The following is a 137,053-nucleotide window of genomic DNA, read 5'->3' on the forward strand; positions in this document are numbered from 1 at the left end:
GGTTTACGGTCAATGGCCATTGCAATGTTCCATAGGGTATACTAGAGTCACTCTCTCCCCATTATTACATAGTGTGATTACAAAGATAATCCCCCTTACACTCTCCCCCACTCAGAGGTTCAATGGTCATGTCGAACGGGTTTTGATGAAGTCTTCAATCTTATGCTGGAAAGATTGGAGGCCGGTGGCTTTCTCCCAACTTGTCTCTTCTATTCCTTGAGATCTCCACTTGATAAGGTACTCTGTGTGAGGGCATCGAGATGATGCTGTTGTTGTGCGTTCTGCAAGGATCTCTTCCACTTCTTTGCTGACAGGTGCTTTCTTTGTGATTGGAGGCCGCTTTGATTTCCTGCGTTGATTATCTACTGTATCTTGATGGTACTGTTTCAAGTTGCTGACATGGAACACTGGGTGGAATGACATCCACTATGGGAGATTCAGTTTGTATGCTACGGGTCCCACTTTTGCTAGGACCGGGAGAGGTCCCTCGTACTTTCTGACAAGTCTTCTATCTCTATTACGTAGGCAGCGAAGTTGTTCAGGTCGAAGTCTGAGCAGGACCATGTCTCCCACTTGGAACTCTTATGGACGTCGGCTTGTATCTGCCCATTTCTTCATCCTCTTTGATGCTTTCGTCAAATGTGCCTCAGCAATCTCCTCGTTTTGTTTCCACTCCTTAGTGAATAAGGGGGTGTTTGGTTGGTTAAATTTAGACTATGGAATGAGAATAGGAATGAAATATTCCCTTTGTTAATGTTCAGAAAATCAAATAGAAGTTTGGAATGGGAATCAATTACCCCATTTATAGGAATCATCGATTCCCTCCTCTCCCCACATTAATCAAATTCCATTCCCATTGATTTATAAAGAAAAAAAAAAGTTCCACGCTTCTTTGTTACTAACTCATGAACCCACCCACCCCACGTTTATTAATATTCAAATTATATATACCACTTCAGTTTATAATATAGTTTTCTTTGAAAAAAAACTTATCAAAATATATAGTTTTCTTTTAACAATAATGATAAAAAAAAAAAACTTGTCAAAAATGAAACCAGTCATTATATTTTTTTATATTAGTTGTTTTGTATTATAATATCTATTTTTTTTCATACTTTTTTTTATTGTAGTTATAATAATAATTAGTTACTAAACTATTTTTAATAAATATTGTATTTATTCCGATTTCGATTATTAAAGAACCAAACAGTTTCAAAGAGAATCAATTCTGATTCCAAATTGAACCAAACATATTAAATAAATAGTCATTCCGATTTTGATTCCGAAGTTTAAACCAAACGCCTCTTAAGTATGCTTCTGGATTCTTGCCTGTATATGGTATGTCAACTGAATGAGGTATCAACGGTTGTTGACCTGTAACAATTTCAAAAGCTGATTTATTAGTAGCAGAACTTTTCTAGCTATTAAAGCAGAATTGCACCACATCCAACAAGGAAGGACGATTTCATTGACTAGCATTGAGAAAGTGGCGAAGGTACTCTTCCAGCATGTTGTTAAATCGTTCTGTTTGACCATCATTCTGAGGATGATAACTAGTGGACATGTCGAGGCTCGATCCCAAGAGTCGAAATAATTCAGCCCAAAAACTTTCCACAAACCGGCCATCTCTGTCACTGATAATACTCTTTGGGATTCCCCAATATTTGACTACCCGCTTGAAGAAAGCTTGTGCAGTCACTTCTGCGATCGAGTACTTTGGCATCGGAATGAAAGTTCCATATTAGGAAAACCTGTCAACCACCACCAAGATGGAGTCAAAGTCGCTCACTCGATGGAGGCTAGAGATGAAGTTGATGGAGACACTTTCCCACGGTCGGCCTGGTACTGGTAGAGGTTGCTAGAGGTTGCAAGAGTTCTGCAGGTTTCTTTCTTTCGACCTTATCTTGCTAGCAAATTAGGCAAGTTTTTGTATATTCTCTCACATCATCTTCCACCTTTGGCTAGTAATAACTTCATTAAAGGAGAGCTAGCATGCGATGCCACCCTAGATGGCCTGCCCATAGCGTGTCATGACATTCCTTCATCAATGTTGTAACACCCTGGTCCAATACCATGTAGATATTGTCCGCTCTGGCCCAATTCCAACACATTGGGCCTCACGGCTTTAAAACGCGTCTACATGTATTGGATTCACATCTTATTAATAAGCCCCAATCACTCCCTCTCCATTTCCGATGTGGGATTCAGTTCATTCCTGCCCCTATCGCCATCCCTTAGGGCCGCTCCTTGCTCAGGCCTTCTACCCCGGTGCCACCCTCTCTGGACCGGGTCGTTACAGGCCCACCAGCTTCTGCCTGGTTCGTCCCCGAACCACACATCGTACGTGGAGATTCGGCTCTGATACCAATTGTAACACCTTGGTCCAATACCATGTAGATATTGTCCGCTCTGGCCCAATTCCAACACCTTGGGCCTCACGGCTTTAAAACGCGTCTACATGTATTGGATTCACATCTTACTAATAAGCCCCAATCACTCCCTCTCCATTTTCGATGTGGGATTCAGTTCATTCCTGCCCCCATCGCCATCCCTTAGGGTCGCTCCTTGCTCAGGCCTTCTACCCCGACGCCACCCTCTCCGGACCAGGTCGTTACAAACGTCTTCCTCAGATTAGCAGCAGTTGGTACATAAACCCTTTCCTTGATTGTTATTAACAGGTCGTACTCATCTAAAACTGTCTGGTTTTCCCTTGCTTTGCTAGATTGATGATAGTAGTTGCTTGAGGATATTTCTGTAGGTTCTCTCGGATCTGTTGTCGTAGTGGGGATGATAGTTGACTGCTGGATAGAGAGGCTATTCTTGTTACCTCTGCTAGTTCTGACTTCCGACTTAATGCATCTGCAACTTGGTTTATTTTCCCTGAGTGATACTCCAGTCCAAAGTCGAATTCTGCTAACAAGCTTTGCCATCGTGCTTGTTTGGATGTCAATCCCTATTGGGTCAGAAAATGACTGACCACTGATTTGTATGTCTTCACTATGAACCTGGATCCTAACAAATAGTGGCGCCAGACTCGCAGACAATGCACGGTTGCTAGTAGCTCTTTCTCATGTGTAGAATATCGTTGTTTTGCATTGTTGAGCTTTCTACTTTCAAAAGCTATCACTCGACCCTCTTGCATTATGACTCCTCCTAAGGAAAAATCTGATGCATCAGTGTGAACTTCGAATGGCTTGCCCATGTCCGGGATGGCTAACATAGGGTCTGCAATGAAGGCATGTTTTAAGTTTTTGAAGGCCTTTCGACACTGGTTCATCCACTTCCACTGCTTGTATTTCTTCAGCAGGTCAGTAAGATCGACAACTGTCTTTGAGTGATTTTTAATGACATTCCGATAATAATTAGCTAGTCCCAATAAGGATCTCAATTCTGTTGCGCTCGTAGGAGTTTTCCAATCAATTATAGCTCATACTCTGCCCTTGTCCATGCATATTCTCCTTTCCTCTATGACGTGCCCAAGGAACTTGATACTCATCAAACCAAATGCATATTTGGATAACTTGATGAAGAGTTGATTCTCCCGTAATTTTTGGAAACTAGTCTCAAGTGTTCCTGATGTTCATTGAGGGTGGAACTGTATATAACGATGTCATCCAGGTAGATCACCACAAACTTGTCAAGATAGTCCCTGAATACCTGATTCATTAGAGTATAAAAAGTTGTCGGGGCATTTGTTAGTCCAAAAGGCATAACAAGGTATTTGAAGGATCCATACCGAGTTACACAAGCAGTTTTTAGTACGTCTTCATCCTTTACCCAGACTTGGTAATACCCGGAACATAGATCCAGCTTAGTGAAGTATTTGGCTCCACTGAGCTGATCGAACAGGTCAGATATTACAGAAATTGGATATTTGTTGAACACAGTAATTTTATTGAGTGCTCGATAATCAACACACAAAAGCAGACTTCCATCTGCTTTCTTCTGGAACAGTATTGGGGCACCATATGGGGCCTTTGATGGTCGAATGAAACCTGTATTCAATAATTCATCTAACTGTTTCCTCAACTCTGCTAATTCTGGGGGGTCATTAGATATGGGGCTTTTGTTAGGGCCTTCGTGTTGAAACACCTTTCCACAAGATTTTGATTTGACAAAATCATCCATGATTAAGAGGCAATTAAATTTAGATGCTTTGATTTAATTGTACTAATATATTTGTTAAATCTTGAGTGCAAAAATATATAAAGTAAAGACAGGACAAAAGTCAGCACAAACGAAGCTGAATAGAAAGGAACTCAGCATGACAGAATAGAAGCTGAGTGGAGCTAAAATTCAAGAACAAAACGAAGCTGACTAAAGCTGAAGACTTCTTCAGGAGCGTTAAATAAAATGGAGCTGACCTAGTAGGAACTCAGCATAAACCGTGAAACATTCGAAAAGAACAAACGAAGCTGAGTAACAGTCAGGACATCATGAAGGATTCGTTCACAAAAAGACAAAGTCTGCAAATCTTCTGCACTAATAATTGGAACCTCGAAGACACCTAAAAGACTAATTCCGAGAGTCATGGGACGTTGGATTATTGGAAACAGACAACTGGCACAAACAAACAAACCAGACGCTAGAAGACAAACCTGACGCCTGAAGAAAACAGAGAAAGGGAATGGAGGTGCAGTCTGAATCTTTCCAGAGATTGTTCCCCAAAAGAGCCGTTTTGGTAGCAACGGTCAAGACATTTCAAAACAATCAAGTCCACAGATTTTCTTCTATAAAAGGACAATCGAAGAACTTAAAACTACACGGAAGCATAAAAGAAAAATACAAGAGAGAAAGTTTCAAAAGCACTCAAATACAAAAAGAATCTTACACCAACGTTTCTATTCTATGTGTAAAAGCTAGATTGAGTTGTAATCATCTAAAGTGTTCTTTAGTTCAAAAAGGAACAAGTCTATGATCAATAAGAATATTGAGAGTGTAAAGCTGAGTGCTTGGTTGTAAGCATTTCAGTAGTAGAGAAATCTAGGTGCTGGGTTGTAGCACTCAGTAGGAGTTGAGTAGACGAATAGAGGAAGGTACTCTTGCATATTCAACTGCCTTGTAATTGGTTTGTGCTCTACCATTAAAGAGCTCAATATTGGATTCAAAAAGCCCGGAGGACTCTGGGGACTGGACGTAGGCAGAGAGGCCGAACTAGGATAAGTGATACTGAGTAATCTCTAAAACTCTCTCTTATAACTGCATTTGTTGTTTGCTTTATTTACTCAGCATATAAATTGCCTAAGCTGATCCTGAGTAAGTAAGTGGTGCTGAGTTAGAAGCTGACCTCCAAGAGTGTCAATTCCTAACTCTCAAAGAAACAACTTTGGTCAACATCTGACTAAAGCTGTCCTGTGATATATCTCACCAAGCTGACCAAAGGCTGAGTTAATAAACTCTCAAAATAACTTCTGGTCAGGTCAATTAAAACACGAAAAAGTTATATTAGTTTCTAACCCCCCCTTGGAACTAATTACCAGGGACCAACAAGTGGTATCAGAGCGAAAGCTCACTACTCAAAGATTTAACAATCTTGAGCTGATCCCTAAAAATGGGTGAGAATAGCACTCGTTTCCTTCCTGGAAACCAAACAACACAGATACTCCCTGAGGGATTATCAATCATTAGACCACCCCTATTCTTTAGATCAAATTATACATTCTGGAAGAATAGGATGAAGAACTTTATTCAAGCCATAAACATGAGTGCATGGCTTGCAATTGTTCAAGGTCCACATGTTCCATACAAAACTATTAACAATGAGAAAATTGTTAAAAGTGAGGCTGAGTGGACAGAGGATGACCTCAGAAAACTACAAAATAATGCTTCGGCTATAAACATGCTTCACTGTGCGTTAGATGCTGCAGAATACAATAAGATTTCAGGTTGTGAGTCAGCACAGGAGATTTGGAAGAAGCTTGAAGTAACCTATGAAGGCACAAGCAAAGTTAAGGAATTTAAAGTCAATCAACATATGAGACTCTACGAGCTGTTTGAGATGAAGGAGAATGAAGACATCTCATAAATGAACGCAAGGTTCACAAACATTATAAATGAGCTAAAAAGGCTTGGAAAGAACTTCACTGAAGAAGAACAAGTAAAGAAAATTCTGAGAAGTCTGCCCAAGAGCTGGCAAGCAAAGAAAACAGCCGTAGAAGAAGCCCAAGACTTGACTACCTACAAATATGATGAGCTGGTCGGATCCTTGCTGACCTATGAAATCTCTATGAAAAACTTTGAAGCCAAAGAAAAAGAAAAATCAGAAGATAAGAAACAAAAATTCCTTGTCATGAAAGCTGACTCAACTGAAGCGGAGTCAACTGATGATGAGGAATTGGCCATGTTCACCAGAAAGATGAAAAAGCTGTTCAGGAGAAATGATAGAAATGGCAAAAGATCATTTAGAAGAAATGATAAGTACAAAGCTGAGTCAAGTGACAAGTACAAGAAGGACAGCTCGAAATCCGTCACATGTTTTGAGTGTCATCAAACCGGGCACATCAAGTCAAGCTGTCCCAACCTCAAGAAAGAGAAGAAGGGAAGCAAAAAGGCTATGGTAGCCACATGGAGTGACAGTGATGAGTCAACATCATCTGAAGCTGAGCAAACTGAAACAGCCAACATTTGTTTTATGGCAGATGATGGAACTGACCAATCCCAATCTGAGCATGCTGACCCTTCTGATGAAACTAACCAAGAGAATCACAACAATGAGGTAACATCTTTACTTTTGCTTAGAAATGAAATGGTGAATGTCATGAGTGACTTATATACACTAAATAAGAAGTGTAATAAAAAGATTAAGGCACTCAGCAGGCGCTATGATGAGATTGAAGAGGTCAAGCTGAGTGACCTCCGATATCTTCTCCAGGACAACTCTGACTTGCATACCAACATGCAAATCTTACATAAGTTTGTCACGGAGGTTCAATCTGAGTCAAAGAAACTTAGAAAGGATATCACAACATTACAGAGTCAAGGGAAGGGCTCAAACAGAAATAAAGCCCATGCTGAGTACACAAATAATAGTCAGCATAAGCAAGTCACTCAATGTGAATGTTGTGGAAAAAGGGGACACACAAAGGATGTGTGTTGGCATAACAAACGGACTGTCCAATGTGACTTCTATGGAAGAAAAGGGCATACCACAAAAGTATGTTGGCATGCCCAACACAATAATGCTGACTATACTCAGTTCAACCCACAAAGGGTATCTTTTTGTGACTTCTGTGGTAAACCAGGCCACACCATAAGAGTATACCGTCACAAGTTAAAATATGACTTTGCACCTGTCTATACTAACAAGAAAGGACCCAAAAGGAATTGGGTACCTAAAAATGAATAGTTTAAACTGCAGGTCAGCTTGACATGCATGGAGAAGTCAAAACTATGGTATATAGACAGCGCATGCTCAAGGCATATGACAGGTGATAAAACTCAGTTCATCACACTAGATCTTAAACGAGGTGGAAGTGTAAGCTTTGGAGACAACAAGAAGGGTAAGATAGTCGGCTCAGGTACTATCGGAGGTAACCCAACCATTGAGTCTGTCTCCTTAGTTAAAGGTCTCAAATACAATCTGCTGAGTGTAGCTCAGCTTTGCAAGAGCGGCAGAATGGTTGTATTTGATGATACTAAGTGTCAAATACTCGAGGGAAATACAAATGAATTAATTCTAACTGCCCCTCGTGTAGAAAACATATATATGTTAAACTTGGAAAAATAGTTTTCTAAAAATATATGCTTAGTGTCTAAAGAGGACAACTCCTGGCTATGGCATAGAAGACTTGGGCATGTCAGCATGGACCTTCTTGCCAAATTAGCTAGAAAACAATTAGTTGAGGGATTACCCAAATTAAAGTTTGAAAAAGATCAACTATGTAGAGCCTGTCAGCAGGGTAAACAAACTAAAAAGTCATTTCACAGCAAAAATATCATCTCAACCAAAAGGCCATTGGAATTACTACACCTGGATCTTTTCGGACCTATCCAGCCACTCAACTTGGGAGGTAAGAAATTTTCTTTGGTTATTGTAGATGATTTCTCTCGGTACACTTGGATCATCTTGCTGAGTAGAAAGGATGAAACCTTTGAGATGTTCACCACATTGATCAAAAAGCTTGAAAATGACAAAGACCTAAAAGTAGCTCACATTAGAAGCGACAATGGTGGAGAATTCAAAAACCAACAGTTTGATGAATTCTGTGAAACCTGTGGTATTGACCACAACTTCTCTGCTCCTAGAACACCTCAACAAAATGGGGTTGTTGAAAGGAAAAATAGAACCATTGTCGAAATAGCTAAGACAATGTTGAGTGAAAATAGGCTTCCAAAGTACTTCTGGGGTGAAGCTGTTCACACGGCATGTTATATACTGAATAGGGCTCTAGTCAGACCTATACTCAAGAAAACCCCATATGAACTTTGGAAAGGTTGAAAGCCCAACATTGGATACTTTCGTGCCTTTGGGTGTAAATGTTTTATACTCAATACAAAAGACAATCTTGCTAAATTTGATGCTAAAGCTGATGAGGCGATCTTCTTAGGGTACTCAACAAACAGTAAAGCATATAGAGTATTCAATAAAAGAACCCAGATTGTAGAAGAGTCTGTATATGTTGAGTTCGATGAAACTAACCCTACAGGTAAGTCAGCTCAGCCTGAAGAAGATGAACCAGGCTCAGCTTCCGCTGATCAACCAGAAGCCACAGTGTCAAACATACAGGAGCTGACTCAAGGTAAGCAAGAAATTGAAATATCATTTGCTGACAACTCTATTCCTGTAAAGATTGTAGAAACACCTCTTCCAAACAACTCAACTTTGCCCAAAGAAGTAAAGATCCCAAGAGGTCATACAGAACAAGCCATTCTTGATGCCGCCAACAACAAAATGATGACCAGGGATCAACTTAGAAAATTCCTCAGCAATGTTGCATTCGTATCAATACATGAGCCAAAGAATTTTGCTGATGCTGAGCAATATGAGTATTGGATCAATGCTATGCAAGAAGAGCTTGATCAATTCACCAGAAATGAGGTATGGGATTTAGTACCTAAACCTAGGAATCAAAAGCCCATAGGAACTAAGTGGGTCTTTAGAAATAAGCTAGATGAACATGGAAATGTGATTAGAAACAAAGCCCGACTTGTAGCCCAAGGCTATAGTCAGCAAGAGGGTATAGACTATGGAGAAACATTTGCTCATGTTGCTAGATTAGAAGCAATACATATATTGTGTGCCTATGCCAGTTATATGAACTTTAAACTATATCAAATGGATGTAAAAAGTGCTTTTCTTAATGGGTTTATAAACGAAGAGGTATATGTTAATCAACCTCCCGGGTTTGAAGATCCAAAGTTTCCAAACCACGTTTATAAACTCAAAAAGGCCTTGTACGGCCTAAAGCAAGCTCCAAGAGCTTGGTATGAGAGGCTGACTAACTTCCTGCTGACCAGAAACTATGTTAGAGGAAAAGCAGACACAACCTTGTTCATTAAGAAAAAGGGTAAACATACCCTACTCGCACAAATATATGTTGATGATATAATCTTTGGTGCTACTAACGAATCCTTGTGCAAAGAATTTAGCCAACAGATGCAAACTGAGTTCGAAATGTCCATGATGGGTGAACTCAACTTCTTCCTTGGACTTCAAATCAAGCAAGGTAAGAATGGCATATTTATAAGTCAGTCTAAGTACACCAAGGAAATGTTAAAGAAATTCAGCATGGAAGATTGCAAACCAATATCAACCCCCATGGGTACTGATACTGTCCTATGCAAGGATGAAAAGAGTAAGTCAGTTGATAGTAAACTCTATCGAGGTATGATAGGTTCATTGCTCTATCTCACTGCTAGTAGACCAGACATTCAATACTCAGTATGCTATTGTGCTAGATATCAAGCTGACCCCATGGAATCTCATCTAACTGCTGTAAAAAGAATTTTTAGATACTTGCAAAGCTCAGTTGATGCAGGTCTATGGTATCCAACCTCAAATGACTTCACACTCATTAGATATACTGATGCTGACTACGGACGAGATAAGCTAGAACGAAAAAGTACTTCAGGAGGATGTCATTTCCTCGGAAGCTGCCTAGTATCTTGGTTTAGCAAGAAGCAATCATCCGTTGCTCTGTCTACAACTGAAGCTGAGTACGTGGCTACTGGAAGCTGTGTTGCACAAGTCCTATGGATAAAGCAACAACTTGAGGATTACGGAGTCAAAACAAAGACAATAGAGATCAAATGCGACAACAAAAGTGCCATTGATCTATCTAAAAATCCAGTCCAACACAGCAGGATGAAGCATGTTAGCATAAGGCATCACTTCATCAGAGACCATGTACTAAAAGATGAGATCAAGCTGACCTACGTGCCAACAAACGATCAGCTTGCAGATATCTTCACAAAGCCCTTGGCACGAGAGCAATTCAACATACTAAGGGAAAGCAATTGGTATGTCAAATCCACTCTAGCTAAATCTGTATTGAATGATTGCCATGTGAGTGACACTTTAAATGATTGTACAAATGCCATGTTGAGTAAAATATCTGTTCCCAACTAAGCTTAAAAATGAAAAAGCCACCCTATGCATACATGTTAAGTAACGATACTGAGTAGGCATAAAAGTTGAGTAAACATCCCATGCTGAGTAGATAAACAAATCACTCTATGCTGAGTAAATACACATGCTGAGTATGTAACTTATGCTGAGTCAATAAAAGATAGAAAATTGTCTTCACAAACGCTAAGCACTCAATATCATGGACGCTTCGAATTCCAACGAAACCTAGCCAAAACCCACTCGCGTAAAGTGAAGCTACACGTGTAACCTCTGACACCTTGGGAAGACGCGCATTAATGGCAAACCCCATGCGCCGAAGATGTCATAATTGACAAAATGTCTGTCGATTGAACGTCCCTAGGAGAAAAAACGGCTAGATAATGATTTAGGGTCTTCATGAATTTATATAAAAATAGAAGAACCACTCGTCATTCCTTACGTTTGTAATCCAAACTTCTTCCTCTCTAAGAACTTCAAAATCGTCAAAAATGTCTCCCAGCAAAAAGAAAATCCCAAAAGCTCAAAACACAGACCAACCCACTAACCACGTTGGTCCTTCAATAGAAAGGGAGACGACGATGATCAAGGTCCACTCAAAAGTTAACAATCTCGAGGTGTTAAAATGCCGATGGTTCTCTCTAAGCTTCGTATCGTCTGAGACGCCATTCTGTGAATGGATCGAGAAAAACAACTAGAAAGGTCTCTTTTCTCTCCCAGGAACAACCTACCCCAGGTTAGTTCGAGAATTCTACTCGAATTTACGGGTTGATGCAGACGACTCTGATTATTTGGAGACCACTGTGAAAGGTCAGAAAATCGTTATAACCCCTGCCTATTTAGCCACACTATTAGAGATACCAGACAAAGGAATCCAATTTAGAACAACAAATGAGAAAATACCAAAAGCCACATCTGAGAAGCTAAAGGGGTTCTGTAAACCCAAAGATCATAAAGGGGAAATACCCAGTACCTGTATGGGTAAAGAACAAAAGATGGTCCACTTCATGCTGACTAACTTCATCTTTCCCAAACTCAGCTCAGCCTCCTCCACATCAAACTTCGAACAGTGCTTTATCTGGCACATGTTGACCTCCACTCCATTCAATCTTCCCGTGTTTCTAGTTGGAGCATTTCAACGAAGCGGTAAGAAACTACGCTTGGGTTCACTTATTACGAAAATTATACAGGACAAGCAAATAGAAACCGTGGATGAGACGAGTTCGTTGGGAAGTGAAATCACTGCAGTCCTACTGAATGGACTATTGTATAATCAACCCTTGAAGGGGTATGAAGGAGCTGGAGATGCTGAGGAAGATGAAGAAGCTGAGCAACCAGAAATGGAACCTGAAGCTGAGCCTGCAAAAGATGTTGAGGCTCATACTGAGTCACCTGAGACAGTTCAGCCTGAAAAAGGGAAAAAGAGGAAGGCTGTAGAAACTTGCTCTAAGGACATTCATTCTGTTCCAAAGAAAGTAAGGCTTTCATCAAGACAGAAAGCTAAATCTGACAAGGGTAAGGAGCATGTTGAGAAAAGAAAGAGGCAAGAAGAGCCTGAGGATGAGCACGAAGAAACTCCTGAAACCCCTTTAAAGAAGAAGAAAAAGGGTAACTCTTTAAAGATAGTAGAAGCTGTCCCACTAGCCTCCACTCAACCTGAAGGTCATGGGATTGACCAAGAAAAGGAAGAAGAGCAACATGTTGAGCACCAACAAGTTAATACTGAAGAAGAAGAATACCCCAATGATGATGCTGAGCAGAAAAGGAAAGAAGGTAATGTTGAGCAACCTGCAGAAGAGGGGACAGTTGCTACTGAGTCTAGTGAAGGTCTTCGAACTGACCATTCACCGCCAAAAACTGAGACCCGGCAAAGATTAAAGAAGAAAGCGCAGAAGCAACTTGATCTCATGAACGACTTTCCCATTGACGAGCCTAAAACTGACCTCTCTACAATTCAGTTCCAGTATTTTTTCAAATGCAACTGAATCTCCACCAGAAGATCTAGCGGAAAAGCAAGCCTCTGTTACTCAGGATGAGGAACATGCCAAAAACCCTATAGATCCAAGTGAAACTGCTCAAATTAAGCCAACTCATACCTCAATTCCACCTCCAACACAAAATGTTGATGACTCAGCTCAACAAATCCATCAAAGTCCAGGTACTCAATCTGGCAAGGAACCAACACCTCCATCAGAAAATCCTGCACCAGCCTCTGAGTCCAATGCTGCTAAGTTTGCATACTTGAATGCAACTGAGTCTGGCCGTCGGGTCATTGCTTCTGCTCAGTCCTTGCTTCAAGATTTTCATCCTACTCAAGCTGAAGGTTGCCAATCCACTCAAGCTGAGTCCTCTCACCTGACAGGTATCACTCAGCTTCTGCATGAACTACGTAGCCTAAAAGATCTGGTCAATATTATCACTGCAGTCCAAACTAAGCAACCAACCCAAGAGCAAATGGCCAAACTGACTGAATTAGTGCTTACAATGGCCACTCATATGAACTCTCTTGAAGGGAAACTTCAACAACTGTCTGAAACCAATCCAGGGTACGTCACTTCCACTGAGCTTCAAAACTGTTTTGTTAAGCTAGCAGCGGAACTGACCTCTAAAGCAACTTCCCATACTGAGTCTGCAACATCTGCTGAGTTGCAAGATTGCTTCACCAAGCTATATGCTAAGCTAACTAAATCCAATCCACCTAGCAATACTGAGTTTGTCACCTCTACCGAACTCCAACAATGCTTCACTAAGCTTCAAGCTGAGCTGACGAGTACACGTGACTTAGTATCCTCTTCCTCTTAGTGCACCATTGACCAATTAAGTGAGGCAGTCAGACTCCTGAACATTGATAGAGCCCAGATGGATGTTGATCCCGTATCTAACACAGAACTCATGAGCTTTTCATAAGCTATCATGAAGGCCATGCGGATCAACAATGTCCAGCGCATGTTTTATGACTCTGCTCTGCTCAAACTATTCCATCAATCTTATGGTCAGGTCACCAGCTCAATTTCCTGCCTGAGCAAAGCCCATGAATGTCTCCTCAGCATGATCAGTAGCTCTCTTCGGGTCCCCAGGCACGTCCAGGACGATAGCATTCCTGTCATTGACAGTTTAGGTGAAAGCACAAAAAGGCTTCAGCGCTACTCTAACTACCTCGCCTCTGCCGCCAGGAATAAGACCTTCCTTTACCAACCCGATGATGGCAAAACGGGGGAGACAAGTAAAAGAGGAACTCAGCCTCAGCCTTTAGGAACTGCGTCTGCGTCTGGAAGCAAAGGAAAAGGCATTGCTTATGTTGATCCCTCAGTTCAAAGCAAGAAGAAGTAAATCTAGCCAATTTGTGTCTAGAGATTTGTCACCATATCCTGTTACCTGTTTTTTTTTGTTCTCTACTGTTTAAGTTAATATGCTTTGTTTTGTTGTTGTTTAAATCCAATATCACAATATCAGTTTTTTCTTCCTGATCTGACTAATCAAGTTTGAACAAACAAATCAAAAAGGTTAACCACATTAACACTAAAACTAAACTAAGAGACAACATCTTTCCAAAACTAAGTCAGTATACACAAATGTAACAAGTCTAATGAATTTAGTTCTTGGAAGGCTTAGAATAAAATGAATGCAACCCTTACGGGGGAGTCATTTCAAAAATATCAATCACGGGGCAACTTATAACTGAGTTCCGTAATTATGTATTTTGCCAACATCAAAATGGGGGAGTTTGTTGAAACACCTTTCCATAAGATTTTGATTTGACAAAATCATCCATGATTAAGAGGCAATTAAATTTAGATGCTTTGATTTAATTGTACTAATATGTTTGTTAAATCTTGAGTGCAAAAATATATAAAGTAAAGACATGACAAAAGTCAGCACAAACGAAGCTGAATAGAAAGGAACTCAGCATGACAGAATAGAAGCTGAGTGGAGCTAAAATTCAGGAACAAAACGAAGCTGACTAAAGCTGAAGACTTCTTCAGGAGCGTTAAATAAAATGGAGCTAACCTAGTAGGAACTCAGCATAAACCGTGAAACATTCGAAAAGAACAAACGAAGCTGAGTAACAGTCAGGACAACATGAAGGATTCGTTCACAAAAAGACAAAGTCTGCAAATCTTCTGCACCAATAATTGGAACCTCAAAGACACCTAAAAGACTAATTCCGAGAGTCATGGGACGTTGGATTATTGGAAACAGACAACTGGCACAAACAAACAAACCAGACGCTAGAAGACAAACCTGACGCCTGAAGAAAACAGAGAAAGGGAATGGAGGTGCAGTCTGAATCTTTCCAGAGATTGTTCCCCAAAAGAGTTGTTTTGGTAGCAACGGTCAAGACATTTCAAAACAATCAAGTCCACAGATTTTCTTCTATAAAAGGACAATCGAAGAACTTAAAACTACACGGAAGCATAAAAGAAAAATACAAGAGAGAAAGTTTCAAAAGCACTCACATACAAAAAGAATCTTACACCGACGTTTCTATTCTATGTGTAAAAGCTAGATTGAGTTGTAATCATCTAAAGTGTTCTTTAGTTCAAAAAGGAACAAGTCTATGATCAATAAGAATATTGAGAGTGTAAAGCTGAGTGCTTGGTTGTAAGCATTTCAGTAGTAGAGAAATCTAGGTGCTGGGTTGTAGCACTCAATAGGAGTTGAGTAGACGAATAGAGGAAGGTACTCTTGCATATTCAACTACCTTGTAATTGGTTTGTGCTCTACCATTAAAGAGCTCAGTATTGGATTCAAAAAGCTCGGAGGACTCTGGGGACTGGACGTAGGCAGAGAGGCCAAACCCGGATAAGTGATACTGAGTAATCTCTAAAACTCTCTCTTATAACTGCATTTGTTGTTTGCTTTATTTACTCAGCATATAAATTGCCTAAGCTGATCCTGAGTAAGTAAGTGGTGCTGAGTTAGAAGCTGACCTCCAAGAGTGTCAATTCCTAACTCTCAAGGAAACAACTTTGGTCAACATCTGACTAAAGCTGTCCTGTGATATATCTCACCAAGCTGACCAAAGGCTGAGTTAATAAACTCTCAAAATAACTTCTGGTCAGGTCAATTAAAACACGAAAAAGTTATATTAGTTTCTAACCCCCCCCTTGGAACTAATTACCAGGGACCAACACTTCGTACCTGACATTAGATCTATGGCATGATCAACATCTCGTTGTGGATGTAATGTTTATGGTAACATCTCTAGCATGACATTTTAGAACTCCCTCATCACTCCTTCGAGTATTCGAATGACGATGACACTACCTTCCGAGTCATCGCCTTTAGGGACAATTAGATATAACCTTCCCCCCTTTTTATTCCCTTCTTGAACTGTATTGCTGAGATGCACTTCTTCTCTCGGATTGTGCTCATCGTTACCGGTATGACGCATGGATCTTGATTCATGAAAAGAAGGCAACTTGCTGACGCCATGGGTACTGCGAAGCTTTGTTTCAGAAAATCCAACCCCAACACTACATTAAAGTCATCCATTGGTGATATTGTGAACCCTAATAATGACTTTGGGATATCAAGACTTTGGGATTATAGGCCTAATAATGACTCCAAGATATGGATACATGAATTGATCGATTTGTTTTAGAATTTGGATATGTATTGATTTTTTTTTTTTTAGTTTTAATTCAGGAATGTATGTTAAATGTAAACAGATTATGAGTATTGGTATCCAATAAAATTAAAACCATTGTTATACAGAATTTCATGTTCATATTCGAGTGTGTTAGTTATTCAGGTAAAACCAGAAATTCATACGAAGAAAAAGGCAAAAAGTGGCATTTTAATTTTAAAAAATGTCATATAAAGAACAATAAAAAGACATTGAAATAAACGAATCTGTCATCTGAAAATAAATCATTTGACATGATTGATTAAGACCTATGCCATCTAAAATAAGCTACGATGGCAGAAATTATTATAGGAACTGTCATTACAAATTGAATATACCAAATTCCCACACGTAAACTTGACAGTTTTAATTATTAGTATGTCATGTGATGACATTAAAGGTGACAGTAATAATAAATTAGATGCATCGTAACAAAGATTAATATGACAGTACGTATATAGGATAATGTCATGTGTCGCACCGTCACATGACAGAACCTAACCGTCGTCTAAAGGGGCAACAAATGGCAGCGAGCTCCGTGATAGATTTATATCTCGCGGAATGACGGTTTTTAACCGTCGTTTGAAGGGGGTTTTGGCGTAGTATGATATGGGATATATAGAATGGATGAAAGGAATAAAAAGAAAAAAAAAGAGAGAGGAACGAATTGTTAGTTCCATATATATATATATAAAAAAATATAAATCAATTTCATACCGTAAAAAAATATATATCAAGTGAAGACTTCATTTTATTATAGCACAACGGATTAAAGCTGCAACGTTTGATATGCTGGTCAATTGTTATTAATGATCTTGTAAGAGGTAATATTATTTTCTTTTTATTAGTGTCTAGTTAGACAATTACATATTAAAATAGATAATCAATTAGAGGTTTAGTTCACGGTCACGGAAAGAACTTACGAAAAGAATTTAATAGACGGTCAATTGGAGGTTTCGGTCATGGAAAATATATGACACTAGTTAATTATTAAATTGTTACCGTCTAAATTTTTATATATTGAAAAATAGTAATAATATAAAGAAATTAAAAATAAAAATTTATACGGATAGACTCATAGTAGTGTCATAAGTCTAACTGAACCTTTGGTCGGAATTAACGATATAACACGTTACAATTCCGATGACAAACGAGAACTGTCCGATAAAAATATTTGCTTTAAAATTTAGTTTTAAACTATTTGTATAATATTTATGTGATTTTAAATAGTCGAGTTAAAATCAGTTATAAAATAGAAAGATTGATAATTAGAATCCATAAAATTAGTACGAGAGTTTGAATATAAAATTAGTACAACAATTTGAATATATAAAATTAATAAAAGTAAATTCATGATAGTGTCTTGAGTACGACGATACCATATTGGCTTAAATTAATTAAGTCAGTATAAAGTTATTAATCATTGTTTAAAATAACCTCGTAAAAATATTTGATTTAAAGGGTAAATTACACTTATGGTCACAGAAATTTATCCATTTTCACATTATGGCCATTGAATTTCATTTCTTCCCGGTATAGCCACTGAACTTTACACTTTTTAACACGGATGGCCACTCAATGTCTCAAAACGACCGTTGACGGCTAAAAATAAAAAATTCAAAGCGTTAATAATATTCTAAGAAACTTTAATTCTTGAAAATTTTCGTTTTGATGTCATTTAGGTGTTGTTTGGTTAGAAGAGAGAAAGTTAATTTTTAGAGAGAGATAGCTCCAAAAAAATGTGATTTTTGAAAATAAAAAATATGGTTTCATGGTAAATGTCATTTTGAACAACTTTAATTCTTGAATATTTTCATTTTGAGGTCGTTAACGATCGTTAACGGTCATTTTGAGAAGTTAATTAAAATTGAGTGGCCACCGGTGTTAAAAAGTGAAAAGTTCAGTGGCTATACTGGAAAGAAATGAAGTTCAGTGACCATAATGTGAAAATAGATAAAATTAAGTGACCATGGGTGTAATTTATCCTTGATTTAAATACATTTTTAGCAACTTTAGGTTGAATTATCAATCTATACTTTTATTTGAGTTTTTAATAAATTAAGTGTGTTTGAGTTTGATTTAAAATTAAAATATAAATTAAGGTTTATATTTATATATAAACTTCAATTTGTAATTTATGCATTTTTCAATCAATGATTTGGTATGTTTTGTGCCATTTTGAATTTTGTTTAAAATTATAGTTATAATTGCGAAATAGTTAGTTGAAGGCAAATGGTTTATGATTATCAAATCATTTGGAAATTTGATTGTGAAAAAAGATTTGAGCACATTATGACGTTATGATTTTTATATCCATCTAGAGTAATAACACTATGATTTTTATATTCATCTAGAGTAATCCGGACCGGTGGTTTTGATATTTGAAGACCATATTCAGTGAGGGACATGACATGTGTACACAGTTTAAAGATCTAGTCGGTTATTAGCAGCGAAGTGTGGGGTAAGACCAATACGGGATTAGGCAAGGTTAAAGAGACGTCTCGACGATATATGTTTATGGATTGATACGTAAAGAGAGAAGCTCTAGTATGGATATAATGATAAGTTTGTTGGATTACGAATTTGGTTTGATAAAGCATTTGTTTGATTACAAATATGGTTTGATAAAACGTTTGTTTGATTATGAATTTGGTTTGATAAAGTTCGATTACGAATTTGGTTTGATAAAGCGTTTGTTCGATTATGAGTTGGTTTGATAAAACGTTTATTTGGTCATGAACTGGTTTGATAAAACGTTTATTTGGTCATGAACTGGTTTGATAAAACGTTTATTTGTTCATGAACTAGTTTGACGAAACGTTTATTCGATTTGATTCGTTTTGATAAAATGATTTGTATATATAAAATTATATAGTAATAAAGTGAAATATACAATTAAATCATTAACGTGTTAATCAACATGTTAATGAGTCGAATTCGTAGATCGAGATATTAAATATGTTGTGAATAGTAGTAGCGATAAAATAAAACTATATAGCAATAGAGTGAAGTCTATTAATTTCATCAACGTGTCAATAAGTTAGAGAACTAGCTAAAATAGGTAGAACTTTGATTCCCGATTTAAATATTAAAAGACGATTCATGATACGTAGGAAGCGTGATAGAATTATCAAGTCCAAGCCAAATAATTAAATAAAATTCTAGGTAGTCCAAATAAATTTTTACCTATTAGAATTTCAAATAGGTCCGCCTTTTGACAGATAGACGGTCGTCATATTGTCTCTTCGCCATACCCGATGTCATTTAGGGCCGGGTGTGACATTGACTCTGAATTGCAGCTCGTCAAGTAGCTTCAATCAGCTCATCGAGCAGCTCTGGGCAGATTTCTCCAATTTCCATGTTCAAAGCCTTAAAACACCTAAAATTACTTATAACTCTAATCAAGACAAGAATATGGCAGAATACACTTAGAATTATATAGACATAGACACAAAATACTAAAAAATAACATAAAACTATGATATACATAATGGTGATAATAATATCTGAATCAACAATCCCTAGATGGTTGGATTCAGTTAATATAATAATATTTGGTACATATATATCTTACTCATTTATGTGTTAGCTGAATGTATCTAAGCAACAAACTTTTGACCTATTTCATAATTCCTCTTAAAGGCATTTGAATCATTTCACTCGTGAAATGTTTGATTGCCTATTCTTGGATATATTTTTCCTTTTTCGTGTCTTCTTAAATTTCTTTACCCTGTTCCTTACCTTTACTGTTGAAGCGTGTATCCGTCTGGCCTTGATGATCATTGGAATTATTTCCAATGGAATATGCCTCATTATTATGTGGCTAAACATCGATCTAAATCTATGGTTGACAATCCTCTTGAAGTTTGAGGTGGCTAGCAAACATCATAAAAAGTACCGATGCTTTGTATAGGTGAATCTTAGTATGCTCTCAATTGTTAGGTAAGGAATGAATAACAACTTGGACCTTTTGCTCATTGGTCAACTTATGACCAACATATTAAGTTCAATTATCATATTTGAAATCTCCCTTAGGGGTTTCAACACAGTATAATCATAAAGTTTGTGGTAAGTGTGATCTTGGTAAATAGAGAGCAGATTTGTGCTAGAGTCATGTGTCTGAGCTTGTCCTGCAAAGTAGTCCATAAATGCTTTTCTTCTCACACTTACAATACCTTTTAGTGATGTTATCATCATTGCAACGATTAAGATGATCCGAGCTTTGGAATACTTTTATTCCATGCGACATAAGCCTTTTGCATCCTTTTATGCTTTGTTGTGGCTCTTTTTCGGGTTTAGTCATAACTAACTCCAAAGGTTATTTGAGCTTTTTGCTCTTCTAACATATATTAGCACATATTGGATTTTTAATTGTACTCTTGATCTTAACTGTATCTTCATTAAGATTTAGTTTTCCATTCAACAACAACATCTTGTGAAGTTGAAATAATTGTCGAAGGTTGAACTACAATTGAAATTTTAATTGCATGAGTTAACTAGAAGTTCACAAACAATACACACAAGTTCTCTATGCAACCTATATCTAACCAATAAAGTTTTCACATTAGATTTCGATTCGAAAGTGAGACCATAAGATGCTCAAATTACCCTTTATACTTTAATGTTCGACCTAACTAGCTAGATATTTATACATAGAGAACCAGGTTATGAAATATAACTAGTCTCGTAACGCATTATAATGATGTTGTTAAAGCTTTGTGTTGACTTTGAGTTTATCATTCAATGCTCATTAATTCCATCCATGAATGAGATTAAAATTTATGTAATTAATTATTCTTAAATAATAAATTATCACTATGCCATTTTCCCTTTTACATGATACAAGATACATGACAGGCATTTGTTTTCGTGTCGTGTGAATATTTTTCGTGACAGTATTTTAATGGTATGTCATCTGAAAGAGAAATAAAAAATGCGCTCGATTCTCAGATGACATTACAATTACATAATCCTGTCATCCAAAGAAAACGCGCGTTTTCGTTAAATTTCACTTACTCAACAGATGACACTTCTAATAAATGAATGTCATTGTTTGCCAAAAACAAAAAAGCGGCAAATGAAATTTCACTTATGCGGCCAATCCCCAAATTTTAGGCGCTCTTGTTTGACTGAAATTTCAGCTGATATATAAACCATATCTCTAATCCCAAACCCCAGTTTAGGTTACGCAAGAGCTTCATCTCTCTCATCCCTCTCTATCTCCATGGCTGATTTGAACATGCAATCACTAGCTGAGCTATAAACACGGTAGTGGTAAGTATCTATTGATTTTTATTGTTCCTTACTCTTTCTTTTCCTCATCCGATTTACTTTTGTGTATGTCGATTTCAGCAGCTGGAATAAGGATCTATTGATTTTCAGAGCTATGATTTAAAGGGTTAGATCTCTCGCTTAAATACTGATTTTATTGTATTCATTGTTAGATTCACTGCTGAAATTCTTGGGTCATTATCTTTTTTAACCTAGGGCAATACAGTGTCGGTTGATGAAGATGTTCTGATTTCTTTTTATTTGAACATAATATTTGCAGGGATAGTAAGAATGCTACATGCGAAGGCTGACTAAAGAGATTGTCATTCAGTTCTTGCGTTTAGCATATTGGAAGATTTCTTTAACTTATTAAGTATATATTGTTGTTATGTTGGTTTGAACTGATTGGTTGCATGTATGATGTTGTTGTGGGTGGTGCTGCTGAGACAGGTTTGCAATATATCTTCCACTTGGATTGTTGTCTGAATGAGTATACATATATATATATATTGTTATGTGGGTTTGAACTGAACGATTACATATATGTATGATGTTGTGGGTGATGATGAAATGATTGGTATGAACTGATTGGTTAGATATAACTGATTAGGCATACTCTAAAGCTTTGAATGTTCATTGTGATTGGCAATACTCTTACACCTATGAGTTATACTGATAGAAGTGATTGAGTATGTGTATGAAACATGTTTATGTTTGATGTTCTGTTGATGTTTATGTTTGAGGTTCTGTATGAGTATGTGTACGATTGTTCATTTGGGCATGTAGCTTATTAATCATGCATCAAGTATTAGAGGAACATTGTAAAAGGGTCATTGAGCATGTATGAAGCCTGTATTAAAGGGTAAATTTAGGCTAATTGCATGTACTGATATGGCTTGCAAATGATAAGATATCACCATTCTCTTTTTTATTTGAACATGACCTATGATGATAAGTAAGGAATAAGTTGTATGCTTGTTATAGCATGTTCACTTGAATATACATGTCTGCTTGAATAAGTTGTCTACTTCTTATAGCATGTTAGACATACTCCTAAATCTCCATTACTATGTATCATGTCACTTGGCTTGTTATGCTTATGGAAAAGTGTTTAACATGGTGATGAAGTTGTATGATTCTAACAACACAAGTTTATGACTAAGCTTGTGGTGACAATATCATACACTTCATCACCATGCTAACTTCATCATGAACTGTACAATCCAAATGGCAGGTACATAGTGGTGGCTTTATGATGCTATGAGAACAAGTTTTAGACATGCACGAATAAGTTGTCTATTTGTTATAACATGTTAGGCATACTCTTAAAGCTGAAAATGTTATGAAACCATTCAGGATGGTGATGAGATAAGTTTACAATATACCTTCCACTTGGCTTGTTATCTGATTGAAACCATTCAGGATGTTGATGGGTTTTCGATTCTATCAGCATAAGTTATGAACTTGATATTATGTTTAGGAAGGTAGCTGATCATGCATACTCTTAAAGCTGAAAATGACGAACTTGCCTGATTCTTTTCTATTTTAATATGAGTTATGCTGATGAGACATATGTTTCATGTCAATTTAGCATGTTATGTGTCTATGTATGAAGCATGTTGGCTTGTTTTATGTTCTGTTTATGAAGTAACTGATTCAGGAATAGACATAAGTTTCATATCAATTTAGCATGTTATGTGTTAGGAAGTAGAACTGATTCAATTTAATAGACATAAACGAATAAATTGACTACTTTGTTATAGTATGTTATGATCCACTTGAATATACATATATATGTCTACTTGAATAAGTTGTCTACTTTGTATTGCCTATCAAAAAGGGATAGCGTGCAAGGGGGGAATTATGATGTGACGTGCGAATAGCGTACAAGGGGGGCGTGATGCGCAATTAGAAAGGAGATTTTGATGCTAAAGAAACACTGGAGCTGGATGGATGGAGTGGAGTACTGGAGGGGCATGGAGCCAACATTGAAGATCAGATTGATTACCAAGTACATTTGTAATCAGTAATCATTCTGTTCTTCAAGAATGGCTCTATGCCCATCCAGTAGTCCACACCATCCAGCTCAGTGTTTCTTTGGCATCCAAATCTCCTTTCTTCAAGAATGTGCAGATGGTAAATAAGGATATCGGGATGATGGGGAACCATTAGAGTTAAATGGCGTCGAATACTGGAGGGGCATGGAGCCAACATTGAAGATCAGATTGATTACCAAGTACATTTGTAATCAGTAATCATTCTGTTCTTCAAGATTGGCTCTATGTCCATCCAGTAGTCCACACCATCTAACTCAATGGTTGCCCAACATCCAAATTTCCTTGCTATTTGCACATCACGCCCCCCTTGTACGCTATTCGTACGTCACATCATAATGCCCCCCTTGCTTGCTATTTGCACATCATATATCCACTGTATACTCTTCAGTCCATCTCTTAGTAGTTGCTACGTAACCTGCCCTGTTGCTGATGTATCGTTCAGCAATTCGCTCTCGGCCAAGAAATGGCCCCTCAATGAAGGGCTCTACCAGCAGTCCATAAATATTCCACAGCAGCTATAAAATGCATAGATAAATTAAATTAGACCCTAAACATGAGTAGATAAACTAGACCCCAAACATGAATAGATAAATTTACGGGTAAAAAATACATAGATTTACATCTTACCGTGGAAATACTATGGGCAGGGCGATCAAGTAGCTGGAGCATAGAAACATGCCCCAAGGGACCGATATTAGGATGGCAAATTTTAGTCCTGAATATGACCTGTGAACAATAGTAATATCATGAGTGTATTTACAAAGATATGAACTGATTTATGTGTGTTAACAAGTTTATGCATGTTCTTACAACTGGAAGTGTGGAGGGGAAATCGACAGGGAATTCCATGTCGACTATGAATACACCTCCTTCATAAGGGGTGTTTGGAGGGCCATTCATCACGGTAGTCCATTGCCGCCGGTCAGGACCATATATATTGACAAGCCACCTGGGTGCCTCATATCGGAGTTGGTCAATCTGAAACTCAACATTACGATAGAGGTTCCTTACAAGTCTATCAATGCTCGAAATAACAAACTGTAAGTATAGTGTTAGGTTGCCCTGGGTGACTATTGAGAATTGGTAAATGCTTCCTATTTATAATGTGGGTGGGTAAGTGAAGGGTCTCAGAATGGAGAAAGGGTAAAAGGAGATTAATTAGGTCTATCTGTATACGGTATGTAATTAATGAGCATCATCAATTGGTTTTGCAGATATCAAGACTTTGGGGATTCTAGGAGATGATGACTTAGATATGCTTCAGTTCAAGTTGGATTTGGCTTTCCAATCAACACCACCACGCCTCTGACTATATATACAGATTTAGAGATGTACATTAATTGCTTATTTTTTTACCCTACATTCATTCAATTATTTGTGTAGTTCAAATGTAAACAGATTATGAGCATTAGTCTCCAATAAAATTAAAATCATTGATATACAGAAATTCTTGTTCATTTGATAATTATTGTTCATTTCTAGAATCATTCGCAGAAGAAGGCAAGGAGTGACATTTACGTTTAAAAAAATATCATCTAAACAACAATAAAAAGACATTAAATTAAAAGAATCTGTCATCTAAAATAAATCTCTTGACATGATTGATTAAGACCTATACCATCTGATACAAGTTACTACGATAAAAATTATTATAAAAAATATCACCGCGAATACCAATATGCCAATTTCCCATATAGCGATTTGACATTTTTAATTATTAGTATGTCATGTGATGACATTAAAAGTGACGTTAATAAATAAAAAGATGCATCGTAACAATGTTCATATGACAGTACGACACTAGACTGATGTCATGTATAGTATCTTCAAATGACAGAACCTAACCGTCGTCTGAAGGTGCAATAGACGACATCGAGCCCTGTGACAGATTTATATCTCGCGGGACGACGGTTTCTAACCGTCGTCTGAAGGGGGTTTTGGCGTAGTGTATAGATAATAAACCATATTAAAAACACAAGTAAGCAATAATAACAACTTTAAGAAACTAACTAAAGGTTTCTAAAGTAAAATTCTTCACAAATCAAACTAACTGATAAAGTTTGTTAATGTTATTAACTAATTAATGACATTTACCTTAACCAAGATCAACATATGGACCTTGTTGTGTAAACCCACCGGGAAATGAATAAACTTATGTTTGTAACAAAGTGCACACATAAGTTTTCTATGGTTTAAATGTCATGCGAGATAGGTCGAGGGGAGCTATAACTTATTAATCACCCAACGATTTCACAAATCTAATTACTACTTGTTCATAATGATTTTTTTTTTACTTTTGAATCAGTATGAAATTACAAAGTGTATGTGCACTAGTGCTTGAATGGATTTCTTCAACATATTAAAGAAAAAGTCTTTGATCTTGCCATATAGCAAGATCATCGGCCTAGATGCACTACATCATCTAGTTTTACATTTTGAGTTATTTTGAAACACTTATTGCTTCAAAATTATCTCATCTGATAGTTTGTTTCACTTTATAATTTTCAATTTTTTTTTCAAGTTTCGAATTTTTGCTAACTACTAAGAAAAAACGAGCAATATATGAAATTCAAATTATTTTTCTAATTATCGTACCATATTACAAATAATTTAAAATTTAACGTGCATATATAAATATCTTTTATAAATAAAAAAAGATTAACGTATGTATATAGATATTTTTATTGATCAACGTATTTTACTCAATTCAAGTTCCACTAAAAATTGCTCCAATAATTTTCTAGAATTTTTTATGAATTTAATTCATGGATAATTAAAAACATTTTCTTTGAATTTAAAATGATTTTAAAATATTAAAAAAAAATATATTTTATCTACCTAAAAATTAAATTAAATACAATAGGAAATTAGAAAAATTGTAAAAATAGGAACTGCCATTTGAACCACCCACGTGCCGCCATGCGCCGGCGAGGTGGTCAGTGCGCGCGCCACACACAGCGTGCTCTTATTGGTGGGATAAAACCATGTGCCACTATGTGATTGGAGTGTGCAACGCACATGCGACATGTGGCGAGAGACTATTCCCTGGCGCATGGGAGCAATAGGCGGTGCATATGATACACCTGCCGCCTTCCCCCCGTTAGTTACTCTTTAGTGAGACTAGAACTGCATTATTCCGAATCAGAAATCCTAAATCGCAAAAACATATCGTTTTTATGCGATTTTAGTGCTTTTTTTTTAAAAAAACTAGTCCAAAAAACACATATACATGCCCCATTATCACAGATCTAATACATATATTAGTTGTAGCATGCAAAACTACGTATTTTTCATATCCGTGGATCAAAATTGACAGAACATGAGATTTGTGGCTCTGATACCAATGAACGTTTATATCACATATATAAACGAATACAAATACATGTTATCGAGTTACTTCTTGTAGTACATAAACCCATTGAGTTGATTGCAGCGGAAGAACGAAAACTACGATCTTCGTGCTACCAGTCACGAATCAACTATGTGAGATTGGGAGAATACAATATAGATCCACGAACTAAGAGCAGTAGGGGCGACAACGAGGCAGGGTGGGGATGCACTTCTCATTCTGTCCCTAATACTTTCGAGGACAATTTCAGAGAAGTTCCAAAACAAGGTTCGAGGCTTTTTTGTCTCCATACTTGCCCCGTCCCCAAAGATGACGAGGAATCCCCATCACCTTAAAAAAAGGTTAAAAAAAATTAATTACCATAAGTAACTTATATTACTAATCCTTTTTAACAAATTTAGAAACAATAGCATTATAATGCATTACTAATTTGGAAACAATAGCTTTACTAATGCATTATGTAATATTTTGACAAATTTAGAAACAATGGAATTAATAATATTTACTAATGCATAACTAATTTGGAAACAATTGCATTACTTATACCTAATATTTCTTTTAGGTACATTATATAATATTTATTTTACATATATAATTTTAATTATATATTTTCGAAGATTTTTTTGGGAACTTTAGGGAAGTTTTTTTCCAAGAGTGGGGCAAGAATCTCCACGGTTCGGAGCAGTAACTTCCAACGAGATGGGCTGAGCGCTTCTTCTCTAGCCTGAAAGTTGCTATCAATGCTTTGGCATCTGCCGAGAATCTGCCCGCTCCCACCATTACCCTAAATAATTCGGTGATTTTACTTTCTATTTGGTTTGGATCTTCATGATTTTCGCAGAATTTCTGTTCCGTTGCCACCTTTAAAAAGCCGTCATTGAGACAGAGAAGGTGAATGACACAAGGAGGAAGAATAAAAAGGCTATTGAGCTCTCTCTTATCTTCTTTCGTTAAAGTTAAATTATAAGATGTGACTATTTATTTATAACCATAATCTATACATTAATATTAATTACCAATTTAACCTATATCCAATCCATTTCTAATATGGATGGATTATATATCAAATATTTCCAACAGATTATATTATTCAATTTTGTAAATTATGTGCAATAGTTGTTAAGTTATTCATATAGTTACCGTAACAAATACAGTATACAACTATTAGCTATCAAATTCACATTTTGTTTCGAATCTGTGAAATTTTTTAATACTGTAAAACTTTTTTTATTTAATGTATTTATATTTAATTTTTTTTTTAAAATTTGATCCCTTCGTCTCTAGCAGTTGATACTGAAGAGTAGTTGGTGACGAGTTGTATGATCATTTGTCCTTTCCAAGATCCGTGAGCGTTGACGGATTAATTGTATGAACAATCTGAAAGGCTTGAGCAGGCACAGATATAGAGTAATTCAAACTCGTTATATTTCAATCACAACTTCAACTTGTACTTCCAATTCCAAACTAGTCTTAACACTGCAAAATGGCAATGGGAGACATACGGGTACCAAACTGTTACCATTTCTGCATTCTCTCATACAATTATGTGCAAAAGGACGACAACCCATCAAAGGGAAGGCTTGCCACGCACAAGTTATTACACTTTTTGGGCTAAAATCAGACACTCTAACATCAAATATGCTTATCAATATGTATGCCAAAACTGAGTTGCTTGATTCTGCTCGCAAACTGTTTGATCAAATGCCTGACAGAACTCTGGTTTCATGGAATACCATGATTACTGCGTATGCCAAAAACGGAGAGGAGCAAAAGGCTCTCTTGCTTTTCTTGGAAATGCAAAGAGAAGGAAATCCATTTACTGAATTCACGCTAACAAGTGTTGTTTGTGCTTCTTCTGCTAAAAAGGATTCTTATGTATGTAAACAATTGCATGCTTCTGCTGTTAAGGCATTAGTGGATACAAATTCTTTCGTAGGCACTGCATTGCTTGACTTTTATGCCAAAACTGGTTTAATACAGGACGCCATCCGTATTTTTGAAAGTATTCCAGAGAGGAGTGATGTTACTTGGAGTTCTATGGTTGCAGGGTATGTTAAAAATGAGCTTTTTGAGGAGGCTTTGGCTTTGGTTTTTTCCTCAGAAGCTCAACCACTTGGCCTGTTATGTAACCACTTTATAATTTCTTCAGTTATTAGTGCTTGTGCAGGTTTAGCAACTTTAATTGAAGGGAAACAATTGCATTCAATTGTTTGTAAATCTGGGTTTGCCTCAAACAATTATGTGGCATCATCTCTTGCTGACATGTATGCAAAATGTGGTAGTGTCAAAGAGGCTTATGCTACTTTTGTAGACGCTGAGGGGACGAATCTTGTTTTATGGAATGTCATGATTTCTGCATTTGCTAAACATTCTCACTCTCTAGAAGTTATGATTTTGTTTGAGAAAATGCAGCAGGTAGGTCTGCGCCCAGACGAAGTAACATATGTTGCCATATTATCTGCTTGTAGTCACTCCGGTCTTGTTGACACCGGAAGAAGCTATTTCAATCTTATGAGAACACAACACAACATATTGCCGAATGTGGTTCACTATTCTTGCATGGTTGATATTCTTTATAGAGCAGGGCTAACAAATGAAGCTCATGAGTTGATGAAGAATATGCCCTTTCCGGCTACTGCTTCCATGTGGGGATCTGTTTTGGCATCTTGCAGGAATCATAGGAGTCTAGAATTGGCTGAGACAGCAGCTAAGATCCTGTTTGAGATGGAACCTGATAATGCTGGAAACTATGTTTTGTTGTCAAATGCATATGCTGCAAGTGAAAAGTGGAAGGAAGTTGCAAAAACAAGAAAGCTTATGAAGGAAAATGAAGTGAGGAAAGAGAAGGGAAAGAGTTGGATTGAAATTAAGAACACAGTTCATACATTTATGGCTGGAGAGCAGATGCATCCTAGAACTGCTGATATTTACGTAGAGTTGGATAAGTTGCTGGAAGAGATGGAGAAATTAGGATATAAGTGTGAGACAGAGTATGAGCTTCATTATGTGGATGAAGACAGGAAAAGAGAACTTCTAAGGCAGCATAGTGAGAAGCTAGCACTTGTGTTTGGACTGATGTGCTTACCTCCAACTGTACCTATCAGGATTATGAAGAATCTACAGATATGTGGGGATTGCCATTCTTTTATGAAGCTTGCATCAAGCATTACTAGGAGGGAAATTATTGTTAGGGATGTAAATCGGTTTCATCATTTTAGAAATGGATGTTGCTCTTGCCGGGACTTCTGGTAATTGCTATAGTTTACTCTTCAACCTTTATTTTCTTTTCGTGCTTGCATTTTTATACGTTTGCTTATATTATTATTATATATTTACTCTGGTATACATTTTAAAGTCTTGCTAAATACTATTGTTATGTCTATACTACTTATATACTATTGTTAGATTGAGAGTGAGGCACAGATGTGAATTGTAAGTTTATGCCCCATGTCTTACAGAAATCCTTGAAGGGAACCCGAGTCAAATTGGTGACGTTATGATCTGTAAGAAGTAAATGGGGAAAATCATATCTGGTGAGTACATGGTTGCATAGAAAAATATAAGACCTTTGTGGTGGTCATAGTTGCTAGAACTTCTGCTTCTATGCATTTGGTGAAATAGTCGATAGTGACAATGACAAACTTTCCCCAGTAGCCTGTGGGAATGGGCCTAAGATGTCAATTCCTCAAAGAGCGAATGATCATGGCAATATTATCCCCTTAAACCCAGCCAATGGAGCGTTATGAGAGTTTGCAACTAGAGCATTTTTTTAACCAAGTCTATAGAATCAGCATCTATCTTTGGCCAATATAGACCTTGCAAGTGAGCTTTACGCGCCAAGGTTTTGACTAATTGGTAAGAACCGGAAACGCCTTCATGTATCTCTATTAGACAGTGATATCCTTCAACAATATCTGCTCAAACCATTCGATCATGGTCTTTCGACCAATTGATCGATCATAACAAGATAACAAGAATTTTGCTGTTGATCAGAAAAGAAACCTTGATGAAATGCGAAAATGGTTTTGCTGTGGTATCAAAATTGAAAGAAGATTGAAGAAAATTCTAGACTCTATTGAATGTAGAAGAAAGAAAAATGAATAGTGTATAGATCACTCCGAGGGAAAGTTATTTATCCTAGCTTTAGTACAAGAATCACGTTGCTCAACATGTGCCACTTAAACTCTAAAACTAATCTACTTAACAATTAGAGACTAAACTAAACAATTACAAGAAAGATATATATTATATATCTAGAAACTGAAAGTCTGGGTATTGAAGTGGAAAATGGGGTCATCAGATTGTCTTGTAATGTTAAGGGATCTGCATTCTGTAGCAACACTTTTCTCAAGAGATTGAGGACCACATACAATTACACCCACATCAACATACCCCCAAAGCTTTGAAATTGATCCAAATATTTCTGCACCCAAAAATAAAAGAAGTTAATTAATTAATGTCTTTTTAACTTAATATTGAAATGAATCTAGGTAGGAAGGAATACCTTTGAAGTTGGGTCTTGAAGCATAGTGAATAATTGTTGAGCTACCAAAATAGTTTAGAAATGAATCCATTTTATGATCAGTAGATAATTGGGTGCTTTCCTCATCGATGATTTGTTGAATATGTGTATCCTTGTGTGAGTTTGAGGTGTGCCATAGACGAATAGCGGCACCACCAAAGAGTAAAACACTAGCCACCATGCATGCTACTAGAAGAAGCCCTTGAAACCACCAATTAACTATTTCACTAGGTTTTATATATAAAAGGTTTACTATACTTATTAATACTATTAATCCAACGCTTGATGATATCACATATGCTGCAAACCATGTCTTATTCCCTGTACTTGCTAGAACTGATATCGAATTTCCACCACCGATACAACACGTTATTGGCTTCTCAACCACAACATTTTCCTGCATTTAGTTTGAAATGGACATTATTAACACCTTATGAACATGATTAATGTAAGAGTTGAAATGGAATAACTTACAGATGGAGGTTGTGACTGTCGAGTAACATAAATAAGAATTTGAAGATTCAAGTCATGAGAAGGAATTGCAGGAATGTCATCAATTGTGGAAAGAAGAGAAAGTTGATCCGATGTTTTGACAGCCCAAACAAGAAAGATATTCCTCGGTAGACATGGTTCCCCTAGTTGAATACGATGAATAACGTCGCTCAACACAGCAATAAATGGAGAAATCCCAATTCCTCCACCTACTAAAATAAGATGCTCATACCTGTATGTACAAATCCATTTTAGACTTGTTGTTTTTGAATTAAAACAGTAGCCTAGAATTTGCTTGATTAACATATGAATGAACGTACGTACATTAAATGAACGGATGATTCGGATCCGTAAGGGCCTTCAACAGCAGCAGTGAGCCTGGTAGAGTCATGCAGTCTGAGTTGCTTTGCTACTTTAAAATTGAGTGCGTGGTCTTCAAATTGCGATGTCCAATTCCCACAAGTTTTTATGAGAACAGATAGACGGTTTTTACCATCTAGACGAGTATTTGACACGCTAAAAGGGTGCCACTGCAGCAAAGACAATTCCTTAATCTGAAGGAAAATAGTGCTAAGTGCATTATAATTTAGACCTGCACAAACATGAACAAAAAAGCATGATATAGAATTGAAAAGAGAAAAGTCATAAGAGAAGAGATTGATTTATGGAAGTACATACTTTTAGTTTGAGGTGTTGACATGACTAGTTGAACAACTCCACAAGGAAAAGATGTTGTTGATATTACATGGACAGTGTGTCGAGATTGGCAGAAGCGGAGAAAACGATCAATGATAAAAAGAAAAATAGGTCCAGCAACTATGCAGAAAAAAAAGTTACCGACATGCATAGCCAAGAAGATGATGAAGATTATATATAGGTGATGAGTGTAATAGAAGAGCTCGAAATTCTTCTGCCTAACAAAAGGAAGTGATGTTATCCAAATTGTCCATCCAAAGAAGATGTTTATGATTCCTGCAAGATTTGCTCCATTTGTAGGCGTCCATGATATTAGCTGTAAAAACCAACAATGTTCATCACTCTCCTTGTTCTAATGCATGATTTTTTTTATAAACGCACACACTTTGATTAGACCACTTTAAGGATTGAAAGTCCAGGTTTATATATAAACAATTAAGAGCTCAAAACCAAGGATTATGCCCCTCAATGTTGTTCTTACTTTTTATTATGTCCCATGAACCCTTCAAGTTTGAATTTTACTAACATAGAAGGTTTAATACATCAGTATCCCCTGAGCTTGGCTCAAAAAGTCCCATCCAGTCCAAATTCAGGGGCTACTAGTGTATCAAGAAAGTGAAGAAAGTTACTTCAGAAGGAATTTCGCCAGACATGAACCATCCAATGAGGTAAAGGAATCCATGGGAAGTGAAGAGGCACATGCAGAGATGAGCAAGCCAGATATGGTATCGAATAGCATGCATTGAAGAGATATTTAGGAGTCGAAGAAGAGAAGATCCTCTTGCTACTGGAATAAACATAAATGATAAACAAAAGATCCCAGTCAATCCACACCCTCGTCCGGACATTCGGAATACCCATGACCTGTTATTTCAAATCCATCATTAATTATACAAGAGAAGAGAAGAGAAAGAAGAAGGAATACATTACGTACCATCTTTCATAAGTAGTATAATCAGGATTAACAAATAGAACACTAAGCTTCTGAACCACATAAACACCAGCAACCCAAATTACAAATACTCCAAACACTCCAATTCCAATCAATTCTGCTGCTGAAACCACACCTAAAGGTCCTCCCACAACAACCGGGAACGTCCACAACTTATACCTTGCCCTCGCTTTTTCTACTTTTCTACTCCTCCTGCCACACAATCACCCTTCCACTGTTTATTTATGAAATCAAACAAGTTAAATGAACTTCTTTTTATTCTATATAGAAATAATGTCCAAATTTGCAGGCTATTATTTTTATGGAAGACATTATGGATATTAGTGATAGATCTAAACTTTCCCAACAATGATAAAGTGAAATTTGGTTTGAACCCATGACCTCTCACCTCATTTTCGAAGTCCAGCCTGTTAGGGCTGGACAAATTTTTTTAACCTTCTTCTAGCACACTTAAACTTTATGGTTTTTTTGTATGTTAGCTTGGTGTGGTTTGAACCCATGACCTCTCACCTTAAAACAAGACTCTTAACCAACTCAACTACTTTAAACTGTTGAGATAATACTACATAGGTTAAATATATACTAATATTTGGGGGCTACACGAGACAAAACTAACGGTACTCAAGGACGGAGCCGATGGCCGGGGGCTTCGGCCCCCCGGGCTCTAGGCTGGATCCGCCACTGCAAACACCCTGCTATTGCCATTTCAATAGAGGATGTTAGCAATAAAATCCTGAAAGTTGGATGTTATCCCTTATAGAAGGTTGATTATTGATATTAAATTAGCCTACTCTTTGAGGTCCTCTTGGTGGGAGTTAAGTGAAAGGTATAGAAGGGAAAGTATTGAAATGGCAATGATAGGTCCACTGAATAAAACAAAAGTACTCCCTGCAAACAAACAAAAAAATGAAGAATTTATTTAGGTAATTTATGTTTAAAAAGAAAGGAAGAAAGTGGAAATAAAAAGCAAACCTGTGAATCCAAGAAAAGAAGAAGAAGTAGCATCAGTCCAGTATTTAATCCATGCTACAGCAGATTCAAGTGGGTATATAAAGATAATAGCAATCCACAAAATGAAAAATAGAAACATCATAATCTTCATAACCCATTTGAGTAGAATAGTAGTAGTGTTTTTCACATTTCTATTAGTAGTAGAAAGGAGAAGCTGTTGTGCATTTGAGTTTTGGTCCATTTTGTATAAATGAAAGTGTGGTGCATGCATTAGAGGTTGGTTTTGTTTAAATAGGTTATAACCGACGGTCATCATAATCAATCAAAAAGTTGGTAGGAAAGACTATAAAAGAAAAGCAGACGAGTATCAAATTGTTAGATGCCAACGGAAATTTGAAAATCAAGTGCCACTGACAGTCTCCATCTTCCATCATTAACTACTCCAAGTTTGGGGCTGCTACTTTTTATTAATTTCACCTCCAATAAAACCTAAAAATATGTCTTCTTTTTATTTGCGGAAAAATACTGAGTTCAACTTAACTCAATTTTGCTTTAATCCAAACTATTTGAGGTGCCTTAATTCATAATGAATCTGTTTTCCTCCATTCAACAACTACTACAACAACAACAACAACAAAGCCTTAGTCCCGAAATGATTCGGGGTCGGCTAACATGAACCATCATATAAAACCGTGAAAATCAAGTCGTGTCAGCGACACAGATTCGCTCCCTCCACTCCGTCCTATCCACTACCATATTTTCCTCAATTCCCAATAAACTCATATCACTCTCGATCACCCTCCTCCAAGTTTGCTTAGGTCTTCCCCTACCCCTCACCACTACATCCCTTTGCCACTCTTCGGTTCTCCTAACCGGCGCATCAAGCGCTCTACGTCTCACATGGCCAAACCACCTTAGTCGGTTTTCTCTCATTTTATTCTCAATAGATGTGACCCCTACTTTTGTCCTAATTATTTCATTACGCACCCGGTCCTTTCTCGTGTGACCACACATCCATCTCAACATACGCATCTCCGCCACCGACATCTTATGGATGTGGCAGTGTTTCACTGCCCAACACTCCGTACCATATAACAATGCTGGTCTAATTGCCGTCCGGTAGAATTTTCCCTTCAATCTATTAGGCATGCCGGGATCACAAAGGAAACCCGTAGCACTCTTCCACTTCGACCAACCAGCTTTAATCCTATGAGCAACATCTCCATCTACTTCTCCATCCGTTTGGATAATAGATCCTAAATACCGGAAGCAATCCGAGGCCTGAACAACTCTCCCATCTAGGATGATTGTCCCTGCCTCCCTACTCCTACGGCCGCTAAACTTACACTCCAAATATTCTGTCTTACTTCGACTCAACTTAAAGCCTCTAGATTCTAGAGTTTGCCTCCATAGTTCCAACTTCATCTCCACTCCTTCTTTCGTCTCCTCAACCAACACAATATCATCTGCAAACAGCATGCACCATGGTATACCATCTTGAAGTGAACTTGTTAGTTCATCCATAACGATGGCAAAAAGAAATGGGCTTAGTGCGGAACCTTGATGCACTCCAATCGTAATAGGAAACTCTTCAGTCTTCCCAACACTAGTACGTACACTCGTGCATACTCCCTCATACATGTCCTTTATGATGTCAATATATTTCCGCGAAATGCCTTTCCTTATCAAGGCCCACCAAAGTACTTCCCTTGGTACCTTATCATATGCTTTCTCCAAGTCAATGAAAACCATATGCAAGTCTTTCTTCTTATTTCGATAGTGCTCCATTAATTGTCTCATTAGATGGATGGCTTCCATAGTTGATCTTCCCGGCATAAAGCCAAACTGGTTTTCCGAGATCTTCACCGTCCTCCTTAGCCTTTGTTCAATCACTCGCTCCCAAAGTTTCATAGTGTGACTCATTAATTTGATTCCCCGATAGTTGGCACAATCTTGGACATCGCCTTTGTTCTTATACAAAGGGATTAAGGTACTTTTCCTCCATTCTGATGGCATCTTATTGTTTCTCCAAATTTTGTTGAAGAACGTCGTCAACCATTCGAATCCTCTTTCTCCCAAACATCTCCAAATCTCAATAGGGATGCCATCAGGTCCTACTGCTTTCTTCAACTTCATCTTACTTAATGCCATTTTGACTTCACCCTTTTGAATTCTCCGCAGGCATTCATAATTCAACAACTACAACATACTAAAAATAATTAAGAATAATCAATTAACTTTTTAAGCATCTACAAAATTATCTCTCTTTGTTCTTGTTTCAATTCTTTCAAATAAATTAGTCCATGTTAAGAATAACGAGAAAACCACATATCTACAATTTCCAATTTCAAAACCTTAGGTGCTCTTTAATATTTTGCTCCAGAAATCATTAAGAAGTATAACAATATAACATCATATAGGTATAAATCAGTATTTAATTGGTTAAGGTAATTTAATTTTTCTTTTGGATTATGGAGATCCATTGAGTGTGGGTGTGGGGACAAAAAAAAAAAAAATCCTCTAATAAGTCAATGATTACCTTATGTTTCCCCATAGAGTCCCACTTTGGCTTTGACTCTCCAGCTGTATGGTAACGAGCCATCGGAATTCTAGTTATCATCAAAATCTCAAATCTTCATAACCAGATCTCTTCTAGTGTCTCGGTTTGAGAAATGATAAAGCTCTGAAAAAGAAAGAGTTTCAAAAAAAATGGAAATGCGAGGATGTGGTAGAGAAAAAAACCTTAAATAAACTGAGAGTAGAAAATAGCAAAGAAAATAACCCAAAAAGGATTACCTTAATACCGAGTAAACGGAGGAGATTAATTTGGTCGGGCACAATACAATCGGGACCAACGACTTCGACGATGGCTGCAATAGGAAATTGGATGCAAAATAAAGAGAGAGTGATGTGAATGTTTTTCAGTTTGTAATTTTAGGAATTTTATTTTTTCTTTTTACATTCATCGTTTTACTTTTTCATTTGGTGGGTGTTGGAAATTAGGCTAAGGTATAGCAACGGAAATATAAATTTTTTAACCTATTTCCATTAATCCTAGGATCCGTTAATCGTTATTTCATATAAAGAGGGATAAGAAGAATTACCTTTTGATGATCAATCTACCGTTGTTAATGAAGTGCCCACAACTCTTCTCCCAGTTCCCAAGCACAAAATAAAAAACACAGGAAGATTAAGTTAGAATCAACCGTTGAGTAGCAACCAAAATAATCAACCGTTGAGTAGCAACCAAAATAGACTGCCTCTAATTAATCAACACAAGATCAAGGATAAAAGAAATAGATGAAATCAGTTGATCGGAAGGAAGCCGTGGAAAATCTCGTCCTCAAATTGGGGGTCGAAATTCTCTCTCTTGCTCTTAGGGATGGATTTCGAAAATCACTTAGGGTTAGCCTTTAGTGTGTTGGCCGAAATTCCTATATAGGGGTATTTATAATCTCTTGTATCTAATCCCTAGTTAGATAGAATTAGGTTACTGAATAGGAATTCAATTCGGAATAGAATTCCTAATTATTATCTCATTATATATCTAATATATTAAGGATAATAATAATAACCTTATTGGATAATAATAGGAGTATTATAATCTAATTTTTTTTTTGAACCCAAATGAGTATTATAATCTAATTAAAACTCCTAACTTATTTATCTTTTAATTAATTTAATTCATAATCCTAATCTAATTAGGATTGATTAAAATCAAATTAATCATTCATGTATTATACATGAATTTCGACCCCCCTTATGGTCCATGGGCCTTATTGGGCTCAATTGGGCTTCCATCAATTAATTAACATCTATCTCTCTTTTAGGTTCCAAGTCTTATGTGTGACCCATTAGGTTCCTATTACTTCTGGCCGTATGCAACTATTAAATTAATTTTCAAAGAATTATATTTAATCTTTGCATAACGAAATGATGTACAGAGTATGTGATTAGCAAGTCCGTAATCATTCCCCCAGAGCCATAAGAAGACATGTTGATTCTGTCGTTAACCTTTCCGTATTAGTTACAGTATAATTCGATCCTTTATCAACTACATCCTTGAACTTAATCTTATGACTATGGATGATGTCAAGTCACATATAGCGAGACGTTCGTTTTACTTGTACAGGTCGAGTCAACTCAAATAGATAGGTTAAGTGAAATCGGTATTTCAAGTCTTAAGCTATCACCTTGCAAGGATTTAGAGTCGAGTCTTCCACAAGCGATCCTTGGATGTATCTCCCATTTATCGAGAGTGATAAATGCTCAATCCAATGTATAACTATCCTGAAATTACCTCCTATGACACCCAACCTTTGCTGTTCACACCCCAGAGTCATCTCTGTTAAGGATCGTGTTACAACAGGATCAAAGTCTCACATTCAGTAATTCAGAATGACCAATTAACATTCCTTTGAGTCTGAGGATTAGTTATACCTATTAATACCAATGAGATGAACAGGTGCCAAGGATGAATCTACCCATCCTGTTATCTCAAATCAGATCCCCAATCCTAATGAACTCCCTTTCATTGGATCCACGTAACTGTCCAGATATCTATATATATGAAGCTTGTGAGATCAGCTTTCTGTCGGACAGAAGACATTGTTACATGCAAGTCTCAACAGTGATATGTCTGGGCATATCACTTGACTTGGGGTGGTTTTAAGTTTATTAGTTTATCATAAAGTTTAGTCTCACTTCATGCTTGTATGAACACTTTATGATCACTTTAAACAAACTTACGGATTTCCTTTTATTAGACTTTATTTAGTGCTTAAAAGGGATTGTCTTTATATAGTTATGAAACATATATCTCATTAAAACAAATGATATAAAGAACACTTCATTTACATTAAGTTTGTATCCTAGAACAATTGTCTATAGGACACTAAACCCCAACATACTCCCACTTGGACTAAAGCCAATTGTTTCTAAAACTTATCCCAGTAGAAGTTAGATGACGATCATGTACTCTCTGGGTTAAGGGCTTTGTCAACGGATCTGCAACGTTGTCCTCTGTAGGTACTCTTTCTATTCTCACATCTCCTCTAGCCACAATCTCTCTTACGATGTGGTATCGCTTTAGGTAATGCTTGGATGCATTATGAGACCGTGGTTCCTTTGCTTGCGCAATGGCTCCATTGTTATTACAATACAGTGTAATGGAATTTACAATGTCAGGCACCACACCAAGTTCTGTAATGAACTTTCTAATCTAAACCACTTCCTTTGCTGCTTCCGCAGCTGCGATATACTCTGACTCGGTCGTAGAGAAAGCTACGCTTCCCTGCTTGGAACTCTTCCAACTGACCGCACCCCCATTCAAGATAAACAGGTATCCTGATTGGGATTTAAAATCATTCTCATCTGTGAGATGACTTGCGTCTGAAAATCCTTCTATTTTCAGATCACCTTCTCCGTACACTAGGAACATATCTTTAGTTCTTCTCAAGTACTTAAGAATATTCTTGACGGCAATCCAATGCCCGTCTCCCGGATTTCCTTGGTAACGACTCGTTATACTTAACGCGAACGCTACGTCAGGTCTAGTGCATAGCATAGCATACATAATCGAACCGATTGCGCTGGTGTATGGGACTACAGCCATGCATCTTTTGTCATCATCGGTTTTAGGACATTGATGATTGTTTAACTTTACTCCATGTAGCATGGGTAAGTTACCTCATTTCGATTCAAGCATGCTAAACCGATTTAGCACCTTTTCAATGTATGTAGCCTGTGAAAGACCAAACAGTCTTCTCGATCTATCTCTGTAGATCTTTATACCAAGTATATAAGCTGCTTCACCAAGGTCTTTCATTGAGAAGTTACCAGATAACCATACTTTTACCGACTGTAGTAGAGCAATGTCATTTCCCATTAATAATATATCGTCCACATATAGTATGAGAAATGCTATAGAGCTCCCACTTGCTTTCTTGTAAATGCAAGTTTCTTTACAATTTTGTTCGAAACCAAATTGTTTTATGGTTTCGTCAAAACGCTTATTCCAGCTTCTCAATGCTTGCTTGAGTCCATAAATGGATCTCTGAAGTTTGCAAACTTTATTTGCATCCTTTGATATGAAACCTTCAGGTTGCATCATATATACATCCTCAAGCAGGTTTCCGTTTAGGAAAGCTGTTTTCACATCCATTTGCCAAATCTCATAATCGTAGTGAGCGGCAATAGCAAGCATGATTCTGATTGATTTGGACATAGCCATAAGAGAGAAAGTTTCGTCATAATCAATTCCTTGCTTCTGACGATATCCTTTCGCTACTAACCTAGCTTTGTAGGTGCTAACCTTTCCATCCACGTCAGTCTTCTTTTTGAAGATCCACCTGCACCCAATGGGTTTTATCCCTTTGGGTGGATCAACCAAAGTCCACACTTGGTTAGTATACATGGAATCCATTTCAGAATCCATGGCCTCAAGCCATGCTTTAGAATCTGGACTAGTAAGAGCCTCTTCGTAGTTTTCGGGTTCGTCGTCTAACACGGGAACCTCATTATCATCTCCCACTAGAAAACCATATCTAACTGGGAGTTCACGAACTTTTTGTGATCTACGAATAGGTGGCACTGGAGTCTCATCTAATGGGACTCCTTCGGGTACCTCAACCGCCTCTGTTGTTTCAGTCGGTGTTTCTTCTTCTTGAACTTCGTCAAGTTCAATCATGCTTCCCTTTTGTGTTTCTTCGAGAAACTCTTTCTCTAAGAAGGTTGCGTGCTTGGATACGATTACTTTCTGATCATCTGGATGATAGAAGTAATATCCCATAGTTTCCTTAGGGTATCCAATGAAGAAACATTTATCAGATTTCGAATCTAGTTTGTCGGACGCAATGCGTTTGACAAAGGATGAACAACCCCATACTCTCATAAATGAAAACACGCGTTTCCTACCAACAAACAATTCATATGGTGTGGAACTAGCGGATTTAGTTGGTACTCGATTTAGGGTGAAGACGGCAGTTTCTAAGACATAGCCCCAGAACGTCTTTGGAAGAAAGGCCATGCTCATCATGGATCGTACCATATCTAATAGGGTACGGTTTCTCCTCTCGGACACACTATTATGTTGTGGTGTATAGGGAGGTGTCCATTGTGAGCATATCCCACATTCAGTTAGATAATTCAGAAAATCATCTGAAAGATATTCGCCACCTCGATCAGATCAAAGCGTATTTATTTTCTTTCCTAATTGATTTTCTACTTCATTCTTGAAGCATTTGAATTTCTCAAAAGCTTCTGATTTGTGCTTCATCAAGTAGATGTAACCATATCGGGTATGGTCATCTATGAAGCTTATGAAGAATCTGAATCCTCCTCTTGCTTGGACTGACATAGGACCGTATACATCTAAATGAATAAGTCCTAGAGTGTCGGATACACACTCACCTTTATTGCTAAAGGGTGTCTTTGTCATTTTACCTTTTAAACATGATTCACATGTTTCCAATGATTCAGGATCGATTGGATCTATAAGCCCATCTGAATGTAGCTTTAGCATGCGTCTCTTGTTTATATGGCCTAAACGACAATGCCACAAGTAAGTTGAATTATCTAGCTTATGTCTTTTGGTATCAATTGCGAAAACAGAAATTTTGTCATCTAACACATAAATCCCATTTTGTGATATTCCTGAAAAATAAAAGATCGAATCTTTATAAAAATCGCAATGTTTGTCTTTTATTGAAATATGAAAACCGTCGTCAACAAGACGGCTAATAGAAATAATGTTGCGAGACATTTGTGGAACATACAAACAGTTCCTTAATTCTATTACAAGCCTAGAGGGCAAATTCAAAACATAATCTCCAATTGCGAGGGCGGCAACTCTTGCTCCATTTCCTACTCGCAAGTTTATGCTTCCTTTCTTTAGTTCCTTAGTCTGTTTTAGCTCCTGCATATTTGTACAAATATGAGATCCACATCCGGTATCAAGTACCCAAGATTCAGACTGTGAAACTGTATTTATTTCAATATAAAACATACCATATGTTGAAGCACCGCCATTTCCCTTCTTGAGGGAGGCTAGGTACTCCTTGCAGTTCCTCTTCCAATGCCCGTCTTTACCACAGAAGTGGCACTCTCCTTTGGGCTTCTTCACTTCCTTTCCCTTAGTTTTGTTGGGCACGACTTTCTTACCTTTCTTGGGATATTTAGGATTGGGAGAATTCCCTTTCCTCTTTTTTGATCCCTCTATGACAAGAGCCGGTATGGCTTTGTCTTTCTTCATATTGGGCTCAACTGACTTGAGCATATTTGCAAGCTCTTCAAGAGAGGTTTGCAAGTCATTCATCTGATAGTTCATGATGAACTGTGAATAACTCTCTGGGAGGGATTGAAGAATTAAGTCTATGCTTAATTCGTTATCCATCACAAATCCAATACTAGAAAGTTTGGTAATGTAGCCAATCATCTTGACACAATGTGTCATGACAGATGTGCCCTCTTGCATCCTGCAACGATATATCAACTTGGATATCTCGTAGCGTTCGCACCTGGTCTGTTTCCCAAACAATTCCTTTAGGTGCATGATGATGGAATAAGCATCCATTTCCTCATGTTGCCTTTGTAATTCTGGTGTCATCGATGCAAGTATGATGCATCCGGCATGATCATCATCAGCCTTGTGCTTCTGGTAAGCATCAATTTCCTCAATAGGAGCATCATCAGCAGGGAGAGGGGGTATCGATGTATCAAGTACATACCCTATTTTATCGAACTTCAAAACGATTTTGAGGTTACGAAACCAGTCGGTGAAGTTTGAACCATTCAGTTTGTTATCGGTAAGAATGTTTTGCAGATTGGTTTTAGTCATGATTTTAAGAGTGTATTTAATTAAACCTGAGAGTGAGAAAGAGTAAACGTATGTCTTTCATTTGCTTAAAGTATATCAATCTAAAATTATAGGCCTTTTAGTTTATTTTAGATTGCTCCCACTATTTTGCCAAATTAATAGCCCTCCATATTAATTCGAAGAATTTCATAAATCCTTTAGTGAGCTAGGATCCTAACTCCTGAGATTTCGTCTTGAGTTTACTCAACAAGCTAGTCTCATTCATTAGGTAGATTCATATAATCAATCACATCCTTAATATGATTCCTAGGTTATTGGGTTACTAACCACATTAGTAACTAATATGCTATTCATATTAATCCCAACCATATTGCCCATTAGTTTATGACAACATGAGTTTACTCATCCAATTATCATAATCTAATTTAAGTATTACCCCATATTCATGAAAAATGATTGTCGATAATTCAGGTGTTACCGTAAGACCCCGAGCTTGAGTTTACTCAACAACCCAAAGGCCCTCAGTACTGCCGGCTGAATTATAATATTAGGGAGTGGCAATCGATTTTAATAACTTGCTTATTTACTTAACTTTTTAATGAGGGATTTTATTTTAGGTCTCATAATCTAACTTAGTCTTGATTTGCTTTAGCATACATCAGACACATACATTCACATACATTGGCGTTATGGACATATCATCTAAATTATTCCGTCGAGCCAGAGACGGAATAAAAGGGCAAACCTAAGGAAATACTAACTATTACATATTTCTCTTTAGGTCCTCCGTCTTCTCCATGGCGCCTTGAAATTACATATTAATTTCTATACTACTAAAGAAAACTTCAATTGAATTGAAGGGAATTAGATGAGAGGAGAAATTACAATAGATAGTAGAAAGGTAGGACTCGCAGACCCTATTTCAAAAATACCAAAAGACTAAAAGAGGGTCCAAATATGTCCATAACTCCAAACATGCATAGACTCAATTAAATAAATTTAATTGGTTGATTACATAACTATTTTATGTAATATTTAGGTTAATCACATTAACTTATTAAATTAACTTTCATCCAATTTTACTTCTAATAGTTTCGTATCTTTATATTAATCCTTAGATTAATATAACTATACAAAACGTCAATTATGCACGTCCCAATTATTTTGATTTCAATTCATTTAACATTTTGATTTACAAATTGGTAAAACAAACTTTTAAACAAATTTTCATTCGATAATCAAAACAGAAAACTATCAATTTCCGAAACATATATATTTAAAATACATTTAAAACTAATTTTAACTAATTAAAATTAAGTGGGTTTCGGGCCGGGGCCCGGGGTCGGGCCGCTGCCGTTTGGCAGCAGCCCTCTGGCGGCTGAAACGCGACCCGAGCCGAGCCGCTGTCGTATTTATTTATTTATTTATTTTAAATAATTTTAAATATACATATATCAGTTTTAATACGGTTTTAAAACGATTTCAGAAAATAGGAAAAACTACTATAGATTTCCGTTTTATCTTTAGAATTAATAAAACTGATTTTATCAACCTAACTATAAAACTAATAGATTTTTGTTATGATGATTATCAACCAAAATAATTAGGAACATACGCATAATCTATTTTAATTAACAATTAATTAAAACTTATTTATCTTTAGAATTAATTAATCAAAACAATTTGGTCGGGCACAATACAATCGGGACCAACGACTTCGACGATGGCTGCAATAGGAAATTGGATGCAAAATAAAGAGAGAGTGATGTGAATGTTTTTCAGTTTGTAATTTTTTGGAATTTTATTTTTTCTTTTTACATTCATCGTTTTACTTTTTATTTGGTGGGTGTTGGAAATTAGGCTAAGGTATAGCAGCGGAAATATAAATTTTTTAACCTATTTCCATTAACCCTAGAATCCGTTAATCGTTATTTCATATAAAAAGGGATAAGAAGAATTACCTTTTGATGATCAATCTACCGTTGTTAATGAAGTGCCCACAACTCTTCTCCGAGTTCCCAAGCACAAAATAAAAAACACAGGAAGATTAAGTTAGAATCAACCGTTGAGTAGCAACCAAAATAGATTGCCTCTAATTAATCAACATAAGATCAAGGATAAAAGAAATAGATGAAATCAGTTGATCGGAAGGAAGCCGTGGAAAATCTCGTCCTCAAACTGGGGGTCGAAATTCTCTCTCTTGCTCTTAGGGATGGATTTCGAAAATCACTTAGGGTTAGCCTTTAGTGTGTTGGCCGAAATTCCTATATAGGGGGTATTTATAATCTCTTGTATCTAATCCCTAGTTAGATAGAATTAGGTTACTGAATAGGAATTCAATTCGGAATAGAATTCCTAATTATTATCTCATTATATATCTAATATATTAAGGATAATAATAATAACCTTATTGGATAATAATATGAGTATTATAATCTAATTAAAACTCCTAACTTATTTATCTTTTAATTAATTTAATTCATAATCCTAATCTAATTAGGATTGATTAAAATCAAATTAATCATTCATGTATTATACATGAATTTCGACCCCCCTTATGGTCCATGGGCCTTATTGGGCTCAATTGGGCTTCCATCAATTAATTAACATTTATCTCTCTTTTAGGTTCCAAGTCTTATGTGTGACCCATTAGGTTCCTATTACTTCTGGCCGTATGCAACTATTAAATTAATTTTCAAATAATTATATTTAATCTTTGCATAACGGAATGATGTACAGAGTATGTGATTAACAAGTCCGTAATCATTCCCCCAGAGCCATAAGAAGACAGGTTGATTCTGTCGTTAACCTTTCCGTATTAGTTACAGTATAATTCGATCCTTTATCAACTACATCCTTGAACTGAATCTTATGACTATGGATGATGCCAAGTCACATATAGCGAGACGTTCGTTTTACTTGTACATGTCGAGTCAACTCAAATAGATAGGTTAAGTGAAATCTGTATTTCAAGTCTTAAGCTATCACCTTGCAAGGATTTAGAGTCGAGTCTTCCACAAGCGATCCTTGGATGTATCTCCCATTTACCGGGAGTGATAAATGCTCAATCCAATGTATAACTATCCTGAAATTACCTCCTGTGACACCCAACCTTTGCTGTTCACAAACCTAGAGTCATCTCTGTTAAGGATCGTGTTACAACAGGATCAAAGTCTCACATTCAGTAATTCAGAATGACCAATTAACATTCCTTTGAGTCTGAGGATTAGTTATACCTATTAATACCAATGAGATGAACAGGTGACAAGGATGAATCTACCCATCCTGTTATCTCAAATCGGATCCCCAATCCTAATGAACTCTCTTTCATTGGATCCACGTAACTGTCCATATATCTATATATATGAAGCTTGTGAGATCAGCTTTCTGTCAGACAGAAGACATTGTTACATGCAAGTCTGAACAATGATATGTCAATCCTGGGCATATCACTTGACTTGGGGTGGTTTTAAGTTTATTAGTTTATCATAAAGTTTAGTCTCACTTCATGCTTGTATGAACACTTTATGATCACTTTAAATAAACTTACAGATTTCCTTTTATTAGACTTTATTTAGTGCTTAAAAGGGATTGCCTTTATATAGTTATAAAACATATATCTCATTAAAACAAATGATATAAAGAACACTTCATTTATATTAAGTTTGTATCCTAGAACAATTGTCTATAGGACACTAAACCCCAACAGTGGGAATGTATGCCGCCTAAATATTTGGATGAGTAGTGATTTTTTTCGCCACATACAACAACAACAAAGGCTACGAGTCAATTAATATATTATAAATTAATTTTAAAACATGTAATAATTTTGCAACGAAATAAATACCCACAACATCAGTAATTTTATGTCACGAGTAAATTATTATCGTGACATAATTAGATTTAGGTGTGAAAAAAATTACGGTGGAAAAATTTGTGGCATAAGTATATGTTTACCACGAAAAAAATTTATTCGTGACATAAATATAGGAGTAGATCATAAATTTGTAGTAGATCTGTTTTTTCCGTGACTAAATGAAAATATGCTATAAATTTTAATTTTTTGTGACATGATTCGTGGTGCAAATGGTGATTTGTTGTAGTGTCATATCCAGATTTAGTTGGAAAAGAGTGAGTTGCTTCAAATTTTATTCTTCCAAATTATTAAAAAGGCTAGGAGTCAAGGAACAAAGGGTTAGGTGGGTGAGTATGATGGATGTATTATGAAATGCTGGCAGCATCCAACCGAACGGTCTTGTTAATTTCAAGGAATGTATGTAGTTCGACTGACTTCTTTATGTGGGATGAGTGGAGCATGCTCAATTGGAACCATTCGATCGGTTTTATATGTAAAGTTATTAGAGCAACTCTAATGTTTGGACGGTTGCACACCCTCCAACCATTCCACATCACCATTTCTAACAACTCTTTCCACAAAACAACTCTCTTCAAAAATTCACTCTAGTGGTTAGTCACAATCACACTATTTAATAGGTCTCACACATCATATAATATTTTTATTTTATTTTAATTAAATAAACTATTTTATATTAATAATATAATTAATAATACATAAATATTTAATTGAAAAAAATAGATTGAAAATTAAAAAAAAAATTAAAAGAACAATAGGTTATATGAAACTTTAAATAAAATGAGAGATAACATAAAAAAAAAATAATGCTTTCGTTTGAAATAATAAACATGTATATATAAATTTAAAAGTATTTGATAGATTTTATGCATTTTCATTTTATTTTATTGTATCAGTTTTCTTTTTTTATATTAAATATAGATGTAAAATTAGAGAAGTAGACCCACTTTTTTTTTTTATCATTCATTTGGATTTTAGGGACACACTCTCCAATTGAAGAAGGTGGAATGCACACACTCTTGAGAACCAATCACACAAGAGCTTGTTCTTTCTCTTCTTTAATTTATGGCAGCTTAAATATTTTGCAAATTTTTCCAGATAGCGAGTTTCTTGCTTCCAGCGACTCTCTCAATACTCCCTCTAGTGGTTAGAGGCTCTCTCCAAATTACAAATTGGTCCAAATGGTGACAACTAAGTTGCTCTTAGCTATTCTTTTAAGGGGATAAGGTTGCCCCTAACGTTTTTAGGGAGGATCAGATTTACCCCTTAAGTATGAAATAGCAAAATTTTAGGTCTATGGTTTTTATAAAGGTGCAATTTTAGGCCTGTTGGATGGAAAACTTTAACACTGTTAAAAATTGTATGCCATGTCAGAAATTTATATTTGGGATTGTCACGTGGAATTACACCCATCCTTCCATCTTCTTCCCCGTAATCGTGATTCACCAGATTCTTCTCCTTTAATTACGATTTTGAATATGCTCTCTTTCATCTTCTTCCGTTCAGTCACGATTTTGCTCTGCTAAGAAGGAGAAGAAGATGAGAGCAGAATCAAAATCGCAATTGAAGGGAAGAAGAAGAGCATAATCGTGACTGGACGGAAGAAGATGAAAGAGAGCATATTCAAAATCGCAATTAAGAAGGAGACGAATCCGGTGAATCACGATTACAGGGAAGAAGATGGAAGGATGAGTGTAATTCCAGGTGACAATCCCGAATATAAATTTGGCATACAATTTTTTAACAGCGTTAAGGTTTTCCATCCAACAGGCCTAAAATTGCACCTTTAGAAAAACTATAGACCTAAAATTTTGCTATTTCATACTTAAGGGGTAAATCTGATCCTCCCTAAAAACGTTAGGGGCAAATTTGCACCTTATCCCTTCTTTTAAGTCATTTCTAATTGATGCCGTAAGTGGTATTGATAATGGGTATATAAACACAATTACTTAAACTATCCAAGAAGATATTTTCTTTGGAGCACGGAGTTTTACTTATGAAAATCAGGATCTAAACAATACAAAATTCTTCATGATCTTGCTAGATGAAGTTGATATATTTCTAATCATAAATCATTGGAGATGAATTTAATTTTTTTTTTTTTTTTGTTTCAAGTTGTATTAGGCAGAATACTTTAATTTATGAGAATTACGAGACACTTTATAAAATTAAGGTACCGAACAGTTTTTTTGGGGGTCAAGTTTCCTATATACAGTATATCAAAAACAAACAAACAAAAATTTCTCATAGTTGAAGATATTAAAAAATGTCCATGGTTGCCCTTTGGGGCATTGTCCGAAGATTGAATTATATAGGAGAGAGTGAAGCTTAAAACGGTTAACGATAATGGATATTTTTGCCGTTTCCATCTCTCCACATTCCCCTGGCTTCTACGCGCTGCCCTCACCCTGCACCAGGAAGTACTACGCCACTGCCTCCTCCATCTCTTCTTCCCTTGAACCACCGCCAGATTCTATCAATTCTTCTGTCCGTCGTCCCAAATCCCTTAAATCTCCCACTACTCCTTCCACCACTCCAATCCCCACTCGCAAAACCCCCACTAACCCATTCAAAATCCTTCATAATCCTTCTTCCAATGTCTCCTCTCCCCCACCTACACACCATCATTCTCTCTCCTCCAAACTTCGTCTATCAAGCAAACTCACTCCTCCTCCTCCTCCCCCTCCCCCTCCCCCTCCACCTGTTGCCTCTCCTCTGCCAGAAACCATAATCAAACAAAATCATATGAAAGAGAAGAAAACACAAGAAAATGCATCCCAAGCTCCTGAATTCTGCCAAGAAGGGAAGATTTTTATTGGAAATCTACCAAGCTGGATTAAGAAGCACGAAATTTCCGAGTTTTTTCGTCAGTTCGGGTTCATACAAAACATTATCTTAATCAAAGGCCACAACGAAACCGAAAGAAATGCTGGTTTTGGTTTTATAATTTACGATGGTCCAACAGCAGAAAAGTCTGCCATGAAAGCTGTGGAGTTTGATGGAATGGAGTTCCATGGAAGGATTCTTACTGTTAAATTGGACGATGGGAGAAGATTGAAATCTAAAGCTGAGGAAAGGAAGCGGTGGGTGGAAGGAGAAAGTGGGGAAAATTATAGGTCTGGGTGGCACGAAGAAAGAGATGGGCTGAGAAAAGCATTTCGGAGAGTTTTGGAGACTCAGCCAGAGAATTGGCAGGCCGTTGTTACGGCTTTCGAGAGGGTTAAGAAGGTAACTGTTTTCTTTTATCATTTTTAATAGATGAAATGTGTAGAGCATAATTGTTGATTGCTGTATTTGTTAGTATTTTCTATTATTGATTCGGAGTTTTTGTGTTGTATGCCGAAACTGTGTAACAACAGAAACAATGAAGAGAGAGAATAGGAATATAAGTGCGAGGAGAAAAAATGGTATTGCTAGGATTTTAAGGAAGTATGAAACTTGCTTTACATGTTATATTTTGAAATAGTCTTCTGCTACTGATAGCATTGGTTGGGATTTGAACCCAATACCTCCCACCTCCACTTTGTGGAGATGTACCAGTTGAGCTACACACAGTTGGTATACCGTTGGTTAACCTTTTAATAATATGATATTCAATATGATGATTTTGGCTTGGTTAGAAATGTACCATTTTAAATTTGATTTTACACATGTATTCTGTTTAGAATTTTTTTTTGTGCCAATACATGTATTTCTGCTTTATGTCGCAAATACTTTCATTAACCTACTCCTCTAAGAAATTAGCCAATCTTCCAAAAAGTAATTATTTCTAAGAAGGTTGACTTGCATGAGCATTTGATGCATTTTAAGTTCTATGAAAGCTCTAATTGCTTTTATTGAGTCAGTCTTGTACTAGTATTTTGTCCTTTCTTTTTGTTGTCTTTCACATTATTATTTTTATTACTTCAATGTTTAGCCTTCAAGAAGGGAATACGGGTTAATGGTGAGCTATTATGCAAGACGAGGAGATATGCATCGAGCACGTCTAACTTTTGAGAGCATGCGTGCAAGGGGAATAGAGCCAACATCACATGTTTATACTAGGTAAGTTTTTGATATATCATTCATCAATCTAGTTTCTGTCTGATTTACTAGTTACCAGCTTATTACTAAGTTTATTCGGCCGTTAAGCTCCCACCTAGCTGTCCAAGTTGTGTGAATGTGTTTATGTTCACTTGTAGATTATGTTCTGGGCGTAGATCCTGCTAAAAGTGTTTTAGCCAAAGTAAAGGCAAGCACTCTTCATGCAAAAATTTTGAATTTTGAAAGTTTTATGAATTACAAAGTTGCATTTAGCCATTTACTATTTGTTTGTTCATTTAGTCCACTTCAGTTCTGATTTGGCGTTGTATTTGGGAGCATTTTGCAATTTGTTGGATTAGGCATAAGATTGTTTTAGTTTTAGGTGCTATTTTCTTCAGCTTGGCTATCTCTCGACATTAAGGTAATTCATTTCATGCAGCCTTATTCACGCTTATGCAGTTGGAAGAGACATGGAAGAAGCATTATCTTGTGTTAGAAAAATGAAAGAAGAGCGCGTTGATTTGAGTTTGGTGACTTATAGCATAATTGTAGGTGGATTTGCCAAAACCGGAGATGCAGAGTAAGTAAACAGATACTATGTTTTAGAATGTATTTGTTTCATTAATTTTCTTTTGGGAAGTATCTTCTGAAGTTGCATTAGTACTCTCTGCCTATGGTACTTTACTCATTTCCTTTTGGTATTTTTGCCAGCTTCTGATTTGGTTATCCTTGATATGTAAATTGAGTTCTTTAAACCTTAAAATTTGACATTTATATGCATTTCACCTTTACAAAACCTTGACCAGAAGTTGCATCCCTTGAAATACAATATTCTGTTTTTTTTTTCTTGGAAATGCAAATTTCTAAATTTGTTAATAAAAAGATCTCTTGAATTATTATTTAGGGGATGATGTCCAAAAAGAAATTTTCTGGTGTGTTATTTTTGATTGACCAGACAAAAATTGCTGCAGTGGGTGATTAGTAAATTATAAGATTTCTTTATGTACAATTTTTAGGTGAATGAGTCGAAGTGTCTAACTAATTGCCGATCAGTGGTCTGGAACAATATCAAATGTGGACATTTGAATGCTCATTTCTTGTTATCTTAAAAGTATTGGTATTTGGTAGCCATGTGTGTCAGAATTTCAGTAGTGATTGCTAGCCATATCATTTTAAATCTATGAAGCACGGACACAGGTGCGGACACGGCAAACGACATTTTTAGAAAATATGAGACATGGGTGCGGCGGGGACACAGCGAATTTTATATAATTAATTATATATATATTAGATATAAAAATATATAAAAAACTTACTAAATCACAAATAAGTCATTCTCTAATCCATAAAAAAAACATCCATACTAAATACTAAGATAAGTCATTAATTCATCAGAATCCCCAAAATAGTTATTGAAACAGAAGAAATCAGAATCCCCTAAAAAGAAATCGGTATCCCTAAAAAAGAAATTGAAAGAGAAGAAATCGGAAGCAAAAGAAACAAGAGGAGAAGAAATTGGAACCAAAAGAAACAGGAAGAGAAGAAGTCGAATTCAAAAGAAACTGGAGGAGAAGGAATTGATTTCAAAAGGAATCGCAATTGCAGATGATGAAGACAAAGCAAATCGACAATTGCAGGAGAGAAGAAGACCTAAATCGCATCGTGTATTAGCAGTAAGTAAAAATTCGCCGTGTCCCCCGTGTCCGATGCTCCGGCCATGTCGCCGCCGTGTCCCTGAATCCGGCGAGTCCGACTCGGCCATGGCGACCCCGGGGAAGTGTCCGTGCTTCATAGTTTTAAATTCTATTTAGAACACTTTTGTCCAATTGAGTCATGTAACTTTGAAAGAACAGTATATTTATATAATACTTTCTGTCATGATTAGGTAGTAAATATTCACCAAATTCAGTAGAGTATCTGAATTTTGATAGGGTCTTCTGTTTTTATACGTTCTACTTTCTAGATTGTCATTCTTTCCTCATTTTATCACAATACTATCTCACAGCTCATACCCCTCTCTCATGCTGTGCATACTGATCTCCAATAAGATTTCCATCAATGTACTAGCTGACTCTCCTTGTCCCATTCGAAATTGAGCAAATACAGCTGATAAGTGAATATGGAAAAGCTATCTGTAAAGAAAGAATCTGTACTGATGCACAAGTAGGAATAAGTAAAAGATTATTAACCCAGTTAGAATTCTATCAATCCTTCTATGGTATATTCTTGTCATTTACTGTATTGAAAGTTAAGTAGCATTGTTAGTGGCTTCTTAAATACTACTCCCTCCAGTTCAAAATAATTGTCACATTTGACCAAATTGCACATACCAAGGAAATGATTGATTTGCATTAAATTTATAGAAATAGATTAAAATACCCTTCACGCATTAATTAAGACAAGGATGAAGTAATTAGTGTCAAACTCATTATTAATAAGGGTTAAAATAGGAAAAAAATTGCCTTGAAAACTGAACTTGACAAATAACATGAAATAAGAAAATTTGGTCAAATGTGACAATTATTTTGAAATGGAGGGAGTAAGAGCCAGCAAATTAGGTTGTTCTGCAATTTTCCTCCTATACGATGAACCTGAAGTGACAAAACATTTCACTGGGTTCAGAAAATTACATCAACTCTATATTGGTTATGCGTTAGATCTGCTAGTCCTTTGGATGTTGTCTGGGTATCTGGAATGGAAGTGAACAGATGAAGAACAAGAATGGAGAGAACTGAGATTTTATTGATGAGCTACTCCAATATTCTGTTACATACAGCAGGCGAAAGAAATAGTTGGGGTTACTATTTCACCCTTTTAAGCTTTACACTCTTTCTTTCTGTTATTTCCATTATTGTATTTTGGGTTTTAGTTATTTTGTCGCTTAGGCCAGCTGTCCTTTTCCCTTTTTTAACTGTTAAGCAATAGCTGCTTATAAGGTCATACTATTGTACTATGAGGATCATCTTGAGAATTATAAAGAATTTGTCTTCTTTCTCCAAACTCTCTGTTCTCTCTCTCTACCTAACTTCTTCTTCTCTACTTTCTTTCTTCTAAATTTATCTGAGCTCTATTCTACGTCAGGAATTTTCTACTGACATATTCATATACAAATCAGTAATTGGAGTAGGGAAAACAGAAACTCAAAAGAAAAGGATAACTCAAGGATATATTTTATGTTCCCCAAATGTTAAGGAACCACTTCAACCAGAAGCTTAAGCTGATAGTTAAGGCCAATAATAGCTTTTTATATTAATCTCTGACACACCCCCATACATGAACACATTAATAGGGTATACAACACAGGCCCGTCTTATCATGTGTTAAAATTTAATCAACAAATGAAGTTGCCAGGATTCGAACCCTTGATCATTTGATCTAAGAAGCTCTGACACCATGTCAAGGAACCACTTGAACCAAAAGCTTAACCTAATACATAAGGCCCAATAATATCTTTTTATATTAAAATCTCTCACACCAAACAAGGGCCAAAACAGACTCGCAGAATAGCAAAAACTAATTTCCTCCCAGCTACTGCCCCTATATAAGTCTGAACAAATATCTAACTCTTGCTATCTTTGCACTCTACATGTCCCTTTGTCAGAACTACAGTTCTGGCGTCAGAAATAGAAAGAATAGAAGAGATAGAGATGAGAGATGAGAGAATATTGGAGAAGAAGATGATTTCATTACTTTGTGGATGATCTGCTAGACAGAAATTCCTTCTCTAAATAGAGTAAGGACTAAAACAGTTACACCATAAATGTACTACCTTATAGCTGGCACTAACAAACTCACCACAATCCAAAATACTAGAACATCTAGCCTTTAGGGAAATAATAATACATAATAAAGCAAATAACAAAATAGGAAATAACTGATAACTTTAAAGCTAGTGGATATTCTCCCAATTAGTCCCCTAACTTCTTACTTTTACGTCTGTATGTGACACCCTTCCCCGTTTTTGCTGCAAACCTTCCAAATCCTAGATACATAAGGTAACTGATCCAAGCCGCATTTCTTTCTTATTTGTATTCCCTTCTGGGTTTTCTCAATCATTACAAGTTCCATTCATATTCTTTTTCCTGCTTTTTTTTCCCTTTAATGAGAGAAGCTTGTGTTTTCTCCGAAGGATAGATGGCAAAAACATGCTTCACTTTCTCTATTTCAGAAGGTATAGAAAGAAAGAGTTATAGTGTCTCACAGAGAGAGAGAGAGAGAGAGAGACTACAACTGGTGCCCTTCTATAAATATGATGAAAAGGGGCATCTTTTATCCTTTTGCCTCTGTTCAGCAGGAGGTATTGTGATCTGTTGTAAACATGAGTTTTCAATTATTTAAATGGAGTTCTACGCCCTCCAGAGGTGATTGATGAATAAACCTGTGCTTTGGCTGTTCTAGTTCAACCAAAAAATAAAATGAAATTATGGCTGTCACCAGAGATGGACAGAGTTCGCAATCTAGTTGGAATCCTTGTAAGAAATATTAATGAAGCCTATTACTTAGGTAAAAGTGAAACAAAAAAATGCAATAACAAGGAAATGTTTGTGAGTTCAATCCAGTAGAGCATGCATATGCCAAAATCTTGTAACAAAATTCGAAGTCAAGCTAGAATCACTTTACAGAAACGAAAAAGAAAAGGTGTCTGCCATAATTTTGACCGAAGCAAAATGTTACTTCGCATTTCTCTGCTACATTTTTGTGCCTGGATATATCTCTTGTCAAAGGCCTTGTACAATCGCATAATGAGAATTCTTAAGCACACACTGATAATTTGATTGTTTTTTCAGTGAACCGAATAGTATTTGTTATGATCATTGGGTTCCTCTGTGAGCTAATACCATTTCATGTTGTTGAAGTGCTGCAGATCACTGGTTTAAGGAGGCCAAAGAGAGACATACGCATATGAACGCAATCATATATGGGAACATGATTTATGCTCATTGGTCAGTATTCGGAGCTGGAATTCAAGCTTAGAACCATTTTCCTTTCACAATTCAGTATATACACTGATACGTGCATTTGCAGTTTGGGTGTTATTGAATTGGGGGGTTTGGGTGGGCTGAGAGAGGCTTCCCTCTTTAAGTAACATGTCCAAGGTTTAAACAGTTTCCAGAAGAACTGTCTGGTGAATTATGCTTAAAGGGGAAGCACACTGTAAAGATGTTTCGGGCTTGGGTAATAATCACTTAGTGGATCCATGGAGGGTACTTGCAGAACTAGATAGCAAGTAAAATATTACCCTGCTTTACAGATCACCTATTGTTTTGCATATCCAATAAATATCTGTTATCATGAGGTTCTTCTTTTTAACTTCATCTTTTATTTTTGAATTACAGCCAAACATGTAATATGGATCAAGCTGAAGCTTTGGTAAGGGAGATGGAAGAAGAGGGCATAGAAGCTCCTATTGACATCTACCACTCTATGATGGATGGTTACACCATGGTTTTGAATGAAGAAAAATGTCTGACTGTATTTGAAAGACTTAAGGTGAAAAATCTGATTTGATAAAGTTCATTTTTGTTTATCTAATTTGTTTCTGGGCTAATTTTCATGTTGATGTAAGCATGCTTCTACTTTTTTTTTTTTATCCCCTTGATTTTTAGCCTTTCTTTCCACTTTCCTAAGTTGTATTAATGCAAAAAATCGCGATACAACCAGCAATATGAAATCAAAATTTGTGCTGGTGGAAGGATTTAATTCACTAACAAGATCAAGCATAATTATAAAACTTGCTATTGTTTCCCGTTCTGTTTGGAATGTTATGCTAGACCTCACTTTGCATATTAAACTGCTTGCCTCATAGTGCAGGTTGTTAGGTGTTTAAACCTTTAAATTCTTCCTCTTGTATGGAGTACAAGTTAGTATTTTTGAGATTTTCTGTCACCATCTGCCCAATCTTGGTTTTACGTTGTTCTTTCCTCAGTGCTGTTTGCCAGAAGTTGTCTTCAATGTGTTTTTTCTCTTTATGTTTCCTTTCCTTATTTTGTTCTTGAAAAGGTTGTATGATTATCAGGGTAGTAGTCCAAAACTGGTATACTGAGTTCTTGAGCAGTTCTGGGCTTATATCAAATTTGATACTCATGCAATTTATGCAACTGCCTCATTGGTCATGCTCTTGGTTAAATTGTTGAAAGGTTTACATTTTAGCCTCCGCTTGAGTTTGTATAGTTGCCAAAGACGTCAGTCCTTAATTTTGTAAAATTTTATATACAAGTGCATGTTTTGTATCTTTTACATCTTATGCTGTGAATTTTTATTGTAATGAAAACATATAGAAATTCAACGTGGAAGTAAAGATAAATTATAAATTTACTTGCTCTAGTTGGGTATTGTCTCTTCTTTGTTCTATAGAAGAGAGCTAGCCTGGGCAGAGGATCTCAATCTAAACTTCTTCGTCCACACTTTCCCTCTGTTCCTCATGGTGTCTGCTAATTAATCTGAAAATGGAATACATCAAGAAATATTATGATTGTTCGAGATGAATGTCTAAGAATGAGGAGTGAAGCTCTTAGTAGCATATAACTAATGTAAAGCAAGTATTCTAGTATCTCGACTTAGTAACTATGTTTCACATTAATTGTTTTATATGCTGTAGGAATGTGGATTCATACCCTCAGTTATCAGTTATGGATGTCTCATCAATTTGTACACTAAGGTAAAACTTTCATGATTTTTGTATTCTTGGCTTGCATTTTATTTCTTTCTCAAAAGGTTTTATAGCCTGTTGATTGTGAACTTGGGTGATTTTCTCTTTACTAAGCAAGCTACTTGTGAAAGAAAATGAGAACCAAGTGTTTTATTGTTGTAATAAATATATAGCATGCTTGGGAACTCTAGGCTGCTACAAGACAGCTATAGGATGGCTAGTAGGGCTGCTATGTTTCCTTAATTGTAGGTGTAATTTAGGGAAAACCTTGTAATATGTTTATTCTTCTTAAGTTGAATATATTCATGTAGTCTTTCAGATTATATGGTATCCATGTATTTCTTTCTATTTACATGATATTTTACATGGTATCAGAGCTGCCCTTGTGAGCATAGACTTTATGGGTTTGAGATTTTAGGCTTGTTTCTTTCGGCTTTACTGTCTGCCCTTGTGAGCAGACCTTTTGAACCTAGGGTTCCAAGCTTCAGTTCGCCTCACCGCTCCTCCCAGAAGCTTCCCCTGCCGTCGATTAGCCGTTCTGGAAAGTCCGGTTGCCGGCCTTGCAGCTCATGAATCACACGTATTGTCTTTGTCATTGGAGCATTGCCCACGCATTAGCGCATAAGGGTGCATGGGACGCCGTTTCCGACGCTGTCAACTGGCGTCGCCTCTCTCTCTCCTCTCTCTATCGGTCTGGTTAGTTTTCAGTGAATCTCCTTCTTTGTGTTGACGTAGCTAGTAGCCTGTTGCAACTCCTTTGTGTTGACGTTTCTAGTAGCCTGTTGCGCATTGCTTCAACTCGGTTATGCTTCTCTGTTTTCAGTGAGACTTGTTGTTCTGCTATTGTCTCTCTGTCTCCTATCTGCCTGTTTGTTTTGTTTTTCTAAGTTGCGTTTCCCAGATTACATTTTATATCCTAAAGAGCCTCGATTTTCTTTGAGTGATATTGTTTAGAGACTATGCTTGAGCATATTGAGTTTCTACCTCCACTGTTCAGTTCCAGCAAAACAGTCAGACTATCAGTTGCCGGCAAAACAACCGTCATTGCCGGAGAGGAACTTCGATAGGACGAGACATGCAAGTTGTTACCCAAATCTGTAGCAAGTTGGGCATGATTAATATCTATGCTCCAACTTGAGGGGCAGTGTAATAAATGTATAGCATGCTTGGCAACTATAGGGTGGCTAGAAGGGCTGCTATGTTGAAATATATTCATGTAGGCTTTCAGGTTTCATGGTATCCCATGTATTTCCTTCTATTTACATGGTATTTTATATTTGTGAAAACAAACATCTTACCTCCTTTATGAAAGCATTAAAATATTTCCGCAACCCAAAATCTATGTTCAATCAGTGTAGTTGAAATATAGCACTAGAGCCTAATGGGAAAGATTCTAGTCCTTCTTAGCATTTCATCAATGTGTCGCCCTCACTAAGGCACAAGCTTTTTTCACTTTCGCTGCTCTGCTTTCGAAGTGCAAGGGAATAACAAATAGGCCCTTGCCCTTAGGATTTTTATTTGTTTTGAAGTTACTGCTTTTCAATTACTTTATGGCATCAAATTTGAAATCAATATTTAAATCATTAACAAACAATTTGTAAAAATTCCCCACTTTCTTATCTCTTCAATATTTACATTCATATTGGAGATAAATTCTGCAACTATGGTTCACTCGACCAGGTACTTCACCTTTTAAATTGCAGTTCTTCTAACTTGTTGTTTTAGTTGGATTCATATCCCATGACTATCTTGTACTTTTTAGGTTCTTACACTCTACTAGAGCTCTTTGCTCTTTCTTTTTCAAGCATAATACAGCCTATCTTGTTCTGCAACCTTTCCGCACGCCTTCATCATCATCTCTCTCTCTCTCTCTCTCTGTTTTATTATAATTTCTCTTTTAAAGTAATGCTATGGATGATTGTGTTTCCTTGATAGTTTGTGCCTGTTGCTGATTGTACAAGGGAGATCCATATAGCTGATTCCAACTGTAAGGAATTAGAGTTGGAGAGGGAGAGAAAGAGAGAGCTGTTGGTTATAGGGTTTAGCTGGTGAGAGGCAGCTTTTGGGAAAACTAGAATTTGGGTCTCGGCTTCTAGTTGGAAAAGGGACACCACACTGTGGGAGCAGAAGTTTCTCCTCTTTTGTTTATATCTCTTATCATTGTTTTTCTTTTGCTCTCCTTGTTTGTTTCTAATTTCCCCAAGATATGCCTCCCACCAGCTAAGCCAAAAACCATGTTTCCCCTCATTCCCTCAATCATATTTTTTATGAAATAGATATGGGTCTCATTGGCGATTCCTAGGGAAGGGTGGACAAAGAGAATTGAAGGGAAAAGATGCTCATTTTCTTGGAGATGTATAGACTTTACAAGGTGCAAATGCAGGGAAAATCAAACATAAACTTATGCAAGTAGTAAGAGGAATTCACCTACTCAGACTTAAATTTAAAAGACTTGGGAGCTGTTTCATAATGCCATTAAGCACTTAAAATTAAGGGATAATGTACCGGAATAGCCTCAAGGTTTTTGGGGAAGAGCTAATTTAGCCCCCACGTACAAAGCAGTGTAATTTCAGTCTCAACGTTTATCAAATGGCGCAATTAAAGACCTCACTAACAGAAATTGATACATCAGATGTTGGTGCCATTAACCCCTCTACACCTAGAACTCAACATCTGATGTTTGTGGCCCTATGACGTGGTGTTTAGGTGTAGAGGGGTTAACCACACCAACATCTGATGTGTCAGTTTATGTTAATGATGTCTTTAATTACGCCATTTGATAAACGTTGGGGTTGAAATTGTATTGTACGTGGGGGCTAAATTAGCTCTTCCCCAGCAACCTTGAGGTTATTTTGATACCTTATCCCTAAAATTAATATATTAAGTGCTTATTGGTTTTTAGTTTTTTGGATAACGCCACTTAAAAATTTAAGTTAAGTCAAAAATCACTTATTTCAGCAAGTATATTTAACTTGAAATTTTAATTTGAACAATTCCAATAATAGTGTTTTAAAATTTTATATAAAAATATACCATGTTGCAAAAAAAAAATACTTGTTCTAAACTTTATTATGTTATCTTGTTCTCAAGAAAGAAATTCATTTAAAATTAGTAATATTTGTGTTTGATCTTTTGTGTGTGTCAGTGTGAGACAGAGGAAGAGAACCATGATATTTGGATGGAATTTCGATTATTATATTTTTTAAAAACCAGTTTAAGCTGGTTCATGGGTGTTGCAAATTTGAAGTGCTGAAAGTGAATGTTTGTAAGATCGTTATTGGAGTTATTTATCTAGAGAATAGCATTGTTATTTCTATTCAGCGTTCTCTTAGTACTCCATATTTGTTGCTTTTGCAAGGTGTAAGTAGTTATGTTGATGTACAAAGATTTTGTGAAGTAGCTGTGCAATTTTCCTGTTCATTTTTCATAATTGCCACATGTCCATGCTTTAGTAGTTATTTGGCTTTTCAATACCTCTTCATAACAGTCACATGTTCTCTTCTCTAGGTTGGTAAAGTCTCAAAAGCCTTGGAAGTTAGCAAAATGATGGAATCAGCTGGTATCAAACACAACATGAAGACTTACTCCATGTTGATTAATGGATTCTTAAAATTAAAAGATTGGGCCAATGCATTTGCTATTTTTGAAGATGTTCTCAAGGATGGCTTAAAGCCTGACGTGATACTTTACAATAACATTGTCAAAGCTTTCTGTGGAATGGGAAACATGGATCGTGCCATCTGTATGGTGAAGGAAATGCAGAACAAAAGACATAGACCTACCACACGTACATTTATGCCCATTATACATGGATTTGCACGAGCTGGAGAAATGAGGAGGGCTCTGGAAGTCTTTGATATGATGAGGTGGAGTGGATGTATTCCAACAGTCCACACTTTCAATGCTTTGATTCTTGGACTGGTGGAGAAACGTAAGGTAATTTCTGCATGATATAGAAATGTGAGGAAAAACAAAATGTGCCATATTCCCATTAGAAGTATATAATGCATGCCGAGGTTATGATTTATGTGTTCCTATACAGCTGACTTTGCATGGCCAAGCAACTATTAAGTTGCAGAAATGCCAAATTTTCCACACGAGTTTTACCACCTCTGTAGTCTGTACTACCTGCTTGGCATATACAAGTGCGACTTTCGCTTCTTTGTTATTCTTTCAGTTTCAGTCATGTAGATTACCTTTTAACATATAAAGCATTGTACTTGCTTATATGCTTGTGAAATGCAAACTATTTTAGGGATGGTTTGATTGGCACATGACATAATGAAATAGTTCTAGTTATAAGCGAGGAGATAAAAGTGAAAACATAGTTCTAGTTATAAGTGAGGAGGTAAAGATGCTATCTACTAGGTGATATGGAGACATGGCTCAATAAACGTGGATGGCATTGTTTTCTTAAATTTGCTTGAATTGATGGGTGATGAAAATAAAGTGTTAGTTTTGACAAGTACCTCAAAAACTGGCAGAGGCTAAATACTTCTTTTGTCCTGCGAAGATAGTTCACTTTCATTTTTCCCATGGTTTAAAGACGATCTAGTTAATATGATTTAAAGGTAAAATTTGTTTTTAATTTCCTAATAAACCCTATTTAAAATGCAAGATTAGTGGTTAATTTACAATTTAAAGTAAAATGTAATAATTCTTGTTTATGCATTGTTGATAAAAATGCATACTAAATAGCGGGTTAACAGGAAATTATAGCATTATACTCTTGGAAGATGAAAAGGAAATTTGAATTATCTTAAGGGTTGGAAAGGAGTAGTGTTTTCTCTAGTAGTTTCAACAAGTGAATATTTTGTTCAATAACTGAAGGATTAATTATCAATTTCAGCCATAAGTTTGAGGGAGAGGGCTGTATGGCCCCTGAAATTTAGAAATAAACACAAGTTGTAACTCGTGCATAATCCATTTGGTAAAATCAACACACCGATTAAAGAAAAATATGGAATCAGTTAGTACTTTTCTCCTTTGAAGAATCGAGTTGGACCATAATCGGGAGAGTTTTGAACTGGGTTTATTTTCTTTTATCACTTTAAACTGCCAAACGGTCTCTCCCTTCCACTTTAAGGCCAAAATTAATCTTTAGTACTTAAACATTCCCATTGCTCACCCTGCAGACTATAAGATGAGAAGAAAAGGAAAATAATTGCAGGAAGGTAAATAGTGGATTCTTAAATGCGGCAGACAATTTCAGATGTGTGATTGACTTAATTGCTTGTGGAGCCAAGTTGACCTCTAATTCTTCCTTTCCTTTTTGTTTGTTTATTTGATTTTTTTTTTCTTTCTTATGTTTTCGTCATTTAAAATATAAACAGATTTTATCTTATATATTTTGGTACGAGTTTTTGGTTTTTTGCAATGCCTTTTTGTTAGAGTATAAGTCAATGTAATTAATGAATAACATGCCTAAGGCTGCTGAAGGCTGTTGGGGCATGCTTAGGCTGCTAGTAGGGTCAGTATGTCTCCTTGACTGTAGGAGTAATATCAGGAGCTACTACTTATATATATCTGTGTATTGTTCCCAAGTAATATATATCAATGTAGTCTCTTAATCTACATGGTATCCCATGTATTCTAGTGTATTACATGGTCTGTTACATGGTATCAGAGCCTAAGGTCTAAGGTTTCTGAATCCTTTTTTCTGAGTTGTGTTTCTGCAAGGGTTCAATAGTTTCTGGGTAGTATTTCCCAGGGTTCAATATTTGCTGGGTAGTATTTCCCAGGGTTCAATATTTGCTGGGTAGTATTTCCCAGGGTTCAATATTTTCTGGGTAGTATTTCCCAGGGTTCCATTTCTGTCAAGAGCTTCGGTCTCTTGAATACTCACTGTTGGGACGTCATTCTATCTCACCACCCCTCTGGTTCATCCTCTCCACTTCCGATCGGCGTTTCCTCACATTCCGGACACCCTGTGTCGTCGTCGCTGTAAGAAAAGTCCTCCTTACATGGGATCAGAGCCTTGTTTTGGCTTCTCTCTTGGGTTTCTGGATTAAGATTCCAGAATTTGTTTTCTGCCTTGTGAGCAGAATTTGTGGGTTTGTAATTTTGGGCTGTTTCTTTCAGCATTTCTGCCTGGCTTTTGAGCAGAGTCTAATTTCACCTCAACGGATTGTCGCTGTTCCTCTTCTGCTGCCGTCGCCTCTCTGTTTCTGACCTGTCTGTCCGGTTAGTTTGCCGGTGAATCTCCTTTTATGCAATTATGTTGCTGGCAGCCTTTTACGTGTTGCTTCGACTGAGTTTTGCTTGTCTGTTTCCTACGAAGTTTGATGTCCTCTGGCGTCTCTCCTGTTCGATGTGTTCTTCTAGGTTGCATCTCCCGAATTATGTTTTTATATTCCAAAGTATCTTGAGTTTCTTGTTTTGAGTTGTATTGTCGTAAGATTATATTATAAGTACGTATAGCAAGCTAAGCAAAATCCATGCTTCAGCTTGAGGGGGAGTGTTAGAGTATAAGTCAATGTAATTAATGAATAACATGCCTAAGGCTGCTGAAGGGCTGTTGGGGCATGCTTAGGCTGCTAGTAGGGTCAGTATGTCTCCTTGACTGTAGGAGTAATATCAAGAGCTACTACTTATATATATCTGTGTATTGTTCCCAAGTAATATATATCAATGTAGTCTCTTAATTTATATGGTATCCCATGTATTCTAGTGTATTACATGGTCTGTTACACTTTTTTTTTTTTTTTTTACATTTGTCTAAGAAGCCGTTTAATTGCAACTCAAAATTTTCATTTCTAATCCTACTTTCCTTGTTCGTATAGATGGAGAAGGCTGTTGAAATATTGGATGAGATGTCACTGGCTGGTGTAAGTCCAAATGAGCACACATTCACAACCATCATGCATGGCTATGCAGCACTGGGAGATACTGGAAAAGCTTTTGAGTATTTTACTAAACTTAGAGATGAAGGACTGGAGCTTGATGTTTACACATATGAGGCATTGTTGAAGGCATGTTGCAAGTCGGGAAGAATGCAAAGTGCTTTAGCAGTAACAAAAGAAATGAGTGCTCAAAATATTCCAAGAAACACGTTTGTTTATAACATATTGATTGATGGGTTTGTGCATTCTCACTATCCTTTTTTTATATTATTTTTCTGAATTAGTTATTCAATCCCATAATTACTTTTGTTGAAATCATTATCTCTAGTGTGATTTAGTTGCACACCTTCAACAAAATTATTTTGATCCTTCCACGTTTGTTGAGTGGTTGATTTACTTGTGCAGATGGGCTAGAAGAGGTGATGTTTGGGAAGCTGCTGATCTTATGCAACAAATGAATCAAGAAGGCGTTAAACCTGATATCCACACTTACACATCTTTCATTAACGCTTGTTGCAAGGCTGGGGACATGCAGGTATATCTTTTTCAATGGCTTCTCTGCTTTTATACTGGCTGTACGTAGCACTTTTGAGAAGTCACATGCAAATATTCTTTTTGTCATTAGGGAGCATGAAAAAAGATACAAATAGATCCATCCTAAATTGCTTCCACTCAATATGTTTGGGTTTTTCATTTCCTTTTTCGTAGAATTAAAGCATAATAAGTACTTATTTAATGCCACATTTGCAAAACCAGGTATCCTGCAACTAAAGATTCATGCTTTTAATTTTTGTCTTGCCTGTAAAAGAGGCATTAAATCGTGGGGAAGTTGATGCATTCGAATAGGTAGGAACCAAATGATATAAACTGCTAAATGTCATTATGGGAAAAATGACATGAAGAATTCGGCCATTGCACTCCTTTCCTTTCAAAAATTAAGTTGATCAAGACAGCACCATTTTGTAGTCTGTTATTCCCTGAAACTGGGGCTTGAAGTTGTGTTAACAGTAAATCCTTTCCTTAGAGGGTTGTATCTATGTTAAGTAATCTAATTCTTAATTGTATTGACATTTTCAGAGAGCAACAAGATCAATGGCGGAAATGGAAACTTGTGGAGTAAAGCCAAACGTTAGAACGTATACTACAATGATACATGGGTGGGCACGTGCATCTCTTCCGGAAAAGGCATTGAGATGCTTCGACGAGATGAAAAAAGCAGGATTAAAACCTGACAAAGCAGTATATCACTGCTTGATGACAGCATTGCTATCGAGGGCTACTGTTGCAGAAGCATACGTGTACTCAGGTATCCTTAGTATCTGCAGAGAGATGATAGAATCTGGATTGATTGTAGATATGGGGACAGCTGTTCACTGGTCAAAGTGCTTACGAAAGATTGAGAGAACAGGCGGTGAACTTACTGAAGCCTTGCAGAAAACATTCCCTCCTGATTGGAACATGCGACATAATGTTGATGCGAATAATGAATCGTACAGTGATGATGATGATGAAAATGCTTTGGATCTTGACGGAAGTGATGATGAGGACAATGAAGATGGAGGAGCTGATTATATCCAAAGATTGTTGGTTTGAAGTGAACTAGAATAGGATCATAGTTTCCTCAAAAAAAGATTAGGGTCATAGTTTTAATATTTCCGTTCAGTCTAGCTGGTGCTAATTTTTCATGTATATTTGTTAAATCAGGGCTTGATCTTTCGGGTTAATTGGTACCCCACCCTGTACCAGTCTGAAATAGTACAACATTTACGGATAGTAATACAAATTCTATTTTGTAAATCTATTTAATGTGCCGTGACATAACCATCGATTTAGTGATTCTCACACAGACTTTAAGCTGGTTATGAATTTGCGGTCCTAGGATCCTTTAGCTTTTGATTTTTTTTTTAATCTTATTTTGGTCTCATTAATTTTTTAATGATTAAAAAAATCAGTTTTGAAAACTCGATTAACAGATTTGCATTTGAAATTTATATTTTTATAGTGTTAAAGTAGTTTTTGATATATGTAATGTAACTATAGGGAACTGTAATTTTTTTTTATTTCAAACTGTAAAAAAATATAATTTCCAACAAAGATGGAGTGAATAACATATTTTAAATCGAATTAAATGTCCATAATTGATTATTTTGATAAGTAAGGATTTAGTGTGATAAAAAATAAATAATTAGTGGTTTAATGTATCTGAATAAAAGATCTCGGGATTTTTGATGTTAAATCAAGGGTAAATTACATATATGGCCATTGAACTTTTCTTGTTTTTACAAAATTGTCACCAATTTTCAAAATTTAACATAAAAATTAATGAACTTTACATTTTTTAACCTAAAAATCCTTATTACCTATGAGTAGTCAGTATGACATTTGACTAATATTTTAATATGTAATATTTATGTCACCGCATATCTTCAAATTTGGTTACTATTCCCGTATCAAACTCACTTTCCCCTTCTCTTTTATTTTGTTACGGTTTTACCAGTATTCTTAGCTCGTAAGGATTCTAAAGAAGTTTATCTCTCGCTTCCTTTCGAATCTCCCCTTTATTTTATATCATGACACATAAATATTCCAAATTCCAAAAAGTTCCATTCTCTAAAGCCTCTCAAAATCCTGTTGAGGAAGCACCTGAAAAGGTTAAGAAGGCGAACTTAAACGTTTACTCCCAATCCTTTACTTTGACTGCATAAAATTTGGTGAAAATAATAACTACTTATCCAAAACTGGAACAAATGATTGTAAGTTTGCATTTCGAAACTTAGAGAGCCTTCGATCCACCCCAAATAATTTGGGGATGTCACACAATTTCTTCAATGGGATATGCATTGTCCCTTATCTCGAGGTGTTGTAACAGTCTTAAATGAATTTCGCTTATGTCTCCATCAAATTTCTCCAAATGTATGGTTAGAGCTACTTTCGTTCTCCAAGGTATGCTCTAATCTTGGTGTTAATATGACTGGACCATTATTATGTGCTTGTTGGCATCCTAGAGAAAGGGGCTAACGACATGATCTACTAGCAAATTCACCAAATCCACCGAAACTATCTAAACAAAAAAGTTCAAAGCGTGAATAAGTTCAAACCAGAGTGGTTTTGGGTGGAGCCAAATGCTTCTATCACCAAATGTCCTTACTCACAAAGCTTTCCTTTTGAGAGGAAATGGAACGAAGCTCCATGTAGTCTTGAAATTTGGAAACCTGCCAATGGGCTCACTTCTAGAGAAAAAGAGGGTCTTGAATACCTTTATAGCTATAACTAGCAATGGTTGTACCGAGAAATGCTGAATATGATCCGATCTAACCTCCCTCGGCTTTCATAACAAAAAAGGGAAAAATTATATATAGGGGTACAAAAAGCTACCAAAAAGATGAAAAAAGTGACCTTTATCTTTCTTCTTATTTTTCTTTTTTGATTTTGTTGCATGCAGGTAATCCTGACAATATGTCTCTTCGTGCCAGATTCATAGCTCGAATCAAGGAGTTGCCGGCAACGAAGAAGTCTTCAATTTCCATAGAGATTACTCGTTTTCCACTGTAAATTGGAGAACCTCTTAAAGAACCTTTGGCCATTGATCATGAACCCACAACTGTTAATCATGTTTCTTCAATACAAGCTAAAGCTCTTCCTGTGCTCCAAAAAGATTCGACCCTTCTTGATGCTTTTTTTGAAGGTTCGGTCATTTCTGAAACTATAGTTGTTCCCAATGGCCCATTTTCAGGAGAGATTCCCTTTCTTGGACTACCCGTCGAACCTATTTAAGAAGAACCTCCTGCTAATTCTTCTTCACAACATGGGGTTTTTACTAAAGTCGTTAAAGGAAAAATTTCTACTGAAGTGACTACTAGCTCCTTCCTTCTTCCTTCCTCGGCCATGGAAATAAATGTTCAAGCTTTTGCTCCAACTAATCCCTCCCAAGAAAGCTTGATTTTGGAGGATTCAAATGTTTTTGATATTGAGGAATTGATTAGAATGGAGGCTTTGAGCCGCAATGAGAAGAAAGAGTGAATCAGCTGCCTTTAAAGGCTTAAAATTCCTTTCTTTGATTCTTCTTATTCTCTTATAGGGAAGCAATGATAGGTTCCTAAAATAGATTTCACTCCTCGAGAGGAACATGTGTCGAAGCGTATGAAAGCTTACAAACTTGAGCAAAAGAGGAAAAAAGCGGCAAAGTTAGAGCAAGGTCAAAACTCGCTTCCTCCCCCACTAATCAAAGTGGAACTCCAAGCTTACAACCTTTATGATCGCTCAAATTTGAGTATACATTTTCTCCCTAATCCTCAAACCTCTATTAAAACAATAACAACTCTTTTTCTTTGACTAGTTGTGGTGTCAAACTTATGGAGACAATATCCCTGTAGGCATCCCTTCCATTGCGGAAGATTTAGGACGCATGTCTATACTTTCGGACGACATGGAACTCTTTAGCTACAAGTTAAGTTTGATTTTCTCCCTTCCTTTTACTGTTTCAAGTTGTAATGAATTCGTATGACTTCTCTCCCCATTTTCTATAGGACCTCCCTTTTACCACCGCATTGTGCCATAAATACTCCAACTCAGGGGCGAATCCAGGATTTGTCCCCCATGAGGGCAAACAATACGACTAAAATAATTTTTATCCAAAAAATAATAATTATATAAAACCAGAGATCAAAGCTCAAGTTCAAGTAAAATAGTAGCAGAAATATCAAATCAAAATTCAAGTAGGAGCAAAAAGATACCAAAGCAGAGAGACAAAGATCTGAGATGGAGTGTTGGACCAACGATCCAATTTCGGAGGGATTGGCTGCCGATTTTGATTTAATCTTACTTAGGATTAGGGATTTCAATTTACGCTTAAGAAGAAAGAGGAATTGAGGAAGAATAACTAAAGAGATTAAAGAGGGTAAGAGAGACCGATGATTTCTTTTAGAACCTATTTAGTTTTACATTTAAATATTTACTTTTTATTTGTTTTGTTGTAACTAAAACGACATAGTTTTAATTAAATAAAACGACATTGTTTTGCTTTAAAACAGAATTAAAAAATAAAATATTAAATTTAAAACCATTCTTCATCCTGAGTTATAGAATCAGTAAACCCTAAACCTCCATTGATGAAGGGGGCAAAGCTCTAAAACTTCAAAATTAATACCTGAGTTTTAAAAAAAATACAAATATCAGTGGGGGCAACTGCCCCCATGCTAGATTCCCCAATGCTCCAACTTAGGGAATCTTTCTTATAAGCAACAAACTTCTTTGAATTAACAGATTTCCCTAACTCAAGAGGCTTTGAACCAAGTTGATATTCTGCGACAAAAGTTGGTTAATACGAAGATGGAGACAGAGGCTGCTAAGAAGGCCCAAGCCGAAGCTCAGAAAAATGAGAAAATTGCTCTTCAGAAAGCCAAAAATGTGACTGATTTGGAGGGAGTCATTGGTGAGCGAGATAACACCATATGTACTCATTTGACTACAATTAAAGCTTTGGAATGTGATCTTTAGAAAAGCAGAAATGAGTCCGCTAATTACTTGAAGACATGAGAGAAATTTGAGGGAGAAATGTACAAGCACAAAGATCGGGTTGTGGAGCTTGAAAATGAGCTGGCCCATGAGAAAAAAAAAATTGTTTCTGAAAAGGCAAAAGTTTCCTCGATGACTCAAGACCTTTAGATAGCAAGAGATTCTTCCTTTTCTCTTTAGGATAAAGTAGACCTACTGGAGGCAGAGTTAAAAATAACCAACATTGCCATGAGTTCAAGTATTTCAGATTTTAAAGAGAAACTATCTTTGGCAATGGAAGATGATGCTAGTCTTGGCCTACATAGTTATTTTTTGTGCTCTCTGAAAGTCCATTTTCCTGAAGATGATTTCATACCGGACTAATCTCCTCCCTCTAGATTATGATGATGAGTCTGCAGATGAAGTTCCTAATGAAGGAGAATTTTTAGATCCTCCTTAATACATTTCATTTTCCTTGTAAAATTTCATTTATTTTAATGGATGTTTTTTTTTTTGTTTATGGATGTTTATTTGCAACCCATTTTAATCCACTTACATTTTGACGTAAATTTGTGTTGAATGAATGGTAGAAAGGCTCGATGTATTTTTTAGAATGTGAACAACCTTCAGAAAAGGGATCAGAGGTTCGACAAACCATCTCTGATGCTAAAATCAGTAGTTATTTAAGGAAATACTAGACTAACTTCAGCCGAGTCTTAAGTTATTTAGAGCATCTCCAGTAGAGGTGCCTAGAAGAGTGCCAAAACTTACTAAAATATAGTATTTTATTGTCTCTTTCATCCACATCATTTTTGGCAACTTTTACTTAAAAAATGCTCCAATAGAGGTTGCTTGAAAAGTAGCCACTATAATCCTATAAATTATTATTTTATTATAAATAAAATGTTCCAGATTTTATTATTTCTAGGAGAGTATATTAAAAAATAATTAAAAAAAGTTGCCAAGAGGTTGTCAAAAATTGACAACTTTCCTTAGCATCCATAATCACTCCAATAGTGGACACCCTTTAAAAGTTGCCAAACCTGGTGCCACATCAGCTGGCACTCTTTTAGGCACCCTCTATTGGAGATGCTCTTATAGGCAAAATGTTATATACCTACACATGTGGCGTTATTTGAATGGTCTTCGGACCCTATATTTCCGTTCCGAAATGCGTGTGAGCTTGGGGAGCATGTCTTTGGAATACAATACAACATTCTCATTGGTCCAAGTGTCATCCTTAGACAACTCCTGAAAAGATGTTATTTAACCGAATGTCAGTACTTGACCGAAGCTAGATTCATTCATGGGCCTTTATGAGAATAGGCCCAAGTATTGACTTTGGTATAAAGCTAGAATCCTTTGAATGGTATAGGTTTAAGTTCTGTCAATTGTATTTGGTGAGAGAAATAAAAACTTAATGTAGTAATATGAATGACGTGTCACGTTCCGTTATCAAGACCTAAATTTATACTATTTTTTAAACGTTAAACCTATATTAGTGTAAGTAAAGTAAAAATCATTGGCATATTGATATCTTATCCCTCTTTCTTTCTAAAGATAAGACTTATTTTTAGAGTTCTTTATGCAATGTAATTCGTATTTAAAATAGTTTCGGCCCACGAATTTCATTGGTTAAGCACTTAAGCTTATTATGAGTAAAATAGGTTCATCCACATTTGAATAATAAGCGGTACTGTCAAATTTGAAGAAACCCTAATCAGGTCCATATATTTTGAGTTCTACCTTTTCTCTGTTCCCAGTTGTTGAGCAGCGGAGCGGCGTCTTCTCCATCTCTCAACTCTACTTTGTTCTGCTTTATCTGAGGTTACTCTCTCTTCAATTTATCTCTGCCTGCTTGGTTTCTAGGGAAATTATATTCTCAAATATATGTATATAGATATACATTCCTTTCGTGATTATTCCATCGATCGTATTGCCCATAAATTGAAACATCCATTGTATAATAATAGAATACTTGTGCTTGCTTACTTGCTTTGGTATTTTCTGTTTCTCTGTTTGATTTTTGCTGTTAATTTCTCTCTGGCAACAACTTAGAGCCTTCTTCATTCTTTTACTTACTGATAAAATGATTGAAGCTGTGGAGAATGATGAAATTTCAATAAATGGCCTATATATATATACACACAATCAATTTCCCCTGTATACCTGGATTATCGCATAAGCTATGGTTGCTAAATCTAAATAAACAGACTAGATGTGTATCATGTGTTACTACTTTCTAGTTACAGACAGAAGTTGCAATTCGGATTGTGATGTATAAGCTGGATTTTACTAGTTGAGGATTCATTTTTTAGTTTACTTTGTAGTGTAAAGCTTCAATATTCAAGGTCATGTCTTTCAGATTGTGTGGAATAATCGTTTTTAGTTTACTTTAGTTGTAAGTGTTAAGCTTTAGGATCAATTTGCAGTTTTTTTTCCTCCACATTATACTTGTTATGCTATGTTCTGCCTTTTTATTTGATGGCTACACGAGAAACCAGAAAATTGATTATAGTTTCTGTTGTTTTTACCCCCTCACGGAAGCAGCTTTATTATTTAAGATGGGTCGTGTTCGCACCAAGACAGTGAAGAAGTCCTCACGCCAGGTCATTGAGAGGTACTACTCGAAAATGACCTTGGACTTCCATACCAATAAAAAGATTTTAGAAGAGGTTGCCATTATCCCATCAAAGAGGTTGCGCAATAAGATTGCTGGATTCTCCACCCATCTTATGAAACGTATCCAAAAGGGTCCAGTTCGTGGAATTTCATTGAAGTTGCAGGAGGAGGAGCGTGAGCGTCGTATGGATTTCGTACCTGAAGAGTCTGCTATTAAGATTGATGAGATTAAGGTTGATAAGGAGACACTTGACATGCTTGCTGCTCTTGGGATGTCAGATGTTCCAGGGCTTGTTGAAGTTGAACCACAACCTTTGATTGCCCCTCAGGGATTTGGTAGGGGAGCAGCTGGTGGATTTGGGAGGAGGGCTAACTAAAATAAAATATACACAAGTTGAGATATTGTCATTTTGTTAGAAGTTAATTCCTGTGTTTGCTCCAGATAATATGCTACATGGTTTTTAAACTGGAAATTTGTTTGACATTGAAAATGAGATGAAGGATGATGATGCATTAGTTTGTTTTGATGTGCATCTTTGAGACGTTTCTTGCTATAATTCCATTTCCAGACTATCTAATGCACCTGGATTCATTTATTTCCCATTAAATGTTTTTTCTTTCATGTTAAAGGCATTCTTTGTGTTGTCACCACCTAAAGTTGGCTTGCTGATGCGGAATGCATACTAACTAAGCCCAAAAGTTTTTGGATGTGTTGTTCGTTTACAGTTTGTTTGGGAGGAAGGCTTGAGACTGTTAATGAAATAAGGGTTGATATATGTTTGGAAAGGTGGTTTTGTATGGGTAAAGATTAGTAAGGTTTGATAAACGGCTCATTTTGTTCTAAATATTAAAACCCCAAATTAGTGACAAAAACTAGTGACAAAAACACCCTCTTACACATTTTCTCATCAAATTAGTGACAAAAACTTTCTATTTAATCTTGATTAATAAACTCCATATTAGCAGTCTAAAAGAAGATATTTTTTTTTGTTTGAGTTTCTCGTAAATACAAAAAAAAAAAATAAAAAAAAATGACAATTTGTAAAACATATTTCCTACATGTTAGCATGGACCTCAAAAATCGTTAATATTCCCCTCTAAGTACATTATTAATATTAAGGGATAACACCGCAAACTAAAAGGATCAAGTCAAACAAGATACTTGGCTGCCTTAAACCCAATTCGTTCTTCAACATCACGTGCTGATTTTCAAGTGCACCACCACAGATTGCAAATCTCAATTCTCAAAATTAGGAAGAACCAGACCAACAGCTTTTGTCAATCTCAACGTAGATACGGATCCGAAAATGTAAAATGGAATTAGTAAGAACCAAAAATTTCAACAGACTAATGCCATGTCTAAGAAATAAGATATATTGTGTGCAACTGTATTTAAATAAATAGCTTAAAAGGGACGCAATTGAGTAGAGCATGAATTTTTACATGCACCTTAATGAGTAGGTGAATTTTTACATGCACATCAAGTCTAAAGCAGGAAAAAGAAGTAGGAATGAGCATGAAAAAATTGTGTTGTTGTACATAATATATGGTGCCATGAAAGCAATTTAGAAAACAAAAAGTTAGAGCTAAAGGGAGAGCCAAGTAGAAACAAACCTCACACAATGGTAATGTGATATGCTCGTGAAAGATGATTGATGTTAAGAAATAAATGTATACAAGTGGTATCAATTAATTGCTGGTGAAAGATGATTGGTGTTAAGAAATAAATATATACAAGTGGTATCAATTAATTGGTCATGTGTATTATTCCGAGAATACTATATTATAATATTGTTTTTGAACGATGACATTATTTATATATGAAGTGTTCAAACTCTTGCATAAAGAAAACTTCATAATTAATCTAATTATGCCAAATTCCAAAATCTAAAAACTATTTTTTTTTTAATTATAATTATTAGCTCAAATAGTTATTTATCTATGTACATATGGGATCCAAACCAATCTTGATTCTTGAAATGACATCAAGCAATACTTAAATTATAATAATCAGAAACACATGAAGGAAAAAACTTATATATGACATGAAACACAACAAAGGAAGGTAATGCGAATTGAAAAGGGTATTGCTAAATACCGTTCCTAAATTATTTATTATCGTCCCCTCTTGGACATTTTCGCCATTTTCATTTTTTCTATCCAAAAACTCAAAATCCTTTCTCTCCCTCTCTATTCCGAGCAAGAAATTGGAATTTTACGAAAATGGATCCAAGCATTCCGGAAGTGGACAAATTCAAACACGAGGTAATGTTTCGATCCTACAACTAACTAAATTTGTGAAATCTGTTAAAATTTTTAAAAAAATTATATGTATTTTGCCTGAACGAGTGGCGCACGCTGCCCGTCCCACGGGCCGAACGGATGAACTTTTCATTCGGCCCGTGGTACGGGTAGCGTGCGTCATCCATTCCGTCCATGGGACAGGCAGTGTGCACCACCCGTTCTTGCCTAGGGTAAAATGGGAGTCATGCCCGTCCCCTTAAAAACGGGTCAAAACGCACTAAAACGTTAAATTTGTAATTTTTAACGACTTTTTTAAACAATTGTTATGAATTTTTTATACATTCAGAAACCGTTAGAAGATTGGTATACCGACGACATTGATTACAGTCGCCGTTTCATAACAGACACCATTTTCCCTTCATGTTCTGATGCTGTTGAGTGGGCAAAAAATGTTGCTATTCAGAATGGGTTTGAGCTAATAATATCTTCACACAAACATGGGGGAAAGCAGAAACTGTTGAGATGTTCACGGGGTGAACGCTATAGAGGAGTTGTGAAAAATCCTGAAAAGACTTTAAGAAGAAGAAGTAAAACTAAAGCGTGTCGTTGTAAATTTCAGATTAAAGCCTTTCAATATGCAGACATTTCTGGTTGGGGGATACAAGCTAAGACTGGGTTAACGGTATGCATAATCATACATTACGTGTTCATGCAGAGGGAAGTCGGTAGATAAGCAGACTCAGTACCACATCTAAAATAATTGTGCATGATATGAGTTCGACTCAAGCAAAGCCATGTGCCATATTGGCAGTAGTTAAATAAAAGCATCCAACAGACAACCTAACAATTAAATACATCTACAATTACAGGAAAAAGTTGAGGAAGAATGAGTTCGAAGGTAGAGACCTGGCTAGTCAATTCTTCTATATTGCTGTCGAGAACATGTATGTTAATTATACCCTTGCTGATCCTGATTCTGGTGTGATAACGCATGTGTTTATGGCACATCCAGACTCAGTGGATATATTTAGGACCTACTACTGGTATATCTGTATTGATTCAATGTACAAAACTAACAAGTACAAAATGCCATTTGTTGAAATTGTTGGGATGACGCCATGCAATAACAACTTTAAGATAGCGTATGCAATAATTAAAGATGAGACTGAAGGGAGCTATCATTGGGTCCTGCAGAGGCTGAGGATTTTGATGGGGTTTTATCTTAATCCGACTATTATTGTGAATGATAGAGAGTTGGGGTTGTTGAAGCCGATCGAAGAGGTTTTTCCACATTCATCACACTTGTTATGCACCTGACATATAAATAAGGATGTAGAAGATAAAGTCTACAGACTAATGGGAAATGATAAGATACATGTCGGTAAATTCAAGAATGGCAGATGGAGAACGATAATACAATCCCCAACCATTGCTGAATATGAGATAAATCTGAGCAAGATGAGTGATGTGATGTGTAGGTACCAAAATGTTATCTCTTATATTGAGGAGACGTGGTTGGTGCATAAGGAGAAGTTCATTGTTGCTTGGATGAAGGATTTCCTACATTTTGGCAACACAACTTCTTGTAGAGTGGAGATCGAACATGCAAGTCTAAAGCAATGGCTAAATACCGCCACTGGCTCCATCGATACAGTATGACAGAAGGTTCGCAAACAAATAGAATCTCAAGCAACTAATATCAGGTATTAGCATTTGCAATTTGTTCTACTGCAGTTAATTAATTTGCATTTATGAATATATTTTATAACTGATAGTATGTTTTTCTTCTTATCAGGTACATGCTTGAGTAGTCAAGGCTTCATAAATGAGTCATGTACTCCGGATGTTAACTTAACTACATGGTCTTTAATGTCTCCCACCACTATATGCAGTTGCTTAGTGATGAGTTAGAGCGCATGAGAGGTTTGAGTAATGAAGTGAATGTGCGTTGCTGTTGTATATTGAGAACCTCTCATCATATCCCATGTTCATGCAAGCTCAGAAAAGCTTATGATCTTAACTATCGATCAGTATTGAGAGTGTTCATATGTTCTGGAAAACACTTTTAATTAATTCTGGTCACACTGATGAAAATGTGGAGTGTAATGATCAGCTAGAGGATCAGAGATACTTTCACTCCTTAGTCGACCAGGTCGCTAAAGGCAACCCAGCCTTTATGCGGAATATTTCATTACTTATCCATGATCAACTACACCCGGATCAAGCGTAATATACTGAACCAGATGTGAAAATTAACGTTCGAGGACGACCTAAGGGGAGTAAATCCACAAAATGTATGCCGAGTGCCTGGAAGTACAATGACACTCATCGTGGACGTGCTCATTCTTCTAGTTCGTCTCGAGTCATGGAAGTCATGGGAGAAGAAGCTCCTCATCATCGGTCCATAATGTTGCCTCAACAGGTAATGTTTATTTGATAAACCCAACTTGATTTTCTAAATGTTTTGCAATATTTAGTTCATTTACAACAAAAATAAGTCATGCGAGCTTTACAATATCTATTTCACTCACTGCAGATGGAAATACGGTTAACATTTGTGATTTTTTACATTCTGATAAAATAGTCGGAATAATTAAACCCTATCTCGAATCATATTTTGACGTTATAGGTGATGGAAATTATGGGTTTCGTGTCATTGCAACTTATATTTTTGGTAGCGAAGAATGGTGGCATGTAGTTAGGCACAGCAACCGTGAACTGTATGAAAATGTATATATTGCCGGAGTTGATTTATCAATTGGTATGATTAGTTGGGACGGCCAGGTTGTACCCGGGCACATTAGATGCTTGTTTGGGATGACTTGTATCCGATTGCTACATTGTATTATACTGTTGTAATGTTTTTCGGTTACGCGGGTGGGCATACATTGATTTTTTCTGGTATTGTTTTACCATTGTATTCCGCCTCTATTGCTACAAGACCAGAACGGGAGATAGTTATAGCTCATTTAGGGACTAACTACCCACACTATATCCGTTTAAATTTAGCTACTGATTTTCTGGTACCCCTTATATTGTCATACTGGTTCCATTTCCGTGATCAAAGCATTGAAGGGTAGGAGCGCTTCTATGATGTTTGGAGAGCACAGTGGAATAGATTGACAAACATTAGGGGCTATTAGTTGTATTGTTATTGTGTACTTGTTAGACTTTATGTTTCAGTGGGGCTATTAGTTGTATTGTTATTGTGTATTTGGTAGACTTTGTTTATTGGTTAAGCTTTCATTTCAGTAATGTTTCAGGTGATTAATGTTTGAGTTCTGTAATATTCTAGAATGATTCAATTACATTTCAGTAATGTTCAGTAATGTTTCAGGTGATTAATGTTTGAGTTCTGTAATATTTTGGAATAATTCAGTTACGTTTCAGTTATGTTCAGTTATATTACAGGTTGATAATGTTTGAGTTCTGTAATATTTTTGGAATAATTCAGTTACGTTTTAGTAGTGTTCAGTAATGTTACAAATTGATACTGTTTGAGTTCTGCAATATTCTGGAATAATTCTGTTATGTTTCAGTTATGTTATAGGTTGATACTGTTTGAGTTCTGTAATGTTCTGGAATGATTCATTTACATTTCAGTAATGTTGAGTGATGTTACAAATTGATACTACTTGAGTTCTGTAATGTTCTGCAATGATTCAGTTATGTTTCAGTAATGTTACAAGTTGATACTGTTTGAGTTCTGTAATATTCTGGAATGATTCAGTTGTATTTCAGTAATGTTCAGTAATGTTACAGGTTGATACTGTTTGAGTTCTGTAATATTCTGGAATGATTCAGTTACAATTCAGTTATGTTTAGTTATGTTACAGGTTGATACTGTTTGAGTTCTATAATGTTCTGGAATGATTCAGTTATGTTTCAGTAATGTTTAATAAATAATAAATAAATCAGGATCAGAAATCAACAGTGTAAAATATAATTCGTACAAATATAATAAAAAACTAAAATACAATCCCAACTCACTTGGACAAATGCTAAGCACCCAAAATCTGCTCCAACTCCTGTGTGTGCACCGCCTCCTCCTCCTCATCGTGCCTTCTCAGCGCTTCCAACACATCTTGCCCCTAGTTAGATAACCGACTAACCCACTGACAAAAGAAAAAACATAGTTATTTAATAAATATCATTTCATATTTGTAAATTAGTAATGTTTAAAATCATAATCACTTACAATCTCACTGTTTGATCGAGTATAAACTGTCGGTGCGGGTGCACTAATCTCCTGTAGGAGACGAGGATGTGAATGATGGCTATACCAATGCATGTACTGATTATGACAGGCCAATGGAGTCTAAGCCAGAGTGAACCGAGATAATGTAAACACAGCCACCTCGGGAAACGAGTCCCAATAATCCTGCGCCATCACTGCTGGCACGTCTACCCGATACCTCAAACTAGACCAGGGACGTACGGCCTTGGAAGGCCTCAATATCGATCTAGGGATGGTCTGCATATAACCCAGCTGGCGAAGGCATCTCCCCGATATGTAAGGCTCAATCACATCCCGGTATCATATCCATTCGATGTATGTCATCCTCGGGGTACCCGTAATGGCATCAGGACCATACGACATCCATATCACCTGTACATGTATACAACTAAATTAACATACAAGTAAATCAAAATATTCTAATTGCATTGTTTTTATAATTAAATGGAAATTGTACCTCATCCGTTGTCAATCTGGGCTCGATATGACCTCAGCCGATCACTAGTCTTCTCTAACGCGATAGATGGCCACATGGAAGCTCTAGACACATTGGGGGCCACTGTCACTCCCTCCCGATGAATCCTGAAGCACGAGAAGTACTCATAAATCCATGCGTGAAGAAGTGTCAAACAACCCTGATTTGACCGCAGTCTCCTGTACTAGCAATACCTAAATGACGGTATCGATATGCTAGTGCAGCCGAGCCCCATGAGAATCTAAACTCTCCAGCTGTCGAGTTTTGCACCTCCAACAGGCAGGAAGGTCGGATGCAGTCACTGTTGAAACACTTTTCCACATGATTTTGATTTGACAAAATTATTTAAGTTAATCCATGATTAAGACAATTAAATTTAAGTTCTTTGATTTAATTGTATTAATGTGTTTGTTCAATGTTGAGTATAATTATAAGTGAACAGAAATAAAAAAGTACGACAGAATGAAGTCAACATGAGGCACAGAAGCTGAGTAGAAAACGACTCAGCATAATAGAAGAAAAGTCTTCTTCAGAACAAATGCTTGAAGACGAAACTGACCGAAGAAGCTGAGTAGAACATGACTCAGCCTCGCTAGAGACATAGATCGAAGGCAAGGTCTATTAGAGTCAAGCTGAGTGTTCATCAGGACAGCGCCAATGATCCGTTTACTAAAAGACAAGATCCGACAGAGATCTGCGCCAATTCAAAAGCCTTGGAATTACACAAGGAGACAGTTTCGAGATGCATGGGTCAACTGGCCGTTGGATAAAAGACGAAATTGGCGCTAGAAGACGAACCTGGCGGAAGAAGACAAGCCTGACGCCTGCTAAATTCAGACGATAGGATTGGCCTGCAAAACTGTATGCTGACCAGTGAATGACGCAAGAAGACCGTTTGAATTCAACGGATACATCCGGATTCAAATGATTGCTGCCTCAGAATTCACTTTAAAAGGACATGTTCTTCACTTGGATCCTTTGCCGAAGTACAAAATAAAAAAAGCATACATACAAGCACATACAAACAAGAAAAGCAAATACTTACACCCAAATCCCATTTCTGTGTAAAAGTCTAGATTGAATTTGTATTCATCTAAAGTGTTCTTCATCTAGAAAGAACAAATTTGTATCAATTGTAAAAGATTGAGAAAGTGGTGCTGAGTACTCGGTTTTAGTACTCAGCGGTAGAGAAAATCTGAGTGTTTGGTTATAGCACTTAGTAGGGTTGAAGAGACGAATAGAGGAAGGTACTCTTGCATACTCAACTGCTTTGTAAACGGTTTGTGCGCTACCTTTAAAGAGCTCAGTATTGGATTGAAAAAGCCCAGAAGGATTCTGGGGACTGGACGTAGGCGGTGAGGCCGAACCAGGATAAGTCTGCTGAGTAATTTCTAACTCTTCCTCTCAATATATATATGTATGTGTTGCTTGCTTAAATTACTCAGGATATAAATTGTATAAGCTGACACTGAGTAATCAGAGTGCTGAGTTGGAAGCTGACCTAAGTGTTAATTCCCAACTTACAAGTAAAACGGTTCTAGTCAGCCTCTGACTAAAGCTGTCTTACATATGTCTCGGCCGTGTTGACCAGAACTGAGTTGAGTAATTTAAAGAATTGATTAAGTCAGCATAATTAAGCGAAAAATTTACATTAGTTCCAAACCCCCCCTTGGAACTAATTACACGGGACCAATAAGTGGTATCAGAGCACAGTAGCTCACTACTCAAAGATAAAACTATCTTGAGCTGATCCCTAAATGGCTGAGAACAGCACTCGTTTCTTTCATAGAAATCAAACAACCCAGATACTCCCTGAGGGATTATCTATTAGTCGGCCTCCATTGTTTTTCGGATCCAATTATACATTTTGGAAGAACAGGATGAAAAATTTCATTCAAGCCACAATCATGAGTGCATGGCTTGCAATTGTCCAAAGCCCGTTTGTGCCTTACAAAATGGTAAACAATGAGAAAGTTGTTAAGAGTGAAACTGAGTGGTCAGAAGATGACCTTAGAAAATTACAAAATAATGCTTCGACTATCAATATGTTTCACTGTGCGTTAGATGCTACAGAGTACAACAAAATTTCAGGTTGCAAGTCAGCACGGGAAATATAGAAGAAGCTGGAAGTGACCTATGAAGGTACCAGCAAGGTCAAGGAATCAAAGGTGAACCAACACATGCAATTATACGAGCTGTTCGAGATGAATGACAATGAAGACATCTCTGAAATGAACGCAAGATTCACCAACATTATAAATAAGCTGAAGAGACTCGGCAAGAACTTCACAGAAGAAGAGCAAGGGAAGAAAATCTTGAGAAGTCTACCCAAAAGCTGGAAAGCTAAGAAGACAGCTGTGGAAGAGGCTCAGGACTTGACCACATACAAATATGACGAGCTGATCGGATCTCTACTGACCCATGAGATCTCAATGAAGAACTTTGAAGCTAAAGAAAAGTCAGAGGACAAGAAGCAAAAATCACTTGTCATGAAAGCTGACTCAACAGAAGCTGACTCATCAGATGATGAGGAGATGACCATGTTCACAAGAAAGATGAAGAAGCCGTTCAGAAAGAATGACAAAAATAGCAAAAGGCCATTCAGAAGAAGCGATAAGTACAAAGCTGAGTCCAACGACATCAGATACAAAAAGGACAGCTCGAAGCCTGTCACATGCTTTGAATGCCATCAGACTGGGCACATTAAATCAAGCTGTCCAACTCTGAAGAAAGAAAAGAAAAGTAGCAGAAAAGCAATGGTGGCAACATGGAGTGACAGTGATGAGTCAACCTCATCGGAAGCTGATTCCACGGAGTCTGCAAACATATGTTTTATGGCGGACGAATCTGCTGACCAAGGCCGATCTGAGCAAACTGACCTCTCAGATGACTCTAACCAAGAGGAATACTCCAATGAGGTAACATCTCTTCTTTTGCTCAGAAATGAAATGGTTAATTCCCTGAGTGATCTCTATACACTGACCAAAAAGTGTAATAAAAAAATTAGAGCACTCAGCAAGCGATGTGATGAGATCGAGGAAGTCAAACTGAGTGACATCCGACATCTCCTTCAGGACAACACTAGGCAAGATGAAAATTTCAAAATAATGCATAGATTTGTCTCTAAAGTCCAATCAGACTCTAAGAAGCTGAGAAAGGACATCACAACTATACAGAACCAGCTGAGTACATCGGCTAAGAAAAGGTTCTATCCCAATGCTGAGTATCAAGGTACTGGTCAGCATCGACAGTACACTCAGCAGAACAGTCAGTGTGACTGTTGTGGAAAGAGAGGACACACTATAAAAGTGTGTTGGTATGCTCAGCACCATCGTGCTGACCAAAAGAGGAAATACCCTCAAAGGGTAATGTTTTGTGACTTTTGTGGAAAAGATGGCCACACCATAAGTGTATGCCGTCACAAAATTAAATATGATGCTTCACCTGTTCATGCTAACAAACGAGGACCCAAAAAGAATTGGGTACCTAAAGGTGAATAGTTTAAAATGCAGGTGAGCCTGAGGTGCGTGGAGAAGTCAAAGCTTTGGTATATTGACAACGCATGCTCGAGGCATATGACTGGTGATGAAACTCAATTCATCACACTTGAGTGTAAACGAGGTGGAAGCGTAAGCTTCAGAGACAACGAAAAGGGTAAGATAGTAGGTTCAGGTACTATTGAGTCAGTCTCCTTAGTCAGGGGTCTCAAATATAACCTATTGAGCGTGGCTCAGCTGTGTGACAGTGGTAGAAAGGTTGTATTTGATGCCACTGAGTGTCGGATACTCGAGGGAAAAACAAACGATTTGATTTTAACTGCCCCTCGTGTTGACAACGTTTACATGTTGAGTTTAGAAAAGAATTTTTCGAAAAACATATGCTTAGTGTCAAAGGAGGATAACTCCTGTCTATGGCATAGGAGACCTGGTCATGTAAGCATGGACCTCCTTGCCAAATTAGCAAGAAAGCAATTAGTTGAGGGTTTGCCCAAACTTAGATTTGAGAAAGATCAATTATGTAATGCCTGTCAGCAAGGTAAACAAACCAAAAAGTCTTTTCAAAGTAAAAATATTGTCTCAACCAAGCGTCCATTGGAATTACTACACTTGGATCTTTTCGGACCTGTCCAACCACTCAGCTTGGGCGGTAAGAGATTCTCATTGGTCATTGTGGATGATTTCTCTCGGTACACTTGGGTCATCTTGCTGAGTAGCAAGTATGAAGCTTTTGAGACGTTCTCAACACTGATCAGAAAATTTGAAAATGACAAAGATTTAAAATTAGCTCACATCCGTAGTGATAATGGCGGAGAATTCAAAAACCAACAGTTTGATGAATTCTATGAAGTCAGCGGCATTGACCATAATTTTTCTTCTCCTAGAACTCCTCAAAAAAATGGGGTAGTTGAGAGGAAGAACAGAACATTAGTTGAAATATCTAGGACAATGCTGAGTGAGAATAGGCTTCCAAATTATTTCTAGGGTGAAGCTGTCAACACAGCATGCTATATACTCAATAGGGCTTTAGTTAGACCTATTCTTAAGAAAACCCTCTATGAACTTTGGAAAGGACGAAAGCCCATCATTGGATACTTTTGTGCTTTTGGTTGTAAATGCTTTATACTTAATACGACAGACAACCTTGCCAAATTTGATGCTAAAGTTGATGAACCGATCTTTCTAGGGTACTCAACTAACAGTAAAGCATATAGGGTGTTCAATAAACGAACTCAAGTCGTAGAAGAGTCTGTCCATATCGAGTTCGATGAAACTGACCCTGCAGGAAAGTCAAGTCAGTCTGCCGAAGATGACCCAGGCTCAGCTTCCGCTGACCAAAATGGAGCCGCTGAGTCATTACCACACAGGCTGACCAAAGCTAAAAACGAACCTAAAATTACCTTTGCTGACCAATCTAAAACTGCAGAGATTGTTGAAACACCTGCTGCTGACAACTCAACATTACCCAAAGAAATCAAAATTCCAAGAGGACACTCGGAGAAGTCCATTCTTGATGCTGCTGAGAACAACCTGATGACAAGAAATCAACTCAGGAGATATCTTAGAAATGTTGCGTTCGTCTCAGTCCATGAACCAAAGAATTTCACCGATGCTGAGCACGATGAATTCCGGATCAATGCTACGCAAGAAGAGCTTGATCAATTCAAGAGAAATGATGTATGGGATTTAGTACCAAAACCTAGGAATCAAAAGACCATAGGAACTAAGTGGGTCTTTAGAAATAAACTAGATGAGCAAGGTAATGTAGTCAGGAACAAAGCCCGACTTGTAGCTCAAGGCTATAGTCAGCAAGAAGGCATTGACTATGGTGAGACCTTTGCTCCCGTTGATAGGTTAGAGGCTATACGAATATTATGTGCATATATGCTAGTTTCATCAACTTCAAACTATATCAAATGGATGTCAAGAATGCATTTCCTAATGGATTTATAAACGAAGAGGTATATGTTAGTCAGCCTCCAGGGTTTGAAGATCCAAAATTTCCAAACCACGTTTATAAACTCAAGAAGGCCCTGTACGGCCTAAAACAAGCACCACATGCTTGGTACGAGAGGTTGACCAGTTTTCTGCTGACCAGGAACTATGTCAGAGGCAAAGCTGACACAACCTTATTCATTAAGAAAAAGGGTAAGGATACCCTGCTGGCACAAATTTACGTAGATGATATTATCTTTGGTGCTACTAATGAATCAATGTGCAAAGAATTTAGTAAACAGATGCAAACTGAGTTCGAGATGTCAATGATGGGCAAACTCAACTTCTTCCTTGGACTTCAAATCAAGCAAGGGAAAAACAACATCTTCATTAGTCAGTCTAAGTATGCCAAAGAAATATTGAAGAAATTCGATATGGAAGAATGTAAGCCCATATCTACCTCAATGGGTACTGACACTGTCCTTTGCGCTGACGAGAAAGGTAAGTAAGTAGATAGTAAGTTATATCGAGGTATGATTGGCTCTCTACTTTATCTTACTGCTAGTAGGCCTGACATTCAGTACTCAGTATGTTATTGCACAAGATACCAAGCTGACCCTAGAGAATCTCACTATATTGCTGTAAAAAGAATTTTTAGATATTTGTAGAGCTCAGTTAATGCAGGTTTATGGTATCCAAATACAAATGACTTCACACTCATTGGATACACTGACGCTGAATATGGACGAGATAAGCTAGAGCGTAAGAGTACTTCAGGAGGATGTCACTTCCTTGGAAGCTGTCTAGTATCTTGGTTCAGCAAGAAGCAATCGTCAGTGGCCTTGTCAACAACTGAAGCTGAGTACATTGCTGCTGGAAGCTGTGTGGCCCAGGTCTTATGGATTAAGCAACAGCTGGAGGATTATGGAGTAAAAACTGAAACAATCGAAGTCAAATGCGACAACAAGAGTGCCATTGACCTATCCAAAAATCCAATCCAACACAGCAGGATGAAGCATGTCAGCATTCGACATCACTTCATTAGAGACCATGTACTCAAAGGTGAGATCAAGCTGACCTATGTACCGACCGATGAACAACTTGTGGATATCTTTACGAAGCCTCTGGCTCATGAGCAATTTAACATACTAAGGGAAGCTATCGGTATGTCTAATCCTCATCAATAAAATTCTATGTTTAATTGAATAGTGAGTGATTATCATGCTGAGTGATTTGTGCTTAATTGGTAACTATTGCATGCTGAGCTAATATGAAATACATAGAATCACCTTATGCTGAGTAGACATATATACTGAGTGGTTATCATAAGCTGAGTTACTAAGCATGCAAATACAAATTCTACGTAAAACTGAGCACTCAGAATGTAAAAAACGCTTAGTATTCTAGATACTGAGTAAAACCAGTTGCACAATAAATGCTAGCACGTGCATTAAATAGCCACCTAGGATGACATAAGCGCAATAATTAGAAAACACATGCGCCGAATGTGTCATAAATGCCAGGGATAACTGTCGATTGATCATCTCGATGTCAAACCGCCATTTCGACCTATCAGATCAACTCGATACCTCTATAAATAGTGGACGAATTCCCACTAATCCCTCTTTACATCTGAAATCTTTGGCATTCAATCTCTCTCTTTCTCTCAAATCCCAAATCCTCTCAAAATCTCTCAAAGAATCATGTCTGACGATTCTCAGAACATCTCCAGTGTCGATTACGACGACAATCGCTCCGATGAAAATCCTCCTTCCCCTGCTCAGCAGGACTATGAAGAGACTTCAACTGAGTCTCAAGGATATGGTCAGCATGACCAATCTAAGGCTACCACTCCTAGAAAAAACCCTAAAGCTGACCAAGCAACACCTTCGAAAAAGAAGAAGGAAAAGAAGAACAAGCCACCTAAGGAGAAGATATTCATTCCTGTATACAACAACATAAAGAATTGTGAGGTACTTCATTGCCGTTGGTTCTCCCCAAACTTTGTGACAGCTGAGAAACCTTTTTGTGAGTGGATCTCCAAAAACGGCTGGACCGAACTCTTCTCTCTCCCCGGTAATACCTTTCCACAGTTGGTAAGAAAATTTTATGCAAATCTCAGAGTTAACGAGGAAAATGCTGACCACTTAATCACCAAAGTTAAGGGGAAGGATATCACAATCACTCCGACCTATCTCGCAACTCTACTAAAACTGACTGCCAAAGGTTCAGAACTCAAGACCACGAACGACTACTCTAAGATTGACTATCCTGTTGAGTTCTGCAAACCAAAAGACCACAAAGGGGAAATAGCCAGCACTTGCATGGGTCAGCCTCAAAAAATGGCTCATTACATCCTGACCAACTTCATATTCCCCAAGGTCAACTCCTCCCCATCGGCTTCCAATTTCGAGCAGTGCTTCATCTGGCACATGCTGAACTATATCCCACTCAACATGCCCGTCTTTCTTATCGGCGCATTCCAACGGAGTACTGGGAAACTCAGGATAGGCTCCCTCATTACAAAAATTCTTCAAGACCACCAGGTGAGCACGGTCGAAGAAATTGAAATTTGGGGGACAGAAATCACAGCGGCAGTGCTGTTTGGGCTTGCTTACGACCAACCCATCAAACCCAATAAAGGAAAGGGGGATGTGGTTGAAGAAGAACCTGCTGAGGAAGGGGATAATATGGTCGAAGTAGCACAAGATGTGCCAACCAAGAAAGGAAAGAAGGTAATGGTTGAACCCCCTGACCGAACTAGACAGGATAAGAAGCGGAAAGCTGACCAATCCGCAAAGGATGTCAACACAACTCCGAGGAAGCTGAGAATAATATCTAGTGGAAAGAAAGCTGTTGTTGAGCAAACTCAAGGGGAACCTAAGTCATCAGAGAAATAGAAAAGGCAAGCTGAGCCTGAGGAAGAAAGTAAGGAAACCCTTGAAATGCCATTGAAAAGGAAGAAACCATCCGGGTTGACGCCAATTGAAGCTAACCCCCTTGACTTCGTGGTCACTCCGGAATCACACTTTGTGCGGAGTCAAGAAATTGACCTTGAGAAGACTCCTACTGACCAGGAGGAAGAACTGGGTGATATTGGAGGTCAGCCTCAAGCTGACAAGATAGGATCGGCTAAGCCAAGTGTGAATGTTGCTGCTGAGCAAAGTGAACGAGTTGATACTAACCAAATTAAGCATCATGCGAAGTCACCAGTGAAGGATAAGGTGGTGGAAGGCCTTGATGCCGACCTTAGTATTAACTCCGATTCTGAGTCCCTTGACTCCATTGCTGTTGATCCCTCTCCTGAAACAAATAAGGAAAGCACAGGGAAACGGCTTAAGCGTAAGGCTCTGAAACTAAAATTCATTGATCTATTGGATGAGTCCCCACTAAGGGATCCAATCACTGACCTCACCAAGCTTCAGCTTCAATTCTTCTCAACTGTCACTGAGCCCACTCCGAACCAACTAAAGGAAAAACAAGCCTCTGTTTCTCAAGCTGAGAAACAAGCCGACCCCAAAGCTCATCAGGGTCCTATTTCTGCCGAGCAAGTGCTCGAAGTCCCTGCTGTTCAAGACAACAAGTTAGCAAAGGAAAATCCTGCTCAAGTCAGCTCTGAATTGCCTCAACCTCCATAATATACTCCACCTCAGACTGACGCTGAGCAGGTCAATAATTCTGCAGATCCACCTCTTCCTAATCCTTCAACGCAGAATGATAACCAGTCAGCTCCTGCTGCTGACCTGAATAAAAGTCCAGCTACTGACCACACTGGCACCTCTATTTCTGGACAGCACCAAACACCTCCTCCATCCGGTGCTACTCATATTCCGGCCTCTAAACCACAAACTGATGAATCCTATGCTTACTTAAATGCCTCTGAGTCTGGAAGGAAGATTATCGACTCAGCTCAAGCACTACTTCAGGACATTCATCAAACTCAGGCTGATGCTGCTGGGTCTGATCATGTTTAGCCAACACAAATCTCATCTGTCACTCAGCTTCTCACCGAAATCAAAGGTCTTAAAGACTTAATGAGTGTCATGACCTCCTTTACATCTCAACATCCCAAGCAAGAATCTATAGTGAAGCTGGCTGAACTCCAGCTGATGATGGTAAATCATATGAATGCCATCCAAGGTCAACTCAACGCATTATCAGCTGCGAACTCAACATATGCAACCTCTGCTGAGGTTACTCAACATTTCTCCCAGCTGACCTCTGAGCTGACCGGAGCTCGTGAACTTATCTCCTCCTCCTCCCAGTGTTCCATCGAACAGATTGGTGAAGCCATTCGCCTACTCAACCTGAATAAACAGGAAATGGACACTCACCTAGTAAAGAAAATGAGATTCTGCAATGCACTCAATCTACCCTTAAGCAAGTTCGGCACACCAACGTTCAACATCAACAATATAACACTGCTCTGCTCAGGATGTACCATCAATCATATGCCAGAATGACAGAATCCATAACTTGGATCGGGAAATCTCAAGAGTATCTGTTAAGTATGCTCAGCGCCAACATTAAGATCCCCGCTTCAACTATGTCCGATGGCATGGAAGTCTTCAACGGTCTTCGGGAAAGTACGAGTCAGCTCCAAATGTACTCATCAAAACTATCTCCTGCTGTTCAACAGGGAACTTTCTATCCTCCTCTTCCCAATCCCGACGCTGGCAAAACGGGGGAGAAAGAACGAGCTGTTGGAACTCAGCAGAAACAAAGGGAGATAACTCAACCTGCCGTCGGAACTCAGCAGAAGCATGGTTCAACTTCTACTGACCCAAAAAATCCAAGTCACCAACAAAGAACTGCCAAGGGCAAAGTCAAATCCCACCAAGTTCAAATCAACATAAAGAGATAGATTAGAAATAGTCTTAGACTTGTAACTTTATGTTTGGCATGTTCTATTTTGTTATGCTGACTAGCTATTATGAGCATCTTTTTATCCAAGCTGACTTATCTATATGCGATGCTTACCTGTTATGCTTAAATGCTGACCTGTCATACTTAGCTATCCATTGAACAACAAAATAAAGCTTGTGAACGTAAGAAATATACAAGTAAAAGCACACATAACATTAATACCTATATGATAACTCTGACACCTATGTGCAACACTGAGTAACAACTATATGATCCAAGTATTGACCATCTTCTGAAAGCTGACCTAGGCTCACTTGAATTAGATCTTGGAAGGTCTTTAATTGAACTAAGTCAGTAAATGCATGTTTTAATTTCACTCGATTAAATCTTAGAAGGTTTAGAGTTAAATTGATTCAATAGATGCAACTCTTACGGGGGAGTAACTTCAGAAGAATAAAAAGTAAAACAATCATGGGGAATCTCGATGCTGAGTTCCATAATTAAATACTTTTGCCAACATCAAAATGGGGGAGTTTGTTGAAACACCTTTCCACATGATTTTGATTTGACAAAATTATTTAAGTTAATCCATGATTAAGACAATTAAATTTAAGTGCTTTGATTTAATTGTATTAATGTGTTTATTCAATGTTGAGTATAATTATAAGTGAACAGAAATAAAAAAGTACGACAGAATGAAGTCAGCATGAGGCACATAAGCTGAGTAGAAAACGACTCAGCATAATAGAAGAAAAGTTTTCTTCAGAACAAACGCTTGAAGACGAAGCTGAACGAAGAAGCTGAGTAGAACATGACTCAGCCTCGCTAGAGACAAAGATCGAAGGCAACGTCTATTAGAGTCAAGCTGAGTGTTCATCAGGACAGCGCCAATGATCCGTTTACTAAAGGACAAGATCCGACAGAGATCTACGCCAATTCAAAAGCCTTGGAATTATGCAAGGAGACAGTTTCGAGACGCATGGGTCAACTGGCCATTGGCTAAAAGACGAAACTGGCGCTAGAAGATGAACCTGGCGGAAGAAGACAAGCCTGACGCCTGTTAAATTCAGACGACAGGATTGGCCTGCAAAACTATATGCTGGCCAGTGAATGACGCAAGAAGATCGTTTGAATTCAACGGATACATCCGGATTCAAATGATTGATGCCTCAGAATTCACTATAAAAGGACAAGTTCTTCACTTGGATCCTTTGCCGAAGTACAAAAGAAAAAAAAGCATACATACAAGCACATACAAACAAGAAAAGCAAATACTTAAACCCAAATCCCATTTCTGTGTAAAAGTCTAGATTGAATTTGTATTCATCTAAAGTGTTCTTCATCTAGAAAGAACAAATTTGTATCAATTGTAAAAGATTGAGAAAGTGGTGCTGAGTACTCGGTTTTAGTACTCAGCGGTAGAGAAAATCTGAGTGTTTGGTTATAGCACTTAGTAGGGTTGAATAGACGAATAGAGGAAGGTACTCTTGCATACTCAACCTCTTTGTAAACGGTTTGTGCTCTACCTTTAAAGAGCTCAGTATTGGATTGAAAAAGCCCGGAAGGATTCTGGGGACTGGACGTAGGCGGTGAGGCCGAACCAGGATAAGTCTGCTGAGTAATTTCTTACTCTTCCTCTCAATATATATATATGTATGTGTTGCTTGCTTAAATTACTCAGGATATAAATTGTATAAGCTGACACCGAGTAATCAGAGTGCTGAGTTGGAAGCTGACCTAAGTGTTAATTCCCAACTCACAAGTAAAACGGTTCTAGTCAGCCTCTGACTAAAGCTGTCTTACATCTCTCTCCGCCGTGTTGACCAGAACTGAGTTGAGTAATTTAAAGAATTGATTAAGTCAGCATAATTAAGCGAAAAAGTTATATTAGTTCCTAACCCCCCTGTAACTAATTACACGGGACCAACAAGTGGTATCAGAGCATAATAGCTCACTACCCAAAGATAAAACTATCTTGAGCTGATCCCTAAATGGCTGAGAACAGCACTCGTTTCCTTCCTGGAAATCAAACAACCCAGATACTCCCTGAGGGATTATCTATTAGTCGGCCTCCTTGTTCTTCGGATCCAATTATACATTTTGGAAGAACAGGATGAAAAATTTCATTCAAGCCACAAGCATGAGTGCATGGCTTGCAATAGTCCAAAGCCCGTTTGTGCCTTACAAAATGGTAAACAACGAGAAAGTTGTTAAGAGTGAAACTGAGTGGTCAGAAGATGACCTTAGAAAATTACAAAATAATGCTTCGGCTATCAATATGCTTCACTGTGTGTTAGATGCTGCAGAGTACAATAAAATTTCAGGTTGCGAGTCAGCACATGAAATATGGAAGAAGCTGGAAGTGACCTATGAAGGTACCAGCAAGGTCAAGGAATCAAAGGTGAACCAACACAAGCGATTATACGAGCTGTTCGAGATGAATGACAATGAAGACATCTCTGAAATGAACGCAAGATTCACCAACATTATAAATGAGCTGAAGAGACTCGGCAAGAACTTCACAGAAGCACCACTATGCCATAACACCAGCCTCCGGTAATAAACTGATTTGGTATGGCACCTAAGGATGCCCCTATCCTACACGCTCCAGATAGTAGATGCAATATGTCCCAAGAAGCTTGGGATCATAGTACCATCAACTGGACCCCCGAGGACCAGGGCCTTCACGACCCAGTCGTACTCTATAGCACTCCCAGAGTGTTTGTTGCTACCTGAAATTACAGTACACGAATTACATTTGAATCAGAAGTAAATCACATAACAATGACTAAATTTAGCTAATACAAGAATAAATATATAATGTAATTTTAAATTTCTTACTAGAAGATGACCCTACAACAGAAAAACACCCGTCTCGACCCCTCGTCACTATGCCAGGGGGTACTAGGACAATATCAACACTCAGAGGAGGCATAGAGTCATCTACATCCATCTCTACATCATCAGCCTCCTCCTAACGTCCAACACGCACTATGTGTGCATCGTGTGCCCTCTGGGTGTCCCCCCATCAATCTCTGCTCGGTCCGATTCCTCCGAGTGGAGGCAGTAATAACACGACTGGATGTATGCCGGTGTCCAGAACCACCATCAGTAATGTCAGCCTGTAAATTAACAAAGAAAGCAATTAACTACATATCCAATCTCTAATATGTTATCTATCTGAAATTTACTTTTTGCATTAATAATGAAAAATTACCAACATATTATTTCCAAGCTTCAATTCAACATTTTTGATTTTTTTTACTATTTCGGATCTGCCAACGGGCGTCCTGACAAAAATTTTTAAAAAAAATTAAAAATACCCGAAATTGGCCTAGGCGGGTGACTCACACCACCTGTCCCAGGTCCAAACGGGTGCGGCGCACTAGTTGGCCCTAGGGCCAAACGGATGCGCCACCGTTCTCTACCTAGGGAGAATGGGCACCACTCTCGTTTTTCCTAAGGTGGAAACAGGTGCGCCTTCCCGTTTCTGCTAAGGAAGACACGGGTGCGCGGCACCGTTCCCCGCTAAGGCCGAATGGTGCGGCAATCCCATTTCTGCCTTATGGAAAACGGGTAGTTCATCTGTTTTTCCTAGGTGCCGAATGAGTGGCGCACCTATTCAGGCAAAAATCAATGAGTTCCGTCTCCGATTCGGAGACGGAACTTGTGTTTTCGAACAAATTTAAAAAAAACTTATCGGAATACCCATGAAGCCTTTTCCCATCCCGTGTTTTGGTACCATTATGTTTTAAGTCGGGTTTTTGAAAAACCAAAAAACGTTGAAAGGATTTGAGAGGTTTGGGAATTTTGTATGGAAATTATGAGAAGTGCATAAATGTCCAAAGGGGGTGGTGATTAGTGATTAGTGATTAGAAGTTATATCAGAAACAAGAAAATTAGGAAGAAGAGGTTTACTGAGTCTTGTATAATGAATCCTATAATATTTTTTATAAATACAGTAGGAGTGCTTTTTGGAGATGTTTGGAATATTTTTGTATAATGAAAGGTGTAGATATAAAGTTAAAATCCTAAAATTAAAATATATCGTTGGTTCGGTTTTATCCGGTTTTAAACCGAACCAAACCGAACCGAACCGAAAACCGAATTACTTGAAAAACAAGAACCAAACCAAACCAAATTACATTTTGGTTCGGTTTGGTTCGGTTTTTTCGGTTTTCGGTTTTTGGTTCGGTTCTGCTCACCCCTAATGAAAACTCAATTCATCACGCAAATTTTAAATATTTTCAGATGAATTTAACATAAAAAGAAGAAGTTTGACGATTAATCTATTAATATTTGGCAATCCAAATGCAGTTAAAGGTATAGAGAGTAAATCAATCAGTGTGTAGAGCAGTTGTAATACCCAAGAAAAGAAAAGTTTGAAATGAAGAAACAAAACCCCCCACCATATAACACAAAGGGTGAGGCATTTATAATAGTTGAAGTAATTCTGAAATATTCCCACTGTCTTTATCTCCCATGCGGTGATGTTTAGAGTTATTCTCAAGAGCTAAACCGTCTTTAACATTAGAGCTTTTGAGCATGGGATTGAGTCTAGTTGCATTAATTCTGGAAAGGTCTTAGGCTATCGCATGGTCCCTTTTGGGATAAGGCATCGCTCTGGCAGTTTGCTGCCATTGCATATAGTACGACATCAACTTTGAGATTGCAATTTGGATCGCCACTTTCTAGAACCTTTCCACCCAATCCTAAAGGGATTCTCCTAGTTCCTGAACTAGATAGTCGAGTTCTTGAATGAGTTTTCTTTAAAGAATCGAAATAATGAAGTGTTTGATAATTCGTTGGCCATCTGATCATAGGATATAATGGATATGGGGAGCAGTTGCTCGTACTAGTAAGCTGCCACTTCCCTTAGGGTAGTCGGAAAAAGTTGACACATGACATCACCGGTGGCATTTGTGGTCTCTATGGCCCTTTGGTAATTCTTAACATGAGTCGCAGGATTTCCATACATGTCATATGTCTCTAAAGAGGGGTATTTTATCCCTTGAGGCAATACATCCTTTTAAAGGCATATACAGAGGGGAGACAACATCAAAGAGTATGTACCCGAACCTGACAATGTGTTCCGTAATTCCCTGCAGATGAGATCCTTAATTGATTCTTTTTCTTTAGGCTCCTAGCTATTTACACTATCGGAGGATGCTCTTCGAGATTTTGCCCGTCGATTTTTTTGAGATCCGACAAAAGTTGTTTTCCACCCATGAGGATGCTGGAGCCGGACCTTTTGGATTCCTTTTTTCTATGTTGTGGAGATTCAGATTCGCTTGAGGACCTGCCGGTGCGTTTTGTAATTCCACTCAGACGAGCTTCACCATTGATTTTTTTTCTTATTTTGATCACGCTCACCGTACCAATTTGATATGCGATATCTTATGTAATAGTATTCCGTTGACTAAGATGATCTTTTTGGTGTCTGAGATAAGACATAAATATAGTTAGGGTGAGGCCAATGACATGCGACCCCACTCTGATGCCTAAGTTAGCAAAGTGTAGATAGAGTATTGAGCAATTAAGTGTAATTGTAGAGAATATGGGTATGTACTTTGATTGAGGGATGTTGATGCGTGCCTTCTAGTAGTGTTCTTTTTAACGACGAAATGTATATTACGATGATTGCGCTATGACTATGGATGTGGTCTTTCTAAGTGCTTTGTATCTACTAGATGTCACTACTTAGGGGCAAGTGTACCCCGCCGTATCAAGTAATAATCCGGTTAAGACCGGTATCGAATCCACGGGATTTATAACTGCAAGTATTAAACGACTCAGTTTTATACGTTATTTAAGCGGTGAATACTTTGAGGTTTGTGTGGGACACAACTACAAACTACTCCTAACTACGTGTGAGGCGAATTTATATAACGAAACTCTATGAAGTGATATGAATGCGATAAGTTATAACTATGACAAATAACGACTCCTAATACATATATGGTTAATGTTTTGCTCTTGCAAAGACGACTACGTGTAGTTCGACCGACCCGTGAAGTACTTAGACTACGTGGTTCCTAGTCAAGGCGTGTCTAATGCTTGGGACCAGAAATTAGGGCCCGTAAGTTTCGTGGCTTGTCAATTCCTACGGTTTCCGGAGCGTCACTTCCGGTAAAGCAACACCTATATGAATCCCTAAAGATAGCCCGAATGGCGTCGGAAATCGTGTTCCCCTACACAATAGTCAATTACGAGTATCAAAACAAGCAACAAACACCAACACATATATAGAAAAAGAGGCTATGAATCATAAATTATAAATATGGAAAGTGTAAATATGGATTACAAACAAGCCTAGTACATAGGATGAGATCAAGCTAATTAGCAAGTGTAAAGGGAAGAATCCACCCTCGGAACTAGCTAACCGGACTCAAAAGCCGTCTCTAAGGACTTGAATGGTGGAGCTCTCGAGCTTGGTGTGCGGAGATGGAGCGGGACTTTGATGAAATGCCGGGAGCAACGGGCAAGCTCTCGAGATGGAAGAGTTTAGTTACACAAAGCCTAAAAACAAATCTAAACTACAACAATCAAAACAAGTATAGTTTGCTCTCTCTAATAGTGTATGTGTGTGTATCAAGAGCTGCCTATTTATACATATCAAGCCAGGGCAAAATTGTAACTTTGCAAGGTACAAGTATGGAGCAACATTATTTGTGCAGATATCCCATAATACGCCCCGTGTATGGTGGAGTACGCCCCGCGTGTATGCCCATTCCGTCGGAAATCTTCTGCATGTGGACCAATTTCGGATCTTGATGTCTCAAACACGCCCCGCGTAGGATGGACTGCGCCCTGCGTGTTTGAGTTTCTGACTTTTTATTGCTTGATTGGGTTCTTTTACACCGTGCGTAGCTTGAGGCACGCCCTGCGTAAATGAGTTTCTGAGCGTGTAAGGTGGTATGCCCCACGTATGGATCGTTGACTCAGGGAGACCATGCAGTCTGACTTTTCAGGATTAGGCAATTATTTCTGACATGTGTTATACGCCTCGCGTAAGTTGGCGTACGCCTCGCGTATGCTGACTAGATTCCGCGTGGTGTTTGTGGATAGGGCAATCATTTCTGACTTTATGTTTCACGCCCCGCGTATGGGATGATGCGCCTCGCGTATTTGAGTGGATTTTCACTCATTGCTCGTACCTGAAATACAAATCTCGGGGCCGAGTTAGCTTGATGTTTTTATTTCCTAAATTACTCAAAAATAAGGGGAATTAACTGAAAGCATGAAATTTATCTTTATTCCGTTATTTTATTAAAACACTCTATTTTTGTAATTAAACTTATTTGTTTCTTCTAAAATTAACCCGTAAATCATGCTAAAAGATAGGGGAAAAATACCCCTATCAAACCTCCTCGGACTTTAAAGTTTTACTTGTCCTCAAGTAAAAGAAATCGAAAGACAAGGGATTGAGATTATTAAGAAACAAACCAACGGTTGGTTTTACCAAGAGCGTGATTTCAAAGTTAAAGTCTTATGCAAAGTTTTCGGTAAACACCTACGCAAACAATCGAGTGAACAAAACTTATTTGAAACCTCCATGATCAAAATTAATAGCCAATATTAACGGGGGTTGATTATCTTTTGAGAACCCGATAGTACCTCACTAAGGGATTTCACTCTTACGGTCAAACTTTGGTGGGTCGGTGTTTTAGCACTCTTCTTTGCACTTACCCGAGATCACTTTGAGTTTGCATTTTAATCCGGGTTTTTCCTCCTATGTTATGGTTTTAGACAATATTAAAAATGAACCCGGAGGGGGGTTGTAATGTGGGTGGCTTTTTAGTGGTTAATTTTTGGAAACTCGAGTTTAAATACCACATTTTGGTGATCGCACCGTATTTTTATTTTGGCCTTAGCGAGTTCATAAGATATACTCGAAATTGTTCGGGTGGAGCTTGAGAATGCCTTTTGCTCTTTATTGTATTTTTCTTTTCTTTTTGTTTTGAGAGCGGCACAAAAACGATTTCGAGGGTTTAAGGTGTTTACTTATCAAGGCTTTGGCTCATTTCGTGTGCGACTTGATTTTTACTGGTATTTAATCAAGACAAAAATGGTTAAATGTTAAAAAGGGTATTAAAAACAAAGACGTTGGTTAATATGCTCAAAGGGGGTTTCCTAGAGGTTAATGAAAACGAGAAAAATAAGTTAAGAAAAGAATTAGACTAAGTGAGTTCGTTTCATCATCTATTGCCATTTTAACCAAAATAAGTGTACTAATCCCGGCATTAGGTGCAAACTCTATGAGTCGAGTGAAGTCAAAGCTCTCGAAAATTGTGAAAGAAATAGAGTTCTCGTACGAACTCTTTTAGGCTCAAAAATATCTCACAAAAGATTCGGGTTTAAATTGTGTACTATCGAATCTTCGCTAAATTTTCAAACATCCCGTTTTTATTGCCTTTTTAAATTTCATTATGGAGATGACTTATGGGTTAGGACTCAATGCTTTTGTTTGGTACGAACCTAGGCTTTGCATAAATTCTATAACTTCAAAATTAAGACTAAAATTTCTTACTAAAACCGATCCTTTGTGTTCCAACGGTATTTACATTTAAGGACAAACAACGGAACATTTAAATAATTTCCGAGGGAGGTTAGTGTGTCGGAAAAAATTTTAGGGATCAATAAATTTGTTTAATTATTGTGTTGGTTATTCGATTTTTATTTTTCTTTTTGTTAGTGCAAAACAAACTGAAGGTGCGGGGTTGCATGGCCCTCCGCGTTATTAAAAGGACGTCTATTCCAAGGACGTCGCAAAAGAAAAGAAAACAAAAACAAAAAGAAAGATAGAATTTAAATTGAAAGATAGAGGGTTATCTACCCTATCCCTCCTCACACTTAAAAACGCAATAAGTTCCAACATTGCGAAATAAATTTGAAGCACAAGGTGTAAAGAAAAAAGAGTAAGGTAGAGAAAACTCCCTCAAACATCTTCCGATGGTGGTGGATATGGCATGCTCCGCTCCCGAAAGTAATGACTTGTGAAGTATTCGGGGTATCAATTCTCGAACTCGGTTGACATTTATTTAAAATATAAAATTGAAATTTTAAGTTGGGTGTAAGATTATTAATGTAAATATTTTTATTAATTTATTAATTTATTTATTGTTTGATTTTTTTTATTATACATATATATATATAATTTTTTTTATTAAAATAAAATTAGAGAAGAAAGAAAAAAAATAAAAAAAATAAAATAAAATTTCAACTCGTTGCGGCCAGCGGGCGTCGCTCAGCGGAGGTGCCCAGCGCTGCACGCCCCGCGGGCCCGAGCCTCTAGCACTGCCGCAGCAACGCACGCGAGGCGTGGGTGCGGTAGCAAATTTTTTTTTTTTTTTAAAATCAACATATATATTATATATATTCCAAAAATAAAAAGTAAAATAAAATAACATAATTTTTTTCAATTTTTTTTTGTTTTATTTTTGCCAACGTCAATACTTACAATTCCCTTCCAAATCGTCCCACCGAATTGACACAAAATTACACGAACACCTAATAAAATGTAAGAAAAAAAAAGAATAACTAATCACACGATAATAACTTAAATGTAAAAACTCAAAAGGTAAATTAAAGACATAAAATTAAACTTTATTCGAGCTTGGGTTGCCTTCCAAGAAGCGTTACTTTATAGTCGGTGAGCTCGACTTAGAATTTCCTCCTAGGTGTATGCTTTCATACGCGTTAGAAATGCAAATTCTTGAATAAACAATCCGTACCTACAAAACGGATTGTTAGCTTCAAAAATATTTAACAAAAACCAAAAACTATATTTACAGAAATTATTGAAGAGTTTAGTTTGCTCCATTTTTGACTCCTTTGGTAGTTCAAAAAGAGCGAAATATTCCGAGGTAGAAGGAACCTCCAACTCTTCTAACTTTGGATTTATTTCCATGGGTCCGCACATAACCGGCTCATCGATGTCTGTTTCCTCGCAACTGAGACAACCTTTATTATTTGGAGAATCTTCTTGAGAAAACTCAATTAACTCGAGCTTTCCATTTTGACCAACCGGATTGGTATCTCGAATTGATTCGTCCGCGGCTGAATCAAGAGGAGACTTCAATCTGGCAAGTAGATTTCCCAAATCCCTACAATATGCCTCAGTGTTAGATAATCTTTCATGAATGTCTTTAAGCATAGAGATTACCACATCGAATTGTGAGGTTGATGGTTGGTGCGAACATTCGTCATCCATGAGGTCGTCCCACAGACGACGACTATGAGGCATCATACCATGAAACAAATCATTAGTAACAACACGAAACAAAATAAATTATTCACACAAAAAAGAAAGTAATATTTACAAATGCTTAAACTAACAATAAAACGTTTTTGTCTAATATTGCAAGAAATTATAAATCCCCGGCAACGGCGCCAAAAACTTGATGCGTGCCTTCTAGTAGTGTTCTTTTTAACGACGAAATGTATATTACGATGATTGCGCTATGACTATGGATGTGGTCTTTCTAAGTGCTTTGTATCTACTAGATGTCACTACTTAGGGGCAAGTGTACCCCGTCGTATCAAGTAATAATCCGGTTAAGACCGGGTATCGAATCCATGGGATTTATAACTGCAAGTATTAAACGACTCGGTTTTATACGTTATTTAAGCGGTGAATACTTTGAGGTTGGTGTGGGACACAACTACAAACTACTCCTAACTACGTGTGAGGCGAATTTATATAACGAAACTCTACGAAGTGATATGAATGCGATAAGTTATAACTATGACAAATAACGACTCCTAATACATATATGGTTAATGTTTTGCTCTTGCAAAGACGACTACGTGTAGTTCGACCGACCCGTGAAGTACTTAGACTACGTGGTTCCTAGTCAAGGCATGTCTAATGCTTGGGACCAAAAATTAGGGCCCGTAAGTTCCGTGGCTTGTCAATTCCTACGGTTTCCAGATCGTCACTTCTGGTAAGGCAACACCTATATGAATCCCTAAAGATAGCCCGAATGGTGTCGGAAATCACGTTCCCCTACACAATAGTCAATTATGAGTATCAAAACAAGCAAGAAACACCAACACATATATAGAAAAAGAGGCTATGAATCATAAATTATAAATATGGAAAGTGTAAATATGGATTACAAACAAGCCTAATACATAGGATGAGATCAAGCTAATTAGCAAGTGTAAAGGGAAGAATCCACCCTCGGAACTAGCTAACCGGACTCAAAAGCCGTCTGTAAGGACTTGAATGGTGGAGCTCTCAAGCTTGATGTGCGGAGATGGAGCGGGACTTTGATGAAATGCCGGGAGCAACGGACAAGCTCTCGAGATGGAAGAGTTTAGTTACACAAAGCCTAAAAACAAATCTAAACTACAACAATCAAAACAAGTATAGTTTGCTCTCTCTAATAGTGTCTGTGTGTGTATCAAGAGCTGCCTATTTATACATATCAAGCCATGGCAAAATTGTAACTTTGCAAGGTACAAGTATGGAGCAACATTATTTGTGCAGAAATCCCATAATACGCCCCGCGTATGGTGGAGTACTGATGCGCCTCACGGCGTTCGTACCGTGAGACTCACTAAGGGATAAGTGTACCCCGTCGTTATCAAGTAATAAATTTTTTGGTTAAGTCCAGGTTATCGTCCACATGATTTATTTCTACAAGTATCGAGTTACTTGGTTTCAGGTGTTATCTAGGCTTTAGGGGGTTTTGAGTTGGTTTTTCTAAGTTAATCTACTCCTAGGTTGAATTATACTATTCCTAGCTAAGTTATCTGATTCTAACTAAGTTATTCTACGTCTAATTAAGTTACTCTACCCCTAATTAAGTTAAACTACTCCTAAGTGATCTTTTACCAATGCAATTATCCGAAGGAACATGAAGGGATACGATGATAATGAAAATAGATTGTTTAAGCAATTGAATTAAAACCTAAGTCACTTGTGTCCGAGGCGATTAACCCGACATATCCTCCTAAAGTCGCTAGTTCGTGATTCCCTTGTAAGGCCGAAACTAGCTCTAAGGCTCAGCAATTTGGGCTTAATCTTCTATAGGGTCGTCAATCCTATAGGCACTGACTAGGTCAGATTCAGCTCGCAATATGTGCCAACTTGATTTTGGGATTATCGAATGAGTTAAACCAATCAGACAAAGCGTAAGACAAAGATTAAAGCATTAAAACAATTGAATGAACAAGAACTATAATATATATCAAAGATGAAAGTATTGTCACGAAGTTACAATGAGCCTAGGATTCATAACATGTATCAGAGGCTAGACAGAATATAAAAGAAGAAAAATCCCTTTCAGGGAACATGTCTACCAATGCAGGCGTCTTCCTAGGACTTAAGGATGGAGCTTGAGCAATACTCGGTGAACGGAGTTTCGGAGGTGTCTTCAATGGAGGTTTGAAGGATATGGAGGAGGTGGAGAGGATTTATCAAGATGAAAAGCTAAGAAAATTACAAAGATAAAAGATATCTAATTTACATTGGAAAAATCCTATTTATAGACGCGGCTCGGGCCCTTTTCTTGACCTATTTTCGTGTCCTTATGCAGGTAGGAAGTCGTGGGGTCCATCGTGGGGGCGGAATTGATCTTTTTGACCAATTCCCGCAGGTTTGCTCGCCGAGCAGGCGTTGCTCGTCGCGAGCAGGCATTGCCTGCTCGGCGAGCAGCCCTCTGCCAGCCTGCTCGGCGAGCAGGCACAGCCTGCTCGGCGAGCTGTCTTGCCCGATACGCCTCCGCGTGTTTGCCGAACGCCAATCAACGTGTTCTTCGCCCGAATTTATCCCTGCGCATGCAAAAAACTCCAGATAAGATTAGTCCAAAGGTTAAATTGACCCGCCAATCGCTTATTTGAGCAAACGCTTCGTTTGGTGCGACTTTTGACGGATCAATTAGCTTCAAAAGATAACGGAATTATTATATGCATGCCAATTTGGCCGTATTTGCCTAAATTGATCACAAAATGAGCCTAAACAGCGAAAAGTAAATAAAATATTTCCAATTTCTAACTAACTCATACAAAAGCATTTAAATGCGAGAATTGCTCGCTTATTAACTAAATAACACTAAAACCCGTCCTAAAACCGTACCCAAAGATAGGGGTTTTTGACCCCTATCAAAACTCCTCGCACTTAAAACTTTACTTGTCCCCAAGTAAATTAGAAAACTAAACCCGTAATCACAAACAAGCTAGAAAACCTCCCGGTTTGACTAGGAGTTTGACATAATTTCGAGCATCTGTAATCACATGCATTCGGAAATACAAAGTAGAGACACGATATCTAAAAGCCGCATTTCAATTATTATAGGTCATATGTTTTAAGCAAAAGGACACATGTTCAATTAAACAATCTTGAGGGGATCGCCAAGTAAAGCACCCACTACAAGAAAATTACGATTTACTGACGGAAATTTCTATCAGTAAACACCTAATTTCCGTCAGTAAAGAGCTTTCCTGACGGAACCCTGACGGAATGAAATCCGTGCAATACATGCGTGGGTAATGACTTCTGACGGAATATTGACGGAATATGTGCTGACGGAACATTGACGGAAATTTTCCGTCAACAAAATTCTGACGTTTTCTCTGACGTTTGAACCGTCAAAATCTTGTGACGTTTCCATTGACGTTAAAACCGTCAAAATTGTTGCCGTTATATATTAGACGGTGATATTTTCGTCAGGATACGTATTTCTGACGATAATTTCCGTCAGTAAATTTAAAATCAATTTTTTAAAACTAAATAATAATATAGTAGCATTCATTTTATAATTATAATTCATAAACTAAAAAATGAATATTATTTGTTAAATACCAACATTTGGATTGAAGGGAGCTAATTGTATCTGCAAAGACTACTTCTAAATTCCAAACAACATTATAAATTCCAAACATGTTACTTATAGTTAAGGGTCTAGTTAATTCTAAATACAAAAAATACCAAAATGAACACAAATACGTAAATATGAACATCTATGTTTTTTCCAAGTAAATTAGTTCAGTTAGCAAGAGCCTTAACACAAGTTAACATTATAATTCAATATAAAATATCAAAAAGTATAGGCACAAGTTCATTTCTTATGAAAAAAACTCTCTTGCACCCCATGTCAATTACAGGATTATCTCTTATAATATACAATCTATTAAGATGACGAGCTCCTTCATTTTCATGATCCACATGATTGCTAACATGAGAAAGATGAATCAAGTTTCTTTAGGACAGTTTCCACATTCTTGAACACTAATGGATTTGGCTTCCCAAAAGATCTGCAATGCATACATCAGCAAAGTTTAAAATGTCACCACTAATTTTGAATGTGGTAAAGCACTTAATAGTATAGTTGCTGCTGTAAAAGAAATGCAATTCATTGAACAAGACATTCAAAGGAGCCAAATCTTCCTAATAGAACTCCCATATAACACTCAGCATACCTGAATTATGGAGCGAACAATATCATCCTATTTATTATATGGTCCCCTGCTATTCTTTGTTCCAATAAATAAACACATACATGACACAACATTGTTTCCATCTATTGTCTTTAGGAAAGGCAATTAAGTACTTGTGAAACACAAGGCTAAGCATTGGAAAAATGACGATCAAAATTAAGACAAAAAACCCAATACCATCCATAGTTCAGATCTACAACATGGCCCAAGGAGAAAAGTCAACATATGATATTTAGCTCCAACAAAACCTTAATTCGAAAAAAAAGAATTGCTCAAAAGCTTATTTCGGGAAAAAGGAAAGAAACAACTAACTGCGTAATAGAGAGCAATAATTACCATCATTGTTATGGTTGAGCAAGCCTCCCCTTCTTCAAGCTCAAAGTCGTCCATCTCTCTCCCACCGCCAAAACCTAAAGCTGGATCCTTTCTCGCATATCTCCTCCTCAAAGAAATCACGAAACAAAAAATAATAATAGCCACATCAGCAACTTCCATTAAAATAGCTTGTAAAATAGGTGTTACAGCAACTTCCATTAAAATAGCTTGTAAAATAGGTGGTAGAATGAACCCAAAAAAAGGAGAAATGCTTATCTTCTCATCTCCTACATCATTTCCTCCCTGGTTTCCCACTTCTAAAAAACGCTTCCCTTATTCATGTCATGCTAAAGGGCTGTCGCGATAACAGTAGCATTAAACCTTGCATTCGATCAAATCCCCCAAATCCCAATCTCATCAATGCCAGCCCTGGACACCTCTGTTCTGGTAATTTTAGGTGTTAGAATGAATCTAGGAAAATCAATTTCATAGAAGGACCAAAAGAGTAGGTGGAATGGAGCCTTTCCATTGACCATAATCCATATTGAAAGAATTCATTAGAGCACAAATGATGAATATTTGAAAGTATGGTTTCAAAATAAAATTGAAATAAGACAGGAATGAATCCTTACCCAACAAAAAAAACTGCATATCCACTCATGTGAGAAATCTGCATTTTTGTGTCATTGTTCTGCATAATGACTTCCATAAATGAAAATTCTTTAATATTATAAGAAGTCCCAAATTCATGAGAAAAATGCAGTGCTACTTCAAACAAGATATAAGCCAACCTGATGAATCTTGCCTGGCTCATTGAAATACTGTGCAGGGATAGTCGGAGAAAGCGACTCCACAAGGAGATGGATTTCGAGATGAACCCTCTTCAGACGGAGATGAAACGACGCTATGGAGGCGACTCCTCTTGAAATGGAGATGAAACGACGCTGCGGAGGCGACCAACAATTCAGAACAATGGAGAAAAAGGAGAGATCGGTCGAAAACTTAGGACACGCTGTTGCCGGCGTTTCAACTGGACGAAGAAGAAGAAGAGAAGGCGGCTAGGGTTGAGACAATACGTTTTCTCTTCTATGAAGAAAAAAGAGAGAATGCTGTGAACTAAAAGATGGAAAAGTTATTATATATATGGTTTATTTAAGGTTAGACATGGGCTTTGATTAGTTAATGGGTTGCCTATTGAATCAGGCCCAATCCAAACTTACATACATAGTCCATTTATTTATTTCTTTTTAATTTTCTTTACATGGTCTAATAATAATAATAATAATAATATGATAAAATAATAATTCAAATAATTTTTTATCTTAAAATTAAAATATGGAGTGTTATACGGAAACGAATAGACCATTGATATAAATCTAAATTTATAAATAGCACAATTATGGTGTAAGAATGTTTTGCAATTTTTTTATTTATAGATGTAAGAAAAATTAATTCAAAGCTAATATTTTTTAAGTTTAATATTCATTAATTATATTTGTCAATTTTGTTAATTTATGATATATTTGTCCTTAAATTTTACTTGATCTTATATTTAGTTAAGTTATTAAGCTTAATTAATTCTAAGGTTCTCAGATATTATATTTATATAATAAAACAATATAATTTTTTTTATATATTTGATATAAATATATAGTATCATTTATCATACATTTTATGTTTTATGTTTATATATATATATATATATATATATATACTTTACTATATATTTAAATAGAAAATTAGATTATTAGGATGAATAAATGTTAATAAACACTTGAATTTAAAATTCATATGGAAAAAGTGTTAAATTTAACTAGATAATTTTGATAAATAAAAAATTATTAAACACCTTAAGAAATTAAATATAAATTCAAATAGAGATATTATTTTCATAAATCTATCTATAACGAAAATAAAATTAAACATTCAAGTTAGAATAATAGGATTATTTGTTTAAAAAATTTGAAATATATTAATTTTGACCGAATTCCGTCAATAATTTCGCCAGAACATGTTGACAGAATAGTATTCCGTCAGCAATTCCGTTAACAGAATCTGACGCAAAAGTTTTCCTCAATTATATCGTCAAAATTAATGGAGGGGATGTTCCCGCCAGAATATTTTGATGGAATTTTTATTCCGTCAGACAATCCGTCAATCTTTTTTACGGAAACAATACTGACGAAAATCCGTCAAAATTTACTGGCGGAATTTGTTCCATCAGAAAATTCCGTCAGCAATCACACTTTTTCTAGTAGTGACCTCACCATAGGTAGTTCACTCATTTCACACAATTTTGGTGGCTAAAGTGTTTACTCTCGGCTTATGTTCTTGCTTAGGATTACGTTGATTTTGCACGTTCATCCGAGTTCCTCTACTATGCTATATGACTCTGAAGTGACTGAGCTTTTTATCGTTAGGAAAACAAAGTTCAAATGGCTTTAGCAAATATGAAGTGACTGAGCTTTTTATCCATTATTTTCTTTTTAGGACGTTTTCTTGAGACGTTTTGATTTTAAGAACTGGGGAATGAAGTTCTCCCCTTTTTGTTCGTCTCTTTTCTTTTCTTTTTCTTTTTCTGTTTTTCTCTCTTTTTTTTCTTTTTGGGATAGTGATGCTCATTCACTTTTTAGCCTTTTGGCTTGCTACTATGATGCCATAAACAACGATAAAGCGCTAGAACGACAAAGGCTCGATGTGAGCTTTGCAAAAATTTTGGGTTAAGTAGCAAACCAAGTGATGGTTTGCAAAAATAGGTTAGAACGAAAGAAAAATCTATAAACTACAAAAATATAGGCTCAAAGGGGCTTCCTAGAGTGGATGAAAAAGAGAAAATAAGGTAAAGAAAAGGGTTAATTCTAATGAGGCTGATTTCATCGTTTATCATCTCAAATCATTGCATTTAGGTTCAACACAGTATTAGGTGCAAAATCTGCAATCTTCCACAAGTCAAAGCATTCACACAAAAATGTCAAGAAAAAGAGCTTTTTGATGTTCGCTCTTAGGCTCAAATTCAACTCACAATTCTTTGGGTTTCAATTTTGTGTTTACTAGTTCTCCCCAAACTCAAGTTTAACATCACATGCCTTCAATTCTTAAGTTATTTACCTAAGTAATGATTTTGACATTTCTTCAAAAGTAGGGTCTAAATGCAAACTTTAGCTCATGCTTTTACAGATACAAGGATTGTGTCCTACACCTAAACTAGTTGTCATGCAATCTTAGATTCGGTTCTCAGCCCTCAAGGACAAATAACGAAGTTTAGATTCGAAGGAGGTTCCCGGTTTTAGGTCCTAAACATGCAAAACATAAATAAAACCCGAAAAACGCAAAACTAAACTAGACACGATGCAACAAAATTTTTAAAAATTATACAATTTTTGTAAGTTTGTCTACCCCTCCTCCTCACACTAAAAATATGCAATAAGTTCCAACATTGCATCACAAATCATAAAGAGCAAGTGTAAAGAGTTAGGGTGGAGAAGACAACTTACTGATCGGCCGGAGGGTATGGCCAAGGCATGTTGTAGCGTTCGCAGTAGTCAGCTGCTACGTATTCAAGACCCGAAAGCCTTCGGTCCATATTCTGCTCAAAGTTAGTGAACCATTGGTCCATCTGTTGAACAGTGTTAAAGGTCCGTAGGTTAAGATCTCGCATTTCTGCCATCATGGTGTTGATGGTTTGGAACTGGGCCTCCGTCCCCGGCGCTTGGTGTTCCGTTTGGTCATCTGCTGCTGCAGCCTCTTCTTCCTCATGTTCGTTGTGCTCTCCTTCTCCTTGTTGTGGTGGGTTTCTTGTTCGTTTCCTTGCCCTTCCACTTGAGCTTGCTCCTCCAGATGGGTTCCTGTTCAAAACTGAATGGAAAGTAGATTTTCCTAGGAATGTGGCATTAAGCAAGGTGGGGTGGAAACCATCTTCCCGAATGTCCAAATCTTTGAATTGGCTATCAAGGAAGTTGGTAACCAAATGTCCAAGGCCAACGGACCCTCGTTTTCTACTTGTCTGGTTTGAAAAGCCTTCAAAGATGGCTTTGATACTATCAACGGGTTTTTGGTTGGCCGCACACCACAGTATGAGCAATTCCGTCTGTGAGATTTTATTGCTCTCATTTTTCCCTAACAAGTTGTGAGCCACAAACTTGTGTACAAGGTTTAGCACTGGGTCTCTAAGGGAGATTGGGCTAGCAGTGTGGGAGTCAAATTCTGATAAGCCTATTAACTGCTTCCAAGCTTTATCTTTTGTCATGGGTTCCTCAAAACCCGAGACTGCCTCTGGATGGTTATAGACTCCCATCAAGGCTGCTAATTTAGTGTCATTGAGACGATAGGGGACACCGTTCAGTCTAAAAGAATGCTTACCACACCCCGCGGGTAGCTCCTTTCTCAAAGTGGTCAGAAATTCCACATTGAAATTATAGTACACCAGGGTCTTTTTTGTGGCCAGTCTATGCCAACCATGGAATTTTAAGACTTCATTGAAGTCCTTTTCCAGACCTATAGATGCTAGATATTTCTGGTCAACAATGATTAAGGTGGCAAGTTCTTGCTTAGAAAACCACTGATATAACAATCCCTCTCGCTCATCTACTAATCCAAAAGGTGGATTATACTTAGCTTGCAGGACGTCACTGAATTCGACGTCCGAGTCGGCTTCATTGTCAACCGTTATCTTGGACTTGCCTTTCCTTCCCATCGTACCTTATTTGTTGAATTCGGGTTAGTATGGTGGATTTGGGGGGTTAGGTTTTGAGAGGGAAAGAAAAGAAAAGAAAGAAAGGAAGAAAGAAATAATGGAAGAAAGAAAGAAAGAAAGGAAATAAGAAGAAAGTGGGGGAAGGGGATGATGAGTCACCCCCCCTTTTTCTTTTTCTTTTTCTTTTCTTCTTTCTTTCTCTCTCTCTCTCTCTTTTTTTTGGTTCGAGATTAAATTCCCGAACAGCCCGTGTCGGCCGAGTTGACTGGCTCGGCCGACCAGCCCGGCGAGCTGGGCGGCAGTGCCTAGCTCGCCCGGGCTGGACGAATATCTTTTTTTTTTGAGAGAGTATGGGGAGTAAAACTTGATAATGTAAATAAATAGAAAGAGAAAAATGTGAATTAAAAATTAACAACCAAAATTAACAAAAATAAAAGAAAAGGAAACTGCAGAAGTAATTGTTCAAGCTTTGAATTTAAACCGAGGAGAACTCGATTCCTCCCCCTTACTCAATCCTTTCTCAGGATCTTTGGATTCTTCTCCGTTGTGCTTGGGAGAGAACCCTGTGGCCTTTCTTGCCTGTCCCTATTGATCTGAGCTACCTGATTGCTCAAATCCTTGCAGAAAGCTTCATTATTGGCAAGCCTAGCCGAGATCTCCTTCAAAAGAGTAACCACCTCGTCAGATTCCTTAGGAGGTTGCATTGGCCCTTGATTCTGCTGTTGATATGGGGGCATGCCAAGCCCCTGATCTCTATGCTCCTGAACAAAACCGCTAGGAGGTCGAAGCACATTCTGATATGAATTCCCGTAAGATAGGTTCGAGTGCTGAGGCCTCCTATAGTTGTTGTTGTTGTTGTTGTAGGAGTTGTGGTTGTTGGGGTTGTAGTTGTTATAGTTCTGGTTGTACCTCGGCTGTCCCCCAACATAATTGACCATCTCCACCCCGTCTCCAGTGAAAGGGCTACCTGCCTGACATTCCTTTCCATAGTGGTCGCCGCCACAGTGCACACAGGTGGGAGCTTGGCTGAATTTAGCCAACATGACGTCCATCTTCCTACTTATATCCGCAACACTCGGATTTTGTTCTTGTTCTTCCACAGCAAATACCCGCTGCCTTGTGGGGCCAGCGAGCTTCTGTTCTTGCCACTGCACACTCTTCCTGGCCAGCTCATTAATCATGTCATATGCCTCTGTTGCTGTCTTCCTAAACAAATCTCCACCCGTTGCGGAGTCTACAATAGCCCTGTTGGTGGGTGTCAATCTGTGATAGAAGACGCTCACCAATTGATGCTTGGGTATGTCATGATGAGGGCACATGCGCAGCATTTTCCTGAATCGGGTCCAAGATGTGTGGAGCGCTTCGTGCTCAAGTTGGTGGAAGGATGTGATCTCACCCCTGAGCATTGCTGTCTTCGAGGGAGGAAAGTAGTAGGACAAGAATTCCTTCTCCAATCCTGCCCAAGTCGTGATTGATTCGGGCTCCAGTGTTCTCAGCCATTCCAAAGCTTGCCCAGTTAGAGAAAACGGGAACAACTTCAGCCTAGCAGCATCTTAGGGAACCCCATTTGTTCTTGCAATGTCTGTGCACATTAGGAAGCGATCCAGATGATCATTCAGGCTCTCATGTGCTTCCCCTCCAAACAATCCGGTCTGTTGGATCAAGTGAATTATACCAGACTTGATTTCATATGTATTAGCCGGAATATTCGGAGCGGCAATGCCGGACAAATGCTGGTGTCGGTGTGGCGCCAGGATCTCACTCATCAGACGAGTGTCAGTTTCTGGCCCGGTGTTCTCAGTGTTCCGCTCATTGTTCCGTTCATTGTCAGTCATTTTGATAGGCTCGATGATCTCGTCTTGCTTCAGCTTTCCGATCTGTTTGCTCCTGCGAAGAGTACGTTCAAGTTCAGGGTTAAGAGGGACACACAGTATTCTTGCTGATCTTGTAGCCATACGCTGAGAAGAAATAAATACAAGAAATAAATGAAAGCGGGAGGAAGATTATATACATCATACAAGGTTGCACAGTTTTGTACAAGTATTGGTTTATATTGACAAATATGGGTTGATGTACATGGTACAAACTAGTAAAGATAAACAAGTATGTATATGAACAAATATAAATATAAGAGTATACAAGTACAAAATGGTATAAACAAGCACATGTAGATAAGTATAGATGAATTTGACAAGTATAAATACACGTTTGTATAAATGAATATAAACAAGCATAAGTATGAACAAGTATGACTGTTATAAACAAGTATATATAAACAAGTATATATAAGCAAGTATAAACGATATAAATAAGTATAAACAAATATCATGATTATAAACAAGTATATATATAGTTATTATTGACAAGTATAAACGATATGAACAAAGGTATTCACAATGAATTCCTAAACTAACAAATCGACCTTTGGTTCGATATTGCAGAAGAAATAAATCCCCGGTAACGGCGCCAAAAACTTGATGTGCCTCACGGCGTTCGTACCGCGAGACTCACTAAGGGATAAGTGTACCCCGTCGTTATCAAGTAATAAATTTCTGGTTAAGTCCAGGTTATCGTCCACAGGATTTATTTCTGCAAGTATCGAGTTACTTGGTTTCAGGTGTTATCTAGGCTTTAGGGGGTTTTGAGTTGGTTTTTCTAAGTTAATCTACTCCTAGGTTGAATTATACTATTCCTAGCTAAGTTATCTGATTCTAACTAAGTTATTCTACGCCTAATTAAGTTACTCTACCCCTAATTAAGTTAAACTACTCCTAAGTGATCTTTTACCAATGCAATTATCCGAAGGAACATGAAGGGATACAATGATAATGAAAATAGATTGTTTAAGCAATTGAATTAAAACCTAAGTCACTTGTGTCCTAGGCGATTAACCCGACCTATCCTCCTAAAGTCCCTAGTTTGTGATTCCCTTGTAAGGCCGAAACTAGCTCTAAGGCTCAGCAATTTGGGCTTAATCTTCTATAGGGTCGTCAATCCTATAGGCACTGACTAGGTCAGATTCAGCTCGCAATATGTGCCAACTTGATTTTGGGATTATCGAATGAGTTAAACCAATCAGACAAAGCGTAAGACAAAGATTAAAGCATTAAAACAATTGAATGAACAAGAACTATAATATATATCAAAGATGAAAGTATTGTCACGAAGTTACAATGAGCCTAGGATTCATAATATGTATCAGAGGCTAGACAGAATATAAAAGAAGAAAAATCCCTTTCAGGGAACCTGTCTACCAATGCAGGCGTCTTCCTAGGATTTAAGGATGGAGCTTGAGCAATCCTCGGTGAACGGAGTTTCGGAGGTGTCTTCAATGGAGGTTTGAAGGATATGGAGGAGGTGGAGAGGATTTATCAAGATGAAAAGCTAAGAAAATTACAAAGATTTATCAATGGAGGTTTATAGACGCGGCTCGGGCCCTTTTCTTGACCTATTTTCGTGTCCTTATGCAGGTAGGAAGTCGTGGGGTCCATCGTGGCATCGTGGGGGCGGAATTGGTCTTTTTGACCAATTCCCGCAGGTCTGCTCGCCGAGCAGGGCGAGCTGCTCGGCGAGCAGGCGCTGCTCGTCGTGAGCAGGCATTGCCTGCTCGGCGAGCAGCCCTCTGCCGGCCTGCTCGGCGAGCAGGCAATTGCCTGCTCGCCGAGCTGTCTTGCCCGATACGCCTCCGCGTGTTTGCCGAATGCCAATCAACGTGTTCTTTGCCCAAATTTATCCCTGCGCATGCACAAAACTCCAGATAAGATTAGTCCAAAGGCTAAATTGACCCGCCAATCGCTTATTTGAGCAAACGCTTCGTTTGGTGCGACTTTTGACGGATCAATTAGCTTCAAAAGATAACGGAATTATTATATGCATGCCAATTTGGCCGTATTTGCCTAAATTGATCACAAAATGAGCCTAAACAGCGAAAAGTAAATAAAACATTTCTAATTTCTAACTAACTCACACAAAAGCATTTAAATGCGAGAATTGCTCGCTTATTAACTAAATAACACTAAAACCCGTCCTAAAACCGTACCCAAAGATAGGGGTTTTTGACCCCTATCAAACCTCCTCGCACTTAAAACTTTACTTGTCCCCAAGTAAACTAAAAAACTAAACCCGTAATCACAAACAAGCTAGAAAACCTCCCGGTTTGACTAGGTGTTTGACATAATTTCGTGCATCTGTAATCACATGCATTCGAAAATACAAAGTAGAGACACGATATCCAAACGCCGCATTTCAATTATCATAGGTCATATGTTTTAAGCAAAAGGACACATGTTTAATTAAACGAGCTTGAGGGGATCGCCAAGTAAAACACCTCACCATAGGTAGTTCACTCATTTCACACAATTTTGGTGGCTAAAGTGTTTACTCTGGGCTTATGTTCTTGCTTAGGATTACGTTGATTTTGCACGTTCATCCGAGTTCCTCTACTATGCTATATGACTCCGATGATATCAAAAACAGCCTCGAATTGGGGTTGTAATGTGGTTAGAGGGTTAAAGGTACAACAAGGGTTAATAGTTCTAGCGCTAGGAAAACAAAGTTCAAATGGCTTTAGCAAATATGAAGTGACTGAGCTTTTTATCCATTATTTTCTTTTTAGGACGTTTTCTTGAGACGTTTTGATTTTAAGAACTGGGGAATGAAGTTCTCCCCTTTTTGTTCGTCTCTTTTCTTTTCTTTTTCTTTTTCTGTTTTTCTCTTTTTTTTTCTTTTTGGGATAGTGATGCTTATTCACTTTTTAGCCTTTTGGCTTGCTACTATGATGCTATAAACAACGATAAAGCGCTAGAACGACAAAGGCTCGATGTGAGCTTTGCAAAAATTTTGGGTTAAGTAGCAAACCAAGTGATGGTTTGCAAAAATAGGTTAGAACGAAAGAAAAATCTATAAACTACAAAAATATAGGCTCAAAGGGGCTTCCTAGAGTGGATGAAAAAGAGAAAATAAGGTAAAGAAAAGGGTTAATTCTAATGAGGCTGATTTCATCGTTTATCATCTCAAATCATTGCATTTAGGTTCAACACAGTATTAGGTGCAAAATCTGTAATCTTCCACAAGTCAAAGCATTCACACAAAAATGTCAAGAAAAAGAGCTTTTTGATGTTCGCTCTTAAGCTCAAATTCAACTCACAATTCTTTGGGTTTCAATTTTGTGTTTACTAGTTCTCCCCAAACTCAAGTTTAACATCACATGCCTTCAATTCTTAAGTTATCTACCTAAGTAATGATTTTGACATTTCTTCAAAAGTAGGGTCTAAATGCAAACTTTAGCTCATGCTTTTACAGATACAAGGATTGTGTCCTACACCTAAACTAGTTGTCATGCAATCTTAGATTCGGTTCTCAGCCCTCAAGGACAAATAACGAAGTTTAGATTCGAAAGAGGTTCCCGGTTTTAGGTCCTAAACATGCAAAACATAAATAAAACCCGAAAAACGCAAAACTAAACTAGACACGATGCAATAAAATTTTTAAAAATTATACAATTTTTGTAAGTTTGTCTACCCCTCCTCCTCACACTAAAAATATGCAATAAGTTCCAACATTGCATCACAAATCATAAAGAGCAAGTGTAAAGAGTTAGGGTGGAGAAGACAACTTACTGATTGGCCGGAGGGTATGGCCAAGGCATGTTGTAGCGTTCGCAGTAGTCTGCTGCTACGTATTCAAGACCCGAAAGCCTTCGGTCCATATTCTTCTCAAAGTTAGTGAACCGTTGGTCCATCTGTTGAACATTGTTAAAGGTCCGTAGGTTAAGATCTCGCATTTCTGCCATCATGGTGTTGATGGTTTGGAACTGGGCCTCCGTCCCCGGCGCTTGGTGTTCCGTTTGGTCATCTGCTGCTGCAGCCTCTTCTTCCTCATGTTCGTTGTGCTCTCCTTCTCCTTGTTGTGGTGGGTTTCTTGTTCGTTTCCTGCTCCAGGGGCCTGCTCGGCGAGCAGGCACAGCCTGCTCGGCGAGCTGTCTTGCCCGATACGCCTCCGCGTGTTTGCCGAACGCCAATCAACGTGTTCTTTGCCCGAATTTATCCCTGCGCATGCACAAAACTCCAGATAAGATTAGTCCAAAGGCTAAATTGACCCGCCAATCGCTTATTTGAGCAAACGCTTCGTTTGGTGCGACTTTTGACGGATCAATTAGCTTCAAAAGATAACGGAATTGTTATATGCATGTCAATTTGGCCGTATTTGCCTAAATTGATCACAAAATGAGCCTAAACAGCGAAAAGTAAATAAAACATTTCCAATTTTTAACTAACTCACACAAAAGCATTTAAATGCGAGAATTGCTCGCTTATTAACTAAATAACACTAAAACCCGTCCTAAAACCGTACCCAAAGATAGGGGTTTTTGACCCCTATCAAGTACGCCCTGCGTGTATGCCCATTCCGTCGGAAATCTTCTGCATGTGGACCAATTCCGGGTCTTGATGTCTCAAACACGCCCCGCGTAGGATGGACTGCGCCCTGCGTGTTTGAGTTTCTGACTTTTTATTGCTTGATTTGGTTCTTTTACGCCGTGCGTAGCTTGAGGCACACCCTGCGTAAATGAGTTTCTGATCTTTTTGCGTTGAAGAATTCCCTTACACACCCTGCATGTAAGGTGGTACGCCCCGCGTATGGATCGTTGACTCAGGGAGACCATGCAATCTGACTTTTCAGGATTAGGCAATTATTTCTGACATGTGTTATACGCCTCGCGTATGCTGACTAGATTCCGCGTGGTGTTTGTGGATAGGGCAATCATTTCTGACTTTTTGTTTCACGCCCCGCGTATGGGATGATGCGCCTCGTGTATTTGAGTGGATTTTCACTCCTTGCTCGTACCTGAAATACAAATCTCGGGACCGAGTTAGCTTGATGTTTTTATTTCCTAAATTACTCAAAAATAAGGGGAATTAACTGAAAGCATGGAATTTATCTTTATTCCGTTATTTTATTAAAACACTCTATTTTTGTAATTAAACTTATTTGTTTCTTCTAAACTTAACCCATAAATCACGCTAAAAGATAGGGGAAAAATACCCCTATCAAACCTCCTCGGACTTTAAAGTTTTACTTGTGCTCAAGTAAAAGAAATCGAAAGACAAGGGATTGAGATTATTAAGAAACAAACCGACGGTTGGTTTTACCAAGTGCGTGATTTCAAAGTTAAAGTTTTATGCAAAGTTTTCGGTAAACACCTACGCAAACAATCGAGTGACCAAAACTTATTTGAAACCTCCATGATCAAAATTAATAGGCAATATTAACGGGGGTTGATTATCTTTTGAGAACCCGATAGTACCTCACCAAGGGATTTCACTCTTACGCTCAAACTTTGGTGGGTCGGTGTTTTAGCACTCTTCTTTGCACTTACCCGAGATCACTTTGAGTTTGCATTTTCATCCGGGTTTTTCCTCATATGTTATGGTTTTAGACAATATTAAAAATGAACCTGGAGGGGGGTTGTAATGTGGGTGGCTTTTAAGTGGTTAATTTTTGGAAACTCGAGTTTAAATACCATTTTGGTGATCGCACCGTATTTTTATTTTGGCCTTAGCGAGTTCATAAGATATACTCGAAATTGCTCGGGTGGAGCTTGAGAATGCCTTTTGCTCTTTATTGTATTTTTCTTTTCTTTTTGTTTTGAGAGCGGCACAAAAACGATTTCGAGGGTTTAAGGTGTTTACTTATCAAGGCTTTGGCTCATTTCGGGTGCGACTTGATTTTTCTTGGTATTTAATCAAGAAAAAAAGGGTTAAATGTTAAAAAGGGTATTAAAAACAAAGACGTTGGTTAATAGGCTCAAAGGGGGTTTCCTAGAGGTTAATGAAAATGAGAAAAATAAGTTAAGAAAATAATTAGACTAAGTGAGTTCGTTTCATCATCTATTGCCATTTTAACCAAAATAAGTGTACTAATCCTGGCATTAGGTGCAAACTCTATGAGTCGAGTGAAATCAAAGCTCTCGAAAATTGTGAAAGAAATAGAGTTATCGTACGAACTCTTTTAGGCTCAAAAATATCTCACAAAAGATTCGGGTTTAAATTGTGTACTATCGAATCTTCGCTAAATTTTCAAACATCTCGTTTTTATTGCCTTTTTAAATTTCATTATGGAGATGACTTATGGGTTAGGACTCAATGCTTTTGTTTGGTACGAACCTAGGCTTTGCATAAATTCTATAACTTCAAAATTAAGACTAAAATTTCTTACTAAAACCGATCCTTTGTGTTCCGACGGTATTTACATTTAAGGACAAACAACGGAACATTTAAATAATTTCCGAGGGAGGTTAGTGTGTCGGGAAAATTTTTAGGGATCAATAAATTTGTTTAATTATTGTGTTGGTTATTCGATTTTTATTTTTGTTTTTGTTAGTGCAAAACAAACTGAAGGTGTGGGGTTGCATGGCCCTCCGCGTTATTAAAAGGACGTCTATTCCAAGGACGTCGCAAAAGAAAAGAAAACAAAAACAAAAAGAAAGATAGAATTTAAATTGAAAGATAGAGGGTTATCTACCCTATCCCTCCTCACACTTAAAAACGCAATAAGTTCCAACATTGCGAAATAAATTTGAAGCACAACGTGTAAAGAAAAAAGAGTAAGGTAGAGAAAACTCCCTCAAACATCTTCCGATGGTGGTGGATATGGCATGCTCCGCTCCCGAAAGTAATGACTTGTGAAGTATTCGGGGTATCAATTCTCGAACTCGGTTGGCATTTATTTAAGATGTCGGTGGCGGAGATGCGTATGTTGAGATGGATGTGTGATCATACGAGAAAGGACCGGGTGCGTAATGAAATAATTAGGACAAAAGTAGGGGTCGCATCTATTGAGAATAAAATGAGAGAAAACCGACTAAGGTGGTTTGGCCATGTGAGACGTAGAGCGCTTGATGCGCCGGTTAGGAGAACCGAAGAGTGGCAAAGGGATGTAGTGGTGAGGGGTAGGGGAAGACCTAAGCAAACTTGGAGGAGGGTGATCGAGAGTGATATGAGTTTACTGGGAATTGAGGAAAATATGGTAGTGGATAGGACGGAGTGGAGGGAGCGAATCTGTGTCGCTGACACAACTTGATTTTCACGGTTTTATATGATGGTTCATGTTAGCCGACCCCGAATCATTTCGGGACTAAGGCTTTGTTGTTGTTGTTGTATTAATTAATTTATTGTTTGATTTTTTTTATTATACATATATATATATAATTTTTTTTATTAAAATAAAATTAGAGAAGAAAGAAAAAAAAATAAAAAACAAAAAATAAAATTTCAACTCGTTGCGGCCAGCGGGCGTCGCTCAGCGGAGGTGCCCAGCGCTGGGCGGCCAGCCAGGCGCTGCACGCGCCGCGGGCCCGAGCCTCTAGCACTGCCGCAGCAACGCACGCGAGGCGTGGGCTGCAGCAGCAAATTTTTTTATTTATTTATTTTAAATCAACATATATATTCCAAAAATAAAAAGTAAAATAAAATAAAATAACATAACATAATTTTTTTCAAATTTTTTTTTTTATTATTTTTGCCAACGTCAATACTTACAATTCCCTTCCAAATCGTCCCACCGAATTGACACAAAATTACACGAACACCTAATAAAATGTAAGAAAAAAAAAGAATAATTAATCACACGATAATAACTTAAATGTAAAAACTCAAAAGGTAAATTAAAGACATAAAATTAAACTTTATTCGAGCTTGGGTTGCCTCCCAAGAAGCGCTACTTTATAGTCGGTGAGCTCGACTTAGAATTTCCTCCTAGGTGTATGCTTCCATACGCGTTAGAAATGCAAATTCTTGAATAAAAAATCCGTACCTACAAAACGAATTGTTAGCTTCAAAAATATTTAACAAAAACCAAAAACTATATTTACAGAAATTATTGAAGAGTTTAGTTTGCTCCCTTTTTGACTCCTTTGGTAGTTCAAAAAGAGCGAAATATTCCGAGGTAGAAGGAACCTCCAACTCTTCTAACTTTGGATTTATTTCCATGGGTCCGCACACAACTGGCTCATCGATGTCCGTTTCCTCGCAACTGAGACAACCTTTATTATTTGGAGAATCTTCTTGAGAAAACTCAATTAACTCGAGCTTTCCATTTTGACCAACCGGATTGGTATCTCGAATTGATTCGTCCGCGGCTGAATCAAGAGGAGACTTCAATCTGGCAAGTAGATTTCCCAAATCCCTACAATATGCCTCAGTGTTAGATAATATTTCATGAATGTCTTTAAGCATAGAGATTACCACATCGAATTGTGAGGTTGATGGTTGGTGCGAACATTCGTCATCCATGAGGTCGTCCCACAGACGACGACTATGAGGCATCATACCATGAAACAAATCATTAGTAACAACACGAAACAAAATAAATTATTCACACAAAAAAGAAAGTAATATTTACAAATGCTTAAACTAACAATAAAACGTTTTTGTCTAATATTGCAAGAAATTATAAATCTCCGGCAACGGCGCCAAAAACTTGATGCGTGCCTTCTAGTAGTGTTCTTTTTAACGACGAAATGTATATTACGATGATTGCGCTATGACTATGGATGTGGTCTTTCTAAGTGCTTTGTATAAACTAGATGTCACTACTTAGGGGCAAGTGTACCCCGTCGTATCAAGTAATAATCCGGTTAAGACCGGGTATCGAATCCACAGGATTTATAACTACAAGTATTAAACGACTCGGTTTTATACGTTATTTAAGCGGTGAATACTTTGAGGTTGGTGTGGGACACAACTACAAACTACTCCTAACTACGTGTGAGGCGAATTTATATAACGAAACTCTACGAAGTGATATGAATGCGATAAGTTATAACTATGACAAATAACGACTCCTAATACATATATGGTTAATGTTTTGCTCTTGCAAAGACGACTACGTGTAGTTCGACCGACCCGTGAAGTACTTAGACTACGTGGTTCCTAGTCAAGGCGTGTCTAATGCTTGGGACCAGAAATTAGGGCCCGTAAGTTTCGTGGCTTGTCAATTCCTACGGTTTCCGGAGCGTCACTTCCGGTAAGGCAACACCTATATGAATCCCTAAAGATAGCCCGAATGGCGTCGGAAATCGTGTTCCCCTACACAATAGTCAATTACGAGTATCAAAACAAGCAACAAACACCAACACATATATAGAAAAAGAGGCTATGAATCATAAATTATAAATATGGAAAGTGTAAATATGGATTACAAACAAGCCTAGTACATAGGATGAGATCAAGCTAATTAGCAAGTGTAAAGGGAAGAATCCACCCTCGGAACTAGCTAACCGGACTCAAAAGCCGTCTCTAAGGACTTGAATGGTGGAGCTCTCGAGCTTAGTGTGCGGAGATGGAGCGGGAGTTTGATGAAATGCCGGGAGCAACGGACAAGCTCTCGAGATGGAAGAGTTTAGTTACACAAAGCCTAAAAACAAATCTAAACTACAACAATCAAAACAAGTATAGTTTGCTCTCTCTAATAGTGTATGTGTGTGTATCAAGAGCTGCCTATTTATACATATCAAGCCAGGGCAAAATTGTAACTTTGCAAGGTACAAGTATGGAGCAACATTATTTGTGCAGAAATCCAATAATACGCCCCGCGTATGGTGGAGTACGCCCCGCGTGTATGCCCATTCCGTGGGAAATCTTCTGCATGTGGACCAATTCCGGATCTTGATGTCTCAAACACGCCCCGCGTAGGATGGACTGCGCCCTGCGTGTTTGAGTTTCTGACTTTTTATTGCTTGATTTGGTTCTTTTACGCCGTGCGTAGCTTGAGGCACGCCCTGCGTAAATGAGTTTCTGATCTTTTTGCGTTGAAGAATTCCCTTACACGCCCTGCGTGTAAGGTGGTACGCCCCGCGTATGGATCGTTGACTCAGGGAGACCATGCAGTCTGACTTTTCAGGATTAGGCAATTATTTCTGACATGTGTTATACGCCTCACGTAAGTTGGCGTACGCCTCGCGTATGCTGACTAGATTCCGCGTGGTGTTTGTGGATAGGGCACTCATTTCTGACTTTATGTTTCACGCCCCGCGTATGGGATGATGCGCCTCGCGTATTTGAGTGGATTTTCACTCCTTGCTCGTACCTGAAATACAAATCTCGGGGCCGAGATATTTTTATTTCCTAAATTACTCAAAAATAAGGGGAATTAACTGAAAGCATGGAATTTATCTTTATTCCGTTATTTTATTAAAACACTCTATTTTTGTAATTAAACTTATTTGTTTCTTCTAAAATTAACCGGTAAATCACGCTAAAAGATATGGGAAAAAATACCCCTATCAGATGTCCTTAGACTCATCAGAAGAAGGTTAGGGCATAATTCAGGTAAGTTGTTTTACACTTGTTTTGCATTACCTTGATTTTAGGCGAGTCCGACGGGACCTGATCCGAGTCAAACTCATAGACTTTCCTATTGGTCCACATGTCAGAGGAAGAACGATATTCTTATTTAGTTGAATATGATGACTCATGTTGTTCTATACGCCCTTGTTAGCTTAGGAAGGAGACACATGTACTACTATTTTTTCGCATGTTATCAATATTCATTGCCACATTATATACAAGAATAAGATCCTCAAATATTTCCTCTATATCCCATCTCTTTTCAGAACTAATATAATTTATTAAAATCTCTTCAATTTGGACAACTCTATGTTTGTGCTTCTTTCGGAAGTATATCTATGTTAGGGCCTGTTTGTTTTATCTACTGTCTGTTGTTAGAAAAAGTTGATTTTTTAAAAAGCAGGAATTATCTGTTTTTGTAAAAAACTGATTTTCAGATGTAAAAGGCAAACAAGAGGTCACTAAACATACACTTAAAATTCTCCATTTTGAAGTAAAAGACAAACACGAGCATGAAAATGAACACCCAAAGACTCTCTTAGTATCTATATCCTCAACAGAATAACCTTTATCTTCTTAACCAATTTTATTTTGTAGGATTTTTATCCTTAGAACCAATAGGTTTCCCACGCTTGGTATATTTGAGAATGATCATCATGTTTTTATTCAAAGATTTCAATACGAATTAAATGGTGGTATATGTTATTTTTTACCCATTTTGGATCAGCAAGGCAACTGATTTACTATATTTTGAAGATGAATTATCTTCTAAACTTGTTCTTCACAATACTTTAATTTAAGATGTATGAAAAAAAAGTGATGAAACTTTCTATATTATTATATTTTTCGCATTTTTATGTTCTACTCGTAATTCTGTATGAACATTAACCAAACGCAAGTAGTAAGAGATGTGAAGAAATTAAGCTCAACACTAACTTCAATTCATTCTTGTGTTGATCTGATTCATAAGGTAGATTTGAACAAATCCCTAATCCGATGTATTTATTTATTAATTGTTGAAGCTGCAAACACGAGATGAGATCGATGTATCAATGTTTAATACTTTCACGTTCTAGCCATGACATGATTGGATATTATCACATCATATAAACTAAAACATTTTATTCTCTCTGTACTGTATTCTCTCATTTTAATACAAGAATAATTAATGTGTCTTTTTAAATTTATAAAATTATTTTCTACCTAATTTGGTGTCTGTAATAGTTTAATTGTATATACTTCTTAATGTTTGATGTTCAACTTACAAATCACTCACCCAGATTATTGCTCACTAATCATTTTGTCAATTAAACCCTTCACTCATAGAAATTGACACGTTAGATCCCTCTGTTGTTTTGACGAAATTAAAGCCTTGTTCACTTATCCGCAACATATTTCACGTCCAATATCACTTTCATCTTTTAACATAGAAAATTGATAAACATTGTGACATCTTATGCATCAATTTCGGTTAACCAGAGCTTTAGTTATGCCATTTGACAAAAGTTGAGACAACAATTATATTGTTTTGTATGTGAGGTTAAATTAGCTTTTTCACAAAAGGCTTACGATTATTTTGGTACATTATCCCTTAGCAATATATATATGATATCACACCATTCATGATGAATACACGTGGACCAATGAGATATCTCCTCCCTCGGATAGTAACCGCTAGAGCCACACGGACCAGTCAAAAGATGTCTTGGTGTCACGCATATCCTGACCCCAAATCCAATGTCGTGGTTAGTGGATCACAAGTGCATCTATTGTAATTAGAGGTGACAATTTCTGACATGAAAACACGATTACAGAGCCAACCCGACTGACACAACACAATTGACACGAAAATCATTTTTCTAGCATTTATAACATATAAAACCATATGGAACAAAAATATGAGATAACACGATTTTGACACAAAACACAATAATTGCCAGGCAGGTCTAATTGTAATAGTTACTGACTCCATTAAATGACCACCATTATGGCCTTCTACTCATATTTAGACCGCATGACCTAGATCTCTTATAAATACAAAAAACACAGTATTCAAAAGGCATTCATTCATTCATATTTGCTCACATAAGTTCACATACTACTCACTATCAACTCCATCACTAGCTTAGACATCAATGCGAGATCACCGATTTCCGACCTCTCTCTGACCACTTTTAATCTTAGGTACTCTGAGGATCCTTTTAGTTCATTTCAGATTCTCTCACATCAAATTGGTGCCGTGCAACGCAACTACCGTTGCGCCTTCTATCATCTTATATCCGGTAGACTTGGTAAAAAAGGGCCCCGACTTATTTCAAGAATTAGAGTTTGACCGCACCCTTTTTGGGTTTTGGGGAGGGCTTAAACTTCAACCCATACCAATCTCAGGCTCAAAACTGGTCAATGCGCGAAGTTCACCCGAACTATCCAACTGTAGGTCACCTACAACCATCCCTTGAGGTCTCTGTTGAGCATGAACTGACAAATTTATACCATCAGTCTCCGAAATTCCCTCCACATCGGCTCAGGAAAATAAGAATAGAGGCCTAGTGGGTGCAAGTGGCAATATAATAGTGCCTCTCCTGATTGACCTAGCGCTAAGGACTTCAACTGGATAAGACATATCCTTAGCTCCTTCCAAGCCTCCGATAATGTTTTTAACAGTTGAAGTCCTTAGCTCCTTTCAAGCCTCCAATAATTTTTTTAACAATAACTTACAAAGATGATACATATCCTATTTTGTTAGCATATATAAACTCCTTAACAGTTTCACAGTGAGTCACAACATCAACGGTGGGACCGTGAGTGTTTTAAATTTGATTAAACAGTTTATAATCCTCCATTAACCATTTCTTACGAACATCAACATTTGTTTTAGGCGGGGGATTACCAGTTAAATGATCTTCTAAATCCGCACTATTGACAAACCTGTGTATAGTGTGTTGCCACTTAATATAGTTATGACAAGTAATTTTTTATCCGCAATTTTAGAAGAACCTAACGTGAGTTGGGTGACAATTTTCTTTTCACTTCCTTCTACCATTAAACTGGTTTAGAATAAGGAATATATATTCTTTCCTTTCTTTTCTATCTTCCTTTATATATATATTAGCCGTACACATAAATTAAAAAGAGTAAAACATGAACAATCCCACAACCTAATATACGGTAAACCGTGATAGGAAGAGAAAAGAAGGACTTTCCTGGCAAAGTCGAGTACACAGATTGGCCGGAAAACAGACCCCAATCTAGGAAGGTAAAATGAAGCAGCGGAGGAGGCGTCACGCGCCGTCATGCACCAGGGTGTGGGAACAGAGAAAAAATCAACGGAGGCATGTGAGGATCACGCGTAGGTAAGACGGAGGTCGAATTGCGGAGAGAGGCCGATCAGAGGTGGGGAAGATGACTGGGAGGGGTGGTGAGATAAATTGAAGCTTCAAAATTATAACCACTCAAGAGACCGAAGCTCTTCAGAGAGATTGAACTTTAAGAAATACTACCCAGAAAAAATTCAGAGAACCTTAAGCCTAATACCATGTATATTTTGTGAATTGGTATTTCTATCACATTTATTACATTACATGCCCATATATATATATATATATAGGAGACATTTTACTCTACAATCAGCTTACACCTTTACTAGACATATTTTTCCTACAAGGCAGCCTAAGTGTGCTGTAGCAGCCCTGCAACAGACTATACATGAAAATTACTGATCTCATGCATATCCTGATCACATTCAGCCCTATGATTAGCGAAATCAGAAATGTAGTTGTTGTAACCGTTATGACCTCTCCATTATGGCTGTCACGTGGTCCTCTACTCACATTTAGGGCACACAACCTAGATCTCTTATAAATATAATGTACACAATACTCAAAAGGTATTCATTCATTTCTACTTGCTCAGCTAAGTTAACATACTACTCACTATCTGCTCCACACTAACTTAAACATTAGAGCAATGTCGTTGGTTCTAGACCTCTCTTTGATCACTTTTCTATCTTATCTCAAGTACTCTGAGGATCCCTCAAGCTGGGTTTAGATTTCCTCATATCAATCTATAAGATGCAAAAATACCCTCAACTTTGATGACCAAAAGCAATTTTTACCTCTAAGGTAATAAATGATGCAATTATACCTCTAATGTTTGCAATTTGAGCCAATTTTACCTATAACGTTTGAAGGTTTGACCAATTTGTAGTCATTATTGACGGAGCACTTTACACAGTAATGACTCTCGTTATTTTTACTTCACATGTACATCATATTCTGAAAATACCAATAAATTTGTTTATTTCTTATAATGATCCACTACAAGAAAACAACTAGTTAGCTACCGCAATTTTGGTAGCTGTTGCGATAGCTAAAGCGGTTTACCGACTGAAGGCCAACCATTTCTGATGATAGTCGCAGAAAATATCGACTACTTAAGTTAGTCGCTGAGCAGTCGCTAACATTACCGACCACATTTTGCGACCAATATACAGTAGCTAATGAGTAAAATGGACACATAAGCGAATTCGTTTACTAACGAATTTCCGACAAAATTCTGTCGATAATATGCTACAGTAACTGGTTTACAAATGAATTTATGATGGATATTTCTGTCGGTAATTTAGTGAAAATCTTTCACTACTGACCTGTACTCAATTTATTTATTTGTAATTATTTTTTATATATAATTAAAATTGTATTTACAATTAGAATTATTAAATGCAATGATAAACTTATTCTAACCTTCACAATAAATTAACTACAATACACAATATTTATGAAAACTAAAAATATATTTAGAAATAATTAATATTTGAAGTTCAAAATATGTTAAAATATATAATGTAGCTAACAAAATATCATAATCTAGGTTAACCTAATATGTTAGGTCAAGAATCTATATGATAAACTAAAAAGGTTAACCTATCAAATTGTGTCAAAATATATCTAAAAGTTAGATTACGCTCTAACGTCTCTACAGTCGCCTGAAGATGATCGATAGTATTTTGGAGTTTGCTAATAGATGGGACAATTCGTACCTCCAACTCCTTCAATCGTTCCTGAACTCGTACCAAATCAGTTGCATTAGCACACAAGCATATACCTTCCGTCATTTGCTATTGTCTTTCACTTACTTGTTGTAGACGTGCTAATAAATTGGTTCTATCAGCATTGAAGCCATCAAGGCGCTACTATACGGTGTCAAGAGTGTTTCTTATCCCATGAATTTCACTAGTACTAGCACTTGCATTAGATGGACCAACAGAACTTGAAGATGATGCTCTTGAATTTCTGGGATACCGATCATGATAATACTGTGAAGCAGCTGAACCCAATCCATAAATTCCCCCATCCCTATTAATACCTCCAGCAACCTCATAGAATGCTTCAAGTTCATTAATGGTATTTTCAACTTCCTCGGCAGCTTGTTCAACTTCCTCAGCAGTATTTCGTTCAACTTGGGTAAGACTTTCATATTTACCCTATACAATACATTTAAAGAAACAAATTATCACATAAAAAATATATGAAGAGTTAAATATTATCATTATGCATACACTATTACTCTTACTTGGATTTCTTTACACCTATCATTCATGAATGTAATTCCATCATGTTCCATTGTGTGGGAATGCAAGAAGAACTGATCTGGATTCAAGGGCTTACCGTACTTTTTAACCTGAATTACCAATCAACATAAGTATTAAACCTAAGTTGTATAAATATATGTCTCCTATTCAGGTACTACTACTACTACTACTACTACTACTACTACTACTACTACTACTACTACTCTTTCTTTCATCTTATACTATTTCAGTTTCAGAGGATTGTAATTTCAAGGTTCAATAATAAGTTTTATGCTAATCTTTAATGAATGTTCTCTGAGTTTAAGTCTTTTTTTTTTGTATACGGAAGATCATGACAGACCCAGATGCTCCAAGCCCCAGTGATCCCTACTTAAGAGAGCATCTTCATTGGTTTAACAAGTTCACTCTTTCAATCACATTATGAACAAATATGAGCAAAAACCATACCTAAAGACATCTAGCCAAAACCAATACTGATATAGCAAACTAATACCAAACTCTGTAATAAACATATAAACACCCAAATAGAGTGGGATTACCTCCAAAAATTCCTTCTTGCAAAAGAACCCTGAGTTCTCAAGTTCTCAGATTCTTATCTTCAAGGAAAGAAAATAAATTAGCATAAGATAAAAATAGAAATCAAAACCCTAATCTAGAAAAAACAAATACAAACCTTCACCCCATGAGCTAATCGGATATAGATGCTACATCGAATGGAGGGGGGTTAGGGCGAAGGTCGAAGGTTGAAGGTGGAGTTGGGTCAGGGAAGATGCGAGCAGAAGAAAACGCGGAGGAGAGAAGGCACTAGAAGAAGACGTCGTTCATGACTTAGGACTTAGGTCGAAGAAAATCGCAAAGGAGAGAACAGAGAAGTAAATCGCAGAGGAGAGAGAAGAGAGAGACGTTGAGAGAGAAGAGAGAGACGCACACGTTTAGGTTTAGGTTTTAATTTAATTTAATTTTCTTTTTCTTTTTACTATATAATTTTGGTTTTTCTTATTTTGCTAAGGTTTGGTCGCTGGATGAATTTTCCAGTAGCTGCAATGGGCGGCAATTTTTCCGCCTTGTGTAGCAACTAGGAAAAACTATGGGCGACGAAATTAGTTGGTAAATAGCGACCAAAAACTATACGGTCGTTAAAAACAATAGCTAACAAGCTATTTTCTTGTAGTGGTCAACATTACATACAAAATATACTTAGACAAAACTATTAAATGTTATCTTGATTTTATGAAATGATAAACAGTTTGAAAGAACAATATTTTGGTAACATCTTTTGAGAAATGGAACGAGTAGAGCCACTACTATTCCCTAGCTTTCGTAACATTTTATATAAGGAGAAAATTTAGAATACTAGTCCATGAGTACATGTACATACTCATTTAGTTATAAAACATATACATATTTTTTTTTTTATTAGACCCTACACTATAACCTTTTTATATATATTTTAAGGAGTATCATGTACTTGAAGGGTATTCTAATTTTTTAAAAGTCATAATCATTGTAGAACAGTAACACATTGTTATATGCAATGCATGGCTTAAAGAGTTGGAAGTGAGTCAACGCATAATTAAAGCAATAATTAAAATGGTAGATAGGAGACAATACAAGTCACTACTCCGACATAAGGATCTCTTTATTGTCCAAACCTTATACTAATAAATAACCTAACTTACAGATAGCTTCCTACCTTTATCTAAATAAGCCACATGCTTCTTTATTTTTCTCAATTTCACCTGCAAAATAAATTACAAAACCCTATCCAGAATACTATCTCTTTTTTTTTAGGAGAAGGAAAGAAAAAACAAATAAAAGCCCCACAAATTAACCCGGGATTAGCTTAGGAAAGCTAACCCCCACCTGATCATCCGAAAGTAACGAAAAAAGGAAGTCCGGAGGAGAAGAGAAAGTTGAGACTCCCAATAACCTCACATGACCCTCAACAGCAAGGCGGACTGCCACCTGATTCTGCTCCCAGTAGACATGGCCAAAGCTAATGGTATCGAAGGAAGCACACAATCTTCTGATTTCTTTAACTAAATTTTGGCAACCTAGACACATATCCTTATTATCAGAGATTTTTTTGACCGCTTCGAGGTTGTCCGATTCCACGAGTAGTCTTTTCAAACCCAGATTTTTGGCGAGCCTAAGCCCATAGAAGATCCCCCAGAGCTCAGCAGTAAAGGAAGAGCCCAACCCCAGGTTCTGAGCAAAACAAGACACCCAAGCACCACCCGCATCTCTCAAAACACCTCCAGCCGCAATTCTGTCGTCTGAAAGACAAGAGCCATCAGTATTTAACTTAACTATCCCTTCACCAGGTCTACTCCATCCAAAGAGATGAACAATAGTTTTCTGTATAGTACTAGATAAATTATCCTCCTTGAAGCTATTAATAATAGTATTGATTTTCTTAGAGAAGAAAACAAGTAAATTAGGAATAACAATAGCTCCATCTCCAAAGATATCAGCATTCCTCCACTGCCAAAGCTGGTGACAGACAACGACAAAGAGGATAGCACCATGTTCCAGCTCAGGAAATAACAAACCACTAACCCCATCTATAAACCAATCACGGTCAGAATGGGCAAAAAAATCAGAAAACAAATGGACCAGAAGAACTTTCCTCCACACATTTTTACTCTTAGCACAATCTCTAAGAACATGGCAGATGGTTTCCATCTGAGCTCTGCATCTACAACAAGTATCAGACTCCACTAGATGGCGTCTTTTCCTTTCAACATTTGTAAGCAACCCATTCTTTGCACCAAGCCATAGGAAACTCCTAATGCGATAAGGAACTTTCAAGGCCCAAATATTCTTCCAAGCAATGGAAGGAGGAGCATCCAAATTAAGATTAAATGCCTCAAAAGTAGATTTGCAAGAATAAGCACCATTGTTCGTAAGGGACCAACAGTGATTATCCCTATCTTCATCCTTACTACTAACTTTAACTCCCCGAATCTTCAGGAGCGTTTCCAGACTAAGGTAAGCCTCAAATCTCGACCAACCCCAATCTCCCTCGAAATCCACAACATCAGCAATTACGAATCTCCAGAGGCGGCAGAAAAGTACAAACATCTAATAACGGTTTCTTCCCAAGCCAGATGTCATTCCAAAAACTAATTGATCTACCATTGCCCACCGACCAACCAATCCCAGAGCAAAGCTCAGAAAACACATCATTAACCCCTTTCCATAAGAAAGAACAATTAAGAACCCTCTCTTTTGGTCCCCCAAAAATCTTATCCTTCCTATATTTCCCGCACAATAACCGAACCCAAAGAGCAGACGGGGATTGCCATATCCTCCAAAGCAGCTTCATTAACAACACTTTATTATTGTCCCTAGCTTGTCTAATCCCCAAACCTCCTATATTCTTAGATTGGCAAACCTCTTTCCAAAGAACAAGATGAATTTTTTCCCCTCTTCCGAGTCCCCCCACAGGAAACGATTATCTTTTAAAATACCATATTTTAACTTATCTTTTTTACCAACACAAGAGAGAACTAATACTAATTAAAACCCTTCAAATATTAGAATCCAATTTAAAAGAAATATTTATATAATCCAGCCCGGATTTGTAAGAATAAATGGAGTAAACAAGCATTGGCTCATTAACTGATCCATTTATGGTCCGTCCGTAACCTAATCAGTTTAGGATTAGGGTTAGGATTTACCTTGCTATAAATAGATAGCTAACGAGGCTAAATCTAACACACTGTATACACAAGAGAGACTACACTAGGCAATCACTCTTTCTCTCTCCTAGCCGCCACCCCCTCCCTCTTTGTCCTCGGGTTGCGTCAGAGATTACTCCTTTGGTGGAGTAACCTCCTAGATCGGTGATATAGAGTCAAGGTTAATTACTTCCGCTGCTATTCAACGGATCTGCACTATAAGAGGTAAGCCTAAATTTGTTAATTTACTTATTGTTAAATCCGAGTTCATTACCCGTCCCTTAGAGGTTAGAGAAATCCATTCATCTTCTCCTTTGAAGTCTTCATTGGTATCAGAGCCATTTAGCTCCGTATTCCATCTGTTAGGAACTATTTAGTCATGATTTATTGCATACTTGGATGAGTCAAGTCTCAAATCTGTATTTTTAACGTGTATCAAGATGTTTTTGTTATGCCGAAATCGCCTCGTGGGCTGTTGGAATTTTCTGGTGAGTTTAAACGATTTAACACACACTAATTAGGGTCCGTTTGCTCTATGACGCATATTTCCAGTCACCAAAACCCGAAACCGACTATACCATCGAACTCAGAGACCCGAAGACCTCCACCGCATAAAAAGTTTGGAGGTTGTCGGACGCAAAAAAGGCGGTGTGTGTGACAACAAGGCTTCTCGCGTTGCACACCTTTTAATAAAGGGATAAGGTACCAAAATAGGTCTAAGGTTTTTGGAAAAGTACCAATTTAAGCTCAACGTTCAAAATAGTTTCCTTGCTACTCACCAAAACCAGTTTTAAGGGGAGTACGTTTAGTTAGGGGTATAAACGAGTCAAGGTAAACTCAGTATTGGCTCGTTAATATCGAACCGAGCCCTTTCGAACCAAGTTTTGACGAGCTTTACCAAGCCGAGCTTTGATTTAGCCAAATTTTTTTTATCGAGCTTTTAACGAATTTTAACCAAATTCATCACCAATACCGTCTTAAACATTTTGGGGGTCGTGCGAAACACTTAGAATTTTTTTTATATGTTTTTCACGTCCATATTCATTTTTCTTAAGGGAAGTATACATAATTAGGAGCGTAAATAAGCCGAGCCGAGCCTGAACATAGATAGGCTCAGTATTCGTTAATATCTCGAGCAGAGTCCTTTCGAACCGAGTTTTGCCGAGTTTCGACCGAGCCAAGTTTTGACCGAATTTGTTCGAGCTTTGATCGAATCGAGCTTTTAACGAGCTTTAACAAAATTCATCATACATGCATAGAATAAGTATTATAGAAAAAAAACTCTTATAACATACTCCATCTAAGTTTAAATATTTATAAAAAAAATTCATGTATTATTGCCTAGATTCAAGAATAGTAGATAGTACTTGTAGTCAAAAAACACAAACTCGGAAAAAAATTTCAAACAATAAAATATATATTAAAGTTTATAATGTATTTTGTTTCTTATCAAAACCTAATTTTCTAGCTAAGGACTCAATGGCATAAGCTTTTTTGTGTTATTTTTTATGGATTAAATCTTATGTGAGTTGTGATGAAAACTATAATAATAATTAATGAAAGAAAAATTTAAAACAATGAATTATATAAATCGAGCTTGTTCTCGAGCTTTCGAGCCGAACCTGGAGAAGCTCAGGTTCAACTCATTAGTGGCCCGAGCCGATCCCGAACTTGAGTTGAGCCCTTTCGAGTCGAGCTTTGATTAATCTTGCACTGAATCGAGCTAGAATAGTTTACGAACTACCAAGAGTCATTGACACCCCTACACGTAGGCGTCCCTTATAGCCTCTTATTTTAGAAGATCGCCAATTCAAAACTTCTTTTTTGATAATTAATCCAAAACTTATTTCCATTATAATAAAATAATTATTGATATTTCAATTATAAAAAATGATCTTTATAAATAATTATTATCTCGTATCTAAATTTAGTAGTTTTTATATATAAAAACAGGAATGCAACTTATTAAAATAGAATTGAAATCAACAACAATAATATTATATTTGAAGTCCTTTATTTTAGGAGTTATTATTGATTGTTAATAAGCTAGTTTTTGGATAGTTCTATTCTTAAGTTGTTAGTTCTTTTTTTTTATTATTATTTCAATACTATTTAGGTTAGCTACTTACGCGGATGCTAATATTTCTCTTTTTCAGTTTTGTAAGGCTTTTAAATAGCCATAATTTCCAATTGAATAAACAAGTTGATTTGCTCTAAATATTAAACACTTTATTACGTTTAACATTTCAGAGCCTGGACATCACGACCAGATTTTTCAAGGAAAGTGAAACATTGAGTGAGGAAATAATGTTTGTGAGAAAGAGGAGAGATGGTCGAGAGTAGCAGTTCCAATAGAAAGTTTGTGCAGCCAACAATTCCAAGGTTTGATGGATACAACGAACATTGGGCCAAACTAATGAAGAATTTCCTTCGTGTTAAGGAATATTAGAACCTAATTGAGGAAGGTGTTGAAACACCTTTCCACATGATTTTGATTTGACAAAATTATTTAAGTTAATCCATGATTAAGGGACAATTAAATTTAAGTGCTTTGATTTAATTGTACTAATATGTTTGTTCAATATTGAGTATAAATATAAATGCAAATGGAAATAAAAAGTAAGACATGACGAAGTCAGCATGAGAATACAACACAAGCTGAGTGGAGTATAACTCAGCGTGACAGAAGATAAGTCATCTTCAGAACAGAAGCTTAAAGATCAAACAAATCAGCGAAGCTGAGTGGAACGCAACTCAATATCAAAAGTAAAGAAGTCTTCTTGAGAACTGTGTCTTATAGAACGAAGCTGACCATGGAAGCTGAGTAAAAGAGAACTCAATATTTGTATTAGCAAACAATCGCAGACAACGGCTATCAAAGACAAGCTGAGTGATCTTCAAGATAGCGCGAATGATCCGTTCGCTAAAAGACAAGATCCGACAACTGTCTGCACCAATAATAGAAACCTTGGAATTACGCAAAAGCCAATTTCAAGATGCATGGGTCAACTGTTCTTTTGCTAAAAGACAAACTGGTACAAAAAGACGAAACCTGTGAGAAGAAGACAAACCTGACGCCTGCGGAATTCAGACGACATGATTAGCCTACAAAACTGAAGCTGACCAGATCCTTGTCTCAAAAAGGAGCCGTTTGGATTCAACGGACAAATCCAGAATTCAAATGAACAAGTCTTCAATATACAACTATAAAAGGACAAGTACACTTCTTGGATCCTTTGCCGATTATGAAAACAAAAAGAGAATAAGAGCATACATACAAAAACACATCAATACAAGAAAGAGATCTTACACCAAATTTCTATTCCTGTGTAAATGCTAGAGTGATTTTCTTTGTAATCATCTAAAGTGTTCTTTGTCTAAAAGAGAACAATCTTGTATCAATCATAGTATTGAGAGAGTGTGCTGAGTACTCGGTTTGGTACTCAGTGGTAGACAAAATCTAAGTGCTGGGTTGTAGCGCTTAGTGGAGTTGAGTAGAAGAATAGAGGACGGTACTCTTGCATATTCAACTGCCTTGTAAACGGTTTGCGCTCTACCTTTAAAGAGCTCAGTATTAGATTTAAAAAGCCCGGAGGGATTCTGGGGACTGGACGTAGGCGGAGAGGCCGAACCAGGATAAGTCGTGCTGAGTAATTTCTAACTCTCTTTCAATATATATTTGTATGTGTTGCTTGCTATATTTACTCAGTATATAAATTGTTTAAGTTGACACTGAGTAAATCAGAGTGCTGAGTTGGAAGCTGACCACAAAAGTGTAATTTCTCAACTCACAAAGTAAAACAGTTCTAGTCAGTATCTGACTAAAGCCGTCTTACGCTTCACTCGGCCGCGCTGACCAAAGCTGAGTTGTGAAACTCAAAGCATTGAAATAAGTCAGTGTAATTAAAACCAAAAAAAAGTTACATTAGTTCCTAACCCCCCCCCCTTGGAACTAATCACACGGGACCAACAAGTGGTATCAGAGCCAAATAGCTCACTACTCAAAGATATAACTATCTTGAGCTGATCCCGATAAATGGCTGAGAACAGCACTCGTTTCCTTCCAGGAAACCAAACAACACAGATACTTCCTGAGGGATTATCAATTAGTCAGCCTCCCCTATTCTTTGGATCTAATTATACGTTCTGGAAGAATAGGATGAAGAACTTTATTCAAGCCACAAATATGAGTGCATGGCTTGCAATAGTTCAAGGCCCATATGTGCCTTATAAAACTGTTGACAATGAGAAAATTGTCAAGAGTGAAACTGAGTGGTCAAAAGACGACCTTAAGAAACTACAAAATAATGCTTCGGCTATCAATATGCTTCACTGTGCGCTGGACGCTGCAGAATACAATACAATTTCAGGTTGCGAGTCAGCACAAGAGATTTGGAAAAAGCTTGAAGTAACCTATGAAGGTACAAGCAAGGTCAAGGAATCAAAGGTGAACCAACATATGAGATTATACGAGCTGTTCGAGATGAACGACAATGAGGACATCTCTGGAATGAACGCTAGATTCACCAACATCATAAATGAGCTAAAGAGGCTCGGCAAGAACTTCACTGAAGAAGAGCAGGTGAAGAAAATCCTGAGAAGCTTACCCAAAAGCTGGCAAGTTAAGAAAACTGTCGTGGAGGAAGCTCAAGACTTGACCACATATAAATACGACGAGCTGATCGGATCTCTGCTGACTCATGAGATCTCTATGAAAAATTTTGAAGCAAAAGAAAAGTCAGAAGACAAGAAACAAAAATCACTTGTCATGAAAGCTGACTCAACCGAAGCTGACTCATCGGATGATGAGGAAATGGCCATGTTCACAAGGAAGATGAAGAAGTTGTTCAAAAAAAATGAAAAGAACAGCAAGAGGCCATTCAAAAGAGGCGATAGGTATAAAGATGAGTCTAGTGACAAATACAAAAAGGACAGCTCCAAGCCTGTCACGTGCTTTGAGTGCCATCAAACTGGGCACATTAAGTCAAGCTGCCCTAATCTGAAGAAAGAAAAGAAGGGAAGCAAAAAGGCAATGTTGGCCACATGGAGTGACAGCGACGAGTCAACGTCATCTGAAGCTGATGCCACCGAGTCAGCAAACATATGCTTCATGGCCGATGACGCTGCTGACCACACTCGATCTGAGCAAGCTGACCTCTCTGAAGAATCTGAACAGGAGGAGTACTCAAATGATGTAACATCCTTACACTTGCTTAGAAATGAAATGATTAATGCCCTGAGTGATTTATATACACTGACTAAAAAGTGTAACAAGAAAATAAAGGCACTCAGCAGGCGATTTGACGAGATCGATATCTTCTCCAAGACAACTCAACTTTGCATAGCAACATAGAAATTATGCACAAGTTTGTCTCGGAGGTCCAATCAGATTCAAAGAAACTGAGAAAGGATGTCACAAACCTACAGAACCAAATAAAAAGTTCAACCAAATCCCATACTGAGTACTCAGGTACTAGCCAGCGCAGACAGTTCACTCAGTGTGACTGTTGTGGAAAAAGGGGACACACAACAGATGTGTGTTGGTATAACAAGAGGATTGTCCAATGTGACTTCTACGGAAAGAAAAAGGACATACCACTAAGGTATGTTGGCATGCTCAGCACAATGGTGCTGACCAAAAACAAAGTCACCTTAAAAGGGTAACTCACTGTGACTTCTGTGGTAAACAAGGCCACACCATAAAAGTATGCTGTCACAAATTAAAACTTGATTTTGCACCTGTTTATGCTAACAAATGAGGACCCAAAAAGAATTGGGTACCTAAAGATGAATGATTCAAAATACAGGTGAGTCTGAGATGCGTGAGAAATCAAAATTATGGTATATTGATAGCGCATGCTCGAGACATAAGACTGGTGATGAAACTCAGTTCATCACACTTGAGCTTAAACGAGGTGGAAACGTAAG

At 37.4% G+C, this 137,053-nt stretch overlaps 4 protein-coding genes and 1 long non-coding RNA gene across 6 annotated transcripts; 3 read left to right on the top strand and 2 right to left on the bottom strand.

Annotated features, from left to right (window-relative positions):
- The first annotated feature begins 28,104 nt into the window (after positions 1-28,104).
- LOC136226655 (pentatricopeptide repeat-containing protein At5g04780, mitochondrial) lies at positions 28,105-30,225 on the top strand. The gene has a single exon (XM_066015267.1). It carries the CDS (start codon positions 28,239-28,241, stop codon positions 30,120-30,122), a length of 1,884 nt encoding a protein of 627 aa, XP_065871339.1. The 5' UTR covers positions 28,105-28,238; the 3' UTR covers positions 30,123-30,225.
- Positions 30,226-30,952: 727 nt separating this feature from the next.
- On the bottom strand, positions 30,953-35,071 carry LOC136225534 (ferric reduction oxidase 6-like). The gene is made up of 9 exons (XM_066013596.1): positions 34,505-35,071; positions 34,324-34,420; positions 33,515-33,724; positions 33,210-33,444; positions 32,563-32,896; positions 32,209-32,476; positions 31,867-32,116; positions 31,375-31,789; positions 30,953-31,293 (listed from the first exon to the last, which is right to left on the bottom strand). The coding sequence occupies exons 1-9, from the start codon at positions 34,797-34,799 to the stop codon at positions 31,124-31,126; spliced, it is 2,274 nt and encodes a 757-aa protein (XP_065869668.1). The 5' UTR covers positions 34,800-35,071; the 3' UTR covers positions 30,953-31,123.
- A 14,343-nt stretch (positions 35,072-49,414) lies between these two features.
- LOC136226170 (pentatricopeptide repeat-containing protein At5g04810, chloroplastic) lies at positions 49,415-66,485 on the top strand. Its single transcript, XM_066014502.1, has 10 exons — positions 49,415-50,400; positions 51,089-51,216; positions 51,635-51,775; positions 56,052-56,138; positions 56,532-56,685; positions 57,794-57,853; positions 61,352-61,780; positions 64,627-64,922; positions 65,092-65,221; positions 65,764-66,485. Exons 1-10 carry the CDS (start codon positions 49,519-49,521, stop codon positions 66,277-66,279), a joined length of 2,823 nt encoding a protein of 940 aa, XP_065870574.1. The 5' UTR covers positions 49,415-49,518; the 3' UTR covers positions 66,280-66,485.
- A 5,364-nt stretch (positions 66,486-71,849) lies between these two features.
- Positions 71,850-73,343, top strand: LOC136227931 (small ribosomal subunit protein eS17x-like). The gene is made up of 2 exons (XM_066016731.1): positions 71,850-72,006; positions 72,730-73,343. Exon 2 carries the CDS (start codon positions 72,744-72,746, stop codon positions 73,176-73,178), a length of 435 nt encoding a protein of 144 aa, XP_065872803.1. The 5' UTR covers positions 71,850-72,006; positions 72,730-72,743; the 3' UTR covers positions 73,179-73,343.
- A 30,721-nt stretch (positions 73,344-104,064) lies between these two features.
- Positions 104,065-105,920, bottom strand: LOC136225608 (uncharacterized). Of its 2 annotated transcripts, none has more exons than XR_010687185.1 (4): positions 105,607-105,920; positions 105,448-105,506; positions 104,837-105,254; positions 104,065-104,317 (listed from the first exon to the last, which is right to left on the bottom strand). It is a non-coding gene; the product is annotated as an uncharacterized lncRNA (long non-coding RNA). The 2 variants fall into 2 exon arrangements; XR_010687184.1 differs by having other exon boundaries at positions 105,448-105,517.
- Positions 105,921-137,053: the final 31,133 nt, after the last annotated feature.

The sequence above is a fragment of the Euphorbia lathyris genome, chromosome 4 (assembly GCF_963576675.1).
Source record: "Euphorbia lathyris chromosome 4, ddEupLath1.1, whole genome shotgun sequence".
Classification (NCBI taxonomy): domain Eukaryota; kingdom Viridiplantae; phylum Streptophyta; class Magnoliopsida; order Malpighiales; family Euphorbiaceae; genus Euphorbia; species Euphorbia lathyris.

Bases quoted from the DNA above. Each gene is read 5' to 3' on its own strand.
- LOC136225534 (XM_066013596.1), bottom strand. From the start codon at position 34,799: ATGATGACCGTCGGTTATAACCTATTTAAACAAAACCAACCTCTAATG. The intron at 32,897-33,209 runs GTAACTTTCTTC...TGGTTTTTACAG, and splicing joins CTGGCGAAATTCCTTCTGAA to CTAATATCATGGACGCCTAC. The intron at 32,117-32,208 runs GTACGTACGTTC...TTGTACATACAG, and splicing joins GAATCATCCGTTCATTTAAT to GTATGAGCATCTTATTTTAG.
- LOC136226170 (XM_066014502.1), top strand. From the start codon at position 49,519: ATGGATATTTTTGCCGTTTCCATCTCTCCACATTCCCCTGGCTTCTAC. The intron at 51,217-51,634 runs GTAAGTTTTTGA...CATTTCATGCAG, and splicing joins ACATCACATGTTTATACTAG to CCTTATTCACGCTTATGCAG. The intron at 61,781-64,626 runs GTAATTTCTGCA...TTGTTCGTATAG, and splicing joins GACTGGTGGAGAAACGTAAG to ATGGAGAAGGCTGTTGAAAT.
- LOC136227931 (XM_066016731.1), top strand. From the start codon at position 72,744: ATGGGTCGTGTTCGCACCAAGACAGTGAAGAAGTCCTCACGCCAGGTC.
- LOC136226655 (XM_066015267.1), top strand. From the start codon at position 28,239: ATGAACAATCTGAAAGGCTTGAGCAGGCACAGATATAGAGTAATTCAA.